We start from the raw sequence: 142,579 nt of genomic DNA, 5'->3' as shown, positions 1-142,579 counted from the left end.
AGAAGCTTTTTCAGCTGAGTTAAGACCAACATAACAGAGAAATTTGTTCTTTTACCAAAGCCTCCAAGAACAAGAACGTTATTTCTGGCCAGAATGTTTGACTATTTATGGTTTTGTCTAAATAATCAAATATATTGATCTAAATTATGTCAGAAATGTGATGTTTTCTTTGAAATGTGCTGAAATTTAAAACCCTAACAATGTTTCTTTAAAGTTCAGTCTAACTGGATTATGGGAACTCTTCCACATTTCTTAAATTTGTATCCAACTACTAGTTTAGAGGCAGATAACTGAAAAAATTCCAAAACAAAAGTAATAATGTAAAGAAAAAAAGAGCACGAAGTTAGCTCTTTTTGATCTAACATCATGTCATATCATCCCAGAAGAAACTGTAAGAAAGCATGACCTGTTAAGCAGACTGATTACTATATGAAAAACAGCAGATTTTTGCTGAAATACAAAATACTGTGATTGAAATACTAATTTTTTTCCTAATATTGTACCTCCTTATGTTTAATTTTTGGATTGATTCTCACCCAAGAAATATTATAGACCCAAACATCTGTCTGGAGCCACTTCAACCGATCCAGGAGCAGTCTGGTGGGGATTTGTGGATTTCCCAGCATGATGGAGAGGCTAAGTAACAACAAACCTGCATTCGGGAAGCTCTACTCAGCAGGCTGACCTCGGAGCTGAACCCAGAACAGGTTTTAAGAGAAAACACGAACCAAACGTAACCAAATCAGACCCAGAAAGCATGAACCACCGCAGGACAAGAGTAAGGGAACAAAATAATTTCATCATGTTTGTTTATTCCCCCGTTATTTTCCTCAACAATTACCACGTTGCTCTATCCTGTTTCTGCCGGGTAGAAATTTTCGTCTCTCCTCCTGGGATCAGGCAGTTCTCTGTCCGTTTGATGGGGAAAAGCAGCAGATCACAGCTGGCTCTGCGCCCACAGATAGAGCTGCTCCCCAGCGGCCTCACACTGCTGCGTCAGATCCCGGTCCAAACCTCCCGCCCGGCCCAAAAGGTCAACCCTCCGCCTCTGGAGCCTGCAACCGTCGCCTCACCTCTGGCACAAACACCACCAGTCTTCCTCTGCCAGCTTGTTACACCCAGACAAACACAATCCATTGCTGTGTTTTATTTGGAGATGAATGTCTGAACTCTCTGTTTGCTAGGTTTGTGTTTCACACTGATGTGTTGGAAAATTTGTTTAATGTGCTTCCTTGAACAAAACATGTTTACTAAATTTTTTTTGCACAAAGTCATTCTTAAACATTAATGAGATTCTATTGTTGTTTAGGGTGTCTTGTCACTTTAAATCCAAATAAGCTGCTACTGGCCACAACCCCCAAGTCAATGCTTACACTTTCACGTGAAAATGGCTGCAAACAGAAGCACAATTACACAACCGTACATCTTTGAAAAGCAGAAGTGGAGTCTCCTGCACAACCAACAAGAATGCAGCAAGTGGTTTCTGGATAGTAAGTCAGCAACAAAACACTTGTCTTTTCCAGCAGCCATTGTACAGCGCATACAGCGGGAAAACCAGCCAGCCAAACATGCGGAAGCTCAGCTGGGGTTGCTAGGCAACGGGTGGACTTCTACTTGGGTTGCTAGGTAACGCTTACATTCTGAAGGTTTTTGAAATGACTCATTTTCCAGATAGCCAAAAAATATTAATTTATTGACAAAAAAACATCTGGGTGTTGTTTTTTTTTACTGATTTTAGAATCAGCAGAAACCCAAATGGAAGTACAAATATGTACAAAATGTAAATTTTGCATAACAAGTCTTCTATAAAGTATTTCTGGGAAAATCGTTCAAGCCCCTCAACTTTGAAATAAGAAGTTTGTTATTGGGATTTAAAGCAACATTAAAATAAAATCTCTGGGTTTTTTGTTGCAGGACACAATAAAAACAAAATTTTTTGTTGCAATATTGTTCTATTTTCAGCTGCTGTTCTCTTTCTCACTGCTCTGAGCTTTGTCTCATTCGACACAGTGAGAAATGTGTCCCCTCCTTGCCTGTGTTCGCCTCCTCATGAAATGGAGATAAAAATGGAGTGACATCAGATTTTACTGGTTGTAGGATTTCTCTTGTTTTGGTAAAAGAGCCTTTTCCCCGCTAACATGTTTTTTTGTTTTTGTTTTGTTTTATTTACCCAAAATGCCCCGTGTTGTAGTCCACTTCCTGCTTACGGAGCGGTCTCGGTCCGCTTTGCGTTCACATATGTATTCGAACCGCACTGGAGTTCACCTCAACCGAACCGAGACCGGGTTTGTAGGTGGCCAGAGTTCGATTAGCATTCACACCTCCCCAAACAAACCGGACTTTCTAGGCAAAAGGACTGGAGTTGAATTTCAGTGGATTAAATAGGGCTGGTGTGATTGAAATCTGCTATTTGTGTTGTTTCCGGGGCTTTAGTGACACTGAGCTCATTTTTCACTTGCATTAGTTCAGATAATGACTGATAAACATTGTTAGAACAATTCTGAGCGTATAATATTCCCTGCATTCATGTGTTTTTCCAACCGGTGTGATACATTCTCATTTCACCCTCCCTCCGCCTTTAAAAAAGACTTCCAGCTGCCCTATCTGCAGGGCTCCCTTTCATCATGCTGAATCCATTGCTCACCATTTTGATACTTTCATCAGCCTCACAATAAGTGAGGCATCCTGGCGACATTACGCAATCAGCTGAAACACTATTACCTCATTGTCCCATTTTTGCGTGGCGGCGCAGGCAGGTACAGTATCTTCCAACCTCCCCCGATCCGACAAATTTAATCATCCCCACACACGACTGAGACTCGCTGTGACATCCTTCCTCTGCCAGACAGCCAAGTCACACTGGCTGGCCACCTCTAATTATTTCATGCCCCTTGGTTCTGTGAGTACAGGACGATATGGTGGTGCAGCGTTGGAGAAGAATGAGGCTGATTGACAGCCAGCCCCCATCCCACAGGAGCTCATTAGGCTTCCTGACTAAAAGCTAGTGGGCACGCTCATGCTGCTCCTGCTGCCTTCTTCCTCTGGTCCTTCTTTTAGTCCTACATTCAGTAAGTTGGAGAAAGAAATGCCTGAACTCAGCTGCAAGCTGAGAGTGAACTTACTGTGCTCTTATCTCATCTGATCTGAGGATCAGCTTGCAGTAAAAGTTTCTTTTTTGGAGATCTCGCTTTCATTTGGGCTTTTTTCAGCCCCTGTGACTCTTTTGCATTTCGGTTTTTGAGAGTTCTCCCTCTTTGCTCGCTGTCTCTGCCGTTCTCTTTCTATTTCTCGTTGCTGCTCTTTTCCTCGCTGTCTCCCGGGGTGATATAAGGCAGCGGTGCGGCTTCTGAGCAGCCCTTGAAGTGTTGGGTCCTCTGAGAATACTTTAAAAGGCCATTTCATCATCTTCATGAAGCAGCACTTGGGACCAAGCTCAAATATGACTTATGTGAAACTAGCAGAAACTCCCTGGAAAGTTTTGTTGCAGCCTTTGCAGTTATGCGCTGTGCAGATCCACTCATGGTGTCCGTTTGTAGTTTTGCAGTCGGTTTCCAGCAGATCTTCTCTCATGTTGCAGATCAAGGAAGAGGGGAAGCAACTTTCTGACGGACATCAAACTGCAGGCCACAAACACAGCGAGCTGTATAAGAAATGCGGAGAGTGTGGGGGTGCAAAGGCTCCCACTTTCCAATTTGATGCGCCAATTAGACACAGATGGACGGATGGATGTGACTCCTGTTTCTGATCCGCTTCCTAAACTGAGAGAACTTTAGATCCGCTTCACTCACCGCCCTTCATCTGTCAGTCCGGTGTAAACTAATCAGTGTTGGGTTGTAACTGGTTACATTTACTCAGTTACATTTACTTAAGTAACTTTTTTTTAAATTACTTAAATAGCTATGGTTTACTTTTTAATTTTGCTTGAGTAAGGTAAGATAGTTTTATTTATATAGCACATTTTCAGCAACGAGGCAATGCAAAGTGCTATGAATTCAATTCAAAATTATGAAGTATTTCTACACTTATTTGAGTAAAATTTCTGAATTCTCTACCTACTGAATGAAAAACAAACATGTTTTAGCCAAAATTTCACAATAATTGCAGACAAACCTGCAGATTTTGTTAAAATTTCATAAGTTTTTTTATTGAAAGAAACTGATTTAGAAAAAATGTATTTTACTTGATTTTATTTTGTGTTACTTAAATGAATTATATATATATGGCGCATCATTTTGGTACTTAAAATTCCAAAATTTCCAATGAAATTTATATTTTGGTCAGTGGGATGATGTAATTTTTAAATATTAAATGATCAGTTACTCAGTACTTGAGTAGTTTTTTTTTTACCAAATACTTTTTCACTCTTACTTGAGAATAATGTTTGGATACATTTTTTAGTCTAGATTTAAAGGAACTCAGTGTTTCGGCTGTTTTGCAGTTTTCTGGAAGTTTGTTCCAGATTTGTGGTGTATAGAACTAAATGCTGCTTCTCCATGTTTGGTTCTGGTTCTGGATGTATAGCAGAACCAAAACAATATGTAGCGTCTTTTTATCAGTGTATTTAAATATCTAGCTTCAACTGAATGACACATTTCCAAAGAAATGTGACCAAAAGGCCACAGAAGATGGACAATAAATAAGTGTTCATAAGACAGAGCCCTGTGGATCACCTTTGACCCTTCTAATCTAAAATATTTTAAAAATAATACAAATGGAAAGGTTTGATTTAAATATGGCATGTAAATGAACAATGATGCAACTGATTCAGATCTCTTCAGGAGAATATCATGAGATTTGATGAAACTATGAAATCAAATATAAACAAAAAAAATACTAGTTTTGATTTTGCAATAAAAATGAAAAATAAAAATTCTGTCCCCCATATTTACCTTCATTTATTCATATTTTCTATTTACATTTGTTTAGATTAGGACCTAGTGTATAGTAACTGATTTCTCTTCTCTCTGGAATCAGATTATTTACTTTAACCTGACTCCCTGTAGCAGAGCTGTTTTCTATCAAACAGATTTAAAGACGTTCCTTATTGAGCTGATCTGAATCAGCATTCAGAGTCATTTCTTCTTCTTCTTCTTCTTCCTGCAGGAAGCCGATGAGGCTCATCAGCTTCTGGTGTAAACGCCGCGCCACCGCTCACCGTACAATGAAATCTCGCAGTTTCATCTGTGATTAATGATATTTATGACATTGTTTGTCTGGGGTTTAGTAGTAAGAAATTAATGATGGATCTTAGAAGGCCATAAACACAGTCTGTATTTGGTGCCAAGCCGTTGGTTAAATATAAATTAAGAAGAAAGCGTAAGATCAATGGACTCAGTCACTCCCAAATCCCTGTTACTTTAGGAGTTGTTTGATGTTTCAAGTGAAGAGCTCATTCACGCTAAAATCAAAGACGTGTCGTTTCAGACGTGCTAGCGGTAGATAATATGGTCCAGGACTCTGGATTTGAGCTGGTTTGTTGTTTGTGTCTAAAGAAATGTTTCAAATTGAATCGATTACTGGCTCGGGGTAAAAAGAAAGTACACCCTTTACAACTTCCAGTGTTCTAATTGAGGAAATAAAAATGTTTTGAAAAGGTTCAAAACTTCAACCGTATAAAATCTCTCAACAGATATTTCCTCTCCTATTATTTGCTCATTCTGGCTGCGTAGATGAAACTTTGGAGTTTACCTTTTCACCTTAAAACTAAATGTGTGACAATTAAAAAAGTGGTTTTATTAGTTGCTGCTGCTGGTGGCACAATGCATTGTGGGACTTTGGCATCAAATATTTTTTGTTTTCCATAGACTCAACTTAAATAGTTTAACTTACTAGGTATTTTCATTTTTAATCCAAAAGTTCACAGCACTGGTTTAAGATGAGTAAAAACAAGAAGATGATGTGAATTTAGTTACATTGACTTGAAATCTTTTATTAAACAGAATGTTTTGTTTTACAGTGCAACCCCAGGCTGCTTCAGTAGAAAATACCAAATTAAAGCTGCATAATGCAAACAAAAAAAACTTATTTGTTGAAATACATTTTTTTTCACCATGTTTTGAAAAATAATCAATGTCCTCTGCCTTCCCCAGTTCTCCCAGTACAAACTAGAAACAACCAACCAGAGCCCAGATTCTTCCCACCACCTTTTACTCTCTGCTGCGCTGCAGCTAGTCATGAGTGCGATGACAGCAGATGAGCTGTTTTTGTTTAACGGTTAGTTGCTTCTCCATCATTAGTACACTGACCAGTACATGAGGATGACTGACAGCGTTAAGATCCTCCTCCTGCCTCTGACTGGTTGGAGCGGTGCATTTCTTTTCACAGTTTATCTGTCTCATTAAATTGTCACGACATAGTGACTGTTTTAATAAACAATATGTAAAAAAACTAACATTTATAAAAGTTACAAATTGCAGCTTTAAGAGGAAGACGATCCAATCGAACAGCAGCGGGAGAGAAAAGTTGTCAGATGTCAGGACATTGTTATAAAATAACGCTTTGGTTTGACGGAAAGAGATAAAGGAACATGTGTATCTGTGTAATTGTGTGTGACCCTGGATATTAAGTGCGCTGAGCAGAAATCCTCCACCAATCAGCGGATTACTCCGGCTGCTTCAGGGTGACCTCCACGGAACAAATAAAACAAAATCTGGGCAAACGAGCCGCAGATTCTGATTCCTCCATGCGCTTCCTGCATCTTTAATTCCTCTTTAACTCTATTTATTTCTGTTTCTGTTATTATCTCTCCTTGTTTCTCTCCGTACCATGACGCCGGCCCTCCCCTTCCCTCTCTCTCCTCCCCGGTGTCGCTCAGCCCCATCTGGGCCGCCGGTGGAGTCGGGAACGTCGGTCCCTGTCAGGGGAGCGCAGTGGGGCCCTGCTGAAGACACAAAGGCCGGATTACTGCGGCTGCCAGTCACACTAAACCCACACAGCGACTCTTCGGAGTCTGTACCGGTGTCCTCAACCCGCGCACCCGGCCCGGTCACAAAGGGACATCATTAGCTGCGGCACAAAGGAGTCCCCGCCTCGCCGCGTCTCCACCACCACCACAATAAGACCCACAAACAGCCAGATTACAGAAGACGATATGCATGTGTAATGTATGCCAAACAGTGTCATCTGCTTGAAACTGGAGGGGCAGCTACTGCTGAGGGCTTTGTTCCTGCAGGGCGTCTTTTCCTGAAATTTCCCTGTTTTCTCTCTTTATGGCTGCCTCTCAGGCTGAAGTGGTCGGGTTTTGTGCAGCAAAGGTCTCTTAAGCTTCGGTTTACATAACAAAACGTGAGCTGCGTTTCCATTGACCATAAAATTGCACAAATTGGAATAAAAAAAATAAATTTGCTTAACAGAAACATGTCCATGAAAAAACCCTTGTTTTTCACTTTAAAAAAGGTTGTAGGATGAGGTGGTTTTTTTCCTCATTGAAATTGGTTTATTTTTGCAAAACTGCAATGGAAAAACTTTTTTCACATCATGAGTCATATGATCAACAACTGGATGCTGCTACTGAGGAAACCACAAAGAAGAAGAGGACAGGAAGTAGTTGGAGGATGAAGGCGCAGTATGTTTTTAATGTCTTATGGCATGAACTTATTCACGTGTGAATTTAAATGAGTTTCTTATTTAATGGAAATACTGCAATTGCAAAATGGTGTTTTTTGACACAAGTGGAATATCAGCAAAGTTTTGCGCACATTTGTCATGGAAACGCAGCTTTTTTACATAGCAAGAAGTAAGCTGCGCTTTCAATGACCATAAAACTGCGCAAATTTTAAACCCAAAAATAAATGTACTTAATGGAAAATATCAAATTAGGAAAAAAACTCCAGCTTTTAGAAAAAAGGTTTTGACACTAAGATGAGGTGAGTTTTTGGCCAATTCATTTTTTGACAGTTTTCAGCCATTGTTTATGTCCAGATTTACCTCGTCTGACTTCTGCAGAATTATGACGCATGTCTCAGTAACGATGTAAAAGTCGGATAAAATGCGACATGACTGCAGACGCTTTGAAAACTGTCTGATAAAAATCCGATTTAGCTGTGGGACAGACTTATTTTTAGAAAAATTAAACCTATTCTAGCTTCTTTTTTTTTCAACTTCAAGACTATGTAGTTTTAGTCTTCATGCAGCTATAATCTAGTCAGGAACAAACGAAGGGAAATGTTGCCACAACTGATTAAATTATAACATTTAGTGCAACGTTTATGATTGACCCGGGGAATTCTCATCACATGAGAAGAGTGTCTGACTTATGGCCCTTTTGGATAAAAGCGAGGGAAAATATAAAACCGGGGCTCAAGGGCGCAACGTAGAGGCTGGGAATGCCTTTTAAGTCTGAACCTGGACCAGCGGAAATCTACAAAGGGAGGAAACATTACGGATTTTTATTTGAAGTGGGAGGTTTTCTGCCTACGGAGATGTGTGAACATTTTGTCGACTCCAGAGGTTCATTTCTGGACTTTCAGATCTTTCATTCTCTCTCTCTTTCGTTTCTTTGCATCTGAGACATGAAGGATAAAGCGAGTAAGGCTCCCATTGTGGGAGAGGTCAAAGGTCTTTCAGAACAGGCGGAACCAGATGAAGATCAGCAGAAAGAGAAAATGGTCTTTTTCGGTGGTTCAGAATCTGGTCCAGAGACGCACCAGTCACTTTTTGATTTATCTCTGTTTAAGGTATGCAGAAGAAAACCAAAAATATTTAATGAGTTTCAGGAACTTTCACTATTAAATATATCAAACTTTGGTGAAGATTTGTGTTTTTTCCTCACTCCCTCTTGCTGCCAGTGTTGTGAAAGCTCTGCACTGGTGGCAACCAGTAAACCCATTCTGGAGCCTGATGGGTTTTTTCAATGCAAACTGATTTCTTCGTCTATTTCTGTGAAGACAAATGTTGCTAATTTCAAACATATCTGCCTATTTTTACAGCTGCGAGTCTGGAAAAAGTGATTTCAGTAACATCAGTAAGGGGTAAAAAACTGAAAATTCTTTTGGGCTAATAAATCTACCAGCATTTCTGTGAAGTTTGCATCATTTGTGTCAAAAAAAAAAACTTTTAGAGAGGAGGGCTGAAACCTGAGGAGAGCTTGGAATAGAAAACCTTTATGTTGATCAAATTTTCAATTTGTCAAAACTGTGCAGTTAAGTTATAAAAGCTGAGTCTCAGATTTTCCTGACTGGAAGGAAAAGAAGATGGTTGCTGCGGTTACAACTGCAAATGTTTTCGGTTATTTTCTCTACCAGCATTGTAAATCTAGAGGCCGAGATATTTTTTCAGAGCTCTCTGTAAAAAAAAAAAAAAAAAAAGCTCAAGCACCACTGGTTTTCTTTCTATGAGTGGGTTTTGGTTTGGACTTTGAATAGGCCATACTGCCACATGAATGCGTTTTGATTCATTGCAGCTCTGGCTGTTTGTCTAGGATTTAAAAAAAGTAGAATATCATAAAAACGTTCAATATTTTTTGTTTAATTTCTGGAATTGAAGCAAAATTTGTGTCATGGAGGAGATCAGCCTGAGCCTCCTTTCAGGGCGGTAGGCTGCTGCACATTTTCTTACAGCACTTTTTCCTTCTACTCAACTTTCTGTGAATAAACTAGAACTTTTTTCCCATTCTAATTGTGTTTTCATTCTCTGTAAGCCATAACAATCAAAGTTAAAATAAATAAAGGTCAGAGATATGTCACTCTGTGAAATATATGCAAATAAAAAAGCATGCCACACTTTTAAGATTTCATTTCAATTGGTTTCAATTTATTCTTTTTTTGAGAAAAACAAAATTCTAATTTTCTGAGACACTGAATTGTGAGTTTTCATTCTCTGTGAGCTAAAATCATATAAATTAAAAGAAAAAAATATGATTTCACTTTGTGGAATATGCAAATACAAAAGCACACCACACTTTTCAGAATTTTATTTTAAAACTTTTGGGGAATTTAATTTTTTTTTACATAATCATCTGGGATGTCAAACTCATTTTCCTTTTGGGAACATCTATCTAGACTAAGAATGGCAGAAACACACATTTACAAACTGTTAAAATATGAATAAATATCAAATGTTTGCATTCAGTAAGAACCTGATGAAATTAAACATTAAATCTCTGTTCACCTTGGTGTAATTTGGTAGAATACAGACGAAACTGCTGTGATTTGACTGATAAAATCATATTTAAGCACATTTCTAGAGTCTAAAGGGTGATACTCACTAGCCGCCGGGCCCTTTATAACCAAATAATAAATTTAACTTTACAACATAAACAGGTTTCACCCCCACAGAGAGCGACTATGTCATTCTGAAATCCATCTGACATGAAGTACAACAAACCAAGAGAACAACAGAACCATCAGGCTGCTGGTCACTATTGATGAAACAACACAAATTCAAATCAGCTCAGAACCGCGGATGGGTTCGGATCATTTTGACACTTTATCAGTTTCAACTCAGAGCCTGGAGCAGCTAGCAACTGCAGCAGCTAGGTTAGCTGTTGACGTGCTTAGCTGAAGCTAGCACGTAGCAGCGCGCGCTGGAGCGGACACGCAGAGGCGCGCGGCGCATGCGCAGCACCTACCTAGCTCACATCTGGGTCTTTGTAACTCGGCGCGGATCGTTAACACAAACTGGACGATCTGGAAGATGCTCTTCAAGGCGGCTCCAATGGAAACCTTAACTATAAACGCCATACTGCTGTCTTGGTTCATAAACGCTCAACCCGAACTGTTGAAAGCGACCAGAACTCAGCCGTCGGTCCCTGACATCACCGCTGTACCGCCGACAGAGAGAAAAGCGGATGTAAGCTCGGCGGCTCGGCTCATACAGTTTACAATCAGTCTACAGTTAACTCACACTTTGTGAATAATGTCAGAGTTGCTACCTGTAACTAGTCCGGCTCCTCCGCTGGGCTGCCAGTTTTGGCGGGTCTGAATCGCTGCCAACAAAAAAGTCCGGTTCATCTCCAAGACAAGGAACAAAATATGCGTCCAGTTTTTGGTTTTTCCTTGCTCTCTGTTTTCCATCCTTTCCACTTTGCCGCTGCATGAGCTCCACTCATGTTAACTTAGTCTGTAGAAAGGCTCTAGCTAGTTTGCCATCTGTTGCCAAGTGACTGATGATGACGTTGGTGGACGGCTGATGACAAGCTTTACCCAGAATACACTTGGAGACAATATGGACGATCCACTTGTAATTTTGTGTGTCATAAAGTTAAATGTAAGAGTGAAAATAAAGCCAGTCATGTAGCACAACATTTTATTTAATATTTTACACCCATTATGTCACTAAACGTAGTCAGTTTTGTAAAGTTTTTAGCAACCATGAGTCAACAATGACTGAGGCAGCCTACTATATAGTTTACTGGGGCACCTTTCTAGCAGTGGTGAGCCGTCAGGGCCTGCAAGGCCTTCTCTGCTGGCTTAAAAATATCTGAATCACAGACTAATGTTAATTATATTTTGTCCATGAATACATATTAAATAATTCCAAATTATCTGTGCGCTTCCTTTCACTGTTAGCCCCCTGGTTGTGCTGCTTCCAGACGTGTATTTTCATATTTAAGCATTTAACCAATCACATTTCAGCCACTATTTGTTGCCAGGGTCAAAGAAATCTGCCTGGAGACCTTCGCAATCAGTTCTGCGGGCCCTATAGCAAAAAATAAATGTCAATCAAACTGTTGCTTCAACCAATCAGATTTTGAGTTGGCGACACCAAGGCGCTCTAGCAGGCGTAACGTCAGCGTATTCACACGCTCTGATTGGATAGTCAAAGCGTGTACTAGCCAGAGCTAGCAAACTGCATCTGTAGCGAGCTGCACAGGCAAAGATATTGTTGTGTTGATTTAATAGCTGGTTTTCAACCCACAATGGGTGAAGGAGGAGAAGAAATGGATTTGGTTGGAGATTTACTGTCAAAGCCATTTTCAAGACGGACTTTTCAAGAAAAGCTGGACATTGTTAAGCAAGGTCGGGCAACTCCGGAGCTAGCAAGCCTGCCACAACCGGGAAAAGGATTTGTCCGCCACTTTCAGTCTACTAACTAAAACTTATGCCAGAAATAGGATCGGGCAGGCTGGACTTTCAGCATTAGCTTCGACGGCGATAGAAAAGGACTTCTTCATGGAACTGAAACGCACAGATAATCTGCACAACAGAGTAATTCAAATCTTCTTGAGGAAAGAAAGGAGGATGGATTTTGTGTACAAATAATCAGGATTTTTGGTGAGTAAAATGTTGCTATATTCCTAAATAATATTGCAATTTTATCAGGTTATTTTTGATGCTTTTTTTATGTGTGTCGCAGCTGTACCTGCAGTAGAAGTTTTATAGCCATAAAATAGTTATTGAGGGTTGGATTGATTCAGACGGAGCACTACTGAAGGCCTCGGTGTGAAATGCACGGCCCGCCACTGCTTCCTATAAAACCCTACATACATCCGGGCCCCTCCAGCCTGTGGTGATACTCATGTGCTCCATATCATTTATAAATACGTTTATTTTGATGCTTGAGGTTGTAGCAAGAGCTCAAGAGGTGTGAATACGTTTCCAGCCATATGTTGCAGCTTTAAAGAGTCGTGACATCTTGCGTTAAGCGTGGACCCAGAAATGAGGAGCAGCTCCTCAGAAACGCGTCTGGCTTCGATCTGGAACAATAAGCTGTTCATTCACAGCCGCATCGAGCCTGAAACGCGAAACAAAAAACCCTCCGTCCACGCAAACACCCTCAGAGCCACAGAAACTTTTACAATCAGCTCTATGGAGATTTTCTAAACGTAGCTTTTGAATAGAATAAACGTTAAAGGAGTAATCGCTGCTTTTATGGGCGGTAATTAAAAGAGTTACACTCTGGTCCACATAAAATCATGGCTCTTCTTGTTTCTGCCTCGCTTCAGGCCTGCCAAGAAGAGCTGACTCATTTCTGCAATAACTCCTTCATGTTGGGAGATGTTGAGGGAAACTCCAGAGTGAAATGAAGAACAAAAAAAGTCTGCACGTTGAGCTGCTTCCTGCTTTGAAACAACAAAAAACAGCGCACAGTTAATGCTTCTTATAAAGCAGGAACCGGAGCCAAGGCGCTAAACTAAACTTGTCAGTTTGGCAGTGAGTGTTTGGAAATGCGGCCCTCTCTGTGGCTCCTGGACGTCAGTCAACATGCAGAAGTTATCCAGCTAATATCCTGATATTATCCGCTCCGGGCCATTAGCGCCGAACTTTAGATTAAACCCACACTTAAAAATAGAAAACAGGTGATCCAATTTAAAAACATTTAGCCAATCTCTTACAAGTAATCAAATTAAGCTTATATGTAAACAGAAATGAATTAAGTTTGACAAACTTAATTTGATTGCATGTAATAAACGAAGTCTTTATTTTTTAAATTGGAGCTCGGTTCTGTTTTAGTGCACTGCTGCTTTAAAAGGATCTGTAAAATTAATTAATCTGCTATTTTTTTAGCAACATAATCCTGTCATCAAATATAAAAGTAGAGAGATTTAATCAAATGACTATAACTTATTTTTTTTCTTGGGGTATAAATATCATGTGACACAAATACTAATTTATCTAATTTCTTAAATTATATAAATTCTACTTACTGCATCCAAGTCTGTTCTAAGAAAAAGGCAAATTTTAAGTGTAAATGTTCTTTGTTTCATCTGCCAAAATAATAAAAGAAATGTTAACTTATTAACCCTTAAAAGGCCTTACATCTTCATTTCAGCTAAACAGCCCAGAAAATCAATCTGAATGGGTTTTTGGTGTATTTTGCATTTCTGAAACTTCAGGCATCCGGTTTGCTCAGAAGATTTAAGATCTCATGAAATTTATCTTGTTTTGAAAAGGTTTCTGTTTTCTATGGAATATTATTTCTGCCATGAAAGAAAAAATAAAAGCCCAGCTGGATGTCATAATTATGGTTTAAGTTATAATTGCGAGAATAAAGTTATAATTGCAACTTTCAAAGTTATAGTTTTGAGATAAAAAAGTCACATTGTTTGTCGAAGAAGGTTTACTTCAATATCACATAATCATGACTCTGAATCGCATACTTATGATTTTATTTCTCAAAATTATGACTTTACATCTCAAAATTTTGAATGAATCTCATAATCATTACTTTATCTCATGATTATGATTTTTGTATCTCATGACATTAAAAATCCAAATTATGAATTCCTATTGGACTTTTATTTTTTCTTCCATGGCAGAAATGTGCTTCCATCGTTTCATCATGACCTCATTGAAAATTGATTTGAGTGACTATCAAAAGCAACATGATGCGCTCATGTGGAGGTAAGCCATACCTCGGACAAACAAACAGCCTGAAGGCAGAGGAAGTGGACCTCAATGCGTTTATTGTACTTAATGAATGTAAAGTAGTGTTGCTTCACAGTCATGTCCAGTAGGTGGCGGTATGCACCTGAAGTTTGCTTGCGATCCGCCATAATAGAAAAGAAGAAGAACTGAATGCGTTACAGAGATATTTCTGCCTAAGAGGACAGGTGAGAAAATCCTCCAAGGCGTCCTACATCAAGTCTGTGATGTTATCTGCGGGAAACAACGGAGAAATCAACGTTAAAGTCCAAATCTATAGGAACCAGAGGAAGAACGAGGAGCACAACGTCTCGTTGGATGTGAGTGGTCTTAGTGTGGCTGTATAATACAAAGTGGGTGAGTAATGATTTAAATAATAATAGCTTGTGAAAATCTGCCTTCAGGAAATGTTTAAAAATAAACATTAGCATAAAAAGGTACTTAAATGTAAATACCGCATTTACTGAAGCGCATGTTTTCATGCTAACAGAGAGCTACCGTTGGAGTTTACACACATAAAATCAAGCATAACTACTTTCACTTATTGATCCTCGATTTGACTATCAATAAGTGTCATTATGACACAAAATAGGATGTTTACTACCAGTTTCCGTCGTTCAGATGAACATGTGGTTTCCGTTAATCACAGTTTCATTCAGCAGGACATGAGGTCGGAAAATGGCCGCCCAGATTAAATATTCCCCATTGACGATGCAGGACGATGACTTTCTATTATTTTCCTCAAAATCTCTCTGACCGCAGCTCGTTATCGATGATGAACCCCTTTGTTTAGCGCCACCTGTCGGATTGGAGTGTGGACGTCGACCACCCGGCTATGTTGACGGAAGTTCAGCTCCTCCAGATAAGGGGCCTGTACTTCGGGACAAATTGCCACCGCTTATTGGTCAGTTGCTGATAAACACCCTGGAATGATGAATTGACGGGTGGCGTCATGTCAGTTCTGATTTATAATATATATATATATATATATATATATATATATATATATATATAGCTTTAAATCTCCTTTTGTTCTGATTACATATGCATTTTTGTAGCCATATTGCATTCATGCTATTCCTTCTCGCATCCTGCACCCAAACACAGAGGCGGGACCAGTACCAAAAAAAATATACTCAAGTTGTAGTGATTTGAGTTTTTCTGTTGTGTTTATTTTAGGTTTCTGTGTCTATTGAGTCTCTGTGGTGTCCTGTCTACCCCTTGATTGTTCCCAGGTGTGTCTCGTTCCCTGATTACCCTCTGTGTATTTAATGTCACCTGTGTTCCATGTTTTTTGTCAGGTCCTCGTCTCCTTTGGCTTGTTGTCGCATCAGTCTTGTCAAGCTGTCTGTCTGTTTTGCTCATGTCTCATGTTTTGACCAGTTGCTACCAGAATCGAGCCTTAGCCTTCGGCTCATCTGTGCTGCCTGGATTTTGGACTTTTGCATTTCTGGATTCACAATTAAATTCACCTTTATTCATTCCAATCTGGGTCCTCAGTGTCTGCTTCACCACCTCACTCTGTATTTCATAACACAAGTAAGAGAAGAAGTGCTTCTAGATATTTTTACTAAAGTAAACAGTGACTCAAGTAAGGGTAAAAAAGTATTTTGTAAAAAAAAAAAAAAGTACTGTAGTCCTGAGTTGCTGGTCAAATTATGAATCATATTTAAAAATTACATCATCAGACAGACCAAAATATAAGGTTAAGTGAATATTTAATGTATTTTAAGGATCAAAATGACAATAATTCCTATAAGTAATAATTAAATAAGTAAATGTAGATAAGTAAAATTTAGTAAATGTAACTAGTTACTACCCCCCTTTAGCCAAACTTTGAGTGAGCGGATCAGGCTGGCTGTGTTTACTGTTCAGTCCAGAGCGCTGATGTGATGAGACAACGAGCCGATACCGGGGCCAGAGGTTCTGCCGGTTTGACCTCCAATAGCTCTGGCCGACCCAGAGATGGAGCCTGGGACCAGACGGGGGAGAGGGGTGAGCGAGATGACCTCTTAGCAGGTCAGCTCTGACCTCTGACCCCTCCACAGCAGGCCGTGACGCTCCACTCGGTGCTTTCTCCAAGAATGCAGCGGGATGAAAGGAGCGGCTGCGTTCAGAAAGAGAACCGGGACGGCTGCTGGACATGTGGAAACCCCAAGACATACAAAAAAGGTTTGTTTCGCCACCTGAGTTTTAGTTTTATCAGCCGAAACCATATCCTTTATTAACTGGATGAAATCCCTGCAAACTTTCACTCTTTATATGCTAAAGCCACATTCTCTGTTTTTTTGTCCGTATCAAGTTTAGTGTTTTCCACAAAACTGAAATGAAAACATTTTCTTCACATCAAATCTGTAGCCTGTATCGGCTTTTTCAGGTTTGAATACAACAGATATTGATGCCGTATTTGTTGTATATGCTGTTAATGATAATAATATATTTTTTTTTTGCATCACAGGGATCATGTGATCAACAACCGGATGTTACTACTGGTGGAAAATACGAAAGACGACAGGAAGTGGTAGGAAGATGTTTTGTAATGACTTATGTGAACAAAGTTATTTTCATGTGACTTTGATTTCATTTCATTTAACTGTACTTGCAAAATAGTTTTTTTCAGCAAGAGTGGAATATGAACATAGTTTTTTGTACATTTGTAATGAAAATGCAGTAATAGATTTTATTTCCAGTCTCATGTTATTATGTGTGAAATCCCATGAAAAAAACCTGCATACATAAAACTTTCCCTCTTTTTTTGTGGGTCAAATATTTTGGGTTTATTTGTAGATTCATATCAGCAACTGATCTGTAAAGAAAAAATAAAACGTGATTTACAATCCAAAATTTGTTTGCCAATTCAACAGATACGGTTTAATAATGCAAAAAGTTGCGTTGTTTTGCTGTTTTCTGGGAAGATATACTTTTTTATCAGGCATATTGTGGTTTACAACAAATAAAGTGTGAAGAACCTCAACATTGTTCCAGCTGGTGGAAGTTTGAACATCCTTGCAGAGATTTCCCCTTCAGGCTTCTGGGTCAGCCAAGTGTTAATCTGCTCATTAGTCCGTTGGATTGATGACTGCAGGATCCCACAAATCACAAACAAGCTGCCTGTTTTCATATCAGAAAGCCCTGCAGCGCTCTGATTTTGGCTGCACCTTGGAGCCTCCCTGGGTTGCGTATGAGCGTTGAGACGGTGGAGCGTCAGAGAGAGTTTGCCTCGGCACGTTGTCTGGCAGGGAGTGCGGCGAAGGGAAAGCAGATCTCTAACCGCGCTCACGTCTTTTCCATCAGCAGCAGGAGTCATTTCAGTCATCCTTTAGACATAACTTCACAACATTCCTGGTGTAGCATACAGGGAACTCCATCCTCCAGAGCAACTTGTTCACTGTCAGAGAACAACTATGGTTCAACAGCTTTTTTGTTAAAGGGAATGTATGATCCAAAATTCACATTTTACACGCCTTTCTTGTTCCATTTGAGTCCGAATTGCTTCTAAAAACAAATCAAGTGCTTAAAAAATCCACCCAGTCAGTTTTTTGGCAATAACTTTATGTTTATTGGTGTCTGGAAAATGGGTTGTTTCAAAAACCTTCAGAATGTAACATCACAAATCAGCTGACTCTGAGCGTTACCTAGCAACCCAAGCTGAGCTCCAGCACGTTTGGTCGGCTGGTTTTACTGCTGTACGCGCTGTACAATGGCTGCTAGAAGAGACAAGGGTTTTGTTGTTGACTTACCATCTAGAAATCACTTGTTACATTCTGGTTGGTTGTACAGGAGGCTCCACTTCTGTTTCTCAAAGATGTACGGTTGTATATTTGCGCATCTGTTTGCAGCCATTTTCATGTGCGAGTGTAAACATTGAGTTGGGGAGAATAGACAAAAATGTATCTCTAAAAAATTATTTTGTGCAAAAAAAAAAACCCGAACTTGTTTTGCAGCTCACGGACCCATTCTAACCTGTTAAAGGAAGCATAGTAGGCCACTTTTACAAATATGTATTTTTTCCTAGAGGACAAAGTGCCTTAAAATAACCCTTTAACATTTCCACATTTGGTCACATTCTAAACAATGAGCAACTATGCCAACTCAAAACCACTTTTACAGCTAAATTACTTAATAAATAGACGCAAGAGGTCAACAGCAAATGTGTTTATTGTTTTTAATCTGTTGTTTAGGTTGTTTAACCATCAGATTGGTGCAAAGTGTTATTGTTGTTTCAGGAAGCCCTGATCATTCATGAAGCTTCTTCACAAATATGGCATTAGCTTCTGTCCTGCTGTCCCTAAAATAGCATTAAAATGCTATTTTAGGTTTGAATAGCTACGTTGATAGGCTAACTCCTCTTAGCACAACTTGAACACAACCACGGTCTTTTCCAGCGTCCAATCAGATTGTTTTTTTGATGTTGAAATTAACTCCCAGTGGACTGAGAGAAATGGTTTTGTTGCACATCGCTGTTGTTAGCCGATATAGCGTGTGCGTCAGATTTACGGGTGTACCAGAAACATGCAAATACAAATGTTCCTTTTTGGACTTTTATTATATAAAAGTCAAAAATAAAAAAGTAATTAAATGCGTAAAGGTTTATGTAAAAAATTCATTGAAATTAACGTGTCCTGGCCCTAATTTATTTGCAACAAAAAAATCCCAACACATATCAATTTTATCTTTATGCTTAATATCAAAAAAGCACCAACAGTAGCACTGTTGCCTTGCAGCAAGAATCTCCTGGGTTCAATCCCAGCCTGGTGTCTTTCTGCATGGAGTTTGCATGTTCTCCGTGTGTATATGTAGGTTTTCTCTGGGTACTCTGGCTTCCTCCCACAGTCCAAAAACATGACTGCCAGGTTTATTTATTTGCCTAAATTGCATTTAGGTGTGTGATGGACTGTGGTGGGCAGGAAATAATGCATTTTATGCAATATTTTATTTTTTTCTTTGTACTATTACTTATTAAGCTCTAATACACAACAGATGTCATCTCAAGGTTCTTAACTGGATTCAATCTAAGACACTTAACAACACAACACTTAAGTGGACAAATTTTCCTTTTTTCCCATCTAGGAGATAATTTCTTTTTAACGACAGTTAGTCTGAGACAGGGCCATAAATCAACAGATCACAGGTCTGCAAATATTTTCCTCCATCTTCCCCCCCCTCCAGACATTTACCTCCCCTTTAAGAAGGTGACTCATCTTCCACCAATCAAAGAGCGGCACCAATAATCGCTCACCTTGGACCTCCCCTAGTTTAGATTTGCACCTGTGATAAACGTGTCTACCGCTGCGTTTAATTGCAGCCTTTTCATCATAATTTAATGTTTGTTTCCTGTCGTTTTGGCAAAAGGCTGTAATTTCTACATCAAGGGTGTGTTTTTAAAAAAAATCTTTTTATGAATGAGTAGCAGGTGGAGCAGACGGTGAAGAAACCATTTTACCAGTGAGATCATCTGGAAAGTGAGTTTTATTGACTGGTATTGATAAACCGTCCCACTAAACTGGCTGCTATCCCATAAGCAAACATTCGTGGAGCTCCGCTGCACAGTGAGCAAACAGGAGATAATTAGGCTAATATCTCTTTGAAGTATAGTGCATTGCAATTAAAATAGAACAGATAAAAGATGAGACAATAATAGATCTAAGGAGGACCTTGACTGAGTGTTGTTTAACAAAGAGCATTTTGTTTGACACAGTTCTTTTTTTTTTTTTTTTTAAATCCAAAGTTAGGAGAGGAGGGAAAACATCAGGAAATTATAATGTTCATCAAGTCTGCAGCTGATTCTGTGTTTATTTCCTGCTTTAGATCAACCAGCAGTCTGAAAGCTTTCTGAATCTGCCGGTGATAAATTATGCTCTGTGTGCAGATACAACTCTTCCTTTAAACAACATGCAAAATGTAAAGTGAGAGACAACTGAATCCAGGTCACGGCTCAGCAGGAAGTCCTGCGTTTCATGTGCGATCCAGAGGGGTCACTCTTATGAACTCATTAGGAGAAAAAAAATGCAAATGTGTTTTGTTTTTTTTTCTAAGCGTTTCACTCCTTTCTGCTGCTTCCATCCAAGGGATTTTTATTTGTGTTCATTCAATAAAACCTTACATGTCGAGTTTGTTATTGAGAAGATAAGAATAAAAACAATGACATAAGTTTGTTCTGGTTCTGTTTACTGCAAAACTGAAAATAATACATAAATCTGCAGTAAATAAGATGCTGATACTGTCTGTGAAAAGGATCAGGAAATGTTTTATCTGAATCAACAATCTGCACTTCAAGTCCACATTTGCTCTAGTGTTGTGAATGGAAGGACCGTGCATAATCTCTCTATGGGCCGCAACTGGCCCCTGCGCCACACTTTGGACTCCCCTGCTCCACATAAATAAACTAAACTCAATTGAAATTGGGATAAATTTGACTTTTTTTTTTTTTCATAAGGTAGAACCAAACTTTGCGACTGGTTGCCTTCAACAGATTACAAATGCGTCTCAATAAATGAGAATATAATCAAAAAGTTAATTTATTGCAATAATTTAAAATAATGATATTCATATAGATCAATATACATCAAGCTTTTATTTTTGTTCATTTAATGATTACAGCTCACAGTTAATAAAATTCAAAATTCAGTTTCTCTGAAAAGTCTGTATCAAAAAACGACTCATTTGGCTGAACAATTTTTCCTTCCACTAAACATTCCATTTGGATGCTTGGATACAGCACTGTGAATATCCAGTTTCTTTTTTTTTTGTTGATAACTAATTCCATCCTGGTGATTTTAGCAGCTGGAGCGGCGATGCACGGAGGAGGCGGGTTTGATGTTGAGGGAAAGTTCTGGCGCTGCTTCATCAGAGAGTCTGTCATTTGCAGCCTAGTCATCAAGTCCCTGAACCTAAATTATTCCACAACACCTTGTCTTTATTGCAAAGATTTATTATCTCAACAGAGTCGTTTAGGAAATGGTAAAAAGTTTCACATCGGTGGAGCTTCTCTGAGCGTCTAGCCGCTTGGACTCGGATGGTACAACGAGATCCCGCTCTGCTTTTTTAAATTGGTCATAAATATAATACCTGACATGAACACAAAGGAGTCTTTATAAACGTTAATGACTCTTAAGTGTCATTCAGTAAATAATGACAGTTTTATTGCAAAGTTATGCATTAAAGGTCCATTAAAAGTATCAACTTTGCACTTCATGACAACACTCATAAATATTCATAAAGACTCCTTCATGATTATTTATGATGTCATGTCAATTTTATGCACACGCCTTCAAATAAAGTCTTACCAACAGTTATTAAAGCATTTTTTCTTTAGACTTTTTCTGCACAATTTTTAGTTCAGTTCAGGAACAAACATAAAACTCTCATTCTGAAGGCTTAGGCTAACCTTAGCTATCTCTGGTTAGCTCAGGTTAGGGCTGGAACGTATTAATTTCAATTAATTATTTACAAACATTTTAAAGCAAGAAATCACTTTTTTTTGCATATTAAATTCAAAGCAGGAACCTTTGTATTCGCTTGTTTCTGGTACACACGTAGATCTGACGCACAAGCGACAGCCGCTTCCGTCAGCCCACTTTGGGTTAATGTCTGCTTCTGAAAACGATCTGAATGGATGCTGGAAAAGACAGTTGTGGAGTTCAAGGTGTGCTAAAAACAGTTAGCCTGTCAGTGAAGCTATTCAAGCCTAAATTAGCATCTCAATGCTAAGCATGTAGCAGCAGCGCTAACGCTACTGTCACGTTTTTACAGAAGGATTTGTTCAAAGACGTTACATAAACCTGACTGGAACGTTGAATCTGTATTGTTTATTCTATTGATATGGTTTTCAATTAAATGCAATTAATCAATTACAGATCAATTAACTCAAAATGTTATTTGACTCCCATCACCTACTGTAACATAAACAGGACAGAATTGAGTTGAAGCTGGGAGCGATATCTCACTATGATCAAATTATTTCAATTAAATCTGGATTATATTTTTTTAAATTCAAAACTCCACTAGTGATGTCCAAACATTTTTATCACAATCAACAAAGTTAACAAGTTGAAAAGGATGTGGGCCACACAAAATATATTTTTCAATAAAAAAATTCAAAAATAAGTATCTTGTTTGTATTTTTTCTTCTTATAGTGTAAACATGCAAGGTTTTATTAAAATAAACGAAACATATTTTAGTTATAAAAGGGATCTGTAGTTTGTTCTCAATGGAAACCATTAAAGGGCCAGACTGAGGTTAGCTAAAGTCTGCTTCAGGTTCTATTGACTAAAAAAATTAAATAAAGCAGAAATCTGCCATAGATAAGAAACTGATTTTGACTCTGAAAAGGTTCAGAAAATGTTTTATCTGAATCAGCAATCTAAATTTGAAGGCCAGACTTGCTTCATTCAGTTGGAGTGGCCGCACATAATCTTCCTAAAGGCCGCAAATGGCCCCCGCACCACACTTTGGAGACCCTTGCTCTACATAAATAAACTGAATTAAAATTAGGGTAAATTTTAAACCTTATGTTTGTTTGGTTTTTGTGTGTGTGTGTTTTTTCATCCCCGGCCTGAGGTGGGACCAAACTTTGCGACTGCCCAAATTCATCTCAGTAAATTAAAATGTCTTGAAAATTTTCATTTATTGTAATAAATAAACTCATAATATTTATATTTATCACACACAGAGCGATACATATCCGTTTATTTCAGTTCATATAACGATTACAGCTCACAGTTATTATTTTTTTTTTAATCTCTGAAAAGTCTGCATGACATTATTTAGCCTGAGGATATTTTTCTTCCACTAAACTTTCCATTTGGATGCTTGGGTACCGAACTGTGAATATTCAGTTTCTTTTTTGTGTCATTTTTGTTGATAACTGCCAGAATAACCATGTAGGTCAAATAAAAATCATGTTTTGCTGATTAAATGTGATAATTATTTGGATTTTTTTGGGGCTGAAAGTTAAAATCACCTAAACAAACAGAAACAAACGTTTAAAATTGGCCTGTATTACTATTTATATAACAGAGACTTAACTTTACGAATTTGATGTCCCCTCTTTAAAAAATTAACCACCTTGTGGTGATTATGCTCCTATATTTCTGATTAAGTTCAAAAGTTTAACGTGATAATCTGCCAGAAACAGGCAGATTGAAATTAGAGGTTTGTCTTGTATTGATTTCCCGGTGAATAGAGAGAAGAGGTGAATAATTGAAGCGGTAATCTGCTTGTTTTGGATCGCAGCGGCGGCGGCGGCGGCGGGCCCAGCAGGCCCGTCCTGGCAGGCCTGAAATCTCTTCCCTGTTGATTTCCCGTCACTTCCTCCCAGCTTTATGATTTAATACCGAATCAAAAGTAAAGGAGGTTGCTGCTGTTTGGTGAAAAAAAAAGGTGCCGGATAATTAAATTAAATAGTGTAATGAGGTAGAACCGAGACTTTTTTCCTACAGCAGGGTGGGAAGGAAAACATCCAAGCGGTTTTTTTGTTTTTAACCTTTTCATCGCAGTTTTTGGCTAGAAATAAGAACTGTTTAACGTTGAGGGTCTTTCCAATGAAAGGTTCGGTTGTTCTGTGTGAAATCTGGCTAATTAGCTCTCTCTCTTTCTCTCTCTCTCTCCCTCTGTTTTTTTTTTTAGGGCTGAATCTGTACGCGCGTGGAGGAGAACGCGCTTTCCGCTATACTCTGGAATGCAGCCAGTCTCGCGCTTTGAATCCAAAACCCAAAAAGCCTTTGATCTTTTTTCCCTTTTTTTCTCCTCTCTCTCTCCTCGCGGTCTCCTTACCCGGAAGAGAACCCCCTTCTCTCTCTCTCTCTCTCTCTCTCTCAGCTGGGATGAACGCACACGTGGAAACGTTGGCTCGGATCCACACTCGGCCCAAATTTAGTCATACAAAGGGAGAGGGGGGGGGGGAGGGAGTAAGGTGGGGGGGAGTTGGGGATGAAAGAGGCAGCCGCCGCCAGATCAAAGGCAGCCGCGGCTCCGCCCCGCTAACTCCACCTCCGCGCTTTATAAAGATCTGCCTCCAGATCCCAACTTGGATTCTCACGCAATCTCTCAGCGCTCAGTCGGAAAACAAGCCCGTTTTTCCCCCCTTGTGCTTTTAGCTGTTTTTATTGAAAAAGTTGTTTAAGATAAACTTATGTATATATTTTTATTTTAAATTTTTTTAGCAATATTAAGCTTTGAGGTAAATTATGTAATCTTAAAAAAAAAATAACAATGCATGTGTTCATGTAAATAAATCTGCCTTGATGTGTGTTTTAATTCACTCTGTTGCTTATTTTGAACAAAAACACAAAGTTTCACACAGTTTAAATAATTATATTATTTAATTGCACAAAAACAGATTATTTTGGTCCATGCTAATTTTTAATATTAATGCATTTTGTAAAAAAAAAATTCTCTAGAGATGTTTTATATTTTTATTATAATAAAAATATTATTTATGTACTTATTTTTTACATCTCTTTACTCTGCAGTATTTAGATTTTTAAAAATATTTATATGAAAAAGTAATATAGTTATTTTTTCCTTTATTTTTTACTCTACAGTATTTAGACAGTGTTGATTATTTTATTGTATTAAACATAATATCGTTTGTATTATTATTTACGCATTTATTTGTTTACATTTTTTATTCTGCAGTATTTAGTTTTTTTGTGATATTTTTTTATTTTATGTTGCTTAAAAATAAATTGCACTTATTTTTCAAAAACAGTCGCATTTAAGTTGACCTAAATATAAACGGATAAATGTAATTTTTGCTCCGTGCTGAAACTGTTTTAAAGGAACAATCTTTTGGTTGTTTTGGGGACTTTTCCGTCAGTTTGAAGGGAAGTGGCTCTGCTTCTCCTCCTTGTCCCTCCATTTGCTGGGAGTTAAATCTCTCTCTCTCTCTGTCAATCAGAGCCTCGGCTTCCCTTTCATCTCTCCTTCCTCCCAGTGACTGGAGGGGGAGAGAAAAGGAGGAGGAGGAGGAGGAAGAAGAGGGAGCGCAGCTACATTATCAACACACACACACACTGCTATCATTACACTGAAGCTCTGCGGGAGCGGCGGGAAGTCGGTCCACGGCGGCTCTTCCTCTCTTGTCTTTCTGCTTTTTTTATTTGATTGTTTCAGGACTTTTTATTTTTTATTTTTTGCTTTTGTCTGTCCTCATCTGAGCAGCTTTGAGGATTTATTTGCGGGCAGCTCATTCCCGTTAAAGCTGCCTCCCATCACCGTGTTTTCATTTATCTCCACCGGATCACGCAGGGACGTATTTTTACTTTTATAAAAACACTTTTTTTTTAATTAGTATTTGTTGACTCGTTTCAGGATGAATTTAGACAAAAACTGATTATTATTTCTCCTCATGACTTCTTTAATCCCAGCTCCGGATTCTGATCTGTCTAATCTGGCTCTGAGATTTCAGCTTTTTTTTAAATAGTTTTGAGGAAAAAAAGGAAAAAACCTGCGGCTCCGCTCCTCCTGTTGCTTCTCTGAAAACCCACCGGCTGCGCTGCGGTTCCTTCCTGCCCGCTCGGTTGCGCTCGGATCTCGGTGGGAGTTAATCTGAAACCCCGCAGCCGCGGAGCAAGCACGCAAACCCCGCACCATGCCTCAGCTGTCGGGCGGCGGCGGAGACCCGGAGCTCTGCGCCACGGATGAGATGATCCCGTTCAAGGACGAGGGCGACCCGCACAAGGAGCAGATCTTCGCCGAGCTCAGCCACTCGGAGGAGGAAGGAGACCTGGCGGACATCAAGTCCTCCCTGGTCAACGAGTCCGAGATCAGCCCCAACAGCAACAGCCACGACGTGAGTCCGCTCTGCTGCCCCCAAACTGCCCCGGTCACCCATAGTCTGGGTTAAAATCCCCCAAACTGCTTAATTTACTCCCAATCTGGGTTTAACCCCTCCCACCCCCTAAACTGCGCAATTTAACTCCAATATGGGTTTAAAACCATCAAACTGCCCAGTTCACCCATAATCTGGGTTAAAAACCCCTAAACCTGCTTCATTTACCCACAATCTGGATTGGGAAAAAATCCTCAAACTACCCCATTCACTCCTAATCTGGGTTTAAAACCCCTCAAACTGCTTCATTTGGACTTAATCTGGGTTCCAGTTTCCACTTCTACAGATTTTGTATCAGCTGAGTCTCTCCTGATTGAACCGTTTAAATTTGACCTGCAGGAACTTTAAAGATGCTCCTAAAATCTGGATTTAAAAATCTGCTGATACTCCTGCAGAAACCTTCAACACCTCTGAGCTTAATCCAGACTGAAGCAAATCTGAACACAAACACAGATTATAATCTGTGTTTATGTAGGATGATATATTTTGGGGCCTTGTGAGTCAAACACTTCTTCATCCTGCATGATATTTATCATATTCCTGATAATTCCTGTTGGATTTTATGATTTCCTGCATTGATCCGGTCAAAATAATCCAAGATGTGATCAGGAGAAGAAATACTTGTATAAATTTGTTACATTTGATTTAAAGTGTCTCTTATGTTACATGTTAACATTTCAAATGAAACATCAGGCATCTTTTCTGAGTCTTTGCAGCTGAATTTGGAGGATTTTCTTTAATTTGTATGTTTTTGGCATGAAGCTGGTCACTAAACGTCCTGCAGAAACGTCAGACGGAGGCTGAATGTTAATGAGGTTGAACCTGAATCACCCTGAAGTCATTCCCTCTCCTCAGAGAAACCATTATTAAGATTATTATTCCTTATTTGAATGTTTTAAAAAATCAGATGATTGGTTTGGAAGAGCATCAGATGCATTAATATTTTTAAATTTTATCGAACGTTTTCAGGGTTTGAACTGTGAGAGAGCGGACCAGTAGTATCGGAAATAAGTTAATTTGTAAGCTGCTTAAGGACACGAAGCTTAATTAAGTGTTTCCTCTGAAGCTTTGATGAGGACTGCTCCATCTCCCCTACGCAGCCAGGGTAACGTGTGTGTGTGTGTGTGTGTGTGAGAGAATTTAACTGATTTCTTTCTGTTTTCTCTTCCAGGCAGCTAGACAGTCCCAAATAGGTCCAGATTCGTACCATGAAAAACACAGAGAGCACCCTGACGACGGTAAGAGACGCGCAGCTGCTTTCTCCTGGAAAAGACAAACGTTCAGTTTTACTAACCAAATCAGAGGCGACTCCAGCAGAAATGCTTGTTTTAGTCCTGCACTGCAAAAACACAAAATCTTACCAAGTAACTTTAGTCTAGTTTCTGACTGAAATGTTTTTGTACGCTTTAAATTAACTTAAAAGTAACTTTTCAGTTTGTTTAAGTCAATAATTCCTTAATGTTGGTGAAAAAGTGCAGATTATTTCATAATTCATCAACATTAAGGAAGTAAAACAACCTGAAAAGTTTCTTCTAAGTTACTTTTCCTTTTATTTCAAGTGTTAGAAGATATTTGCACTTTTCTAATTTTCTAATTTTGTAGATATCTTGGCACAAAGCCTTGGTAAGGTTTAGTGTTTTTTTTCTTCTGCTAGTCCGGACACGTTGCCGTGACTTTGTAACCATGGCGACGAGGGCGCCTGCAGGAAAAGCTCAGAAAAAAACAAAACAGGAAAAGGAGGTGAAGCGTTTTCACCTGGGGAGTGGGGCGTCAGCTGCAGGGATTTGTGATGTCACAGGCAACACGTTGCCCCCCCCAGGAACTCATTACCCCCCCAGGGACTCATTGACCCCCCCTCCCCCCCCCCCCCCCTCCTTTGGGACTCACGGCAGTCTGACCCCATGCCTGCAGGTCATAGTCGGAGCGTGCCTCCTTTTTGTTCCTCCTCCTTCAAAACCAAACACTGGCCTCCTTCTTCACGTCAGCCATGTTGCCGTCGGCTTCTGCCCCCCCACGCCTCCCTGACCCCCCCCTCTCGGGTCAGAGGCGCTGTTGGGGCGTCTCCTGCTTTGACACAGCCTGTATGTTCTCCTAATTGGTGCTAATTGGCTCAGAGGGGCTCCATTGTTGTGCCACATAATGGCGCCCTCCTCTCTTTGACGAGGGGCAGAAAGGAGGAACAAAAGGCCGCGGCGGCGCCGGGCCGAGGGGTTAAAGCCACAGAAAGCGATACGATCACCAGGTGAACTTCAGAGCGGCTTTGTTTGCGGAAACAGAAAGTAACGCTGCCTCTGGTTCTGCTGTGTGTGTTTGGACCAGGAAAACACCAGGACATGTACAGTAAAGGCCACCCGTACCCGGCCTACCCGGGCTACATCATGATGGGCAACATGAACAACGACTCCTACATGAACAACGGCTCGCTGTCGCCACCCATGGCCAGAACGGTGAGTACCGGCCCGGTTCTGGGCCACGAAACTGAACCTGAACCTGCAGAAAAAACCAAGCAGACTGTTTCATGACTCTGAAACTCGTCTGAATGGATGTGTTTTCACTGAAATGTAGCAGGTTTTCCATCTAAATGCTTGAAAACCAGCCCTGCTCCAATAAATCGGCTCAGATTTCCGTAATTTTTGGGAAATTGGTCGATCTTTAACATGACAAACCAATTTTATCTTTTTCCGTAAAGGTCTGAAAAACAGAAAAAGATGCAAACGTAGCAACTTTGTTGCTATATTTAGCAATTTTTCTGACAAAAACAGACTGGTATCAGCTAAAATCGGAATCGGTAGATCACACCGGCAATCGGTGCCATTAATGAGAGCCACGTTTGGTTTGTCTTCCATCAATGATTATTTTTTGCTTTTGATGTAATTCTGCAGCTGTTGTTTTAAATATCGACAAGGTTGAGCAGCTCAGACGTTTTAGTTTCACACATTTTTAAAACTGGAATCTAAACTTTCACCTGAACCAGAGGCGTCCAAACGATTTTGGGACAAAATTGTGGAGTCAAAAGTACCAAGAAAATAAAAATAAAATCAAGTAAATGAAGTAGTCCAATGCTTTTTGTAGAAAAAGCATTCAAACTTAAAAAATATCTTACGTTTGTTATATGAACAAAAAAATCACCCAGTATTTTACTTTTTTGGGCTTGATTGAATAAAACAGGATTTATGTCACTTTCTTTCAAAATGTTTGCTATTTTTAGCCAAATTTAATAAATTAAGTAAACGCTGATTTCGGTTTTTCAGTTGAAGTCTGGATAAATGTGGTTCTACTTTCTATCAAAGACAAATCATTAGAAATTTGTATGTAATAATTTTTTCCTGATTAGTAAATAAAAACTTTTAGAGCTTCTGAGATTCTAATCTTTGATTTTAAATCGGGAAACGATCATTTAATCAGGAAATGAAGGAGTGAAAACAGGAAGTTTGGGGTAAAAATGGAGAAGAAGCTCGACGGCGCTTCATATTTAGTTGTTTATTTTGTTAAAAAAATATCAGAAATGATTGATTACAGAGGATAAAATCATGTATTGATCTGTAAATGAGGAATAAATTTTAAAATTTACCAACAGTTTGAGTTAAATCGTGTCTGATCGATGAGACTTTGTCTTACTATAGATAAAGAAAAATAATCTAAAAAATCTACAGTGTCTATTTTATACCATGGGTTTACTTTAATTAGACGATGCATTTATTTTCTGTATTTTTCCTGTAGTTGACCTCCATGTTGTTGCCAGTTAGCCTGCTAGCGCAGGACGCAGACACAGACCGGCCCTGAGGAACACCAAGCTGGGCTGCAACCTGTCAGATGAACCACATTTAAACCTGTTCTTATCTACAAAGCGCCTTTGATTTTTTTTTTCCTATCTGGTTCGGAGTTTTTTCCACTCAAAATAAGAAGCGTGATTCGTATCTAAAGAGTTCGCTGGTCTCAGGAACCAGGAGCTCTTCCAGATCGCTTATCTTCAGTTTGGGAAACCAAACGTCTGAATGTGCGGGAACTTTTTCTGCTCGACCCGGATAAACCCGAGAGTTTCAGCTCCGTTCAGAAATCTGTTTATCAGTGGTTATTAAACTAAATGTTTATCAGCTGCCTTAAATGTCCCTCAGACTTGATTTAAGAGAAAAAGAGATTGACTTTTTCTCTGCTGTTGCTCTTTTCTTTCATTCTTAAAACTCATTTTGATTCGTTGGCATTCAGTTCAGGTCTGACGCTGTAACTTTTCTGTTGGGATGTTTTAGTTTTATTTTCTTTTCATCATTTTCTTCTGCTCTGATTTGGTATTTTTTATGTGTCCTTGTCCAGAACTTCAGTTCAGTTTCAAACTTTCTTTGTTAAAAGCGCCACATAGATAAACTTTTGACAAATTCAGGCTAGCTGCTCCTTTCTTACTTCAAAAACATAAAATCTTTAGAAGTAATTTTGTTTAGGTTATAGTGCAAATATCTTAGTACACTTGGAAACTAACTTAGAAGTAACTTTTCAGTAATAATCTGTGTAATTAGTGGAACTAGAGCTTTTTAAAATCAACATTAAAGGCCTAAAATGAGCTCATGTTTCTTACTGAAAAGTTACTTTAAAGTTATTTTGTCTTATTTCAAGTGAACTAAGACATTCGCACTAGAAACTAGATCAAAACTACTTGGTAAGATTTTGTGTTTTTGCAGTGTAAAAAGGAAAAAGGGAATAGTGAGTTTGGTCCTGTTAGTCTTGCACTGCAAAAACACAAAATCTTACCAGGTACTGTTCAGTGTTGGTCTAGTTCAGTGTTTCCCAACCCTGGTCCTCAAGAACTGATTCCAGTTCAACAAACGCCCGTTAATCAGTCATTAATTGAAATCAGCTGGACTGAAGCAAGGAAGTACAAGACTAAACAAACTTAAAAGGAACATTTCACCAAGAAATAGGAGCTTGGTTTAAGTCAATAATTTGTTTAGTATTGATTTTAAAAGGTACTAATTCCACTGGCAGATTATTTCAGTTACAACACGTGAAAAATGTTGTAAGTGAATTTATCTGACAGTGGAACTAAAACTTTTTCATCAGTATTAAGGAAATATTGGCTCCGTTATCTCACTGCAAAATCACTTGTAAGTCAGTTTCACTTCATCTCAAGTGTACTGAGATATTAGAAACCAGACATAAATACTTGGTCAGGTTTTGCATTTTTGCAGGAAAGCTTCTGCTCTCCGTCCAGTCGCCATTGGTGCATCCTGCAGGGCGCTGACGCAGGAAGTGCTCCCACCTGGTTAGGAAGAACAACAAGGCCGCTTCTTGTTGTGTATTTCCTGGGAGTTGGTTGGAGCGCCGGAAAGTTGCCTCGGCGTTGTTGTGAGAGTCTGTGTTCTTTGGGAAGCAGATGTGATTGTCGGGGGGTAGAGGCCACATGCTGAGTGTAAAGGATCTTCTTTCACACGCAACTTTATCATGGGATGATGTTAAAATTGCGTCGTTCACCCTTTGAAATAGTTGCGGGAGTAAAAAGAAAGTGTGGCAGTTTGGAGAAAATTGGATTAATTTGAGCGCTTTCCTGTTTGCTTCTGGAAATTCTGTTCTGATGTTGAGATTTCTGCTGGTTTGTGTTAATCTGTGGCACCGAGAAGCTCATAAACCTCAGTATGGAGACCAGCTGAGTGTGTTAGAGGAAATTACCCCTCAGTGCAGATGTGTAAAACCAGGCAGTTCGGAGGCAAACCTCCTGCCCAAACTTCTAAAACCTTTTCTTTTCCTGTGGTTAGCCTCCCTCCCCCTGTCTCCAATAAAACAGAAGTCATTTTCTACGCGTTTCTTTCGCCAATCCAATAACAAGTGGAAGAATCCCGAGTTTCTCACTGATGTCAGCTCGCCTGCTCTGCTGCCGGCCACCGCAGCCTCAGTATCTGCAGGCCTGGGATCAGTTTTCACCCAGATCAAAGCCACATTCTCCCTTTCATTCTCTTCCATCCTCGCCCCCCGTCCCAGCAGTTTAGATTGATTTCCATTGACCATGACATTCCTGCACATGCCGGAGTCCAGTCTGCGAACAGAGGGTAGCGTTTGCTGATTGTCAGCAGATTTTGGGGACTCCCAGCTTAATGAGCAGACGCCGCTACAGAAGCTCAGACTTTACGCCAAAACATGTGGACAGTTACTCAGACAGAAAGAGATTCCCAAAAATAAAAGATTTTGGATAAATGTTGCTGAGACTTGTCATGACACAGTTTGAACAACTGGTGGTGCTTGTAAAGAAAAACACATTTCAGGCTAAGTTCACACACCTTCGAATTCGATTTTCTTTTGTTTGGGTTTTTTAATGGTTGTTTCCACTACGAATTAAATGTGAGTCGCACATGTAGAAGAAGAAGGTTGATGTCACACAGCAACGCTCTGTTTACGCCAGTAATAATGGCCGCCGCTGTAAAGTGGAGGCGACAGGTTTGTCAGAAGGTTACAACATGATGACGTTAACTAATAAAATGAAAGCGCATTGGCTGCAACGTCTGTAGAGACGTTTGTTTGGATATGTGGCAGGAACCACTGACACAAATTGATTTCATAATTTTACTGTTTTACTGTGTCTTGGTTCTTCTGATGCATCAATGATGCAAAATGACCGTCCAGACTGCAAACGCTTTGAAAGCTATCGGATATGTATCCGATTTGATTCCTTAGATGGAAGTGGCAACTGATGTAGGGATGAAAGTAGATCTCGCAACAAGAAATTAACACAGATCTTCCTATTTAAACTAAATCTGTGTCTCAAAGCAGCTCTAAAGCTTCAGCTAGCATGATTTTTATTTAGCTAAATTAGCATAAAGAAAGAACAACATGTAGAAAGAAATAAACTGTGGCATTCATAGTTCTCTGGTCAAATCTAAATTATTTTAGATTCCCTAAAGATTGTTTAAAACATCTTTTGGTTTGTTAAACATTAATTCTGTTTGTGGAAACTCACAAAAGAATGAATTTAATGCTTTATTTAGCACGCTAGAGTTAGCATGTTCTATAGCTTTTAACTGCTTCACTATTTTGATTTTACTGAATCTTAATCTTGCACAGTGGCGCAGTTGGCAGCACTGTTGCCTTATACTGTTTAGGTTTAATGAAACCTAGATAGTGTAGCTGCTCTTCTGCTTGTCTTTGTCTTGCTGGTGTATTGAAAGTTTGTGTTTTTGGTTCTGCAGCATTTTGTGAAGTTCTGAATAGTTTATGTGTCTTAAGATCAAAGCTGTAAAAAAAACTGCTTAACATTCGGACGAGGTTTGTTTCAACTTCATGAACACTGCATGGTGTATCGAGTGAATCTTCATCAGTGCATACTGAGCGTTTGCACTCATGAAGAGATTAAATAATGTCTTATGGGGTAATGCTGCGATATTTCAGTAGCTGTTGTGTAAATGCAGATGTGAAGCTGAGGTTGAATTTTTCAACCTGACTCCAGGGATTCTTTGATGTTTCAGCACAAAAAACACCAGAAAAAACTTTCATCTTAGATAAGCATTTTTAACAGGATGTCCATGCATTCTTAAGAAATCTTTAATTCATGTATCAATAATTAAGGCCTTAAAACATCTTTAAAAAGTAAGTTGGTCTTAAACGTGTTAATCACAGGTCTTAAATGTTGTCTTGGCAGTATTTAATCTTGCATATTCAAAGTTTTTTTTTATTTCTTGCTGGACTTTTCAGTCCGGCAAACGTTTGAGTCGCACAGAGGAATTTTCGATGCGTTTTGTGACTTGAGACAGTTTGGAAAATCGCTATTTAAGTTCAGTCCATTTACGCGTGAGGCTACTGGTGACAAGCTGCTAACATAACCTTGCTACAGCTAGCTGGCTTTTTTTGCGTCTAAGATGGTTGGACGATATTCGTACATTTCTGTGGAGATACAGGTCTTAAATGTAGTCTTAAATTTGAGTTGGTGTAACCTGCAGAAACCCTGTTAAATTTCTTCTGTGACGTGTAGCAACGTTGTGTTTTTCTCAGCGGTTTCAGATAAGGTTGAAACTTTTGTGTTCTGCTGAATTTTTTGATGTCACGTTTGGAGGGTTTTGTTTTTCCAGTTTAATGTGTGGAAGAAGTCGAGTTCACTTACAAGTAACATTTCAGCAAATACAGGAGCTTTTTTTAAGGGAATAATTTCTTAAAACGGATGAAAAGTACCTACTCCATTGGCTGATTATTTCACTTAAAATGTGGGGAAAATATCTTGTTAGAAATTAAATAATCTGCCAATGGGACTAGAACTGTTTCAGCAATATTAAGGAATAATTGACTACAAGCTATCTGTAAGTTTGTTTTGTCTTATTTTAAGTGTACTAAGATATTTTCACTAGAAACTAAGCCAGAAATACTTGATAACATTTTGTATTTTTGCAGTTCACTTTTCATGCTCCAGTGTAAGTTTGAATATATTTCCTAAAGAACTGAGATCTGGAAATCCAGATTTGTTTCTGAAAACTCACATTTGACGAGACAGAAACAGTAAAAACAGCTGCTTAGTTCTGAAATGTTGGTAGAGATGCAGCTCAGGATGTCTGAAGATGATTTTATTTTCTCATGATGAGGACTCAGATCTACGTCTCCATTTCAGTTTTTATATTTTTGGATCCTCATGGTGAGGATGAGGAGGATGAGGAGGATGAGGAGGGGCTGCAGCGCTGGGCTTCCTTTGATGTAGAGGGAACGTGACGGATCTGCTAGCCAGTGTCTCGCAGCGTGGAATCGCTAACCCGGGCTTACCTAACGGGATTTGGTGGGGCCGCGCCGGTGTCCCTCAGTGCCATGTGTGTCCTGAGCTCATGCCCTCGGTGCTGCATGGAGGATCTGTTAGAGAGAACACTGCATCTCCCAGCAGCCTCCCTGTCCATCACTGCCCACCAGACGCCGCTTTCCCACGGCTGGGCTTGCCTTTAATCGGCTGCACTTCCCGGGAGCGTCTCATCCTCAAAACTCTGTAAAATAATACGGGAATTAGAAACGGTCCAAACTCATTTTCATGTTGGGCCACATTAAGACCATGAAGGGCCAGAATGTGTTGATAAAACCTATTAAATTGTTAAAATATTAGCTGTCTCTGCATTCATTAAGTACCCCTTAAATCAAGTAACACTGAACATTTTTTTACTGATTAGTCCCTCCAGGATTTCATGATTGTTTTTGTGATTATTTTTTACATTTATGTTGCAATCAAAATCACTGATTTTGTGAAGCTAATTTAGAAATATTTGCGCTTATGTCTGACATAAATGTGACTTTTGTAACTCACCCCATCCATCACAGACGCTTATCAAATATGGCAGCTGAGGCAGCAGGGTAGTAGAAGTAAAAAATGCTGCCACCTGCAGGTGGGGGTTGGCATCACTTAGAGTGCTAACAAGTTCGCTTTAATTAAACTCCTGCCTGGAAAGTCCGGTTTGCTTGGGAAAGTGTGAATGCACAATTAAAGTCTGACTCAGACTAAAAAAGTGAACTCTGGTGCGGTTTGAAAACAGGAAGTGTGCTATAGGTCAGGGCATTCTGGGTAAATGAAGCCAAAACAAACATGCTAAGCTAGTGCTAGCGGGAGAAATCACTCGTGATCTTCTACCAAAGACAAAAAAGAAATCCAATAACTGCTAAAATCTGATCACGCTTTATTTTCGTTTACATTTCAGGAAGAAGGAAGTGTTAGTGTCTTCTTCAGAGGCTTTTGTGTCAGTGGTTTTTGGTGCAGCGCCCCCACAGGCGGGGAGTGGAACAGTATTTTCAATTATTTTGATTTGTTGCCATTTTGGTCTGAATTGAACAAAGTCAACTGGAGTATGAGGTGTGAAAACACCCAAAACCCAATGTTTTTAATCATTTAACTCACAGTTTTGCATAAAATCTGCTGATTTTGTGTGAATTTTGCTAACTGACTAAAAACCCAGTGAGGCCTTCGGAAAATAAAAGCTGCATTTACAGTGAGATTAAATTACACACAAATTTACATGCAACACTTAATGATTTTGATCCTTTTTGCAGAAAATTAGCATTGAACTGACAATTATGCATTTGTGTGAAAAACTACAAGGACTGATTGATGTAATTTTGCAGTATACAGATAAAAACTCCTTTGATTTGATTGATAAAATAACATGAAAACACACAACTGTTATCTTGAAGGTCTATTTATGTGACCCACTGGAGTCCAAAGGGCCACATAAAAAGCTGTGGTGTGCCAGATTTGGCCCCCGGGCCTTTAGTTTGACAGTCTAAAAGATGCCAGCGTAATTGCTCAGTTTTCTTCTAAATCTGCTCAGACATCAGTGTCATCTGCGGTGCAGATCTCACACGGTGAATTATGTGTTTGCACAGCGATGGCCCGCTGCTGCTGTGGCGTTTTATAAACAGCCCCATTAACGCTGAAGTTTCCTGCGACGTCTGGCGATCGGTCGGCACGTTTGCTCTGTATGCGCGGTGCAAGCGACGCCATGTGGTTGTAATCTGCTTATCTGCCTTTTCATCCTGGTAAATGGAGCTCAGCAGACTGTAAGAGGAGACGACGATCACGGATGAAGGCTTTCTTCACGCGTTTTTAAAAACGTCATCTGGTTTTATTGCTTCAAAAGTTCAACAGTTAATAGTTACAGAAATCTGAGCAGTTAAACTCATCACGTTTAAGTTGCTTCAGTATTAAAAGCTAAAGACAGCAGAAGGAAGACATCTGTTAATAATACTTTAGCTCCGGCGCTGAAAGCCCTGAAACTGTGACTTTCTACATGTTTGAGAAAGGCAACAACCCGTGAGCGCCGCATGCAGGCTCGCATGTGACGCAACCGGACTGATGCTTATTTTGGACACGTGTTGGCACTCAGAAAGCAGACGGCTGGTAAACGATGGCTCTTCCTCTGGGCGTTGAGCTGGCCGGAGCGCCGCCCGGGTTCTGGTGGTTCTGGCCTGAGCAGCTGCTCACTGGGCTTCACTCCTCACCAGCAGCCTGCTGCGGGTCTCCAGGGGTCAGCGGACGGCCTCGCCAAGTTGTCCCTCATGCCCAGTTCTGGTTGATTAGAGGGGGTGGGGACTTCCTGTAAAACGAGGATAAGAGTTGGAGACTGGAAGACTGTTTTTGTGTTTGTTTGGGTTTTTAGTCAAATTTCTCTTGTAACTTCTGTAATCTTATTTTGTGCGTATGGGATTGTAGGAGGCTGATGGTATGAGAACCTTGAATTCATGTTTTTTAATTGAAAAAATATATTCACTAATAAACTGGTAAAACTTATACTTAATAGTAGCACTTCTATCCATCCATCCTTAAATATGAGACCTTTTGCACATCGCATTAAACATCGCTGTCCTGTGCAGCCGACATGGAGTCATCTTTCATGCCATTGGCTGGTTTTGGTTAATTAGCAGGGCTATCTTTAACATTTTTGAGCTTACAGTCATTTATATCAGCTGTACAGCAACTGCTAACTAAACATTTACTTGAACCCTAAAAGCGCTAACTATAAACATTAGTTCTGCTAGCAGGCTAACCATAAACATTCTTTCCACTAATGCTAAAGAACAGCGCCAATATGGTATTTAGCAGAATGCTAAAGCGCTATAATGGCATAGTCATTTTCATAAAGCTAATAGTAAAATAATCATTTCAACCATGTTCACTCCCACCTTGAGTTAATGAAGGTTTTTAAACATTTTTACAGAAGATTTGCAATAACATCACAGTTATGCATTGTTTTGAAAAATGTGGGGATCTTCTGATTTTGCAGTATTGTGACAAATTTGAGGAACTGTGTTATATCACTTCAACACAGAGAGACGGAGGCTGTAACAGCTCTATAACATGCATTTAATGAGTTCAATGTATTATTAGATGCCTAAAGTCTACAACTTTACATTTATTAATGGTGGAGGCCATGTTGAAAACTGAAGCTCCTGCTTCCCAGCAGAATTCAGACTTCAAAGGTTTTGTTGTAATCCCAGTTGGGAATTACAACAAGAATGTCTGATAGGCCAATTTTTCAGTGCTGTTGAAACTTCAGTGAGTTTCTCTCGCTGACTGACGGCTTGCAGTAGGGAAGGGAAGGGAAGTGTCACTCTTCCAATATATTAAGGATGTTTTTCCATTTGATAGTCCGGTAGACTCGGTTCGATTGAGGACCAAAGTTGCAAAGTTAAATTTTCAGCTGCTGCAATTCGTTTGCACACTGCACTGAGTCAAACCAACCAAAGCATTGGAGCAACTTGTGAAACCAAACTCTGATGCGGATCAAAAAAATCTAATTCTGGTTGGCCTACAAACCTCAGTCTGGGTTCGGCTGAACTGAATTCTGATGCAGCGCCCCCACAGGTGAGGAGGGGAACAGGTTGGAGTGTGAAGGACAACCACAGCAACTGAAAATTTAACAAATGTTGTATATTTGGTCCCTAATCAAACCGAGTGCACCGGACTGTTAGGTGTGAAAACAGCCTTAGATTTGTTGTTATTTCATCTGATGATAAAGTTACACGACCTTCTGGTGCTCCAGCAGGGGCTGAAGGCGGCCGCTCTCTGCTGCAGCTGTAAAGTGAGTAAAATCATGAATAGCGTTTTCTGACCTCATCCTGACAGCTCGCAGCTCTATAAAGAGACAGTTCCAAGTAGCGATCTGCAGCGGAGCGGGAACAATGGGCTCACAGGGGTAGGAACATGGCTCCAAATGCTGCCAGCTGTGTCCAGACTTCAGAGGAGCTCAAACAGCCCTCACTTTGTCCCGCTCAGAGACCGAGCCATGATCAATAGCCGCTCTGTTGGATGGATCCGCGCTCGCCCCGGCCTTCCTTTTCTTTCTTTTTTTTTGCTGCTTCATATTTTTTCAGAAGCTCATTATTTCCCTCTGCTGTGGGTGTGAGCGCTAAAGACGCTCACATGCAATGCGTCTCTGACAGCGCTGAAATATTAATGGTCCCCAGTGTAGGAGGTGGTACAGGGCCGGCATAGTTGCAGTACAAAGGGTGCCTTCTTGCCACCAGGCTTTATTAGCGGAGCCATTAAATGAATACATGGCTACGGCTTTTTCTTCATGCCTCCTTCTGTGTTCTTGTGCCGAACATCAAACCGCGTTTTTTTTTCTGTCAGCATGTGTGTGTGTGTGTTGGTGTGTGTGTTCACTCCATCGGGAGGACAAAGGGGAGAGGCTTTAGCTATCAGTTCGTTTTGTGTGGTCTCGGCCGTAAAAAAAACACGCCGTTCTTTGACTGCTAAGGAAAAAAGCGCCTGCCTTTAATTTTTGGGAAGGCCATAAAAGTTTGTCGCTCCTTTCATATCGGCGGTGGAATTGAAAACAAATGCTACATTTCTCCCCTCCTCTCCTTTGAACTGTCCAATTATGGAGTTGTGAAAATATAAAAAAGAGAGAGAGAGAGGAGAATCTGTTTTTGGATCCATTTACCTCCTTCTCTCTTCTTGTTTTTGAAGAAACCGATGGTTAGGGGGAGAGGAGGAGAGAAAAGGGGGTTCACTGATGTCAAAGTCAAAACCAAGAGCATTAAGAAAACTGGCGAAATGCAATACAGCTGCAATCCAACATGACGCTAGAAAATAGGGCTGAGGAGCAGAAAGCCTCTCTGCCGTATTCCCTGGGCGCGCAACTGCTCCCGGCCTTGGCTTTGATCTCTTCAAAGCCTCCTGCCTCCTACTAGATGGAGAGTCTTGGCTGCCGCTCGCCGCGCTGCAGAGAGGCAGGAAGAGGAGGGGGAGGCGGCGTCATCGTCTTCTTTCCAGGGCTGAAATCAATCACGGTGCCGAGGCAATTATCTGTAATTCAACCCCGGCCGGATTAGTGACTCCTGTTACCTGAGCGACCGGGGAGAGTGTGATCCGCAGCGGGCCGGCCGAGGCCGCGGTGGAGAGCGGGCCGCCGCGCCGCTGCCCAGCAGAGCAGAAAATCAGAGCACAATGCAGTGATTACACTTGCAGATGTCGCCATGTTTGAGAGAGGAGAGCGCTGATTGCCATGGAGCCCGCTAGTTAGAGTGCTAACGAGCCGGGCGCCTTTGTGTTGGAGCGTGTGTGTAATGGCACCTCGCAGCAGGGGCGGGTCTAGGGTTTTCTAAGGGGGGCCAGGCACGGGTACTGGCAGTGATAGGGCCACACTCTAGCCTGTTTGGCGCCCTGGGCGATGTTTTCAGGCTTGATGTTTATTTTGTGATTATTAATATGTGATAGTCTGAGCACAGCGAAAGTTGATTAGCTAATCTAAACTCCTGCTCTGCAGATGATCTGTCAGAGAGTTGGTGTGTGGGTCGACTTTTTTTAACTGAACCGAAACAAACCGGATTCTGCAGCACATGTACATGTTACGATTGTCAAAATCAAGCTAGCATAGCTGATATAATTCCCTCTCCTTCGCTATTGTTTTCCTGACCTTGTTATCTAGATGACATAGTGCTAACAATTGGTAGTAAAGCACTGTATCCATTTTTGTTTTATATGCCAGGCATACATTTAAGATGTAGCACATTACATTGACAGATTGACAGTTGAAACCAATGGTAGTCTGTCGCTCACTGGATTCCACTTTAAGTGGAATCTTCCGCTCCCTTGTCTTCTTCTGTGTTGTTTCCTTCAGAGAGTCTTGGTGCAGCGCCCCCACAGGTGAGGAGGGGAACAGGTTTTTCGTTTGACTCAGTTCAGTGAGAAAATTAATCGCAGTAGCTGAAAATGTGACAAATGTTGAAACTTTGTTCCTGAGTTTACTGGACAACCTTAGCTATTCCAATCTTTAAAAAAAGAAACAGTTGCCTCCCTTCCTTTAGAAACATCCACCTGGCCTGCAGACCCGCCTACTCACCCAGCCGCCTCATTGACCACGCCCCTCTCCGCAGTATCTTCCCCCACTGCCACTGCCGCCGTATCTCCGTCCCTCAACGGCCTCCCGGGCCCCGGCTCTGAAACGCGAGCTCGGCTCCGGCCCCAGGCGCCCGATTTACTACGGCTGGGAAAAACTTGACGGCCCCCCGAGTCACAGAGGAGACACGGCGGCGTTGGTCGAGTCTGTGCAGCTGAGATTCATACCAATTATACTCACTCCAAGTTCAGACAAACCTAGAAGATGGTAGCAGTTTGACTAATCCTGCCTGGAGATTTGGGTTTTAGCAACAATTCATATGAGGTTTGTCTGCCAGGCAGCTGGAAAGCAGAACCCTCCCTCTTTTCTTTTTTTGTTTTGTTTTTTTGGAGCAGCAAATTGAGAGACAGTTTTCCAAACTCTTGATTCTTCCCTCGCACTCCGTCTGCACACTCTGATGTCACGGGGATGAAAACAAGGCTTTGTTTTCTTCCCCCCTCGCAGTCACTTGATGCAGGATGATGAAACCCACAAAGAAATCCAGCAAGAATAATTTTTGTTTATCTCCTCATACTCCGCACTGCTTTTGATCAGCGGACAGCAAACTTGTTGATGAAGAGCTCACATTTACCCTCTCGGGACGGACGTGTTAAATAAATTAGATGCATCTTGGATCTCCGTGTCTGCTGCGGCTTCAGCAAACCGGGTCGGGAGTGGAAGTGGGGCTGACTCTGGGAGTGTCAAAGGTCACGCTGAATGGATTATGTGGCCTGAATGGAACCCGATGGGGAGCCCCTTAAAGCCGCTGACGGTCGTGAGGCCAGGTGATGCTTTTCATGTCCTCCAGCGGAGAGACATCAGAGCGGTCGCACACTTTGAGCCGCCCGCCATCAAACGGCCATCAGAACCTCTAATCAGTCCACCGCCACCAAACCGCCGTCCTCCGACATAAAAGGTGGACGAGACGCAAGCGCCCGTCTCTCGCCGCCATTTACAGGAATAATAATCGTTCCCCCAATCCTTTCTACCAGGAACTCTGCAAATAAATAACTTTATAATCATCGTTTGTTAGGTTTTTTTATGAGGTTACAATAAATATTCTTTTAAAGGTCAAAACTTGGGACATATACAACAATTAGAGAAGCACAGATTTTACATTTCCAAAACCGATTTCTGAGGTTTCGTATCAGTCGATACCGTTCTGACACAGGAAATCTTTTTTTAAAGAAAATGTACTGGATTATAATTTTATTTGGTAACTCTGCACACCGTGCAGTTAGAAACTCTAAATATAATTTAATATAAATAATAAAGCATGACATCACTCAGAGCAAAAAGCATAGAATTTGACTTAATAGATCCGCCATTATGGATCAGACACATTGTCACCAATAACTGATCTGGATTCTTTTCAATGTCGGGACCAACAGTTGCAACATTTTTTGCTTTTACAGCTGCTTTCACTCTCCACTGAACCAAGCCGTTCATTTGAGGAGGGGAACCGGTTCCCCTCCTCGCCTGCGGGGGCGCTGCACCAAGAACCACTGAAGGAAACAACACAACGGCTTCCTTCTTTAGGAAATGTAAACAGGAATGGAGTGGCATCAGATTTTGCAGATGTAGGATTTCTCTTCTGTCTTTGGCTAAAGAGCCATTTCTATTGTTAGCATTAGGCTAGTGCGTTTGTTTTTGGTTGTATTTACCCAGAATGCCCTGCTCTGTAGTCCGCTTTCTGCTTTTGGAGTGGTTTTTGGTCTGCTTGGTTTTCACATCCGCATTCAAACCGAACCAGAATTAATTTCAACCGAACAGAGACCGAGGTTTGTAGGTGGACTAAAGTTCGATTAGCATTCACACGTCCAAAAAACGACCCGGACTTTCTAGGCAAACGGACTGGGGTTCAATTAAGACAAATTCAAAAGTGGCTGAACTGTAAAAATGAGAACAGGTAATTAATTCGGTGCCAAATCATATAAAGTTTTAAAAGTGAGTAAAAGTATCTTAAAAGCAACATGAAATGAGGAATAATCCAGTAAATTGGGTTGAATTGATCATGTGAGTCATCCGCTTTACTTCCTCGTCCGTCTTTGTATTTGGTGCATTATTAATCTTAATATTAATGCATCAGCATTAAAGCATGTTTTTGAAACTCTTGGAGGATAGAGTTTCTTTTTTTCTGCAGATATAGTTGGAAACTTTTTGTAAACGAGCCGTTTTGGTCTCTGCACCAGAATTTTGCAGGAAGGAAAACAGTTTGAGTCTCCGTTTACGCCCTCGGGAGTCTTCGTGCTTTGGCATCAGTTAATGCAATCTGCAGTCATTTACTGCTGGGTAACTGTTTGGAAACGAGGTTATGAGACTCAGAAATAATCCACCAGCAGGAGGTCGCTCCCTCTTATGGTCATCTCAAGTCAACGTCCCGGTTTAGAGGAGTACTTTGGAGATGTGACTTTATTTAGGCCGTTTTTACTCGCCAGCTGTAACCCAAACAAACATGCAGAGAGTCGGGCTTCGTTGGTCCATTTCATCCCCAACTTCAATGAAACTTTGATGACTTTTGGTTTGATCATCCATCAAAACACTCACACATCTTCAGAAGGAATGAACTCAACAGGAATCAGACAAATACAAAAATCTTCATTAGAAATAAATAAAATATGTAGTGGTGACAGAATAAGAGATTTTTATTTTTAATTAGACACAATATTGCCTGAAGAAAATTTTAAAACTAGTAGAAAAAAATTGTTTTAATAAGAACAAATCTTTGGTTGTTATAAAGATCTGATGTGATAATCTAAAACCGTCACATTAATTTGATGTTGATGTTGAAATATAAACATATAAATATTATCTGTAAACCTAGTAGTATAACTATTATAAAGTATAACTTCAGAAGACGGTCAGCATTCCTCATTTTAGTCTTTAATTATTTTTAATAAAATTACCACTTCATTCTATTAATGTTACAATTTTAAATATATAATATAATTTTATAATACAATATAATATAATATAAAGTATATTCTTGTATTGCTTTGACTTTGTCGTATGATTTTAACCAATTTGCTTGTTGATATTCTGAGTTTATTTTGCATCATCGTGACTTTTTTTATTATAACATTTTTTTCTCATCATGGCTTTTTGTCATACAACTCCTTTCATAGTGACTCTTTTTTGTATTATTACTTTATTATTGTTATACGAGTTTATTCTTGAATTATTACGATTTTATCCACATATTACTTTTTGTCGCACGTCTTATAGCATTTTTATGACTTTATTCTCATATTATGACTTTGTTGTTTGACTTTATTTTTGTAATAATGACCTTTTTTGCTTGTATTATTACTTTATTTTTGTACGTTTTTTCTCATATTATCACGACTTTTTTCTCTTGTTGACCTTTGGATGTGTGACTTTATTTTCTTATTGTAACTTTTTCTTATATTATTTTGATTATATTCTCTTAATATTCTGACTTATTTCTCGTACAACATTTTTCTCTTAATATTATAACTTTGTCCTCGTAATGGTCCTGAAACTCAGTTGAAAAAATGTAATTAAATAATTTAAATGTAAATATTTCTCGGGATTTAATGTGCATAAATAACCTGTTGGCATCCTTTGGGACAGAAATGAAGCAACTAAGCCCTAAAACCTTTGAAACATCTTCGTGCATGTTTCGTCATTGTTGTTGTCCCGTATGAATGAGGCCTGATTTATTATCTTTTCAGTGTTTTCTGCTCTAACAGGTCTTTACTTTCTGTTGCTGCTCCAGCTGAAGCATCTCAGCAGACCCATGAATATCTCTGTCAAGCGGCTCGTTTTGCTTTAATTCGGTGAAGAGCTGATTGTGATGAAAGCCCTTTCAGGCCTGCTGAATCAGGTGGACGCCTATCGCCGCGGTAACCATACGCCCCGAGTCTCGCGCGCCCCTTTTGTGTTGCAGAAATTTCCATTTGTTAGGCTGTATCGGCCATGTTGAACATGGTCATTGTTTTGTTTGAGTTAAAGCCCCCTAAACCTCGCCGCCACAAAGCTAATTGAAGGGGGCGGGGCCTTTCTTGTGGCCGCTCGGTTCCTTGGAGAGGCCCTTTAAGGGTTCCTGCCTCTGTGAGGTTGGAGAAAAGCCGTTTGTTTGGCGCGGATCGGATCTGAATGGCTCTGCGTTTCCCCATTCAGACCTCCTAGCAGGGGCGTGCAGTTCTGGATGCAGAGAAATCCTCAGACGTGGGGTTTGATTAACGGCTAATTCCCCAATGAAAGGCAGTTGTTGGTAGTCTTTACCAGTTAATCCCCTGAAACGTGGAATCGCACCCAGACAGTGGGCTGCTGATACTGTTGTTTGGTCCTTTATGTGAGTGAGTGCAGTGTTGATCCGTCCCGAACATTGGGACGGAGAATACGGCTCATTACGACCTGAACCAGAATCATTAAACCAGCACCGCTGCGTCAGGCTGGGACAGGAAGTAGAGACGCACCAATCACGTCGACGACGATTTGAGAAAAACCTGCCGAGAAAAACCCAGATTCCTGGAGGGAGGAAGCTTTTAAAATCCAACGGAAAACAAAATAAGTACAAATTTTCTTCCATTTTTTGTGCTTCTTTGTTGAGTAAATGAGTAAAACAAAAAACAGGTTTTAACTTGGACTTTTATGGAAAAAGTTAGTACACCCCAAGCTTTTGATAACCCTTCCTGTTCCAATTATAACTAATAACTGGCAATTAGTTGTTTGTCTCTGGAGAAGAACAGAATTGATTTAATCTGAAGGCATTAGAGAGTTTTTAAGCCAGATAAGCCTGGTTACAGTGACACTGTCAGGTTTCATTCTGGACTTTGACTAGGCCACTGTAAAACCTTTAATTTTCTGCATTAACCCAAATATACTTGAAAGGAGAACTGAAACGTGTTGTTAAGGTAACATCAGGCTCAAGGAAAATCATGAAATGCTTGCAAAATAAAAATTATATTGATAAAAAGTTAAGATTAGATAAGTTAAGTTCAGACTGAAGCAAACTCCCAGGTGTTCCCTCACCTGAGGCAGCGCTGCGTCTTTCTCATCTCATTAAAACAAACTCCACATTTATCATTTTATTTCTGAACTTTTTTTCCAAAACGGCAGATTTTTTCTTTCTCTTTTTCTCCATGACGTCATCAGCTGCAAGTAATCCATCGTTATTTTTGTTCCTGCTATTCTGGCTGTGCATGTGGGTGGGTGTGAATCCGTCTGAGTGAAACGCAGAAGGAAAACTGGGTCACTATTCTCCTCAGCTCAGGCAGAAGCTGCTCTCGTTCAGATCACCTCCCTATCCTCGGTTTTCCCGGTGCCATCGGAAACCTTCCCCGCAGACACGCCAGCGTCCCCAGCAGCCAGAAGCTTCATCCGTCCCCCTTTTTCTTTTTTTCCTTTTCCCCCCTCTGGATGTGAAATCGCAGCGTTTTGAGCGAGCCGGGGCTCAATGAGAAGGGCACTGTCTCCCGCGCTCGTCTCTGCCAATGAAGACGCACAAAGACCCCCACCAGACTCTATTTTCCCCCTCAACACTGAGCTCCCAAATCCAAACTGACAGCCATTCATGCCCAGAATACCTGGGCGAAAGCAGAGGGGGGGGACACTATCTAGGTGTAGCAGGCAAATCCGCTCTTGTTCGACAGATCTGCGACGCTCCTGCAACTCATCAGCACTTTCCTGGCTTTCTCTCGCCGTCTTTCTGTGTTATTGTGCAGGAGGTTTTCCAGGCGCACAGAGTTAGCTTGTGCTGCGGTTTTATTTGTGTGCATCTCTGAGGGCCGCGGCGTGTTGTTGTTGGCACCACGGTGCCGCCTGGCATGAATGCAGCTACTCAGCAGACCAGAGCTGGCTCCCAATGATAAATCATGCAGTGGGTTAATGCAGCAGCGGGACCGCTATAAATAGTTGGTGAAAATCAGGGGGAGGATGCACATTGATTCATGGAAAAGTGTTTTCTAAACCTTTTCTGCTTCTGGTCAGCGCTGAGGGTCTGAAGCTCACAGCTGATCAATGGATTCACTTTTTGCTCTGCTTTGCTTTGGCTCAAGTGCTGAACGAAGGAAAGCAGAGCAGCAACTCGGCTGGATCAATGCAAAGATCTGATTTTATCATCAGGAATTGGGGTTAAGTTTCAGAGAGCAAACCTGTTCATGACTTGGAGACGTTTTAAAAATACTCTTACGCCTGAAAGTCCGGTACAATCGGTTCAACTGGGAACCAAAACTGGATCTAGACCTGTCACGATCGCTAGTTCTGTCCCAGAAATCATTTCAATAAACAATAAGACGTTCATTGTGAGACTATTTTTATTAAGTAATATATTGATAATGGCATTATAATGCAAGTTCACCCCTCAAAGACAAATAAACTTTAATTTTATAAAGAACACGCAACACTGGAACTAGAAGATATTTTAAATATCAAAGATAACCAAAGATAACTTTATTTTCATTCTAAATTTTTTGTTGATTTGGAAGGAAATACATCAAAATACACCAACTCAAATATATTAGACTTCTTAATATGTTTTGCATCTATCCCTTATTGTTTCAATGGATTTATCTTTTGTCTTTGGCAAATTTCTCTCACTAGCGCGTTTGATTTGGTTGAATTTACCCAGAATGCTGTGCGTTGTAGTCCATTTCCTGCTTTTGGAATTGTCTCTGGTCCGCTTGGTGTTCACATATACATTCAAACCACATCAGAGTTAGCTTAGCATTCACACATCCTAAAAATGACCCAGACTTTTTAGCTAAATGGACTGGAGTTCAATTAAGACAAATTCAACAGTGGCTGGACTGTAAAAGTGAAAACAGCTAAATAATTTGGCGCCAAATCATTTAAAGTTTTAAAAGTGAGGAAAAGAATCTTAAAATCAACTTAAAAATGAGGAATAAAGCAGATGTGAGTCATCTGTTTTACTTCCTCGTCCTTCTTTGTATTTTGATGCATTATTAATCTTGATATTACTGCATGAACATTAAAGCATGTTTTTGGAAACTCTTGGATTATAGAGTTTCTTTCTCCCAAGATACAAAACCTTCTTCTTAAACGACAATTAATATTGATTAAAAAAGACCCAGTTTCACCAACATAGTTTTTAACTTATAACAAGACATTTTTCCCATGTTATGTGTGAAATAATCTGCCGGTGGAACAAGAACTTTTTTATCAGTATTAGGAAATTATTGACTTAAAACAAGCTGCTATATCGTTTTGAAAAGTTACTTGTAAGTGAGTTTTGTCGTATTTCAAATGTACTAAGATATATCCACTAGAAACAAGATGAAAGACTTTTTGTTTTTGCAGTGTAGGGATTTGTTTATCTCATGGAGAGTTCATTAATCTGTGCTGATTGTCTTCATGCTCTCAGATTCTCTACAGAAAGTAGGAATGAAATCAGATCCGTTTTCTTAGTTTGTCTTTGCTACTGAGAGCAGTCCTGTTCTTTACTGGGATAAGGATGTTTACTGGATGCTCAAGTGTGTGTGTGAGCAGTCTGTTTTTGAGCGTGGGGTGTGTGTGTGTGTGTGTGTGTGTGTGTGTGTGTGCGCGCGCTTCCAGGCCTGCTGACAGTGGCACTTCAGCAGAATGTTTGCCCTTTCCTTCCTCCTTTGATGTGACCAGGTCCTGCTGGGATAATGAGCCCTGCGCCCCGCCGCAAGGTGAACATCCTGCAGTTCGCCCAGGGCTCTGCCAGCGCAGCCTCCCAACCCCCAACACACACACACACACGTTCCCACGCACACACACAGTGCCCAAACAAGACGGTGGAGCAGCCGACCTCCATTCAGAGTTGGTCCACTTCCACAGAGAGGACATACTGTGAAGACGCTGGTGATCTTTTGTGTGTTTCCAGTCCATAGTTAATACATGCTAATGCTATAAGCTGTAAATATCTCACAAGATGCAGACTGTCAGAATTACTCAGATGTCACAACGTAATAATAGACATTTTGAAGAGATGTGTTATCTTTGCCACAATCTCACGTTATGCAGCTTTTTTTGTGGCAAGCCGTTAGTATAAAAAATGTCACATATATTAAGGCATTATTCTAACCAGTAAGAATATGCTGTTTTACCACATGGTGAATCTCAATGTGACGTAAATAACATTTGATTGGATTAAAATGGTTCCCGCCGGACCCTTTGTATTTGTGCGTTTCCGGTACACCCTTAAATCTGACGCACAAGCAGCATCCGCTAACTGCAGTGATGGACAACAAAGCTGCTTCTGTTGACCCACAGAGGATCAATTTCTGCTTCAGAAAGCAGGCACAACCCGTTACCTAGCAACTTCAGCGCACCCTGGCCCATAACCTAGCAACCCAAGCCGAGCTCCGGCATGCGCTCTACAATGGCTGCTGGAAAAACAATAATTTTGTTGTTGACTTACCATCCAAAAACCACTTGCTGCATTCTTATTAGTTGTGCAGGAGGCTCTACTAATGCTTTTCAAAGCTGCGCTGTTGTAAAGCTGTGCATCTGTTTGCAGTCATTTTCTTGTGCGTGCAAATTTGGGGGTTGTGGACAAAAGCAGCTTATCTGCATTTAAAGTGAGAGAGGCCTTGAAGAGCTCAAAAATAGACACAACTGATGAAATATCAGAATCATCTATGAATGATTTTGTGCCAAAAATGTGTATAGATTTATCCTAACCTGTTCTAGGAAGCGTAGCAGGTCACCTGTAAGTATTGTATCAAATGTCTACTTACCACAGTTTCAAATCCAGACCGAGCTCAGCCACTTTCTGCAGTCGTTGCTCTCGGAAAGCGTCCCCTCCTCCCTCCTTCCCTCTGGTTTCTCAACTCCTTCGCCCCCGTCTTGCATAACATGTTGGGAAATTTGCAGCTGGATAATTTGTGTTGCGTTTCCCCTCGGTTTGTTAATAGCAGCGGCGACGCACAGATATTAAGAGTTGAACACTTTGAAAGGCGGATAAAGTCTTTTCATCTGAGGCATGCACATTTCACACGCATTATCTCCTGCGCACATGCAGAATGTCAGAAACACGGAGCTGAAAAAGCACGGCGGCTCGCTCCGAGCGCAGGTTCTGCGTGACGGCTAATCCATCTCGGTCCTTTTCAGTCGCGCTTACTGATTTTTGGGGAGAGGAGATGCTTTGCTGTTAATAGCTTTTGGTGTTTTGTTCATTTGCAGCGTGGAACTGTTAAATTCATTAGCTACCTGGTTTCTGATTCATGCAACATGAACACATTTGGGTTTTTAGCTACCTGGTTTCTGATTCATGCAACATGAACACATTCTGGGTTTTTAGCTACCTGGTTTCTGATTCATGCAACATGAACACATTCTGGGTTTTAGCTACCTGGTTTCTGATTCATGCAACATGAACACATTCTGGGTTTTTAGCTACCTGGTTTCTGATTCATGCAACATGAACACATTCTGGGTTTTTAGCTACCTGGTTTCTGATTCATGCAACATGAACACATTTGGGTTTTTAGCTACCTGGTTTCTGATTCATGCAACATGAACACATTCTGGGTTTTTAGCTACCTGGTTTCTGATTCATGCAACATGAACACATTCTGGGTTTTTAGCTACCTGGTTTCTGATTCATGCAACATGAACACATTCTGGGTTTTTAGCTACCTGGTTTCTGATTCATGCAACATGAACACATTCTGGGTTTTTAGCTACCTGGTTTCTGATTCATGCAACATGAACACATTCTGGGTTTTTAGCTACCTGGTTTCTGATTCATGCAACATGAACACATTTGGGTTTTTAGCTACCTGGTTTCTGATTCATGCAACATGAACACATTCTGGGTTTTTAGCTACCTGGTTTCTGATTCATGCAACATGAACACATTCTGGGTTTTTAGCTACCTGGTTTCTGATTCATGCAACATGAACACATTCTGGGTTTTTAGCTACCTGGTTTCTGATTCATGCAACATGAACACATTCTGGGTTTTTAGCTACCTGGTTTCTGATTCATGCAACATGAACACATTCGGGGGTTTTATTCTTCACTTTTTTATGAGGTTTAAATTGAAACTTGTCATTGAAGATGTTAGTTTTTGCTTCTCTAAACTGAACTCAAACAGAGCTCTGGTCATTTCTATCAACCGACTGTCGCCTTAAACGCTTCCTTTCTACTGTTGAGCTCTGATTAGCATGAAGGGGATTTTGATTGGAGTGAAAGAGGGGCAGAGGGAAAGATTGGGACTCATAACAGATGGATATTCGTCTCCAGGGCAGGCTTTTCCTGCTGCTGCTGTCCCCATGGTTGGCTTCATTACCCTGGGCACCTGGTGCTGCCTCGCTTGCTGGCAGCCTGGCTTTCTTCCTCATTAATTGGGTTTGGTTACATTAAGCCCCCTGGCCAAAGGGCAATCCTGCAGGAGAAATATTCCGTTTTTAGAGCCTCACTCGAAGCCAGCGGAGTTCAAGCGGCTCTGCGGATGGTAATTGGTTATTTATTTAGGCTTCTGCAGGTTGGTCTCCAAAAGAGACGCTACTGCAGGACGATGTTTGCTCTCTTTTGTTGGACACAAACACACCTGGTCCTGGGATGACTGTAGGAATTCAGCAGCCGGCACACCCTTTGCTTCATACGCAAACATTTAGCATTTACGGATGCTTTGAGTCTATTGTCTGTGGTAATAAATGGTCTGGAGAAGGGAGTGGGCGCTCTGATGTCATCCTGAAAAGATTCTCCTCAAGTGGAAACCGTGTTGCCAGGTTGGGTGGGTTTCCGCCCAATTGGGATGCTTTTGAATATGTTGAACTTTTACAAACCTATGTGTCTTATTAGGGCCGTTGTAAAGGAAGAAAGGAGGAGTAAATTTCTGTCACAACACTCTGAAATTTTGAAATTGATCTCAGACAAAACGTGGACATTTCTGAGTTTAAAAAGTTGAAAATTTGCTACAAAAATCTCAAAAGTTTTGAGATTAAAGTCAAACATTTCTAGAAAAAACTTGGAACGTTCAAAACATTTTAAAGTTTTAAAAAATTTCTAAGAATAATCTCAAAATTTCTGAGCTCTTGGTGGAAATCTACTCTTTTTTCTACCTATATTGGCCCTAATATGTCGTCTTAAACCCCAACTTTATTGAGTTGTTTTTTCCATTAGAATAACAACACAAGAGTCAATACAAGTATTCAAGTAACAGAATGTCTATCTGTGTGACTGTGAGGAGTTATTTCCATTAAATAAAGTTTAAATTAGGGTAGAAATTATGTTTTAGATGCTGGGAGTTGTTTTTATCTAGGCAGTGATTCCTTCCCTGTTTTCAGCCTTTTTGTGCAGAATTATTTTTAATTTTTAATTCTATGCTAGCTTGACTTTAACATTAACATGTAGACGTGTTGTGGATTTTGGTACGTTTTGGTTCAGTGGAAAAAAAAAAAGAAAAGTCAAACCACATATGAACTTTTTAAAATATCAGATGTTTTAAATGATCTAATCAATCTCAGACTGTCACTTCTTAATAATGACAAAATAAACATCAAGCCTGAAAACATGAAACTGTGACGGACTGAATCTTCTGGTCTTTGTGTGGGAAATGTTTGCCTGTTTTTTGGTTTTGAATCCTGATACTCTAGTGGAGCTGTTGTCAGTTAGTTGCTATGGCAACGGGTCTGATGAATACGGTTTTTCTGTTATTTTCATTTTGTTGTGGCACTAAATTAATAATACCTACATTTCCAGGTTTCATTTTGTTGCCTTTTGATGGCAAGTGAATGAATCGCCTTTTTGTCCTCCAGCGTTGTGTGCATGTGAGAAATTTCCGGATATTTAAATGACGATACCTGGCGCTCCTAACACGGATTTCATTAGAGGTTGAGATTTGTTCTGTTTTTTTTTTTTTTGGAGTTGGGCTGGTTTAACTGGAAACTGTCAGTCAGATCTGGCAACCCTGAGTGTGAATTATATCTCACAGCAAACCATTTCAGCTGCTTGCCTCATCTATTCACATCCCATGCTGGTTTTGCAGTGCATCTTTGTCCTGTAGGATTTCGAGGAGTGTGTTTCGGGTGAGAAGGGTTTCTTTTAGTGGTCAGATTTAGCAGCATGGGAACCCACCGCTGCCACTCGAGCTGCCGACTCCCCAGCTGTTTGTGAAACACCTCACACCGTTTCTACTCTCTTGATTGTAGCCGCCGGCTCCAAGAGTCCTCATTGCATATAAATTACAGAAGTGGGAAGTGATTATTATAAAATTCCCGCTTTCGCCTTTTTTCCCCCCACTCCACTCTGCAGAAGTGCTATAATTGAGTGGAGTACAAAAGCTGCGCTGTGAGGCGGAAGAAGGAGAGGGATGGTTCAAAAGGCAACATTTAGGAGGGGTGGATGGTTCTGGTGTGACGTATTTCTCATGATCATCAGCCTTTAAAGGGACCAAAAAAACGCCCACAGTGTCTGTCCACGCAGGGCTTCCTGCCAGCGCCGGTTCCAGACAATAAATTTCACCTTAAACCACATCTGAAGGCCCAGCCAAGCCTGGATATGATCGGTCTTCTCCGTCTCCCTTCTCCTGCTCTTCCTAAGCAAAGAAGAAGTCCTGCACTGCAAAAATGCTAAATCTTACCAAGTATTTTTGGTCTAGTTTCTAGTGCAAATATCTAAGTACACTTAAAAAATGACAAAACTAACTTCGAAGTAACTTTTCATTAAGATAAAGGAGCTTGTTTCAAGTCAATAATTCCTTCATATTGAAACAGTTCTAGTTCCACTGGCAGATTATTTCACTAACAACACATTTTCCGAAAGTTAAATCTGCCAGTATTACTAGTATGTTTTTATCATTATTAAGGAATGGGACAAAACAAGCTGACATATTGTGAAAAGCTGCTTTTCAGTTAGTCTTGTCTTATTTAAAGTATACTAAGATATTTGCAGTAGACACTAGACAAAAATAGTTTGGTAGATTTTGTGTTTTTGCAGTGTAAGCCTATTATTTGTCCAGTGAAACGGACAGAGACTTCCTGTATGGCTGCCCTCCACTGGAGCTTTTGGAGTTACGGTGGGAACGAGACGGGATGACAGTTCAAACAAACTCAGTGTCTTTAATTAGTTTGCATTTGAAACGAGTTTTTTCCCCCTTTCTGTTCCTAATTTTAGTTCATTTAAAAAAAATCTGAGGCACATTCAGGAAGCTGATGTGTGTTGCTACATAAACATTTCCAGGTTGATATCTTTCTGTATCTTTTCACTGATAGTAACCATGGTTGCATAATAAAAATAACACAATAAGACGACAGTAGTCCTTAGGAGGGAACTCTATCTACCTACACCCAAGGCCAAGTTGGTGAGACAGCAAGTCCATAGAGAAAACTTTTGGCGTCCCGCTGTCTAGAAAAACTCTCCTGTTCCTCTTTGGAAATTCATGGGATTCCCAGATAAAAGGGAAATTCTGCAACTGTCCTGAAGTCCCCTTCCAGTGGGGAATATCTGAAAACTTTCCAGAAGAAGGCAACCGTTGTAGAGTTTTCATCCAACTGTCAGATCAAACTTTCAAAATGTAGCAAAACAGAAAATGCAAATTAAAGGTTTGGGTTTAATCAACCAGGCTAGTCTAATGTTGTCAGTGTTGGCGGCACGCACAGCTGTAACAGGCAGGAAGTAAGAAGTTGCAAGCTAGCATGGAACAGAAATATGGAGAGAGGTTTTTAGAAAGCTGTAATTGTCTTGTCTTTCACCTAGTGTTGGCGATGTTATAAAGTGTCTGGAGACGTAGAGAAAGAAATGAGTCTAACAGCAGAAACGACTGATTAGTAATGGGAGGTAAAAGTTTCTACGTCAGAACTTATTCGACAAATGTTTCCACCTCACCTCTAGTTATTAACTAAACTCTAAACTCTAACTCTAAACTCTAACTCTAAACACCACCTCAGGCGAATATAAAAACATTTCTGAGAAGTAAAGGAAGTTCATTTTAAATTTTGATGTTTCCATCAACCTTTTGCAATGTGATAGTTTCAGGTGCGCATAAAAACAATGTTGATGGAAACTAGGGCTACAAATAAATAAATAACACTATATCGCATTGGACACATGATCAATGTCAATAAATAATACATCTGATAAAATATTCAAGCTTATTATCTTCCCAAAATAATATCAAAAGTCATTTTTCCAAAAGTTTTTTTTTTTTTTTTCATTATTTTAGGAATAAAATATTCACCTCACTCCAATCCAGAACCGCACAGCATTCTGGGAGATGTAGGCAGAGGAAAGACTTGCACGGCTAGCTAAGATAGGTCGGTAGCTTCAACTAACCCACTCACTCCTTGGTTGCCTAGCAACAACCTTCTGAGTAACTTGCCATAACTGCTTAAAAGTAACAATTAATGACATGGAGTAAAAACTGTGGATAAAAGGGGAAAGGTCACCAGTTTAGCTATTTCAGATATTTAAACATTAAAACTAATCAATAAAAATTGATATTGACTGATATGAAACCTTTGTATCGTGATACGTTTTCCAGCCATATTGTGCTCCTTGATCAATGTCAGAATGTTGTTCCTCAGCTCTAAAGAACCGACTCTCCCCGTCTTTGGATTATTTATTCTGAAGCTGTCCCGTTATCGATGGCTCTTCTTTCCTCTATAAGGAAATGTTGGTGTCGTTCAGCCAAAAAGCCATTTATTCTGTTTTGGTCACAGGTCTGCAGCTCTTCCATGGTGGATTTGCCTTCCTTTCTCCCTGAATGGAAGCTGTTTATTGGGAACTTGATGAAAAATGGGATTTGACAGCTGGAACTGGGAGAAGCTGAGGAGCTGCTCCTCCAGAGTTGGTCACTTCCAGGAGCTTTTTCTCCTCTACAAGTTGAGAGACTTTTAGGTTCTTATCTCATTCCCACAGGAGAACAAATGGGAGTGGAGAGGATTAAAATAATACGGGCGAGAAAGCTGTAATTTAGCCTCCAGTGTGGGCATGTCCTGCTCCCATTGGCCTGGTTAGTCCCTCCCTTTAGGTTTAACAGCCTCATTAAGAAGCCTGCCCCTCTTTGGAGACACTCCCACCTTTCTGGATTATCCCATCACCTTTGACCCTTTGTGACTAGAGGTCAAAGAAGCTGTTTCACCTGAGCAGAAGCTCAGTGCTGGTAGTTTTTGTTTTCCCTGAAACAGGCCACACATCAGAGAGTCCGCTGTGTCCCGTGTTTGATGGAGCGCCGCGAGGCTTAAAGCCGAGCTGGAAAGACGAGGAGCTAAATTGGCAGAAGGGATTGGAGCCTCGGCCTGATTAGGGAGCCGGGGTAAATGATGCCTCGTGTGGTCGGGGGACGCTTTCGTTTCATGGTTAGGACATTCCCAAAGGGTGATGGGAAGGGGAGGGAGGCCTTAACCCGAAGCTGGTGCCAGCCTGAGAGAGGATCGCAGAAACTCAGACATTCCAGGCATCCCGTGTTGGAGAGGTTTTATGAAGTGTGTGTGGGGACGTGGGCGTGTGTGTGTGTGTGTGAGTATGCTGAGGGAACCGGTCACTGCTTGGCACTGCAGGAATGTCACTTTAGCACACAAGTCATTAGACAACAATAAAAGCAGTTTGTTATGTCTCTTTAAGAGAATTACTTTATTTAAAGGGTCAGTAAATTGTAAAAACACCAAAATACACAGAAACAGTGGTGGGCACACTTCTGCTAGAGCGAGAATTTTTTGTTTAGCAATTTTGCTTATTTTAAAAACATTTAGTGCAGGTAACACAATGTTTAGCTGGTTAACTGGCTTCCTGAATAAACAGAAGCACATACTATATTTTTGCTTGCAGTTCAGAAGATGTTCCAGAGAGAAAAATTCTTTGTTAAATAAAGAACTGGACACACTTCAGCTAACATGCTAACAATGAAGCAAATTTTCGTTTAGCGCTTGATTACTGACTAAAGAATTATTCAAATAATTAGATGTTTATAGTCATGCTCTTAGTTTGAAGTTGGCGCAGACTGCAGCAGCTCCACTTCCTCTTCTTTTGTTATCTTTCTTTTTTTCAACAATAATTTTAACTTCAATATAAGAGGACTATAGAAAATGTAAATTATGTCAAAATTAAATTGTTACTCGAGGGTTGTAGTTTTATAAGGGCAGGCATAACATGAATCAGTCAATGCTTTAGCATTAGCTTCCGTTAAATACCATGTTGATATAGTTTTTTAGCGTTAGCAGAACTAATGTTCATGATTAGTGCTTTATGGTTAGCACAACTAACTGCCCACCGCTGCACTGAGATGATAAACAGCAGGGCCTGTTGGACTGATTCATGCTGAGCTCTCCATCTCTTCATGTATCGATCCGACCTGCGACCCGTTATTCCCAATCACATAGCACATTTTTAGCATAGCAACGTTTCCATTTAAAGCACAGTCTGCCTCTAACCTTAGTATGATTTCTTTTATTAAAATCAGAAAGTGCATCAAAGTTCATCCGTGTTGTTCTTAAAGACCGGAAATGGTGGCGGTTCTTCATCTTGATCGATAGAACCGTCTGGAAGCGCGGTGCTGATAAAACCGAAGCGGTGCGGTGGCCGGTCCAGACGCGCCCCAACGTGTCCCGCATTTAGCCGTACTGCCGGTGGATGTTTGGACTGCAGCTCGGCTCAGATGGCGAACAGTAGATTTAGCATGGCTAGAGTGTTTCCATGTGTGCGCTGCAGCTGAAGCGGATGAAGCGGTTGGCCGGTGTGGGTCGGACCGGTTTTGGACCGGTTTCCCTCTGAGTCAGCTGGGGATGAAGGTTTACGGTCAGGCCGCCGTTTGCGTGATCACCCGTCTCCTAAAAGCTGCTGCAGATATTTTCTGCTTCCTCTCGTCAGACCCCCGCCCTCCTCCTCCTCCTCCGGCTCCGGTTCTGTAATGAACTCCCCTTATTCACCAGCTAATGACTGCCTTTGATCTGCAGCCTCAGACCTCTGCTCCAGCTCTACCTTGCAACTCTCTCATTTCTCTCCCTCTCCTCTGCGCTCCGCCGAACACGCTGTTTCTTTTCGCTCCTCCCGTTTGCATCCTTTGACTTGTTTTCCCGGCCTCCCTGCAGGGAGTCGGGGTTTCAGTCCCGCTGACCTAGGCTAAACAAAGTTTGGAGCTACCAGGCTTCAAGACGAGACATTTACGAAATTATTTCATCTTGCCGAACAAAACTTTAGAGACCGGAACCTGCAGCTGCGTTGCGTTATCCGTGCGTCACGTAGCGGCAAACTGGGTCATGTTGCAAACAACGTAAAGCAGATGAGTCTAATGGTTTTCACTCCTGACTTTATTCTCCTCAGTCCAACAAAGTCCCGGTGGTGCAGCCGTCCCACGCCGTCCACCCGCTCACGCCGCTCATCACGTACAGCGACGAGCACTTCGCCCCGGGCTCCCACTCCGGCCATCACCCCCAGGATGGAGGCAACAAACAAGGTAGAGACACGCTGACAGAAACAGGACGGTGATGAACATCATCAGGATTTTTTTATTTGTTTAACATTTAAAAGTGACGGGAGGAACGTTAAACGGGCTGCAGTTCAGTTTAAGATTTAACTGTAGCCATGGGACGTTTACTGAGGTCTCTAAAAGTTGCTCTCATCGTTTAAAGTGTTTCTAATGAGGGAGCAGAGTCGGCAGAGGAAGTCTTATAGAGCATCGCAGTGCTGCCCCTCCCCCACCTGATGCTGCACACTTTTTCCTTGCTTCTGTGTAGCGAACCTGTAGTATTCAAGGGGTTCTGGACCACAAGAACCGGGAAATACTTGAAACACCCTTTAAAAACAATTCAAAAAGCTCAAACACCAAATAATATGCATCCCATTCAGTTTATTTACATAGCAGCAGTTCACAACAGATATCGTCTCAAGGCGTTTACGAAAAAAGTCATTTCAATTCAATCACACATGGTTCCAATTGATGCGGACTGAACAGGGACTAAACCAAAGCAAACATGTTAGCCTAGCGCTAGCGGGAGAAATGGTTCGTGGTGTTTAGTCAAAGACAAAGGAGAAATCCTTCAATGCTAAAATCTGACACCTCTCAATTTCTGTTTACATTTTAAGAAGAAGGAAATTGTGCTCAGTGTTTTCTTCTCAGAAGAAAGTGAGCTAGCAGCCCACCGCTGAGAGGATGAACAGCAGGACCTGTTGGACTGATATTGTCCATCTCTTCATGTATATATCCAACTAATGAGTTAGCAGTGCCCACCAAAACTATGTTGTTTCCTTCAGAGGTTCTTGGTGCAGCGCCCCCAGAGGCGAGGAGGGGAACAGGTTGCTCTACGGGTTTGGTTGGTTTGACTCCCTGCAGTGAGAAAGAGAACCAGAGCAGATGAAAATGTAACAAACTCTGAACTTTTGGAACCCAATGGAAATGAATCTACCAAACTATCAGGTGTGAAAGCACCATTAATCGAACTCCAGTTCATTTGTCCAGAATGTCCGGTTTGTTTGGGGAGGAGTGAATGCGTACTCAAATTAAAGTAGCGAGCTCTGGTCCACCTACAAACCTCGATATGGGTTTGGTTGAACTAAATTCTGATGCGGTTCAAATGCAAATGTGAATGCAAGCAGACCGGAGACCGCCAAGCGGAGTACTGCGCAGGGCATTCTGGGTAAATACAACCAAAACAAATGCGCTAGTCTGATTCTAGCTACAAATGGATCGTGGTCTTGTACCAAAGACAAATGACAAATCCTCCAATTGCTAAACTACGATATAGCTCCTTTTCTGTTTACATTTTGTGAAGAAGGAAGTTGAGCTCAGTGTCTTCTTTACAGGCGTTTGCGTCATTTCCTTGCATAATTTCCCTGTGCTGAGGCAAACAGGTTTTTCAATTAGTTTGGTTTATTTAACACAGTTTAATGAGAAAGAGAACCAAACCAGCTGAAAATGTAACAAGGATGCATTTTTTGTCATCAATTGGAGAGGTCAGGTGTGAAAACAACCTAAAGGTCGAGGCATGTAGGATTAAAATATAAGAGCGGATAAACAGGATGATAGAAGAGATGTAGCTTGGGCCCAACTGATTCACTCATCACTGTGTTAAACATATTTACAATATGGTTCTTATAGATTAAAACAAGACGATAGACGACTTGTCATGCAATTATACATTTGTAAAACAGCTAAAAGAGTTCTCGGTTTGTTCAGGCCTTAAAATAAACCCAAGTTGCCGTCTGATGACAAACGAGCAGCCTTTGATGAAAGACTTCAAGCTCTGAAAGAAAATAAAGCGCTAGCTAAAAATACTGCAGCGACACATTGTTGAACCCAATTTTTATTTAACTTATGCAACGCTTTAGTGTTTTTCTTCTTCTTCTGACTGTCGACGCTGTCAGGAACGAGTAGAGACGCTCCGACCCGAAGGTGTCACTTCACTGTGAAGTGGGATCTGGTTTGAAGTCGACCGGCCGCTCCCTCGGCTCGGTTCGGCTCGGCTCGGTTCGCAGGAATAAGATCAAGCTGCAGCTCTGACAGTTTGGACGAGGCACCGCGGCCTCGCACAGCTGGAGGCCTTGGCAGCTTCTCCATGATGCTGAGGGAAGAAAAAAACGGCGTTTCGTCCTCCACCTTTTTGCTTTCTTCTCCTGCGATGATGAAGATGATGAAGACGGGACCGGCTATAAATAACGCTGCGGAGCGGAGATGTGAGGAAGCTGTGCTCCACATACGCCTTGCGTCTGCCAACATGCGCTGTGATGTCGAAGCATGAAAGAACAAACAGGAAACAAATAAAGAAAAAACTAGATTTCAGAGAAAAGATTTTTACTTTTCACATCAATTCCTGACAATAAAGAGAGAAAAAATCCCCAGAGGGCCGTTTTTTTTTTTTCTCCTGCATTTGATCTGCAACCCAACAGAAATCCACGTCCAGGCAATCTGGCTGCAGAATTAGCCGTAAATGATTTCCCCAGGCGTATTCATGTGTATCGGTGGTGCTAAGCTGAGGATGCTTAAAACCAAATCTCTCTCTTTTTAATTTTTTTTTTAGCTGTCCCTCTTGCTCTTTCTCTCCCTCTTGAATCGACCAATAGCTGCTCTGCCTCCTTCGGAGGGCTCAGACTTTGATCTGCTCGTTAATTATGAAAAACAATCATGGATTTTCTCATTATGAGCTCTAATATGCGCGGGCTGCTGCGTGGGATGGAAGGTCGAGCGGAGGGAGGGGGCAGAGGAGAAGCATGTTGAATTAAAGAAATGAAGACGGGGACCAGATTTAGACGGATCCGCGGCTTCCAGTGGGAATGTCTGCTGGATTTCAGTGGGAACGAGAGGAAAACAAAGGTTTTCTACAGGTGAGAGGGACGAGGCTAGCGCTCATAAGAGTGTGAAGTAGCGGATTAGCCACGGCTCTGCAGACGGGAGCCTCCCACTCGGCCTTCTTCTCTGAGGAAGAGGATGGAAGCCTCTGCAGACCTTGGCTGGGAATGATAGAGGAGGAAAGGCATTTGACCTTTTTTCCCCCCCTTTCATGTCGCTGGATTACACTCTGCAAAAGGCTTCCCATATTTTTAATTAATAATTTAATAATAATTTATTTTCCTTCCAAGTCGCCAGGCTTCCATGTTGTCTTCTCAGTCAAAAGCTTTCAGTTTCTCTTTGCGTTGATCTATCGATGTCTAAAGTAGTGCATGACTGCAAAATGCATGTAAAAGTAAAATGTCTGTAATCCACTTCTATTCCCCACCTTTTACTCTGATACCCCTGAATAAAATCCAGTTACTAGCTGAATTCAGTAATAACCTGACTAGCAAACATAAATTAGTATATGCAGCTTTTTTTTCTTGAGGGCTGCAGAGGTTTTGCATGAATTTCCAATCTCTCAAATTTACACAAAATCAACAGGTTTCATGAATAATTTAGTTTATTCAAAAATGTTGGGTATATGAATGTTTTCACACAAGTCAGGCCAAAATTGACCCTTCATTAGAGCAGAAAATAAAAGAAATACAAATCTGGAACTGATTTGGGTCCTTATGACTTTATCTCCAGTTTAACTAAACATGATTGTGTAAAAACTCCTGCACAGCTGAGCCCACATTCACAAATATTCTTAGGCTGTTTTCCCACCAGATTGTCTAGTAGTCTTTGTTCAATTAGGGACCAACAATTGCATCATTTATTGCATTTTCAGCTGCTGTGATTCGCTTATGCACTGCACAAACGATCCAAGTCCTTTGAGCAATCTGTTCCCCTCTTCGCTTGTGGTGGCTCTGCAGCAAGAACCTCTGAAGGAAACAACACAGAAACCTCCGAAGAAGAGCCCGAACGCTCCTTCTTCAAAAAAACAAAAATGGAGTAGCGTCAGATTTTAGCGGTTGCAGGATTTCTCTTTTCTCTCTAGCAAAATACCACAAGCCATTTCTCTTGCTAGCGCTAAACTCGCACGTTTGTTTTGGTTCTATTTACCCAAAATGCCCTGTGCTCTCGCCTGTCTGTTGATGCCCTTGTTGCCAAGGAGATGAGTATAAAGGACTTTGCAGGCAGAACCTCTTGATTTTGCTGCTTCATGCAATGAAACCGCCTCTCATCCGGAGACATGATTTACACTGCATGCGTCTCCGTTCCGCTGCGCACTTCACCGGCGGAGTGGAGTCGTTCCTGATCAACCTGATTTAGAGCTCGGATATCGATGCGTCAGAAACTGCTAAACTTCCAAGCTAAAGTCGACAGTTCCTCAAGTTCATTGAAAAGCAATTGAACAAAACGTGTCACCGTATCATATCATACCGCATTTAGCAATTTCTAGGTAAAAGTCTTATATAAGTGTTTTTCTCTACATGATGCATTTTGTGACTAATGCAAATTTTACTCCAGTTACGTATAGTCTGGGAAAATACTGCACATCAAATAATTTGAAGTTTGATCTTGTTAAATGAGAAAATATGAAAACTTTCGAGGGGTTAAGGTTGGAATACTTTTGGTATTAAAGCATGTTGTGGAATCTTTCTAAATAAAACAAAAAAATTAAAATGTCTGACCTAAAACAGGATTTCAAGCAGATATCCAAAATATAAATGTCAACAATAATAATTAAAAATATAAAAACCCATCAAATGACAAGCAGCCAAAGTCCAGATTTCTCAGAAAACCTGGAGAAATTATTAAAGATTTAAGGTAAGTCTGGCTGCTTGGGGGTTAAAACGTAATGAAGTGAGGGATGGGTTGAAAGTAGCAGGAAGTAAAGCAGATGTTTGTCCTCCTGCCGTTTTGTTTTTACTATGTAGTGTCACTAAAATAAACCTCTTGACCTTGAAGCTCGGTAGGAGCTGCAGATTGAGGAGCTTAGCAGGGAAAAAGCTTCAGCTATCCAGCTTAAGGAATCAGAAACACTGAAAGGGATCCGGCTCTGCACACATCCTTTCTGTCTGGATTAGTAATGTGAGGTCAGAAGTCATTTTCAGACCCCAACTGTAAGAACTTTTCACTGTTTAAACTACATTCAGTGTGAATCTCGGTGAAACCTGAGTAAAGTTTCTTAACGTCCAGGACTTTGAAGAACATTGTTGTTGGATTGGAAGGGTTTCTAAAATAAAATGAGCTCCAAGGCTGTCCAAGACCAAACTGAAAACATTTGGCTCGTTATTTTACTTTGAGAACTGGATCAGACTCTCCAGTCCCAGTACTGGACTGGTTTGAGTCTGACTAAAGAAGAGGGACTTCTTTGTTTCAATAGGTAACTTCTCATTGGAACAGTCAGAAATCACCTGTGGGGTTCCTCAAGGTTTAATCCTAGGACCTCTCTAATTTAATATCTATATGCTCCCACTGGCTCAGTTTAAATAAGATTATCTATGCAGATGATCCACAGCTCTAGATTTTGAAGTCACCATGTCACTATGAGCCCATCCATGTTCTGAAATGATGCTTGGAATAATTGAATGTGTGGGGATGTCATAACTTTCTCCAGATGATCAGAAGCAAAACTGAAGTTATTTTCTTTGGACCCAAAGAGGAATAATCTAGAGTCAAAGCTTCAGTTATGACAACTGGATACTAGAGATGAGGCTTAAATCTGACCTGAACCTTCAGAGCCACATAATGACAGTTACAAAGTCGGCCTTCTATCATCTGAAGAACATTTCCAGGATTAAAGGACAAGAGCTAGAGAAACTCATCCATGTGTTTATCTTCAGTCACATTGATTACTCCCACAGTGTCTTTGCAGGTCTGCCTAAAAGATCAATCAGATCCAGAATGCTGCTGCTGGCGTTCTGACTAAAACCAGGAAGATGGAGCACATCACCCCTGTTCTAAAGTCCCTACACCGAGAGAATAGACTTTAAAATATTGGAAGTTTATAAATCACTAAACGGCTTAGCACCACAATACATTACAGATCTGCAGCTGTAGTATCAACCTTCCAGACCTCTCAAGTCTTCTGGTTCTGCTCTGCATCCCCAGAACCAGAACCAAACATGTAGAATCAGCTTTCAGCTTCTATGCACCACAAATCTGGAACAAACTTCCAGAAAACTGCAAAACAACCGAAACACTGAGTTCCTCTAAAGCAAGGCTAAAAGTTTAGAGCTGCCTTTGATTGGTAGTAACTGGAACATTGATCAACATATTTGATAATTTTGATGACGGCATTAGACAAAATGTAAGGTTTTCTATTTGTTTTCCTGACTATATTATATTTTTAAGGTGTGAAGCACCTTGAATAGACTTGACCTGGTCTTGTTTATGGCTGTATGCTCTGTATCTGAACATGGTTTCTGTTTGCAGGGATGCCCAGGCATCATCCTGGACCAGACATGCCCAACTTCTACTCCCTGTCTCCTGGAGGAGTGGGACAGATCACGCCCCCTCTGGGATGGTGAGTCACACACGGCGGTTCTGGGTGATTAATGCTGACGCAGAGCAGCCGCTGGCTCTGGTGAGCAGAGCCGGTCTGCAGCTGCAGCTGCAGCAGGGAGGTCTGCGTCTGGCTGGTTCTGCAGCGCTGCTGTGGCTCCCACCGCACCGCACATCCAGCTTCCCCCCATGCTGCTGCATCTCCTTAACCTCCATCAAAGCTTCTGAAGCGCTCGTCTCTTCAACACTTGCTCTGTGATTGAGAAATCAGTTTCCAGCCTCCTTTTTGTTTTGCTCTGTTTCTTCATCTTTTTTTCAGTTCGTGAAAGGATAGACTGCCAGGGGTACAAGTACTTTCACTTCAAAATAAGAGCATAAATATAAACGTCTAACAACTTGAGTTCTTAATAGTCGATAACCAAAACTTCAACAAAGATGTTGAACATTATTCAACTGAATGTTTACAACATAGAGAAGTAAATTAGAATTTATCCCTAAGAAATAGAGGAAACTAAGGGCATTAAACGTTTTCAAAGGAAAAATTAGCTCTGCTATTAGCCATTAGCAAATATTCTAATGGCTAATATTTCTGTCCATTTTTCTGACGTCTTGACTTGTAAGTAAAATATGTTTGCTTGTGTTGATTAAGAAAGCCAGCTGAGCAACTGAACATTGTGTTTCTATCCAACTGTCTGTAGTTTTATACATAATGCTGAAATATATGCTCAATTAAACTAAATATGCTTCAAACTCAACAATAAAGAGAATCAAAAACAAAATGGTTTACAAGTTACTTTTTGTTCTGCTCATTTAGCTTTAGTAAATAGTAAGGTGCTATAAGAGCACCAAACAATCCTTAAAATTCAGAATGTTTTAAATTTGTAGCCAGGATTTCAGATGGTCTAATAAACTAAAAGTAAAATTTGTCTGTTTGGCTTAATTTCTTCCTGCAGGTTCTCTCACCACATGGTGCCCGGCCCCCCAGGCCCTCACGCAACAGGCATCCCTCATCCAGCCATCGTCAACCCGCAGGTCAAACAGGAGCCGCCACATGAAAGTGACATCATGCACATGTAAGTCCACCTCAGACTGCTGGGCTTCTTTGTCTACAGCAGCCATGTCAAACTCATTTTTATTTTGTTTGGGCCATTATAAATGTTCTCAAAGGGCCTTTTGTGCTGAAATGTATTGATAAACTCCATTAATAAACGTTATAATTTACATTAAATAATACTGAACGTCTTTTCACATTGATCGGTTCCACCAGGATTTTGTGATTGTTTTTGATTTTTTTTCTCTTTTTGCAATCAAAATCACAGATTTTGTGGTGCTAATTTATAGATATTTGCAAAGAATTTAGCTATTTTTACCATTTTGTTACTTGCGGCATCGATCACGGACTGCAACTTGATATCAAGTAAGAAATACTGCCACCTGCAGGGGGAGTTAGCATCACTTAAACCCAGCGTGTTTGGGCATTTTTGCATAAAATTTGCAATAAACTCACACTTATGCATTAGTGTGGAAAAATACGTGAATTTCCGCTATGGCGGACCAGATTTGGCCCCTGGGCCTTGAGTTTGACACATGTGTTTTACGGTATTCCCATTGGTACCATGGGAATTGTCAGAGTGGGAGCAAAGCGCTGCATGCTCACTGGGGGGATTTCAGCATTTGGTTTTAAGTACTTTCCAATGTTCTGTGGACAAAGTTTGGTTGCCATTAATGATGAAGTAATCTCTTCGCATGAAGGGCTGCGAGTGTGCAACTGCACATGATTAAAGAGGCAGGGGCCCATGGCGTGGCAGCGCTTCTCACGCTGCCCCGCCATTGGCCGGGAGAAACCAGTCGCCATCGTGGCACCGCAATTTCCTCCTTGTGCCGCTCCGCTCCTTTTCATTCTCTCATTCTCCAACCATTTTCTTTGATTTTCTTCACCTCGGTCCGCGGCGTCTGCAGGAAGTCCCAGCATGAACAGAGAAAGGAGCAGGAGCCGAAAAGGCCGCACATCAAGAAGCCGCTAAACGCCTTCATGCTCTACATGAAAGAGATGCGTGCGAACGTGGTCGCCGAATGCACGCTGAAGGAGAGCGCCGCCATCAATCAGATCCTGGGACGAAGGGTACGTCACGCGTCCCACTCATTTTCTCTGCAGCTGATGTTTTTTTGTTCTTTACAGCTCAAATCGCCTGAAGATCACAGTTTAGGACCCTAGCATTACAAAGACTTCCATCTGCATCACCGCAGCGTGCTACGAGGTTTTGTAGTTTGCGATGATTGCCTGAGCCAATTACTGCAGATTCAGTCCTGTGTCAGATTGTGCACCATAAAATCTGCCTTGATGATGACTCGGTTGGAAATGTGAAAAATCTGGATCTGTGTTGAAAGCCCTAATGATCCGGCAGCTCGAATCACATGATAATTGCTCGCCGACGCAGTTTGAATAAAAAGTGATTGTAAATTAGTCTGCGTTCACACTGCAGCCTGAAGTGACCCAATTCCGATTTTTTGTCAAATCCGATTTTTTTTGCTGTAGCTGTTCACACTTCCAAATATATGGAACCTGTTCTGCAGTCTGAACAGGCAAACGGCCTGAAAGTGTCCCGCATGCATAGTAGAGGGCGCAATAACGTCAGCGTTGTCATTGTTCTGCCAACAGCCATAAAAAGACGAAGTGCTCAGTGTTTGCAGAAGTAAACATGGATGCTAACGGTGGAGCATAGCTTACATATCTGAAGTTGTTGTCCGACCGGAGCAGCTTATTAACAACTTAATCCTCATTACTGTCCATCATAGTTGTTGTTCTTCTTCCCGCTTCCGCATATCAGGATGCAGAATAGTGACATTGTCGAGTGTCCGTGACTTTCAGGTCAGATGAATGCGACCTGGACGTTAGGTCACATTTGAATCGGATACCCAAGCGGCCTGGAATTTTCAATTCTTATCTGAATAGATGTTTGTTATTCATCTTAAATCAACCAGTTTTGAAAATGTTCAGATTAGTAACTCAAGACTTTGCTACATGTGAAAACCATCATGCGGTTGGTTCACTGATGATGATGCTCTGAATGAAGCCAATGACTTTCTTTTTCCAAACATATTCTCTTCTGGAAATTTAAAGTGATCGGTCCAAGGCAGGTAGTTCTGATTTTCACAAATCAGGAAATTTCTAGAAAAAATTGACTTTTTGACCAGACTTGTCTATATCTGCAGTGAAAATAGCAGTGAAAATGTTTAAAACAAGCAGAACTGTTATAAACAAACTAATTAATTTTAAGACTTATGTCAGGTCTAAATACCTATTAGAGACAATTTAAACAAACACAGGAAAGACAAGAGAGTTAGATTCTTTGTTTCTCGCGAGGAGAACGGACAGAGATGTGCTTTCAGTTACAAATCTCCTACCGCTCTGAAACACATCTGGCCGCTCCTCTCTTTTTATTACCCTCAGAAACCCTCGTACATTGGGCGCTTTGCAACTTCTAAAAGGGAGGGGCAAAACAATTTATCACATAGTTGCAGCGCTAATGACTTTTACTATTTAGACACATGTTATCTACACTCTAAATCCCTCTGCTCCATTCGAGTACCAGACACGGCCGGCATTGAGTAAAACAAGTTGTATATCACACAGGAGAGCAGAGTTTATTGCTCTAGAAGAGTTGTCTCCGCTTCACTGCTGGCTTTCTCAAGGAAGTCACAGGAAGGAATCAAAGTTATTTAACACACAGAAACATTATCTAAATGTAACTACAAGACTACATGATACAACGAATATTTGATAATACTAATAATACAATTTACCCAACAACTTACCATACATCATTGTTTCTTTTTTTCAATTCTGCAGCAAAATTTAGACGATGAATGGATTCTTTTGACCAAACTCTGAAGACTCAACTGTATGATAACAATTAACTGTTCTGTATTTGTCCCCACCTCTAATCTTTGTACTGAAACAGTGGCATGCTTTATCTCGGGAAGAGCAAGCTAAGTATTATGAGTTAGCCCGCAAGGAACGGCAGCTCCACATGCAGCTCTACCCCGGCTGGTCCGCTCGAGACAACTATGTAAGTATCAACAGAACAGACCGGCAGCGGTGCGCGTGCTTGCATTCATGTTGTTTCTATGTCTGTTGTGTGATTTAGTCTTTTAAAGGCGCACATTAATTCACAGGAGCCTTCTCCGTGCTAAAGGGGCCCATCTGCAGAGCCTTTGTTTCTGCATAATGTGTAATTCATAACACTGTTATGGTGCCATCCACGCAGAGATGGATGTTAGGATCACGGCGATTATTATTGTCACTGAGAGTGAAAATTGCCTTGTAATGGTGATGCTGCTCTTTGATGTGCTGCATCGGCGTAGAGCTTCAGATGTAGAAGCAGCTGTCGGAGCAAGCCGAGGAGGCTGGATTGTTCCTCCCAGAGTTCACCTCTGCTCCCCCCAGCTGTGCATTTTGTTTCTGAATGCGCCGCAATCAGAAAGGTTTAGGACGTACAGAGGTTTTTAGAATATTCTCCTATTCAAAAGTACAGCAGCCGAGAGGAACAAATGTGTAGCAAAACGCGGCAAACTCATGAATGATGCAACCTCCAAAACGCACAAATACAAAAAAGTAAATCCAATGGAAAAATGTTGCAAACAAAAAGACAATGCTGCAAATAGCTACACAAAAACACAGGTCCTCCAGACCACTAGGTGTTATTCTGTTGCATGTGTATTTCTGTTTTTTGGAGTTTGCATCATTCAAGTGTTTTGCAGAGTGTTTACACCTGTATTCTATGCGTCTGCACCTGTCGGCAACAGTTCAGAAGTATTGAGGAGTTTGTTGTCTTCAGGCAGCCAAACCTTCTTGATCAATGGTTCTCCAAGGTTTGAGAAGGTCTGCTAACAGTTTTCTTTGGACTTATGCTGCTTTTTAAACATTTCAAGACAAGTGGAGCACAGAAAAATGAGCAGGGATGGGCGCCAACAAATTAGCTTATGCTATAATCTGGTATGGTGCATCAAATGACTTTTATACTTGAGCGGCATATTGTCCCTTTTAAATAAAGTGTATTATATTAACTAAACAGTTAGTTGCACTAACCCTGAAGTTCTAACAACAATCATTAGTTCTGGTCACGCTAAAGCGCTAAATCGACACGGTATTTAGTGGAAGCTACTGCTAAAGCGCTAACAACTTAAATTCAAATTGTGTATGAAAGACTCCAACCCTCAAGCAACAATTTAACTTTGGTTTATAATTTATATTTTCTATAAAGTGCTTAAATATTGTATATATGTGTTTATATCTTGTTCTCTACTTTCCTGTTTTATTATTTTTCCTGAAATAAAGTTATTGGTGAAAAAAAAGACACCAAGACAGGAAATGAAACTGCTGAGTCAGTAGTCTTCACCCCCTTCAAAATAAGAGCAAGACTATAAAGGCCTAACTACTTGAAGAAAAAAACACAAAAAATTAGCTCCACTTTTAGCATATGATCTATGTAAGTCAAGCCAGATGACCTGAACATTATGCGCTGTTCATTCCAGACGTGTGTATTCCATACAAAATGTTGAAATATATGCTGGATTGAGGAAAGCAGAGGAAGCTGAGCGTTTTCAAAGTTAGCAACAAATGCTAAAGCAAAAGTTATCTATTAGTTTAGTGGTTTAGCGAAAAGGAGTGTTCCTTCAAAAATGGAGTGCTGAACACTGGAGTAAGAAGCAGCCCAAGTCCAAAGAAAACCTTTGAAAAAGACTTTCAGAAATCCTGGAGAACAAGAAAACCTGGCAGCTTGGAGTCAAACAGTATTGAGTTTAAATGTGTTTTCAAACTTTAGCACTTTAGGAGTGTGTATCCAAAGCTGTCTTCGTGGGTGTGTTTGTGTGTGTGAATGTGATGTGTGATATTTTTTCTGAGAGAGAGCACCAGCTTTTATTAAAAGTGTGGCTCCGGCACTCACCTTCACTCCACCACCGAAGTGCTTTGTGGTGTTTACCTGCCTCCCCTCGGACATCGACAGCACCCCCTGCTTTGTGCCGCCGCCGCTCCGCTGCCGACCCGCTGCTCTGAGAGCGACCCAACCGCAGCATCAGCTGCTGCTCTAGCTTTCCTAGGAGAAGTCGATCGTCTTGCTGTTAGTCACATCAGAGAGATAAGAGCATGACTCATTCTTTGCCTGAATCACCAGCTGTTGACTAGAAGCATGTCTTGCCTGGAAACCCCACACAGTTCGGGCGCGCTGCACCTCTCTCATCCCTCCTTTCACCCACACTCGCTCGGTCTGTCCTCCTCGACGCCTGCCGCAGCGGCAGAAGGCAGATTAGCTCATGAATAAGTGGATTAGCAGACTTTGCAGCTGGAAACCAAAGTGCTTCTCATATTTGAGTAGAACGACTCCTCTCTGCTATCTATACCTTTAGTTCCCCCCCTTTGGGGATTTAGCTGAAGCTATAAATCCTTGCATGTCCTTACTGGAAGGAGAGTGCTGCTTTCTGCAGAGGACACTGCTCCAGTTTTAGAGAATATTTTAATTGCTTCACGACTTCAGATGTAGACAGAACAGTTTAATATGCACTGCAAAAACACACACCAGCTGCGTTGACATTAACCATAAAATGGAGCAACTTGAAATAAATTTGCTCAATGGAAACGTAAAAACAAAAAAAGTTTTTCGATAATTTTTTTTCAGGCATATCAAAACACGTTTTTAGCATCACACGAAGACGACAGGAAGTAGTAGGAGGATGATGGTTTGTTTTGGGGTTTTCAGTCAAGGTGCAGCTCATATCATCACACAGTTCATAAAAAGTTATGTATCATTCCAGCGTGATAAATCCATAGCTCATCTGTAAAATCACCGACTACATCATCCCCAAAAATGCTGCATACGTAGCCACTCCCAGTAGGCAGGGCTTGCCACTGAATAAGACGCCGGCGTCTCCTCTGATTGGCTGACGAGTGCTAGCGCCACGGCTCAATTATAAATACGTCTCATTTACCTGTTTACAACAAGCTTATTCAGGCATGATTTTAATTTAATTTCTTATTTAATGGAAACAGTAATTGCAAAAATGTGTTCTTTTGACATTAGGAGAATATAGACAAAGACTTGCAAACAGCTACTCTTACCAAGTATTTTTAGTTTCTGGTTCAAATATCTTAGTACACGGCCGTCCAAACAGCAGTAACTTTTGACCTTGGAGCTACTTGCTAGCCAAGAGACAATGCTCTCACAACGCTACAAAATATGTGAAGAAACGTCGACTTTTAGAATTTTTTTTCTCTTTTATTCACAATTTATTAATTATTGCATTTGTGTAGCACAAATGCTGCCTCTGGTTTTAGCTGGTGATGAATTCTTGGGGTTTTCTGGCTGCTGGACGGTTCCTTCTGCCTCTTTCCTGTCACAAACGTTTCCATGGCTGCTTGCTACACTAGCTTGAAGAGCAAAGCAGCTAAAATTTGACTGGCAGCCATTCAGAAAGGACGGGTGTACCAGATAAATCAGCCCGATTTTCTTAATTTTGGGCGACCAAAACATTTATATTGGCCAAAATCTGAATCAGCAGATCACCTAATCACCTAACCCTTCTTAAAGATCGTCTATCATGCAGGAAACTGCGATCGAAGCGCTGCTATCAGAAAGACGAGCACGACAAATAACCTTTCAATAAGTTAGTTTAACTAAAATGTTATAATAAGTAACAGATCAGATTTTAGGATAAAAACTATATGCAATTGAAAACTTGGTTTAAAAAATTTCTGTTTTATAACTAACTTTCTGAGGCGCCCACATTGGAAAACATTCTTAGTAGAGTCGAAATGAGGCCAAACTAACTTACAAGTAGCTTGTCAGCAAGTCAGATTTTTAATATTGATGAAAAAGTTTGAGTTCCACTGGCAGATTATTTCACTTAAAACAAGGGAAAATGTAACATGTTATACGAGACATAATCAGCCACTGGAACTAGCACTTTTTAGTATCAATATTAAAGAATTATTTACGTAAAACCAGCTCCTATATCTTGCTGAAGTTACCTGTAAGTTAGTTTGGTCTTATTTAAACTGTACTGAGATTTCTACACTAAACTGGACCGATAACAGCGGGTAAGGTTTAGTTTTTGCAGTGTGTGGAGCAGACGACACTCGGTTGCTCGGTTCCTCTCAGGGTTGCGGGTTGCGGTGGAGTGCGGAGGCCGGGTTTCGCTGCTCGGCTGCCCAGCAGGGGATGAGTGAACATGGCAGTCAGCAGCAGGATATCCGAGTGGTCTAGTGAGCGTGAGTGCTGGAGCCACACTTTATGCGTTCCTCTGTATATTTTTAGGGGAAGAAGAAGAAGCGGAAGAGGGAGAAGATGCAGGAAACGGCCACAGGTGAGTGCTGCTGCAGCTTCTGTGTGGTTTTTGCATTTAGGAGTTTGGGATTAATAATCTGCTACGGTGTATTGCTGCATAATTATTTCCCATTAAAAACGGGACTAAATGCAAATGAAAGTAGAGCCAAAAGTGATCCAAATTCATCACCCATCAGCGTTCTGACCCGACTTGTTTTTGTTTTTTTCTACCCTGAGCATCCCCTAATCCATTCATTCTTTATCCCGCCACTGCCTCCACATATTACACCTACTTTGGGATTAGTCTGTCCTTTTCTTCGGAGTACTTACAGATTCTAGGCTTTGCACTATTTTTCTGCACCACAGTATGTCTCTCTGCTGACCTTGTTTATCTTCGCTTTTCAAGCCCTCCTCTTAGCTCTGCAGCTGTAATCCACTGAGAATTACACCTTAGGTTAAATGTCAGTATTTTCATGGTCTGTGTAAGTCCACTTGGACGGTTAGCGTCCAGTTACACTAAGAAAAACAACAAACTGTTAAAAAAGATGCAATTTTCTGCAGGTACAGGCCAGAGAATGAAAACGGCGTACATCTGAGAATATGGTAAGACCACCTCTATGCCCTCCCTGTCTGGTTAATCTTTGTCAAGTTTCCTTTTTAGACTGTTAAACACTGACTTGAGAGCTTGTGCTCGCAGACTAATCCTAAACAGGTCCACCATAACCTCACCATGGCCATTGTGTAGCGCTCTATGCTAACCCAAATGGTGTCGAATGCCTGCATGTGTGTGTTTTCTGTTCTGTTGTGTAAAAAATGTCTGAACCATACAGGTTTGGACCAGATTTGACTCTCAAGCATTTTTTTTAGTTGTCTGTGAATGCAACATTGCAAAGCTCATAATTGATGCTGGATAACTGAATTATCTCTGTAGAAATTCAGGTTGAAGTGATCAGTGAAGGTTTGTAGCCTGAACTTTTGGGAGTTTGGTTATCCTGGTGAAACTTACATTTTCTCAAATGCCATAATGAGAATCATCAAAAATAACCCTAATCAAATATATTGATCAGTGCTCCAGTCATTATGAATCAAAGGCATCAGTAAGCAGGTGGGTCTTTAGCCTTGATTTATTGGAGCTCAGTGTTTCAGCTGTTCTGTGGAGAATCAAAACTGAACCATTCAGTGATTTATAAACAGTATTTTAAAGTTATTCTTTGGGCCACAGAGAAGGACTGCAGAGCTGGGTGATGTTTTCTATCTTCCTGGTTTTAGTCAGAACGCCAGCAGCAGCGTTCTGGATCAGCTGGAGCTGCAGGATTGATTTTTTTTAGGTGGGACTGTGAAGACACTGTTGCAGTAATCAATGTGACTGAAGATAAATGCATGAATGAGTTTCTCTAGATCTTAGTCCTTCAATCCTGGAAATGTTCTTTAGATGACAGAAGTCCGACTTTGTAACTGTCTTTATGTGGCTCTGAAGGTTCAGGTCAGATCGTCTCCTGGCGACATCGTGACGGATCATCTGCGTAGCTGTCGTAGCTAATTTGATTTCCTGTTATAACCTGAGCAAGTGGGAGCATGTAGATGTTATATAGGAGGGATCCCAGGATTGAACCTTGGGGGACTCCACATTTTACTTCTGTCTGTTTAGATGAGAAGTTTCCTATTGACACAAAGAAATCCCGGTTCTTTACGTCAGACTGGAACCAGTCCAGTACTGGACAAGGGAGTCTGACCAGCTTTACCTGTCTTAAGTTTCAAAACTTGGGTAGAAAATGTGAATGTTTTTGTACAGTTTTTGTTTAATTCTTTCTCTGTAGGTGTTGTTTTCAGCAAATTGCCATTTTTGAGTCTGTAACAATTAATTTATTACTGAATTATTTCAATAATCGATTCATCACGATTAATACGATTAATTGTTCCCTACATGGTATTTTTTAGATATGGTGAGTTCACTGATCAGAAAAAGATTGAATTTCTGAGTTTCAGTGATCAGTTTCAGGGCTGATCAAGGGGAAAATTAGCAACCAGGTATTGATTCTGATCACAGTCTAGTTTTTAATTGAACCAGATCTTGGTCAAACCCAGACTGGCAGGTCAGAAAGCTGCACTCGGTGCGTCTCTTCCTGACAGGAGCTGGATTATGTTGTTTTGCTGCTGGCGGAGGCTTGCTGTCCATATGGGCTGCATATGTCGCCTTTGTAAAGCAGAACAGGTTGGATGAAGCAGAACCTTAATGAGATGCTTCAGCTTAATAAGATTTCATGGCTTCTGGGGTCTCTGGGTGTTTGAAAAGCTCTCATAACACAGGCAGCCATTTTTTTTAACACGCTAGATTTGCTTGGAGCTTTAGATTCAGATGTTTCAGTTTGTATCAAAGGCAGCAGTATTTTTCCTCACTGGGAGGATCCCGTTATTCCGCTTCCAGAAAAATCCGGGCCGAAGTGACAAGTCCGCCCAACGACTCAAAGGTTTTCCACTTGATCGATTCTTGACCCAACAGCGCTCTCTAAACCCAAAATTAGGCCGCTCTTCTTTTTTCTTTTGTCTCCCTTTTTTGATATAAACAGCCGGTTTTCAAAGAGCCGTCAGCGCAAGCGCAAAAAAGCCACTTCATCTCTGATCCAATAATTAGCAGCGCCTAGCCGCGGCGGGATGGACACCCCGGCTGATTCTCAGTGACAGCCTTAAACTAATATGCATAATACCGAGGATACTGCCACAACTCCCCAAGCCCTCAATTTATGCAGATCCCAGAGAGCTGGATTGAGGTTCGCCTGCTGTAGATGCCAAAAACAACTTTAAATGAACTCGTTTGTCTGTTTCTTTTCATCCGTCCCATCTGTCTCTCTCGGGGAGAAATGTTGTTGTTACTTTAATTGATTCTTCAATTAAGCTCCCGACATTTTCTTTCTTTCTCTTTTGCAATCAGAAGATTGAGACAAAAATGTACAAGTTGAGTTTAGAGAAATGTGTTTAAAACCACTTCCTGCGTTCTTTGTTTTGCTCCCATGCAGCCTGATCAATAGGCCTGTCTCAATAAGCAATAAATCATTTGATCGCATGATAAGTTGAAACAAACTCAATTTATCGTTTTTCTCTCTTTCTACCAAGAACTGGATGACAAAAGTCTTCAGTCTGGAGTTGTGGTCTCAACTAGCCCCTTTTTTTGAAGAACTTTATAATGACTTTCATTTGTTGTTTTTTTAATTATTTTGGACTTTAAGATGTTATTGAGTTTCAGTATTAAATATTCAGTAGAATTGAAAGATTATTGATATTTGAGAATACGTTCTTGGATTATTAAGCCATTATCATTATATTACTTGAAAACAATATTATTGTTTATCGAAACAACGTCTGGGACAATTTATCCTGCAGACAAATTTGTTATCTTGACTACTCATCAGTAGTTTGTAGAGTTTTTTTAAAAAGGTTTTTCTTTGAACTTTAAATGTTTTTGTTCTTGAAAGTGGAGATTGTGCGCAATGCGAGCTTTAAAATATTAAAATGTGAGAAAATGGAGGAAAGTGGTTTGTCTGTATATAACATAAATGAAAACTTAAAACTGTTTTCAATGAATAAACGCATCAACATGCAGCTTGATGCACTTTTGATTTGAATATAACTCAGATAACCGCTACTGATTTGTGCTCTGATTCATAATTTGGGATAATGTTCAAATTTCTCATTTTTTCCTACATTAATAACCATAAATAATCCACAGCATATTCTTATTCTTTCCAATCAAAGTGTCTCCATTTAAAAGCGTAGAAATTGCTGCTGTACTCTCCAGCTCCTAAACCCTTTGTGTCTTAACATCCTTATAAACCTGACGTGGAACGTATTGGAAATTGCCCAGGGCGGCATTAAAACGAGGGCAGCCCAAGTAAATAACCTTTGTTTTTGTGCCCTGAGTAAGTTTTCTATTGCTTATATGCAGGCAGCAGTCAGTGGGGAGTTGGCACCCCCATATGTAGAGTAGATGTTCCCCGCTCAGAGAATAGATCGAGTGTGTTACCTACTTTATTTATATATTTATAATTCTCACTTGAATCTTAAAATCCTGACTTTTTTTTTTTAACCAAAATGTGATTTTAATCTCAGAATTTCCACTTTAATGCTGCTTGGTACCTGAAGGAGAACTAACTTTCTTGAGGAAGAAAGGATGTTAGATATAAGTGATTTTTAAAAAATTTATTTCTTTTTATGCCGCTGATTAAAGTCAGAATCTGTATTTTTTTCTAATCCTCTTCCATATAAATCCCGTTTTAGGACTAGAAAAAGTGTGACTGCTGGAAAAAACTCCTTGATATTTGAGAGCATCGCCATGTTTTCTGGTCTCTGCTGTGTTTTTTCTCTTCCAGACTGTTTTTCATGCCTCGACGTTTCATTTTCTCATGATAACCCGGTTTCTCTGTCACCTTGTTTTTCTCTCGCTGGAATCCGTTCCTCCGCGCTGTTAGCCCTTTGTCTGAGTCAGCCGCTGATTCACAGCCTCTGCGATAGCTATCTGCACGCCCTCCAGGCTTTCCCCCTCATTTCAGCTGCTGCTCACTTTATCACACTCACACACCTAACAAAGCCGGCTTGTTAGAGCACCAAGCACTGCAAAAACACAAAACCTTACCAAGTATTGTTGTCTAGTTTCTAGTGTAGATATCTGAATACACTTGAAATAAGACAAAACTAACTTACAAATAACATTCAGAAACATACAGGAGCTTGTTTTAAGTAAATAATTCCTTAATACTGGTTTTAAAAAACTTTTGATCCATCAGCAGATTATTTCACTTATAACAAGACATTTTCCCATGTTATAAGTGAAATAATCTTGCAATAACTTTTTAAATCAATATTAATGAATTTTTAACATAAGCTCTGATATCTTGCTGAAAAGTTACTTGTAAGTTTGTTTTATTTTATTCCAAGTGTATTCCTGCATGTGTAATAGAAACTAGACCAAAAATAGTTGGTCAGATTTTGTGTTTTTGCAGTGTGACTTTTCCAGCAGCCATTGCACAGCTCATACACCAGTAAACCTGCTGCGGTTGCTAGGTAACGGTGCAGTGCCTGCTGATTCATGACGTTTCATTCTGGTGGTTTGATTCTTTTTTTTCTAAGTGCTTCGGTTGTTTTTAGTACCTTTTTATTAATATTAAGGAATTATTTGCTTAAATCAAGCTCCTATATCTTATCTTATCCTAATTCTTTTGACATATTTCAAGTGAGTGAGAAACTAGACAAAAAATACTTGGTAAAGTTTATTGCTTTTGCGGTGCGGAGCTGTGATTCTTCACTTGTTTTCAGTCACATCCAGGATGTCTTTTTAAAAAAAGAAGGAAAAACCTCTGCAATTAACGGACAATTTTCCTGCTCCAGAAAATATAATGAAAGTGTTGTTCTGGCGGGCTGCACAGTGGCGCAGTTGGTAGCACTGTTGCCTTGCAGCAAGAAGGTCCTGGGTTCGATTCCCGGCCGGGGTCTTTCTGCATGGAGTTTGCATGTTCTCCCTGTGCATGCGTGGGTTCTCTCCGGGTACTCCGGCTTCCTCCCACAGTCCAAAAACATGACTGTTAGGTTAATTGGTCTATCTAAATTCTCCGTAGGTGCGAGTGTGTGTGTGCATGGTTGTTTGTCCTGTATGTCTTTGTGTTGCCCTGCGACAGACTGGCGACCTGTCCAGGGTGTACCCCGCCTCCCGCCTGGAACGTAGCTGGAGATGGGCACCAGCAACCCTCCCGACCCCATTAGGGACAAAGGGTGAACAGAAAATGGATGGATGGATGGATGGATGTTGTTCTGGCTTCAGCGGCCCCTCCCGTCCGTCGTCGTCTGATGTGAGCAGCCAGAAGTCAGCTGTCAAACGTCTTTGATGAGAAAAGAGGAAGACTGAGGCGAGTGTGTGTTCAGAGAAACGGGCCAAAAGGATAACAGAAAATCACAGAGTTCAGCCACTCATCCTCTGGTCCCCGTTGCCAAATTTTGTCCTGTTATTTGTTTCCTCTCATCGTTTTTCTCTCAGAACCTCATCCCAACACACACACACACACTCTCCAGCTGCAATTAGGCGATTTTTGGTGTCTGCCGTTTGAATCTGACGCTGAGCCTCTGGGCTGCGGCGGCACAGCCCAGTGCCTCCACACCCTTCCTTATTAGTGACCCCACCTAATTGGGAAAGGATAAAAACCCACTTTTGCAGCAAATGCAAAACGAGAGGATGTTTTCTTTCCAAACTGGCTGGAATGTGGGATAGCTGGATGTAGGAGGTGGAAATTTGGACTCTAAATGGAGCAACACCTCGGCTAATGTTTCTGGAGGTAGGAAATGGAATCGGAAATGTTCCTCCCCCCCACCTCTTACAAAGCACGCTCTGTTGAGCAAAACGTCCCTCTTAGCACTCCGTTGGTGTAATTAAAGTTAGAGGATCTCTCACGCCAGTGCGTCCCGGCCCCTTTTTGACGCTCCGAGGGGGGGAACCCGGCTGGTGGGGTTGTTTAGACTGGAGCGCAGGAGTTGTTTTGATTGAGTCACGGGCCCATTGTGCTGAGGCTGGGCCAGCTGCAGGAACTCTATGAGGGTCCGGCTGCGTTGCTTTTTGTCATGTCTTCTCCGCTTCCTCTCTTCCTCCCCAGTTTCCTCACTAACACTCTCCAGGACTCCTCCAGTCTTCTAAACTCAAGCTTATAGACAGATAGACAGACTTTATTAATCCTTTTGGGATTTTCCCACACAGCACTCTTAGAACTACATCAAATAGTTAAAAACATTACTTTTATTTTGTATGTTTTTGTACTTTTATTTGGGCTTTTATGGGTTCTAAAATGAGTCCAAGCTCTTAAAAAACCTCCCAGCTGATTTTTAGCATTAAGTTGATGTTTTTTGGTGTCTGGAAAATGAGCTGTTTCAAAAACTTTCTGAATGTAAAGTCACAAATCAACAAGCACTGCCAGTCACCTAGCAACCACAGGAGTTCCACCTGTCACCTAGCAACCGCCAGAGTTCCGCCTGTCACCTAGCAACCCGAGCTGAGCGCCAGCAGGCCTGAAAAAACCACAACGCAAAGACACAAAATCTTACCAAGTAGTTTTGGTCTAGTTTTTAGTGCAAATATCTTTGTACTCTTGAAGTACGATAAAAGTAACTGACAAGTAACTTTTCAGCAACATATAGGAGCTTGTTTAAGTTAGCAACTCCTCAGTATTGTTGAAAAGTTCTAGTTCCACTGGCAGATTATTTCACCTAAAAGGTGCTAAACGAGTTTGTTGTCTGAGTTAGCATGTTAACATTAAGCAAATTTACTTTCTGAATGTCAAATTATGCAATTATATGATTAATGGAAATGCAGCTACTGTCTTCTCCTCTTGTCAGCCTCATAACAGAAAAGTTGTTTCTGAATTGAATCATAAATCTAAAAGTCAAATACACTGAAAGATTCGCATCGCTGACCTCTGTCACAATAACAAATGTTGCTGGACGATAAATTGTCCCAGAAGTTATTGCGATAAACAATAATATTGTTATTTTGAGATCATGTTAAAGTAATATAATAGTATTGGCATAAATTATGCAAGAAGATATTCTCAAAGATCAATAAACTTTAAATTCTAATAAATATTTAATATTACAACTGGACAAGACATTTTAAATTAGCAAATGACAAAATAAATTATGAAGTCTCTGTAAACAACTTTTTGTAATAATGCATAAGCCTGACATAACACCTGTCATAAACATGGAGGAATCTTCATATGTTGTCATGATTATTCAGTAAATAATGATAATTTTAATGTAACATTTAGTGCAACTTTCCAATAAAAGTGTCAAAAAAAGACTCCTTTAATGACACATTCCTTCAGATAAAGTGTTGCCCAAAGTCGTCCTTATAGTTGAGACCAAAGCACCAGACTGAAGACTTTATATTTAACGAGATGGAAGAGAAAACCGATAAATCATGGAAATTATTGAGCTTGTTTTAATTTATCATTTAATCTTCTCTGTTTAAGCACTTTGAGTAGCCTTCTGCTGAAAGGTGTTGTATAAACAAAGTCGTGTTTTAAAGGCGTTTTGACCTCCATGAGATGGTTATCAGAGGATGAAGCCTGTCTGTGTTTCTGTGATGTTTCGGGTTTGTTTGTTTTTGGGGAGGCAGAACCTGAGCCCGGCTCTTCTTTCACTCATTTTCTGCCTCATTTTCCCCGCTGAGGTTTTCCTGCCCTCTCCTCTGTCCCGGTGCTGGATGTGAGCGGCAGCCGCGTCCCTTTGAAGCGCCACCGCAGCAGAGGAGGCGGCCATTGTGCTAGCTCTTTGATCGCGCCGCCGCCCCCCTCCGTCTCCTCTCAGACGGAGCTGCCGGGGCACGGGGCCAGACTTCAGCTGCTCGGGCCCCCAGCGACGTTCCCTCAGATGTGGGCGATGGCTCCCACTGACCCCCCTCGCCCCTCCTCGCTGCGCTGCGAGTCTCGCCCACGCATGCCTGAGGTTTGGGGTTTTTGGTGACTGTACCAGCCCCGTTCCCCCGCTGCTAACCACAATCAGACCTCACCCTCCTCTGCCCTGCAGTGATCAGCTCTCCTTCCTCACGTTTCTCCCTCTTCTGCACTTCATTTGGGAAAGCAGAGCCGTTTTGTTTTTTAATACTATCAGTGGATTAGAAATGAAGCAGGAAGTCCAGCCGAAGTTTAGGAAAATGTTGGTCGTTCATTTTCCTAGACTCAAACTCTACAGTGTGAAAACATTTGAATTTATTGAAAAATCTCCTGGTTACCTAATAATTCTGTAAAAAGATTAAGCTTTGGATCAGTTCCACCAGTTTACCCATTTACTACTCTGCAGACCTTAATTTGTCAAACTGGTGCTTGAGGGTTCTAGTCTTTCAAGCAGACATATAATTTCAATTGAATTTAGCGCTTTAGCATTAGCTTCTGCTAAATACCATGTTGGTATAGCGCTTTCCTGTTAGCAGAACTAATGCTTATTGAGTAAGTGTGAAGTATACAACAAACAAATAATGTATAGAGAAAATACAACATTTACATGGACAAACTACTAGGCTTGCTAATTAAGCAGCTAATGTTTTAGCATTAGCATCTGCTAAATACCTTGTTGGTTTAGCATTACTGGAAGTAATATTATTGATTAGGGCTTTAGGGTTAGTGCAGCTAACTCTTAAGTTAGCGGTTACTGTTCTTCTACTGATGCAGCTCGGGGCGCTGCTGCCCCCTACAGGTCAGTTTTAAAACAAAAGGTTTCTCCTCTTCAAAGGGCTAAGCTTCAAAATGCAGCCAAATTTTGAGCTTGATGTCAAATTGCTAAAACTAGAAATGGTAAAAATGGAAGGATGACCGGACAGATGCATATGGATGGAGGGAATAAACCGATGGATGCACAGAGTTTGGATAAACAGACAGAAAGGTTGGCGGACGGACAGACAGATGGATGCACTTCCACACTTGGACGAAACTTGAATCAATTTTCATACTTTTCCAGACTTTAGGAACCTTGGAGCGAAAACAGCAGCAAAGTCCACAGAAAACCTTTGAAAGATCTTCAGAAAGCCTGAAGAACTAATGATCAAGTGGTTTTTAGAGGATTACTTGAAAGTGAAATGTAAAGCAACGAGAGCCGGGCTGAAACTTGTGGAAAGCCCTCTCAGGCATGAAGTCTCCCCCGTTTCCCCCTTCCTCTCTCCGCTGCACCTTCTGCTCTTCGCACCTCTCCGCACTTGGCTTATTTTTAGAGTAATTTGTCGGCTGTGTTTTTCTTTTTAATGGCTCCAAACAGAAAAACCCCATCGCTCTGGGTGGAGGAGGGGGGGTGGGGGCAGCTGTGGGTGCTTTGATTTGGCCGGCGAGGTGAAAGCAGCGATTGAGGCACGAGGCTGTGCCAGTTATCTTAACCTCCCACACTTCAAACGCCGGGGGAGACTCCTTCCTCCCCCCGTCCCCCCGTCCCTCCATCCCTCCATCCGCCCGTCGCGTAAAGGCAACGGGGGAAGAGGGGGCGAGGCTTCGCTCGCCCTCCAAACAGAGGAGCGTTTCATTTCCTGCAAAAAAAAAGGAAGAAAAAAAAAGCCGGATTCCAGCGAGCATTTTTCAGCTCTAATGCAGACGGAGGAAGAGGAGGGAGGTGAGGAAGGGTCAAGTTGCTCCTGAATCCCAGCCTGCACTGTAAATTATTGCGTTGTTTTTAACTGAAAAAGAGGAGGGAATATGAGTTTTGATTTCCAGTTTATAGTGAGTTACTATGTTGACTGTAATTGAATAAATTAAGTGGATTTAATTTATAATCTTTTGATTTAAAGAAGTTGAGGGTCTTCAGACGTAAAAATGTTTTAAAGGTTGTGAGACAGTTGGGATTGGCCAGGGAGGTATCCCATAATGCATTGCAGCAACTAATTAAACCATTATTTTATTTGGCAGAAAAATGAGTTTTAATAACAATAACAAAAACAGACACTAGAAATATATTAATGCCAACAGTTCGACATGCAGGCCAGCAGTTATGACAGTAATAATTAAAAAACGGCGGCTGTTTAAGACTGCATACATGAAACTGAGATTCATGTTCATTTTCATATGGAAACGGTGAGCAAACTGTCACTGCTGTTCGTTTCCTGTTGAGCAGAATGAAATAAAAAGCAGGAACAGTTTCAATCAAATGGTTTCCTTTTTATATAAAGTTTCGAGTTTAAAAAATGAAGTAAATGTAAGTAATTCCAACATAGTCAGATTGAATAAGTTAAGCTCACTGAAATTACACAAGTTAATGTCGATCAGATATTTTAATGAAATTTAAGTTTTCATGTAAGGAGAATTAATTGGATTGTACAGTAGTTATGTTTACTATTATATAATTACAACTTAAATTGATCAAGTTAGTCGAGTTGTGTAAACTTAAGATGTGCAGCTTGAACATACTAACATTTTTAAGTTTTAACATTTTGTTTAGGCTACGGGTTTGCATAAATTTTATAAAGTAAAATCAATTTTTTAGGTCTTTTGTAACAAATGAATTTGTTGCATGATAAGTTAAAACAAGCTGAATAATTTCCTTTGGAATGATTTATTGTTTTTCTCTTTAAGTCTGGTGCTTTGGTTTGAACTCGCTCTTTCTTTGAAAGACAACTTTGTTTACAGAAACTTCATAATTCATTTTATTTGTTTTGTTTATTTATTTGGGATGTTTAGAATGTCTTCCAGTTCCAGTGTTTAAAGTTTAGTGATCTTTGAGAATATTATCGTTTATCGTGATAATTTCTGGGATAATTTATCATCCAGGAACGTTTGTTCTGGGCAACACTTACTGCGTTTTACAGTGTACAGCCAACCAGCCCCGCTGTAACCACTGCCACTTGTTTTTTTTAATTCCTCTTTTCAAACGAAGTGGCCTGGAGCCTCAGGACTCTTCCCCAGGCAGGAAGGTCGGGGCTTTTCATGTCTGCCGTGGGGGAAGGAAAAACGCTCCCCAGGAAACTGGGTGCAGGGCCGGGCGCGGGCCTGCCTTCAGATCCTGGGATGAAAAGACGGAGGGCGGCGGAGGTAAATAAAAGCGACAGGAGATCTCTCTCCCCGTCTTTCCGCGCGCAGCTCCGGGGTCAGCGCTCCTCTGTCCCGCTCCCTTTTATCCGCTTGTGGGGAAGCAGTCTGTTTGCGTGTGTGTTTTAGGGCTTCACGTTGCAGGACTCTGCTGACTGCTCTCCTTTGCCACAAGGGAGAAACAAACTAATATGGCAGCTTTTTCTCTGCTCCTCCTCAGCGTTCAGACATCGTTTGAGTCGCAGGAGGCGTCTGCTCACCTCTGTCTCTGCCTCTCCACTTTGATCACAGATTCTATTTGATGCTGCTGTGGTCTAAAATAACTCCCTTATAGCTTGTCAATAGCTGAAGCAAACTCTGATACGTTAGCCCAGATCACAGAGGGAGAAAAGAACCGGCTGACAAACAACTTCCCAGTGAGGAAGGGGGGCCAGTTTGAATAAAGCTTCAGATCTTTGTGTTGGATCAGATTTGGGTCATGAAACTAAGGCTGTTTTTACACCTGATAGTCTGGTAAACTCGTGATTTGTTACATTTTCAGCTGCTGCGGTTTGCTTTCAAGCTGCACTGTGTCAAATGAAACAAAACCTTTTAAAAACCTGTTCTCCTCCTCGCCTGTGGGGGCGCTGCAGCAAGAACCACTGAAGAAAACGACTTGTTGAGAAGCAGACAGCTTAATTTAATTAAAATTTCACTAAAATATGTGATCGACATTAACTAGTGTAATTTCAGTGAGATGGAGTGGCGTTAGATTTGAGCTGTTGTAGGATTTTGTTTGTGGTTGATAAAACACCACAAACCATTTCTCCTGCTAGCAATAGACTTTGTTTAGGCTGTATTTACCCAGAATGCCCTGCACTGTAGTCTACTTCCTGCTATTGGAGCAGTCTTTGGTCCGCTTGTTCTTTACATGTGCGTTCGAAGCACACCAGAGTTGATTTTAACCGAACCGAGACCGAGGTTCAGTTAGAACTTTCTATACAAACGGACTGGAGTTTGATTAAAGCGGATTAAACGGAGCTGGTGTGGATGCATGTTAAGTAGCTGGTTTATCTTGATGCAGAGTGAAGCAAACGCTTCGTTTCAAAAGCTGCTCAGCACAAAAAGACCAACATGCTCACTGGCCGTGGATTTGCTTTTCTTAGATGAAATTGTAAAAAAATTCAGCAGGGATGTAAACATTTACTGAGTTTATTGGTTCTAGTGTCTAACAGCTGGGAGGAAGGATCTACTTTAACTCTACTTTGTGCACATCGGATGCAGCAGTCTGCCAATGGAGTTATTTATTGAATTGGTCCAATTTTAAAACTTTTTAAAAACATTTTCCAGATATGTTTTCTAGAATTGCGCCGCTCAGGGTGGCAGCATGTTGGAGTAGCTCTGGACTTTCATTGAGATTTTTTCATTTTCAAAACTTCATTCCTGCCTTTCTGAGAGAGAAATAATTTTTCTAAATAATTGTTCCTTCTTGTTTTATCCTTCTTGTTTTGGATTATGTGTAGTTGGACAGATTTTTCTCAATAGTTTTCAGACTTTTTTATTTTTTTCTGAAATTATTTAATTTCCCTTTGGAATCAATAGAGTATTTCTGAATTTGAACATAACTGTATTTCCCTTTATTCCACTTTTCAGAAGCTTTGTCTTGTCAGACGTTCGTTTCTATGTTGATGATATGCGGCTGCAGCTAGCTTCCAGCGCTCACTTCACTTCTTTGGTTATATTGGGGCTAACTCTTTGCCTGGCCAGTAGAGGGAGCTCACAGAGAAGTGTAGTTGCCTTGCAATCGGAAAGTTGAATATTTGATTCCAGCTTCTTCCCCTGGATATCTACGGCCAGGGGAAGAACTTTGTTTTTTCCATACGCGACCCATGTTTGACTTTTACACAGCACTTTGAACGGCCCCATTATGATCTTTTCACTCAAAATAAAATCCGATTTGCTTCCACTTTCATATGTGGAACTAAATCGGATACGTATCCCATAGTTTTCAAAGCGTCTGCAGTCTGAACCGTCATGTTTTATCCGACTTTTTCATCCTTGACGTGAGACACGCCTCATAATTCTGCACCAGAACAAGATAGACAAAGTAAATAACGGTTGAAAGTTATAATTCTGAATTTATGAAAGAAGCTTTGTGCCAGTGAAGCATCACATCCCAACCCAACCTCTCTCTGTTCTGCATATGGTGTCTGCAGGCCTTAGCTATTAGCCGTTCTTTCTTTTTATCTTTCTTTTATTGATCCGTAGACGATGGCGTCCATTACTACTTCTGTAAACGAAGCGCTGCTGAGTGACATCAACGTTCTTCTTCTGCTCATTTGTTGCTTTAGGGATCGTAAACCGTTCTCTGAGATCTGATTGCGGTCGTGTTCAAAACACACAAAAACAAATCTGATTTTAGCCAAAAATCTGAACTGAACATCAATTCCTGCTGCGTGAATTTAGCCATAAAAGTTCAGGAAGGATCAAGGAAGAAGAGGTGCTAAAAAATATGAGAACCTTTCTCACATGAAGGGAGAACTGCTCTCCTAATAGCTGAGTATTAGCTGTAAAACCAGTCCAGGCTGCCAAGAACGGACTGGGAACTGTCAGAGGACCAGTTACGTTTGAGGTTGCACCTTTTATTTCCGCTGTTATAAATGCATAATGCGGGCATTGAGGGAAGAAAGCCCGATTTCTTTTTTCTGTTTCCCCGCCGCTCGCCCACCTGCAGCCGGAGCTGAAATGTCAGCCAGAAGCTGCTCGGCTGAAACAGAGAAGTGTTGCCAGCTGGGTCATCAAAGCCGGGCCGGCCCACTTCCTGTCGCCGACCTCTGACCTCCTCTGGAGTTCAGAGCGTGGCTCGCCGCTCCGTTCAGTCAGCTGAATGTCTGAGAACCAAAAAAAAAAAACCAAACTGCTGATGGATGGAGTGGATGGGAATGAGGATGAGGACGGCGGTGGGAATGGCGGTGAGGCGGCTCAGCCTGACGCGTCTGTCTGGAATGTGAGCAACGTTTTACTGCCGATAAAGTCTTTCACAATAAGCAATAAGTCAACTAATCGCATAATAGTTACAATAAGCATGACCATTAGTCATTACAGATGCTCACTTTAAAAGGGAAGTATCATGTAAAATCAAGTTTTTGAGCTTTCCGTCATGTTTTCTTAGTCCCTCATCACAAACATACCTGGACTGTTGCTTTGATTCTGTCATGCATGTTTAAAAAAATCCTTTAATCTCCATGGCAACCATTCAGCTGTGGTAAACGCCTGGTTGGACCTTGCCCCGCCTTCAAGGACGAAGCTCCTCCTCAGAGCAGCAGTTTCCACATTTAAGAGCTTCTGCCTCATAGATCAGCCCTTCTTCATTCAGCTCCTTCAGACTAGCCAACAGCAATTAGCAAACACCTGGTGGAACATCAGCTGAGCTCCTTCTAGGAGCCTCTTCTCAGAGCAACGCTGGTAGAAACGTGGTTTAGTTTAAAGGGTTAATAGAGGAGCCATGTTGTGACGACTTCCTGAAGGCGGAGTCTCAAAAAGAGCAGGAGCTTCTTAAAGAGACAGAGGCCCAATTTCAAGGCATTAAATTACAAAGTGAAATTTATGTTATGTCAAATTTCATATATGAAGCATTTTTATAACAACTGCGGGTAACATGGTTACTTTATTGTGCTATAAAATGGCCCTATGTGCCTGGAAAGCACATAATATCACTTCTTTAATGTCATTGAAGAAGCTGCAAACATTTACGAATATGAAGAAGTTGATCTGCACTTCCTGCCACTGTTGCCTGTTTTCCTTGTCTGAGCTGAATGACTTGATTTTTATTTTATTTTTAAGTTTTAAATCCAGTGTCTGTTGGTTACAGACACTTTATAATCCATTTTAATTATTGTTTTCTGTGTTCATTTTGGATATTGAAATATTTTCCACTTGTGGTGTTAAATGTTCTTTAGAAATTAAAGTTGTTGTTTTTTTATCTTTGAGAATCTGTTCTTGCATTAATATGTTGAAAATGGTTTAAAAATGGCCGTATTATCTGAATATTTCCTGGGACAGTTTGTGGCGCCGATGTTCAGCGTTTCTGTTTTCTTCCCTCAGGAGGAAAGAGGAACAGCTTTTCCACGTGCAAAGCGAAGGCAGCATCATCGGGTCCTCTGCTTGAGATGGAGGCCTGTTAGATTCCATGAAGACCCAAAACTCTCCGGTTCTCGGCGGGACCCCCTCCTCCTCTGCCTCCTCCGCCCCTCCGCCTTCACCTCCGCCACACCGGGACAGATTTAGCTCCTCCCTCGCCTCCTGAAGGCGCCTCCGCTCCGGAGACTGAACTGAACGAGACAATCAGGATTTTTAGCGGGAGCGCCGTCACACCAAACCCTCCGTCTGTCTTCTGCACTGAAAACCCGCAGCACAGACTCCTCCTCTTCCTCCTGCTCCTCTTCCTCCTCCTCCACCGGCACTAACTTATTCTAACTTATTTGTCACCTGTCCGTTTTTGTATAGTCCATCAGGCCCTCGCTTGCTCCGACCTCTCACTGGAAACGTTTTGGGGACCGTTCCACCCAACCAAACGCCTCTTTGTTTCTGTTTTTGTTGTTTCGACAGACTGCACTAAGGAAGATGGAGGGATCTCATCTCGTCTCGCCAAACGACCAAGTTGATGTGGAGAAAAAAACCGGATCATTTTGACTCTCTCTCTTTCTCTCTCCCTTTGCTTTATTTAGACTGAATTTTATTTTGAATGCTTTTGTTTTTGTATCTCGTTTCATCTTCTCGGTGTATATTTTAGTGATTTTTGTTTTGTTTTTGTTTTTTTATAGTGGTATATATGAAAATAAGCTTTTGGACACAAGAAAGCCATTTTTCTTGTTGGAGCGTCTTGCAGAAAATCGAAACTTGCGGCTTCTTTTGATAACTATTTGTAACAAATAGTTACCTCGGGGTCGGCTCGGATGTAACATAAACGCTCGGTATGTGTACTTTTTAAAAACTGTCAGGATATGTTGGATTTTTCTGGATATTTTTGCAGGCTACATCAGGATTTTATTGCTCGGAAACACGACAAATGAAGCAGATATATATATTTACTCCAGCACTTGACAGTCTTTCTTTTATTGCAATGGACCTTTTTGTCTTTTCTCTCTCTGGTAGCTAATAGTGTGGTCTTTTTAGCCATGTTGTTTATTCCATATCTGTAACATTTTTTTTAATTTTATTTTGATGCTCTATTTTTAGTATTACTTGACAAATTAATTTTTTTTATTATTATTTTAATATTTCGGGTCACTGTTTTTCTTGGAGGAGCATTTTGCTTCCCAGGAAATCATATTTGAATTGTTTCAACATGTTTTTTGTTCTTTTTTCTTTTTTTTTTAATAAAAAGGCACCATTGTCTCATCTGATGAGTCGTGTGGTGAACAGACCTGAAACCTTAACGTGCTTTAAAGCTCGAAGACCGAAAGCAACAAAAACAACATTAATGTACAGATTGTGTATAAATTTGAAGGTTGATTAAAGGATAGACATTAAAAATCTGAATGTTGTGTTTGGATCTGATCTGGTGTAATTTTGATGAAACGGCTCCACCTTCTGGTCAACATCTAAATAACCATATATTTGGTGATGCACTAAAAATATTAGCTTATTAACAATTTCAATTTTTTATCCAGTTTTGTTTAAAAATATATGTATTTAAAAAAGTGGAATAATGTGCTTGCACGCTGTAATCTAGTCCCGTTTGTTTGAATTGCTCATTTTAGCAAAGCGCTTTGAGATTAAAACATTTTCAGAACAGCAAATAAACATATTTAGTCAAATACCATCAAAGCCAAGAATAATTCTCATATTGAGTTAATACAGAAATTAATCAGCGTTCCAGTTTCAAATCAATAAAAGTCGGCTCTACACATCTGGATTTTTAACCTTGGCTTAAAGAAACTCAGCGTTTCGGCTGTTTTTCAGTTTTCTGGACGTTTGTTCCAGATTTGTGGTCCTGGATTGGCTGCAGCTTTCTGATTTTTTTATGCAGAACTGTTGGGAGTAATCAATGCAGCTAAAGATAAACGCATGGATGAGTTTCTCTACATCTTGATGGAAATCCTAGAAATGCTCTGCAGGTCACAGAAGGCCGACTTTGTAACTGTCTTTATGTGACTCTGAAGGTTCAAACCCAGATTCTGATTTCCAGCTGCAGTGACTGAAGCTGTGTGCTGACTCTAGATCTATAACTCTACATTGTTCCTCTTCTGGTCCAAAGATAATCACTTCATTTTGTTTCTGTTCAGCTGGAGAAAGTTTTGGCACAAAGTTCCAGTCCGGTTCCACCGGATCATGAAAATTCTCCAACCACATTGTGGAAGATTTTTGCCACAACTGGATCTGGTTTTGGAGGAAAAGTTTTCTGTCTTCCAGCTTCTGTCTTTGGTCCAAACCAGTAGAGAATCACCGTCACACAGAACCAACCAGAACCTTTCCTCTCACTAGTTTCCTTCTTTTACTCAGTTCTGGGGAAATATGCAGGTTTTTTTTCTTCACCCCCCCCCCCCCCCCCCCCCCCCCACCTTTATCAGCCTACAGCTGCTGGTTTGCACCCAAAGGTCAAAGGTTAAAACCTGATGGTTTCTGCATGTTTTTTATATGGTTGCAATTAATGATTATTTTATTAATTGATTATTGCAACGATTAATCTGATTAAAAAATGGTCACATTCTGCAGATGTTTCATTTAACCACTAAAGGCCTTTCTTGAATATAATATTAGAAATACACTATAAGATGCAAATAAGCAAATAATTCAAGTCTTTTTTTAAAATTATAGACTACAGGAGGAAGCGAGTATGTGTCCTCTTTCAGAATAAAAGCATGAGGATTTGGTTATGTTTTGCACCTGTGATCATTTTGATCCTTTGCAGCTTTTCTGCAAACTAGAAGCTCAACATAAACGAGTAAATATGAGGAAAAACGTCTCAGTGGCTCAAATTTATTCCATTTTCGTCAGATTTCCTGTAATTGATCAGATTACTGCGCTCATTTTTTTACATCCTGGCATTTGGTCTCTACTTTGCTGTTTGACATTTGAAGCTGTTCGGTTCGGTTTTCCTTCAGGTTCTGTTTGTAGACATCAACATGTTGGGTTTTATTTTCGGTTTTCTCACTGAGGATGAAGCTGAAATGTAAGATTTTGTTCTTCCAAAACTCAGTTGAAACAAATCTGGGTGTGAAAAAACTCCAGTGTCAGGATTCCTGAAGATCCACGTCAAAATTCCCGACTCAATTCTCTACATTTGCTTTCTTCCGACTGTTTGTGCAGCTATGGAGACTCCCAGCAGATGTTTCAGTGGTCGGGTTCTGTTGGTTCTCTGCGACCACTACAGAGGAACCGCAGCGTACACAGAACCGGGACGGCAGGCAGAACTACTGGGAAAACGTTCGAACTACTTCATAGACGTAATCTCAGCCTGCTGATGGTTTTGTTGCGGTTTGTTCCCGTTAACAGGCAAACAGAAAAATCTGGACTTTGATTTTAACCACACGCTGCATCTGGAAAGAGTATGCAGTGTTTAGTGCAAAAACACAAAAACTCACCAAGGAGTTTTGGTCAAGTTTCTAATACAAATATCTTAATACACTTGAAATAAGACTAAACTAAATTATAAGCAACATTTAAGAGCTTGTTTTAAGTCAGTAACTCCTTAATATTGTGAAAGTTCTGGTCCCACTGGCAGATCATTTCACTTATAACAGGAAAAATGTTTTGTTAAAGTGAAATAATACGTACATTTTAAAAGGTAAAATTTGTGAACCCACAGGTAATGCTATAAAGAAGCAGCAATTTTATTATTTATTCAATAACTGTTGCATTTGTGTGGCAAAATATTCCAGTAAATTATTTTGCCCAACATTTTAATAATAATGACTGAAAAACAAGTTAGATTGTGAAAAACAAAATTCTGCATTTTCCCCTCCAGTTCTCTGAGGCTCCTCTAGCGCCCCCTGGCGGCCTCACTGAAAAACACTGGGTTGAAGTATTACAGCTCAGAGAATCTTTTTCTGGATCATAAATTAGTTCTGCTTCGGTAATCAATCATTTTCCTGGTTTATTTTTCTTTAAATTAATCACAGGCAGTTGTTTTTGAAACATGTTTAATCAGGTTTGATGGTCTGGATGTTAACGACCCGAGAGGCACTTTTCTGTTCCGATCCGTTCTCCCTGGAGGCTCCGCTGGTCCAGTTCTGATCCGATCACTTGTTGTACTTGTAGAATCCCTCTAATGTCTTCTTGCCCAGTTTCCCCTCAGCGACCAGCTTGTTGAGGAGTTGACTGGGAGCGAAGATCGGGTTGTCAGGTTCCTTCTTGCTCCAGCCTAAAGATTCAGGAGGAAGAGGCTTATTTAGGTCCAAATGATCGATTAATCAGTTTATCTAACGTTGACTGATCTTATCGACTGACTAACGATTAACCGATAAGCGGCCATTTTCCTAAAAACTTTAGTTTTCTCATGTATGAAGAGGGTTCAGTCTTTCCATAATAAAGAGATAAATTCTCATAGGCTGAATTAAAATAAATATCTACTGAATTTCAACATTATTTTTTGAAAGCTGTATTAAATACTGACTGAATAAACAGAAAATTGTGGTTTTCTCGTTTCATTAAGCAGACATATTTATAAAATACAACAAAACAGGAATCTCTTTTATTGCCGGATAGAAAAATAAAAGATGAAAATCATGAAATATGTGAACACCTTAATATCCATGAACAGAAATGTTCATACCTAAATACTGTCGACCGTGGCTTTTAAAATAATCGCCATCTTTAATTCTATCAACTGGCTAAGTAAAGGATGACCAGCAGCGCCCTCTGCTGGGTGGTGGCCAAACTACAACAATAAAAGGTATAGGCCTTATTAGTAAATATCCACCGTCCATGATGAACTTTATTGTGTCCAGTCCCACGTAGTCGCTGAGCTCAAACGGTCCCATCGGATACCCGGCGCCCAGTTTCATGCCGGTATCGATGTCTTCTTTGGACGCGTGGCCTGCAGAAAGAAACTGAAGTGAAACCATGGTAACCGTTTTACCGGCGAAGCAGACGGAGACGCACCTCTCTCGTGCAGCCGCAGGGCCTCCATCATGTAGGGAACCAGCAGCCGGTTTACGATGAACCCAGGGGTGTCCTGGACAAACAAGGCAGGGATTCAGAAACTGGAACCGTCCTCGTCAGACGGTCCGTCCTCAACTATTCCACCTCACCTTGCAGCACACCGGCGTTTTTCCAAGTGCTTTGGTGAAGTTCAGGAGGGACTCGGACGTCTCTGGGCTGGTCGACGTCGTCGCGACGACCTGCAGGAGATTGAGACTTTACTGAGTATCAAACCTGGAGGGAAGCAAGCGTCTAAAATGTCGTCCAGGAAACAAAAACCAGGAAAAGATCCAAGGCAACAGGCTGGGAAACTGGTCCAATGTTCAGGTAGGATGCAGAGCCAGGATGCAGGATTTATTGGGATCAATATCGGTATCGGCCAATGTTGGCCAATTTTCAAAAGGGCTGTACCTCATCAAAAACAAACCTGCAGTATTGCTTTGATTCTTTCATGAATGTTTAAGAAATCCATGACAACCATTCAGCTGTGTAAAACGCCATGGTGAACTTAGCCCCGCCTTCAAGTCACAGCTCCTCCCCCATTCAGCTCCTCCAGACTAGCCCGCAGCAATTAGCAAACACCTGGTGGAGCTGCTGAGCTCATTAGAGGAGCTACTTCTCCGAGCAATGCTGGTAAATAGGCTGTTAAAGGGTTAATAGAGGAGCCATGTTGAAGGCAGAGCTGGAGTTTTTAAAGAGACAGAGGCCCAATTTCAAGGTCTTAATTAAGAAAGTGGCATTTCTTTAAACTCATATTGATACATACAGATTTTGTATAACAACTGAAGGTAACAACATGATTATGCTATCAAATGGCACTATGTGCCTCTAAAACACATATTTCTTTGTGTTTTTTCCCCTTTAACAATTCTTCTTGTTCCCAGATGTAAACTGAGCCGATTACTTTGTGTTTACAGGAAACAGCAGCTCCAGTTCCAGCCTGCTCATTGGTTGGGTTCTGATCTAAAACCAGTCTGGGCGGCTCGTCTCTGGGTGTGACCCACCTCTACCAGTTTCATCAGGGGAACGGGGTTGAAGAAGTGGAGGCCTGCGCACCGGTCCGGCCTGCTGGTGGCGCTGGCGATGTCACTGATGGGCAGCGAGGACGTGTTGCTGGCAAAGATGGTGTGTCTGCAACAGAAAATACAACAACCAAAAACTCATCGGGTCACAGTTTTACATTTAGATGGAAGTCAGTTTGAAGGCCTTCCATTAATGTGTTAATCCTTAAGCGCTAATCTGCTAACAATAAAGCATTCAGTGGAAGCTAATGCTAATGTGCTGATACTCCAAATGCAATGCAAACCCACCATGTGTGAAGAACACATGAGCATTTTTTATCACTTAAAAAAACATGTAACATCGACATGTAAACATTCCTGTTTGACTTATCAATAGAGCTGATCTAGTGATTATTTCTTGGATTAACCGACAAATAGCAAAATGTGCTTAAAAGTTTTAAAAAACTTGAACCAGGTGAAGCTAAAACTTGAGTTATATTTGTGTACAGTTTTTGGCTTAATTACTGCTGTGTTCTTTCAGCTAATTGCCATTTTCTGGGTCTGTGTAACGGGTCCAGTTAACAATCAATCAATTACTGAATTAGTGATAATTATTTCAATAATTGAATAATAGCAATTAATCGAATTCATTGTTTCAGCCCTATTTTAGTCTCATTGTGAGCAGGAAGGTTTCTGTGAAAAAGATTTTTGTTTCCATGGAGATACTTTGAAAAAGTCTGACTCTATAATCTAAAACACTGATAGGTAAACATTGAGAGCAAATAAAACCCTGAAAGCCAGAGAAACATTTCCAACATGTTAACCGAGCGGTGACTCTTACTCGGGCGCCATCTTGTCCAGGAAACCGAACAGATCCTGTTTGATCTTCATATTCTCCACAATGGCTTCCAGAATCAGGTCTGAGGTGGCGATGGCAGCTGAAGGCTCTGTGGAGGTGGACACGTTCTGCATCACCTTCTGGATGAAGTCGTCGCCAGACTGAGGAGAAACCAGGATGTTTTCTGAGAAATGCTCTTCGCCTCCGTCTGTCCCTCCGAGGATCTGCAGTGCCTCACCTCCGGGTCGCCAGAAAACGTCTTCTTCACCACTCTCCTCAGGCTGCTCTGGATTCCCTTCATCGCTTTCTTCAGGATGTCGTCCGTCATGTCCACCAGTGTCACCGAGTGGCCGGTGGATGCAGCGACCTCCAGGGAGAAAACAGAAAGCACACCAGCTTCATCAGGCTGTGAAAGGGTTAATTTGCTCCGGTTGGGTTTTCATGTGAGCAGGTTTTAAAATCCTGGTCTGGAACGTAGCAATCTGGTCAAAACACCAAATTCACTTTCAGACTCTCGTCCTCCTTGGTCTGTTTGTTAAAGAACAGACTGAACTGTTCACCACAAGTTTAGAGCAGATAGAGGTCAGAGTTCAAATACGGAACCTGGAAGAAACGCAGCATCGATGCGTTGATGGAGAGACAAACCGATGGGAAGGCCTGTCCAAATAACAAAATGTGTTGGACGATAAAATGTCCCAGGAGTTATCGCAATAAACAATAATATTGTTGTTTTGAGACCATTATCAAGTAATATAACGAACTAGAACATATCCTGAAATATCAATAAACTTTAAATTCTACTGAACATTTAACACTCAAACTGGTTAGATATTTTAAATATTAAGCAAAGTTATTTTTGGTCAAATTGCTCAATTATATGGTTAATGTAAAAATAGCTACTGTCTTTTAGCATAAGACATTTTCAAAAATCAATAAAATGTAAATTCTAATGAACATTTTACACTGGACATTTTAAATATCCTAAATAAACAAACAAAACAATAAATAAAATTAAATATGAAGTCTCTAAACAAAACTGTCTTCACAAAAAGGGCTAGCTCAGACTTTTATCATCCAGTTTTTGGTAGAAAGAGAAAAATAATAAATCGTGCAAATGGAAATGATTGCGTTCCCTCAGGTTCACTGTATTTATTTTATTCAACTTGGTGGTAAACATCAGTTGGCCACTGTGATTCCATAGTGATGTAAATCTACGTCATTTATCGACATAGCTAAGCTAATCTTTAACATAACAAGTATATATTTTTACTGCAGGAAACAAAATTACACGTGGATCATACAATTGGTAACTGAAACATTACCTTGAATCAAAACTTAAAACATACCGAAAGAGAGAAAAGTCAAGTTGGTGGCTAAAGTCGGTCCAGCAGCCTGTGGTCCTACACATTAAATAAGTAAAATAAATAACCCAAAAACTACACAGCAGTGGCTCCCAATGAGCAGTTGACAGCAGTTAGCAGTTGTAAAATTAAACATTAAACTAAAATTCAAACATTAATAATGATAACACTTTCAAAACATGGCGAAATTTACACATGAAACACTGCATATGATTAAATTCGTCTAAAGTCGGATAATCGAGCAGAAAACACGGAGCTGATCCCAATACATACCGCAGGTAACAGATGGTAACAGAAAACCCTCAGTGGTTACCATGGTAACCCGCATTTATTTGACCGTTTTAACAAGGACCTTACCACAGAGCCGCTTTTTATTGGCTGATGCCCATTCTGCGTGGTCACGTGCGTGGCCGTCTCACAAACACACTTAGCTTCCCGTTAGCTACGTACAGCATAAAGGCAGAACTGAAAATGTAGGATTTTCTTGCAAATGACAAATAAAATACAATAATTTATTTCTAGTTTGATTACTATTAGGTCTTCTGTTGTGGTTGAGCATCAATTGATAAAAAATATCACACAATATGTAATAGAATCTAGAGAAACATGTTTTCCCTCCTTCACGTCGTCCAGGTTATTCAGATAGAGAAGAACTGCTGAAGAATCACCCAGAGCAGTGTTTCTCAACACTGGTCCTCAAGGGCCGCAGTCCTGCAGTCTTTAGATGAGCCACCGGTCCAAAACACTGGAATGAAATGGCATAATGACCTCCTCCTTGTGTAGATCAGTTCTCCAGAACCTTAATGACCTAATTATTCTGTTCAGGTGCTGCAGCAGAGACACATCTAGACGTTGCAGGACTGCGGCCCCCAGGTTTGACACCTGCGCGTCAGGCGTTTCCTTGCTTCAGTCCAGGTGATTTCAATTGACAGGTGTTTGCTAAACTGCAATCAGCTGAATCAGGTATTAAAACGGGGAAACATTTAAGACATGCAGGGCCAGTGTGCCTTGAGCACCAGGGTTGGGAAACACTGATCTACAGACTTTATGATGAAAAAAAACTAAGTTAACATTTAGATCAGTTTGGTTGTTGATTGTTAAATCCAAGTTTAACAGCGACTACAGTTTCCACCATTCCAGGAAGATCCCAAGATTCAGTGCATTAGGCTGTAAAATGTTTCTAATAACATTTTGAACAGGCAAATGCCAGAACGTCCTTAAACCACAACATGATCAGAAACTCAGATTCCCAGCAGGTTGGAGAAACAGAAACAAGAAACTCCCTGAAACGCTTCCATGCATGCATCTCTTACTTGTGCAATTCCTGCTCCCATCTGACCTCCTCCGATGATTGTCACGTTTTTGATCACAACATTCCTGACAGCCGAAGAAGAGAAGCTCCTCTTGATGTGGTGCGTGAAAAAAGCCATGTTGGAGGAAACTAACCTAAACATACAGGCTCTAAAATCTGCAGAACTGGGGACAGAATCCAAACTGGGTGAAAGGTCGACTGCAGGCTGCTTCTTCTTCTTAAAAGTTTTCAGATTCAGCGGACAAACCGACTGGAAAAAGAACTACCGCCATCTAGTGGACGGTCTCTGCAAGACTATCAAAACAGGGTTTTTTCTCTCCGATGCCAAAGTTTCTCTCTCAATCCAATGGAGAAACCATAGTTTAGACCTTTAATCCATAGAAAAGAGATTATTGCAAACATCTTATTTGATTTGTAATGAATATTAAAGTTTAGCTGCATGACAGAAACCAAACATCAGCTGTTTTACCTGCTCATCCTTCCAGGAAAGTGTTTTCTTTTATTACTTTTTAGCTATTAATATTTTACTCCATAATATTTAGAATAATTTCAGACCCTAATCTGAGAGGCTGCAGGCCCAAAAAGCAGCAAAAAATATTTTCTAGTGGCTTTTCTCCTGAAATCCAAACAATTAACAAGTTAATATGGATAATGCTGCATTCTAGTTGCAATGTGACAAATTAAAGACATAATATATCAGCATAAATTGATGTAAAAAGCCCCCAACATTTTCAGCATAATTGACTGAATCATAAAACCACGGAAACAGAAAGATTTAAACATCATGAGTTTTTTTTCCCTCCCCTCATCTTTACTAAAACAGAATAGGAAAAAAGTTCAGAAATGTAACAAGCGTAACAGTGACATCTGCAGGTCAAATCAAAAACTGCACCGTTTCCCAACAAGATTCACATTTTAATTCCTGTTATTGTATATCAGTCATGTCATTTCACATCAAGAAATAACTTTAATAAATGTTCACATACATTTCAGCAGCAGATACAAATTGCACTTGTGCCAATAAAGCTTCTTTGATTAAAATATTAATAATCTGTTTTTCTACAATTCCTGTCAAAGGAAGTCTGCATCCAAAAGTTTAAAAAAAATGACAAGACAACATTATCTTTCCTCAAAATAATATGACAATAATCTATTATTAAGATTCAATCAGTCAGGTTCACAACTCGCTTTCATTTTATGAGGCAGAAAATACATTTTTTTCTCCACATTAAAATAATAACTGACCATAAAACAATAAAATCTTCATCTGGTGTCTTATAGAATCAGCCAAAAATAAAAACTGACCTTTTAAAGGGAAATAAATAGAAGTGCTAAACAAATTAATACTGTTCTTATAAATGAACACATTAAATTACATAAAAATGAAATCCAAGTTTTATAGAATCAAATATATACTGCTCAAAAAAATAAAGGGAACACTTTAAGTGTTAAACACCTGTTTAAGTGTTCCCTTTATTTTTTTGAGCTGTGTATTTTGACTAATCAGAGAAATATTCTTGAAATTAAAGACAAGATGTTGCGAAAGAGACAATCTTTGGTTTAAAATCTCTCCCAGAGTCTCTCCAGGAGGCCTGAGAAGCATCTTTAGGTCGCTGAAGGTCGCAGCAGCCGCTCTAGCTGAATGCGTTGGGGCTGAATGAGTCTTCGCAGCGGGCGCTCACGCACAGGGCGAAGGGGCAGGGAGCCAGAGTCAGGCCGAAGCGACCGTGCAGGGACGGAGCGGGCGCCCCGTCTGGGAGCCGGAAGGTGCAGGCCTGCAGCAGACCGCTGACGGTCAGGAACAGCTCCATCTTGGCCAGCTGCTCGCCCATGCACACCCGGCGACCTGACGGCCACATGCAAAATGGATTTACTTGTGTTTATTCATGGTAATTTGGTGATTATGGCTTATAAAAACATTAAGATTCGAACCAGAATGTTACACAAGACAAAGAATAAAAGGTGATTCCATATTTGCTTGGTTCTAGAACTGCGCCGCTCAGGGGAGCAGCATGTTGGAGCAGCTCTGTTATGGTAATTTACTAGATTTTTGTTCATATTGTTTTGGTTGAATTGTTGCATGTTTGGACATTTATTCCATCTGGTCATTATGATGTGTAACCATGGCAACAGGGTATTGTTTTTACAACTGGTAGGAGCGGATTAGCATCTCAAAAGGTCAAATTATTCCTGAACGTTGACCCCAAATCCCAGAGAAGTTTAAAGAAGGCTTTGTGGATCCAGAGACAGAAGGAAGAAGTTGAAACTGTCTCTGGATCATATCCTCGACTCCAACATCTCTCGACGGAGATGTAAAGAGGAGTGGCCAAAGCAAATGAGGTGGATTAGCAGAGCTAGCAAACAACTGATGGTGTCATTTAGGACATGTTACTGTGGAATATCATCTCTGCTGACTGGAAATTTAGCTGTTAGCTTGTTATGACACTCATACAGCAACAGTCTTCAGTCAGAGGCCTTTAAGATTTGTTGCAAGACTGACAGCTACTGGAGATCCTTCCTGCTCACAGCATCACCATCTACAACTCTTTGAAGATTCTTGGATAATAGACTCTGAACAGCTTCTTAAGCAATAACCTTCCTCATAACTCAACATGGTCAAAATATAACATATTAAGATTTTCAGAGGTTCATTATTGTTAAGCCATAATCATCAATAATAAGAGGAATAAATAAACTTTGTGAAGCTAAACTGGTTTATTCTCCTGAGTGACAGAGCGACGTACCGATTCCAAACGGTATGAAGGACTCTCTCCTCAGCAGTTTCCCCTCTCCATCCAGGAAGCGGGTCGGGTTGAAGGCGTCCGGATCGTCCCACACACTGGGGTCTCTGTGGACCGAGTACAGGTTGGGCATAATGACCGTTCCTTTGGGAATGGTGAAGCCCCGGAACACTGGGAAACAGATAAAACCCATCAGAAAACACGCTCCATCGCAGACCATCCTCTGGTTGCCCCCGGTTACCCGTGGTTGCCCCCGGTCACCTGTTGTCTCTGACGCCATGTGAGGAATGCTGAGAGGAACCACCGCAGTCAGTCTCTGCACCTCCATGATGGTGGCTTCAGTAAAAGGCAAACTTCCTCTGTCAGTCAAAGATGGAGGGCGGCGTCGGTCCACCACTCTGTCGATCTCTGCTTGGACCTGGTCTGGGATCCACACAGAGGGATGCAAGCGTCAGTTGTCATGGAAACCAGCTAAGGCTCAACACACAAGCGCGGCCTGGTTAAAGTGACACCAAAGAAAACGCTGACATGTCAGTCTGCATCAGTGAGAAGTGGTTAAATATTTACTGAGCCAGTCTGACTAAAATCAGGAAGTAAAGGAGACATGGCAACCCGCCGCCAGTTATTAATTCCTTCTTTCATTATTAATAAGTAGAGATTTTACATCTAGAAACCTAAAATATGTGATCAATTCACAAACTTAATCACCACAAACTGAAATGTTTTCTGTTGAGGGTTAAAAGGAAAACGACACTTGGTGTTCAGATTGTTTAGTAAATAAAAATCTGAAATGTGCGGCATGCATTTCTGTTAGACTCCCTTTACTCTGACAGCCTTAAATGAAATCCAGTCATACCAACCTAAATAGTTTACTGGTTTGTGATCTAATGCAGCTTTCCTCTGAAGCCTCAGAGGTTTATTCGCAGAAAATTCACCTATGCACGGCTTTTTATCTGAAATATTTCTGAGAAAATGCTAAAGGACAATGCTACTTGACATGCTATTGACTGACATTTGCAAATCAGCCAATCCAGGAGCGCCATTCATTTTCCTTGGCACTGATGGCTGAACCCCAAAGAGTGGCGATAAGGAAGCTGCTGAGGTAGAATGCTTAATTGCTTGATTAATGCTTATTAAATATATTTGGTGTTTGAACCACTGAAATAGGCAGCTATAACTGATTTAAATGGTATCCTGTGCTCATGGATTTCAGGTATTTTTGAGCGTTTGTTGTTTATGTAATATGTTGTGATATTCTGTTGTCTGTTATTTTCATATTTTCTAAACAGGTCGTTTGTAGAAAATAAATTTTTTGTTATCAACCAACTTACCTGGTTACATAAAGGTTAAATTACAGTAAATTAAATAATAACCCATGGTAGAAAAGGGGTGAATCTAACAGCTGGTGGAGTTTATGGGTGAATTTAGTTCGTTTTAATGAAACTCTGGTTGGTTTGAAGAAATGGCTGGTGGTCTTTAGAAAAATAAAACAGAAATCATCCAACCACTAAAATCTGACTCCATTTTTATTTCCATGTTATGAAGAAGGAAGATAAGCTCCGTGTCTTGTTCAGAGGTTTTTGTGTCGTTTTCTTCAGTGGTTCTTGGTGCAGCGCCCCCACAGCCGAGGAGGGGAACTGTTGCTCAAAGGTTTTGGTTGGTTTAACTCAGAGAGTGAGAAAGAGAACCACAACGCCTGAAAATGTAACAAATGTGGCAACTTTGGTCCCCAATCGAACCGAACCTACCGGACCATCAGGTCTCAGGCGGCGCTGTTACCTTGGATATCAGGGTACAGGGCCAGGTAGAGCAGAACCCAAAGAACTGAATTGGTGGTGGTGTCGGTTCCGGCGATGAAGAGGTCTCCGATGATGTAGAAGAGATAGTCCTCTGTGAAGCTGCTGTCCTGCTCTCCTGCGGCTTGCTGAGCCAGCATCTCCATCAGGTACATGTCAGTCAGGTCTCTGGGGTTGTTGGGATCCAAAGTGTTGCTGTGGCTCCCGATGATCTTCTTCAGGAACACCGTGATGTCTCTCTCCACCCGCCGCAGCTCCCTGAACGCCCCAAAGGGCAGGTAGTAGAGCAGCGGGAAGATGTTGATGAGCACCGCGGGGCTGTTTATGCAGATCTCCAACCCGCGCGACATCAGGTCCAGGATGCCGCGGAACTCAGGGTCGTCGTGATGGAAGCGCTGACCCAGGATCAGGGAGCAGATGACGTTCGACACGGCGTTGCTGATCAGCCTGGAGGGGTCGACGCCGCAGGCGCCGTGCTCGCCGCTCAGCAGCTCCGTTTTGACGGCGGCCACGCCCTGCTGAATGCACGGCTCCAAACTCAGCCGACCAAATCCGAAGTTCCTGAGGGTGGCGTGGCAGAACTTACGCTGCTTTCTCCAGACCGGCCCATAGGGAGCGAACACGATTCCTGAAACACAAGCAGGAGATGGCTCCAGTCATTTACAGACAGGCCTGTCACAAAGACAAATTTTGCTGGACAGTAAATTGTCCCAGAAGTTATTACAAAAGACGATGCAAAAGATTTGAGATGGTTCCTCTCTTGCTCTCGGTGGAAACCTTTTCCTCTGCTCCCTCCCTACTCACTTTTGCCCTGCTTTCATCTGTCTTGGTGCAGATTTTTGGAGCCTCTCTTTCTGAATCTACAAATTATGGATCTTGTCAACTTATCTCTCAATGTAATTGATTCCAGTGGGATACATTTGTTTATAAAAATGTTGTCAGTGAGTAAGAAACAGAACCACAGCAGCTGAAAATAAAACACGTCTTCCTTTGTCCCTGGAAGACGTGGAGGATCTGTATTTATTTGGACTCATGATAACGGGATTTCTGCTGTTTGGAGTTAGCAGATACCTGGCAGATCGACAAATTCGGAAGACGCTGGCAGCTGTGGACCCTGGAGCTCACCAGCAGGATGGAATCAATCTTGGAAAAGTTGCTAGCTACGTGACTTTTGATCTTTTTCAATTGTTATTCCCAAATATATCATTTTGAATTTAACAGGAATGGGGCACATTTTTGGGAGTTTACAATTTTTGAGAGGAAATTGGACAGACTTGTTAAGATTCATTTTCACTCCTGATACTGATGAAAATTCCTGGACACAAGCTACTGCTTTATCTATTTCATATTCATTGAAAAGGTAGATTGCTGCGTCATCAGTCAGTTGTGATAAGTTAAATTCTCTTTGCTTTGATTCCCTGGAATTGAGTCTTTTTCACAGGCACTGCAGTGACCTGAGAGACAAGAAGGAATAAAAGCAGACTTGGAGGACGGCAGTAATCTCTCTGTCGTACCAGAGGCCAGTTTAACTGAGCTGCTGCTGCCTTTCTAGCAATTGCTCTGGTAAAATACTGTATGGTTTTATAATAGTGTCTAATAGTGACAAATGTTTTATAGAAATTGACAAAAGGTATAAAATTATTGTGATTATAATCAATGTAGTCGATCGTATCTTAAAATACCAAAATTCCCACTTAACTTTATATTTCGGTCCGTCTGATGATGTAATTTTTAAATGACAGACCATTTGATCAGCTTCTCAGTACTTGAGTAAATTTTTTACCAAATACTTTTTTACTCTTACTTGAGGCATTTTTTTGATGACTGCTTTTTACTTCTACGTCAGTAAAACCTTTAGATACTCTTCCCACCTGGTAACGGTAATGAGATCAAGAGACAAGAGTTTTCATTTATACTTCCTCATCAAGTCTGACCAATCAAATAAAAGAAACGCACCCCACAGCATGATGCTGCCACCACCAGGTTTCACCGTATGGAAAAGGGAGAAGAAAGTCTTGGTGACAGGAAGTTGGATATAATCTTTTGCATCATTTCCTCACCTTTCCGTTTGGTGAGTATGGAGATAGTCGGAACATCTGGCCGGTCTGAGAACACATCTGGATGGTTTGACAGCGCGTCCTTCACCACATCAAAGCTGTTCAGGACAACGATCAGCTGACTGCCCACAAACAGGCTGTAGATGTTCCCGTAGATGCTGGCTTGGGACGTTAAAGCCTCCATGACGCCGATGTTCCGGTTGGAGGTCTGTCCGAACCTCCGCCTGATGAAGGGAGGCAGGAGAAGGCCGCCGAAGTTACCGAGCACCGGCCACGGCCGCGGACCTGGCGGGATGTTCCTGTAGATGCCGCGCTGCCTCTGATAGAAACGGACCAGATAAAAAACCACCAAGAAGAGCAGCAATGGCAGCAGGTTTGGAGGAGACAGAGCGGAGCTGCTGAGGTCTGCCAGCCATGACAGTGAGCCCATGCTGTCAGGGAGCTGACATCTCCGGGATTACACCAACAACAACAGCAGCGGGCCAGAACTTTATCTTCCTGTTTCATACGGAGGCTGGAACTGTTGCTGCGTTCCTATTGGCTGACTCCGCTCTAAGCGTGCTCTGATTGGTGGAATTCGGAAATGCGGTCGATTTTGTGTTTTTCATTGCAGTCTTTCAAGACCAAGTCACTTATTGCTCTTCCACAAGGACCTCATTTTTAACCAGTGGCTGATTATCTGGTTGATTATCAGCCTTTTTAAGCTAACCCTCTTCAGAGCTTTTGTTTGTGCTTTTACCTGAAGTTTATCAGTTCACATCCCCAACCTGAAGGACCAGTGGACACTCACTCACCACCAAATCGTCTGTCTTTAGTGACAGTAACTTGGCCAACATGTTTTCTAGTTCATGGTGTCTTCTTGGAGGAAATACCATTTAAAACCCACTTCAAAAAAACACGGTGAAGCCCAAAATTAATGATATTTATGCCCCCAATGATTTCAACAGGCTACATTAAACCACTTTAGGACTTATTTTTGTTGCTTCTTTCTCTGCATTCTTTATAATATATGTTTCTTTTTATGTGACTCTATTTTTTTAAGTAAACTTTATTTAGAAAGAGACAATACAGCTCAAACATAAGATAATTTGTATCTGCAGTCCCTTGACGGGTTCCAAAAAAATATACACAATTCAATAATAAAATATAACACTACACTTTGATTTCTATTGACAGTACGCAGACAAACACACAGATTCAGACGTAATCACCGGCACACACACCCCCACGCACGCACACACACAAATCCATTGACGACATAAATCCAGCACGATTTGGTTTGCTTTAATTTTTAATACAATGTTGAGGCTATAGTTATGACACTAAAACTGCTAAAATTAATACAAAACAAATGATATCAAAGCACATAAAAGTCGACTGAGAGGCAGATCATGGCAGCTTTGGTACATCTACACTAAGGCACCCTGTGGCTTCGACACACTGATAATTCAAAAATACTTAGCGTGGAGGACACACACATCAATTACAGCAACCGACCAGACAGTGTTGTTTACAAAGACGCACCATTTTCAGCTCTTAATGTTATAAATAAATCAATAAATGTTCCTTTCTTCCTCCAGTGGAGATCTTTTTACGTCGTCTTTTGGTTTGTGCCGGGAGGAGCAACACGGCCGTGGCTCCGGGCGGGCCGGTCACTCTTCCCGTGAGCTCTGCACCATGGAGTACGCCTTGCAGGGGTTTTTCAGGCAGCTGGAGGCCCAGCTGATGGGCCAGGTGTAGGAGCACGGCACCGACGTCTGGACGTTCCTCTCAAAGAAGTTGAACACGGGGTTCCACCAGGTGTTGGTGAGGTAGTTATTGGGCGAGCACTTCAGAGTCTGCAAGACAAAATAACAAAAATAACATTTACATCATATAATAAACCTGTCTTTATTAATAAAATCTCCAGATGCTACAGTAGATACTCTAAAATAACTCCTTCATACACCATAGGCGTAAATCCCGGAGGGCAGATTGGGGGGGTATGGACCTAGTCTAGAAAAAAATTATTAAAGAAACGTTTGCATTTAAATAATATCAATATGAAAAGGCATAGTGATATTATATTTTCTCTCAGGAAAAAAATAATAATGAATTTTTGATAAGCTGCGTTATTAGCAAAACTGCTACACTGTTTTCATAGACTTAAGCTTTTTTTGTGAAAGGTAGCAAACATCTCAGTCATATTTAGCTTTTTAACTTTAGTTAATTAGAAGAGTTTGAAACGGGAGGGAGGAGCTGAGCAAGTGGACCAGCTCAGAGTGGGAGCCGAGAACAGAGAGAAAAAACTAAAAGTTATGACTTTATTTCTCACTGCCTTAAACGTAGAGACTTTAAAACCACAAAATAAAATCTGAATATTTTTCTATATAAACCCCGGTACTTTAAATGTTACGCTTAAGTTATGATACTCCCCAGATATTCATTTCTATCTACCTGTTGGTTTTCCGTCATCCAGGACATGACAAAACTAAAAAATAAAGTAACTTAAGTTATAATTAAAATAACCCATAACTTGTATTGGGAGCCATTTCAATAATTCAATGTTTATGATGAATTTTATTAAGAGCAGTTACTCATTAAAGCTTTTTTATTTAGAAACTTACATTTTTGTAAAGGTGTAGCAGAGATTAGATCAGTCAGACTGAACAAAACTCGTATAGAAGCAACATTTGAATTTTTGTTTTATTTCTCAATAGGTTGCTTACTGAGAAAAACACGCTTGATGTGCATTACTAGTCATTTTTGGTCCTGCAGCTTGAATGTGGTTTAAAAACTTTCTAAACCATATTTTACGTTACATTTCACTGTAAAAATTGGTCTTAAGAAATGTTCCTGTTTATGGTCCCCCCCAATAATGAGATGGGATTTACGGCCTTGTCGTACAAAATGGATTTTCACCTGAAAACATTTAAATAGTTTAGTTTTAGAGCCACTCTGTATTATAGCCACCAGAGGGCGCTGTCCAGCTTTTTAGCATTTTAGTGGTGGTGGCAGAGCAGCGTTAGTCTTAATAACTGAATGAATACAACAATTTATTATCTGCACTATTTTTTCCGGTCTCTAATGATTAAAAAAGTTTTTGTTTGACACTTTCTGACCTGTAAGTTGGCCATGGTGTGGTACCACCAGAACAGACGAGACGTGATGAAATAGGCCACGATCACATCCACGGTGTAGTGCTCATGAGCCACCAGGATGCAGAGCACGCCCACAGCGCTCAGCAGCCAGCACAGGAGGTGGTACCACCAGAAGGACTTTGGAGAGTCTTCAGAAGAACCACAGTAATTATAAAGTTACACAGTCAGAAATATACAGCAGTGATTTGGGTTATTTACTCTGTCATAAGATGGGATTCATTTTAATGTGTTATTCATTCCTTTATAAATGTTTCAAACTAAGTATTTAATTAGCAAGCTAAGTATTTAGTTTACAAGCTGAACATTTAGCTCCAAGCTAACTATTTAGTATTTAGTGAGCAAGCTAATAGCTCCACACTAAATATTTAGCTTTGAGACAGCTAAATATTTAGTTTAAATTTAAATACTTAGTGAGTAAGCTAAATATTCCAAATAACTGCTGTTAATTTTTCATCGTGGTGAAGCGGTACTCAACAAATAACAACATATACAACTTTTCCATCTGCCAAACGTACTTTAAGCAACCCAATGGGGAAATGACTTTGACTTTAAGTCTGTCAGCCTTTGAATAATTGATAATCAAAATAAATAGACAATAATCTAAAAGGTTGCATAACAACATTAAGAGCAATGGGTGATCAGAATGGAAGTACACAATATGAATCATCAATTATTAACCAGAAGATCTCATGAATTATTCTAGGAGAGCAACCGTTTGAGTACTCACATTCTTTGATGAATAGGTAAGTGAGGGTGAGCATCACTGTGTGTCCGCTGTACAGGAAGTCTCCACACAGCAGGTGGGAGTTGGTTATGGAGAGGCCGGCTCCTGAAATGAGCTGCAGAACGCGTTGGATCTTGGCCTGCGTGTCTCCCTGAAGCTGATGGACATGAACATTAAAAAGCAAAATAATAACTACTGGATCAGCAGCAACGTTAATCATCAAATTACTTCTACAAAACCTAAAAATTAGAACATTATAAATGTTGTTTTTGTTGACTAATGCAAACATCTGAGGATGTTGCAGATCATCTTTCATATTTAGGAACATGAACTGAAAATATATTGTTGCAGGTTATTTAAAGGGGCAGTGTTATGTGTTTTCCTGGCACATAGTGCCATTTCATAGCACGATCAAGAAACTATGTTACCTTGAGTTGTTATAAATATACTATATATATCAAAAATGACTTAAAATAACTTTTGCTTCCTTGTTTCTTTTTATGGCCTTGAAATTGTGCCGCTGTCTCTTTAAATACTCCTGATCTTTCTTTATCTCCACCTTCAGGAAGTCATCACCACATGGCTTCTATTAACCCTTTAGTTTTTAACCACTGAGAAGTGGCTCCTATAATGAACTCAGCTGTTCCACCAGGTGTTTGCTAATTGCTGCAGGCTAGTCTGAAGGAGCTGAATGGGGGAGTCCTGGGAGAGAGCTGCTCTGTGAGGCAAAATGTCGCAAACTGCAGCACAGATATATATATATATATATATATATATATAAAAAAAAAAAAAATTATATATATATATATATATATAAAACATATATATATATATATATATATGTATATTACATAAAACGGCCCCTTTAAAAATGACAAAATGACAATAGATCCCAGCAGAGCAGCTACACTTCACTCGTTCTGTTTCAGATTTTACTGTTTTCTTTGAAGATTCAGTCATCCTGGTGTTTGATTGATGTAAATGAACAAACTACATCAAACAGTGGCGTTCCATTATTAGTTCCTCCAAAATCTCCCAGAGATGACAGGAAATATGATTAGAGCTAAAACTTCTTAAACATCTTCAGCGGCTCAAACAGATCAGCCACTGATCGCTCCGTCTGTGCTCAGCTCACAAACTGCCAGAGGATTACATTTTCCTCAGAGACACTGATGAATCTCATCACTGCTGATTACAGGAGGCTGATGGTTTCTGCTCACCTTGGGGGCACAGTTCATGTGCATGCCAGGAACAGGCAGCGTGGTGACGTACATGGTCACACAGCGGTACAGGTACAGCGTGCCGATGAGGAAGAAGAACCGTCTGCACGCTATGGACCTGTCGACAGGAAAACCCTGCTCACTATCGAGTGGCAAACATGGAGCTGATGTCTCTTTATTAGAATCCTGTGAACAATAACTTCATGCAAATGATTGCTTAGATCTGGAAGTTGCAGAGAGCTGGAGCCATTCATAAATTAAATATTGCAGAACTAAAGTAAGACCAGTTATTTATACAAGCTTTAATTACCTTTATACTGTGTGAAGAGCTTCCTCTGCAGCTCTAAAGACCAAACTGTTTTTTCAGGCATAATATTATGTAAGATAGTGATGTATAGTAGACTTCAACACAATTTTTAAAAGTGGAATTGGGTCGGGATTTTGGGTGTAGCAACAGATAAGGGGGAATCAAAACATATCATTTGTCTTGTCAGTGTTGAATCTATCAAAAGATTTATTTAACAAAAAGAGTTTGTTTCTGTTAGGAAATTAAACTGAAGCAGTTTTAGGAAACAAAATCTGTCTTTATTTACCATTTTAAGAAAATGTAATTGAAATTTTTTTGTGCCATTTGCAATGAATAGAGGGAAAATAATTAGCATTACAGCAATAAACTCTTTTTATATATACTGAGCAGTTTTTTGTATTTTTTCACTGATATTTTGATATTTTTTCATTGGTAATGAGGCTGGAAGAGCTCCTCTCCATGACCCTAATGTTTACTCTCCTCCACAGATTCAAGGCTCAATGTCCTAAACATTAATTTTACTTTCAGTCAGAAGAAACATAAAAATGAAAGTAATGATGTGACACAGAACCTGTTTGATTTTATCTCACATCATAGTAGTTTTAAATTACACATTGTAAAATTTACTAACATGTAAATTTTACATTGTAGTTAATCCCTCCACAATCATGTTTCTGTTTGTGGAAGGAGCCAAACATGAGGGTGATGGTGAGGAGGCCTTCCAGTGTCAGAGAGCTGAAGCTCATCACCGAAGAAAAATCAGCAAAATATCAGGGGAATAAAAACTTTTAGAAAGGTCTGACCTCTGTAAAGCCAATACTGTTTCTTTTTATTACTGAGAAATAAATAAATAGGTTTTAACATGAAATTTTTAAATAAAATTGAATAAAAATAAGTATTTTCAATTTGCTGTATTATCTTTGGAGAGATGTTTACCTTATTTTATCTTTGAAACAAACTTCCTTGTTGAATAAAAATAATTTTAAATCTAAATTTTTCAGGAATGTGAATAATTTTTTTATTATTTATTTTTACATTAGGCATTTTCAGGGCAGGCTCTTTAATGTGTTAATTTTGATAAATTAATTACAAAGCAATTGATTGTCGTTTTTTAAAATTATTTTAATTTTTTAATTATTTTTTTACATACAAATAATCCAGCCGGAACCTTTGTATTTGCATGTTTCTGGTGCGCCACAGATCCGATGCACATGTGACATCTGCTAAAAGCGATGGATGACAAAGCTGCTTGTTTTGGCCTGCAAAGGGTTAATTTCTGCTTCAACAAACGATCCGACACGACTCTGGGAAAGACTATTGTCATGTTCGAGTTATGCAAAAATAAGTTAGCAAAGCTATTCAGACCTAAATTAGCATCTCAAAGCTTAACAAGAAGCAGCAGCACAGATGCTAAAGCTAATGTCACATTTCTAAAGAAGGATTTGTTTAAAGATGTTACATAAAAAATTGAGTTTTTATGTTTAAAGATGTTACATAAAAAAATTGTTTTTATGTTTAAAGATGTTACATAAAATTGAGTTTTTATGTTTAAAGATGTTACATAAAAAATAGTTTTTATGTTTAAAGATGTTACATACAAGCTGAATGGGCAGAATGGCACTTTGAACCAATCTGATGGTTAAATCACAGATTAAAAACAATAAATATGTTTGTTGTTGAGCTCATATCCTATTTATTTAATAATTTAGCAGCAAGAAGAGGTTTTGAATTGAGGATGTTGCTTATTGTGTTGATGGTTTTCAATTAAAAAGTGATCAATTGCAATTGATTAATTGCAGACATGCAATTAACTTGATTAAAATGTTCAGTTCCACCACTAATATTGTTATTATTAGTGACAATAGCACTGCAGCCAGCCCAACTCTTGCTAAAACTTTGTATCTATTTTTATCGGTGGCTTATCAGGTTCTCACTTGTATTTGAAGAAGAAGAGCTGGATCAACCAAATAGCCACCAGAACCATCCCATTGATTTCCGTCACAGTGAAAGCCCACTTGACTCTGTCGATGTAGTCGAAGAACTTATCAGGAAGAGGAGGGCTGCTCTCTTTAGGGGGGACGCGCTCGTGCACCACTGTGATGACCACCGTGGTCAGAACCAAGTTAAAAGCTGCGTAAAAGAAAGCGATCACCGTCTTCCACCACTCAGTGGGCAGATGGTTGACTTTGGACTCCGGCAGGGAGATCTTCACATAGTCTTTATGACGGACGATGCCTTTCCTAAAACTCCTCTTCGCCTCGTCTCCGGCGGAGGCGTGGACTGGGCAGGACTTGATTGTGCCGGGAGTAGAACCATCCTCCGTTCCCAGGGTTAGATTTGGAGTGGACGAGTCTCCAGGATTCCTGAGCTCTGCTGAAGCCATGGATGAGCGCTCTGTTCACCCCGGGAGTGGAGCCTTCAGTTGCAGAGACACGGGGAAAGAAAAGAGGTTAACACAGGGCAGTGTGGGGTAGACTAGGCATTCATTACTATTATAGTTCTTTACTATCAGGGAATCCACAAAAGGCAGTCAAAATGCCCAAAATGCTGTAATTTAAGATTCTCCTTCTTAAACCTAAACTCCATCATTCATCAGATGATTGTTCCAGATGTTCCCAGCAGATCCCTGGAGGTTTACTGCTGGTTTTGAGGATCTGGAAGTGGAATGGGAGGAATATCCTCAAGGCTGTTTTCACACCTGATAGTCTGGTGAACTCAGTTTGATTTTGGACCAAAACATTTGTTACATTTCCAACTGTTGTGGTTCAAGTTTATGCTGCACCGTGTCAAACCAACCAAACCCTGATTGTGGATCGGTCTCCGGTCTGGTTGGCGTTCACATTTACATTCAAAAGGCACCAGAGTTCCCTTCAGCCAAACCGAACTGAGCTGCATTTTCCTTCAAATATTTAAAACATTTTCTATGAAAAAAAATCAGTGAACAGGCAAATTTCTGTGAATTATCAGGAGTTACATTACAGAGAAAAATGAGCGAGGACTGAACCGCAAACAGGTAAGGGTCCGTTGCAACTGGTCCATGCTGCTTTTGTACAGACCACTACATCAGTACAACTCTTATCATTAATACAATCACAAATGTTTCCAAAAACAGTTCAAGTTACTCAGATAGACTTCAATCCTAGTTACTAACCTTTTATCCTTATGCAGTGAAGATGAAATTTAGTTGCTTTTTGTCGTTTTTCTGTTAACCTTTTCTGGATATTTCTGTTAACCTTTTCAGGTAGAATTGAATTCCGTTACCATGGCTACCTTGACAAGAATGTTACCAAAATAAAAGCATATAACAGCTGAAGGTAACTTTACTCAGTTGGCCTTAATCTGTCCAGTTTCTATTAAAAGCTGTGGATGAAGAGACTTTGTGGAGGAAAATGTGAAGCTGCCGTCCAAACATGCAGCTGTGTGTTGATTCACACGTATTGTTGTCTGCAAACGCATCTATCAAGAAGCTGCACATGTGCAAGCAAAACATTTCAAGCTAATGACACGAGAGTGCACTCTGGAGCTGAAGATTTCTATTGTTTCACATCTGCTTTAATGCCTTTAAAAGCCTCTGTGATGGTTTTCAGCGCTGAAATGCATCATAATAAACCTCCTTGGGGAGACTACCAGAATACCCTGGTTACATGCAAGGAAAAACTAATATTTACAGGAGACCAATGGATGGAGTCACTGAACGTATCGGTTACTGCGTAATCAGTTTTGTGGAGAATATATCAGTGGAAAAAGGACATAGGCTAATTCAGACTCTGTTGCATAAGTAACAGATGGATTCACAATACATCTGACAATCATTGAGGTGTTTAAATATAAGTATAAAACATTTTAAGCTTTAATTGTTCTGCTCAAATAAAGATGCTGAAAGTCAGACTTGGTAAACCCAAAATAATCCAACCGCTTTAAACCGCATGTAATAAATCAATAGATGTTTATATTAAGGGATTTCTCAGCCACATTTCAAGTCAAGTTTATTTGTAATTAAAGTTTCAGCTACAGGATATTTCAGAATGTCTTACATTATGAAAACATGAAACAAGAAACAGAAAGAAGCATTACGGAGCAGAGGAAGAATAAATAAAAGTGATGGAAGGTTGGACTACAGACTGCAACTAAAGATGTTCCAGTTATTAATAACCAGGTGGGTTTTTAGTCCCAACTTAAAGGAACTGAGGGTTTCTGCTGTTTTGCAGTTTTCTGGAAGCTTCTTCCAGATTTGAGGAGCATAAAAAATGAATGCTGCTTCTCCATGTTTGGTTCTGGTTCTGTGCAGAGCAGAACCAGAACCAGAAGACCCGGGAGGTCTAGAAGGTCGATACAACAACCTTCCTAGTGCTAAACCATTCAGTGATTTATAAACTAACAGCAGTATTTTGAAGTCAATTCTCTGAGCAACAGGGAGGTAGTTGAGGCTGCAGAACAGGTGTGCTCTATCCTCCTGGTTTTAGTCAGAACGCCAGCAGCAGCGTTCTGGACTAGCTTGGAACGCATGGAAAGTTTCTCTAGATCTGGCTGAGACATTTATTCCTTTAATCCTGTAAATGTCCTTCAGATGATAGACGTCCAACTTTGTAACTGTCTTTATGTGACTCTGAAGGTTCCGGTCTGACTTCATCACTGCACCCAGACTTTGAGTTGTTTACCATCTCCAAGGCCAAGTTGTCTAAAAGTCCTTCCAAAAGAAAATGATGGCTGGAAGGTTAAGCAAGACAACTAATTACTCCTTTAATCTGTTGTCCTTCAGAAATAAAGTCTTGGTTTGCTTTTAAACTTAACAATGTTTGAAACTATTCGTTCATGCAGTTCATCAAATAAGGGTCTGGATAGCACTTAGCCTGTGAAAAGAGTACATGTAAAACATTTTTGTGTGACAATGACAAATAATTTTAAATTTGAAAATGTTTTTTCAGTGGTTAAAAAATGCAAAGCTTCAGATTTTTATAAAATTCCAACTAGAAGATTGTAATCTTTTGTACGTTGTTATCTGCCAGGCCTCCCTTTCACTGTTTTATTGTATTTGTTTAACTTTACAGCCTTCATTGTTCTTTTTAGGGTTAACTTTAGGGCTTACTGTTGACCTATAAAGGAAATAGTAGAATAGCTACTTTTGTCCGTCTAACCTCCTTCAACCGCAGAACTTCTTGCAGATATAAAATCTAAAGCATCGCACCAGTTGCCCATCTATGTTTGAGCATAGCTGTTTTCCTTTTATTAGTTGTATTGATTGCTTCATTTATTAGTTTAATAAATACATTTTTTGGTTATGCTGATTATTTTATGTACAGGACTTTGGTAAATGGCAGCTGTTTGGAAATGGTTTATGCATATGGACATTGCAACAGGATGTCCACCCTGTGAGAAGTCCTCCGTGGTTTACAGGGCACCAAACTCTTCCACCAAAACCTCTGGAGGGACGGGGGGAGTTGGAAAACTGGATGCAGTGATGTATGACTTAGCGGCCTGTGCTTTTCCGGGCTATTTCAGGAGAAGTCCACCAGTTGCTTTCAGGGCTGTGTTTTACTCTGGTGAAACCAGGGCTTTCTATTTTTTTAACTCTACTTTGGGTCTTCATAATAACACGTTGCTTTTGCTGGCCACTAATTTCCACGTTTGCACTGTTTCATCTTTCGTCATTAAAGAGAGCACTAAAAATAAGTTAAGCTTGAGGCGACCCCGCCTTGTATAAACCAGAGAAACCCAAGAACTAGATGGCAAAGTGCTAACAGCTGAAAAAAAACACAACCAAAATCTCCATCTTCAGCCTTCAAGCATGTTTTAGTTTTAGATTGAAACTATTTTATTTAGACTAAAATCATTACACCTTAAAGGTTCTGACTCCGTACATCTGACTCGATGTTTCCACATTCATGTATTTGGATGTTTATAACTTGTGAACTAAAAGGTTAACTGTGATGTCCCTAAAGCAATAATCATGAATCTTAGCTCACTAATCATGAATCTTAGCTCACTAATCATGAATGTTAGCTCCACTAATCATGAATGTTAGCTCCACTAATCATGAATGTTAGCTCCACTAATCATGAATGTTAGCTCACTAACCATGAATGTTAGCTCACTAATGCTAAAGTGCTAAATTCAACCATGTTTATATCCACCATGTAACATGAGGAGAACATGAAGAGGCTCACAAGGCAATTTATATGAGTAACAAAAAGTTAATAAACACAATAAAAATAATATTAAAAAACAATTCATATATGTCAATTTAATTAGCCTCCCATTTAATTGTTGTTGTCTTCTATATAGTGTATCTCATTTGTTGATGTGCTGTAAAGTGGCCATTTGATCAATAAAGTTTCCTAAAAAAAGAGAGAGAGAGAATATGAGAGGAAATGAAAATGCTGAGTGAAGTCTTCACATACTTCAAAATAAGAGCATGGATATAAATGTCTAACAACTTGAAGAATTCTTACATTTTTTTTATTTAAGTAAAAGTTCACAAAGTAACCAAGAAAATTAGAAGTTATGTGGAAAAATACATTTCGGTGAGACTAAGTGAGGCCAACATTTTCATCATTAGCAAAATTGCTGAAGCCCTAAATGAAAAATTTGCTCTGCTGTTAGCACATTAGCAGATTAGCAGAAGTTCCCACCACTGTCTTTAGCAGAAAAATGAGCCAAGGAGATGCTGGAAACATGAATGTTTTATTCAATAAAAAACACACAGGAAGAGGAGAAACAAGGCAGAACTAGAAACAAATGAAAAATCACTAGCAAAAATGCTAAAGCCCTAAACAAAGAGTTAGCTAGTAGTCTGTCAGAGGAATAGCGGAAGTTTGCCCACCACTGTCTGCAGCAGAAAAATATAAATTATTCATGGTGCAAACATGAATTTTTTATGCAGCAAAAACAAAAAGAGGAGAAAAGAAGCAAAACATTTTAGAAACAAATTAAATATATAAATGCTAACAAAAATGCTAAAGCTTTAAACAAAAAATTAGCTTCAGTATTAGCACATTAGAGGAAGTGTGTCAACCACTGCATAACAGAAAAATGGGCCCTATGGTAGCAATATAACTGTTTCCACCATGAACAAGGCAGAAATCAAATGCAACTAACATCACAACAGAAAGTGAGACTCGACTGAACTGAAAGACAGCACAGAGGGACCAATAATGGCAGCACAGATAAACAGACGCCAAGCACCAGAGCAGAAGAGTCTGGCTTCTGTTTATCAGACAGAACCAAAGGTTTGCAGAGCTAAATGCAGAGGTGGTGGAGAAAACCAGGAAAAGGCAACAATGACTCAAGATTTCCAACTCTGAAGCACATTTTACTTTTTCTCCTCTTTCCTTTCTTTCAGCACCGTCCTGCTCACCACACCCTCCATGTGCTCCAACATTTCATCTGACCGGTCAAACATGGCAACGCAGGGCGAAGATCTGAGGCACCTGGATCTATATTAGGTCCCCATTTCATGTCTAATTCCTATTTTATTGCCCATTCAGATTATGAGATGAGGCAAGATTATATGAAAGTATTTCAAGGAAAAACATGAAAACTATTACATGAAATGCAATAGTTTTCCACTATTGCATGACTAGTTTAAACTAAATTTTTGTTTTCAGAAATTTAGTAACATTTCACATATCAAATGAATTTCTTTTTAAAATAATGTCTAAATGCGTCACAGTATTAACCTACAAAATCTGTTTGATAAATGTCTGTTCAACGTAATTTTTTACAGATGAATTGGTTTTGGTTTGCATATTTTTGAAAGAAGTCAAAAGTCCTTAGAAATGGAAATGCCCTTTAATGAGTCTGTAAACCACATAACTACTTTAGGCTATAACAAGCATTAAAATCCCACCTTTTTGTGTTCCTACCAACAGAATAAAAAGTTACGTTTACATTTATTCATCCTTCTGACAGAGGTAGATCTGAAAATTATTTTTATTCAACCAAGAAATTTGTTTACATTAGAAACACAATAAAACAATGTGAGGTTTATTATTTTCTGTTTTAGTAAAGAATGGTTTATCAAATTCTCAATAATTAATAGAAAAGATTCACCCAATTGTTAGATTTGGATGATTTATGTTTCTTTATACTTATATATATAATATATGTGTATTATTTTGGGCTTAATTAAAGGCTTTCCAAATGCGAAACAAAATTCTGAAGAATCCGTAAGCTGTTTTAATTAATTTGCTTCTGGTTTCACCAATGTGAGAATCTGAACTGTGAATGGGAAGATGAAAGTTTAGCTTCTCAACCGAGTCACGTCCCATATTTTAGTTTTTTAAAAGGTATTTTGAAAAGATAACAATAAAAGGAGGCTCTGAGGCAGAATGCCAAGATTTGTCAAATGGGTCCAGTCATTAAATGTGAGTCCAGTTTCACCTGGAGAGCACCATGCTGGTTGAATTTCACACAAAAAGGACTAAATATAAAATGGTAAAGTATCTCTGATGCTATAAAGCGCATAAATTGTGACATAAACTGAAACGTCAACCTTCAGGGTTCTGTTATTACCAGATGCTGTTGCATTGCGTTGGTGTGGAGTACTATAGAGACCATTTTTTAGTCTACACGTTTTATGGCATCATATTGGCTTTGAAAGGGAAAGAGAAATATTATTTTATATTTAGCTGTTTAATTTGACAATAATAGTTACAACAACAGTCATAAGCTGGGCATAATAAACATAAAATGCTAAAGCTTTCACTTTTCTGCAAATTAGCAAGAAAAGTTGAGAAAAATGTGCAGTAAATTAGATCTTACTAGTTTATACATCCTGGATAGTTTCCATATGAAATCTATAAAAATCCTGTTTTTATCATTTTACCAAAGTGTTATTAATTAATAGTTCCTGGAATACAATTACCCCAAAATGTTTTTACTTTATCATTTAGTTGCTGATGCAAATGATTGAGTTTTACACATTTGTGGTTGCAAAGGACATGCAAATGTGTCGAATGAGACCGAGTTCATCTTGAAAGGTGAAATGAGAGTCAGCTGCTCCACAGACATGGCCATGAAATTCAGCTGCAAAGGAGCGACTTCATTTACTGGAAGGACAAAGACTGACAAAGTTTCATCTGGGACAACATCAGAAAAAACAGAAGTGTGCAAATAGTGGAAATGTCATCCAGTTAAAACCTGGTTGGTGAACGATGGAGAGCATGCCTGACTCTTAATAACCGAGTTTTGCTCTTTTTCATTTGATAGTAAACAGAACTACAGACTGCACATCCAGTGGTATTTTCTCCAGAGCAGATCTGCATGCACCCAAATTATTAGTAAAACTTTGAAAATACTTGCTGTATTTAGCAAAAAAAAAAAAAATAAAGAGACCAAAATCTAATTTCTGTTGGTGAAAATAGATAAAAATATTTCCAGGCTAAGAAAACTAAAATTCTATCAAGTTTGTAAAATACTCTGACCACTTTAATATTTTAATTGTTATATTGCATTAGTATCGGTGAACATATTGCATGACTAGTGGATTTTTTTGTTTTTGTTTTAAGAAAATATATTTTTTTAACTCCTGAGTACATGATGATTTTAACCCACATGTTAAAAGGTTTGATGTGGAGCCGTAGCAATCCAGGCGGCACTAATATTAAAACGTTTTGCCACATATGGCCCAAAATAATTATTTAAAAAACACTCAAAAGCCAAAAAATATAAAGATTTTGCAGGCGTGTGTTAGTGACACATACAGTTTACTTTTTTTCTGAGAGGGTTGACTGATTTTTATTTTCTGATAAAATGATACAACATTCTCAAAGAAAGAGACACAATTTGAATCATTCTTTCCTCAAATATTTTAGCCAAGTTAGAGAAATTAATGCAGATTTGGAGACTCACAGGTCTGCTTGAGTAAATATTACTGCATATTTGTGGTTATTTACTATAAATAATAATAATAAAAAAGTTGATAATCAAAGGATAAATACTTTGTTGTTTCTAAGACTTCACTAGAAAATGTCTTAACATCTTAAATTGCATTTGGGGCCTAAAAAATCAGGTCAAGTGCCACAAATGGCTCTCAGGCCACACTTTGAGCACCCCTGTCTTAAACTATTATAAACAGTTTAAAAAAAAAGTAATAATTGCAGTAAATTTGACTAAATAAATATGGAAGAAAATTCTGAGTTATTTAAACACACAAACATCATTCAGTGTTCAGTTTATGAGGAAAGAAGAACCACAGAGTTGATGTTGTTCTGTGCAGAAGAGGTTCAGTCTTATCACATCATAACTTTGGTCTCATAAAACATTCACCACAAACATTTCATGTTTTAGAAGTTTTGAAAGAAAAATAATCACCAATAGAAAAACTAAATGATCGTAAGATTTGTGTCAAATCTGTTCCTCAGAGTTTTTATAACCATTTAACTTTTCCACATTCTGCGAACTGAATTTTGTCCAAACAGAAAGCAGCTCAGAATTGAGAAGTGGAAGAAAAATGATACTTGCTTTTCAACTGATTGTAGAAATTCATAGATCTGGACTTTAACTATGCCATTCTAACACCTGAGTTTGCTTTGATCTAGTTTTGAAAAACTGTGAAGTATCTCAAAACTTCATAGCCAAATTATTTATCTGCTTTACACAGACACCTTCAATGTGGGGTCATGACCCCGCAGGTTAGAGTTCTGATTAATTTGATATTTTTATTTTGTTTTACTTTCAAAATTATGCTGTAGTGCACTTTAACATAAATACATAAATCCAACATGAAACAAATTTATAAAATAACGTATTTCAGTCAGAAATGCAGACATTCAGTTCACATTATGTTAAAGATTATATATATTTGTGTTTGTTATGTTTAAAATAAAGAGCTGTGCATTATTGTGGTTTTATTTATGTATCTTATTCACAGTGAGGCTGCAGAGAGAAAAGGTTTTCACCTCCCATCCAATTTTCCATCACAGTCGTTGCTGAAGGAACAATAAAACATCATCAATTTCACAGAATAAAAGCTAAAAATAAACCTAATAGTCCCACTCGCCATGCTGCGGGTTTCTAACTGGGTGTCTCCTGATCCCCCAGTTCATCACACGGGATGCTCAGACACTTCTGAAGTTTACTTTTGGGGTGTATCTCTGCGGCCCCCACACAGAGTTAAACACCAGGTTCCAGTTGTGGCTGGGTGGGGCCACCGGGCCTCGACTTGGGGCCTCTAATTTAGGCTGAAGGGGAACAGTCCTATTAAAGGCCTGACAGATTTTAATTACAGCCAGATTCAACATGCAGTTTGTACTTTAAATAAATTATTCAACAATGGACACATGTTTGGCGTGTTTTTTTATTTGGTGTTCCCTTTGCAGCCGTAAAAGTAGAGAATAAAACTTTTTCTACTGGAAAACTAAACATTTAAAACCTGTAGAGACTGATTCATATGTAGCCTGCAGTATGTTACAGTAGCCTGTCTGTCAGCAGCACTGGTGCATCTAAATTCAGTTTCAGTTTCATAAAAACGTCCCGCTTCATGTTTTAAAACCTAAAACAGAAAAAACTTCGTCCTGTTTGCTGTTTTCTCTCAGATTGAACAGATTGTAGCATCCTACCTGCTCAGACGGGCCTCCTCGCAGCTCTTCCTGGAGTTTCCTGAATCAGCTGCTCTCTGCTCCTCACTCACAGCCTCCTCTGATGCATCAAGCGACGCTGCTGCTCGCTTCCAGCGCGGCGCTCCTCCCTGCAGCCCCGCAAGCCGCCCGCATGTCCCCCTGCCTGCCTGCCTTCCTCCGTCCCCTTTAATTCAGAAGCTTCCTCCTGTAATCAGCGCATCCATCGCTCTGTATTTGTCTCGTTTAACGGGGCAGTTGTGCTGTAAAGCCTGCTGGGAACAGTTGGGCATTTTATTCACAATAAAACACACAAAAAATGACAATATGTTTTTTTTTAATATATATTCATTATTTATCATTTTATTTTCCTTTTCTTTTTTATTTATTTAATATATTATATTTACTTTTTCCAAATGGTCCTTTTTCTTATATTTCTGTGTTATATCTAGGTTTAATTAATTTATTATTATTATTTTAAATTTGACTGGAATTTTCCTTTCCCCAACAAACATCAGTTTTTAGATCAGTTGAGCCAATAGAATATGGCAGGTGAACACATCATATAATACTGTTTCAATTGACGCATTTAATTCGTTCCTATAAAAAATATATGACAAAATGTCTTTATACTTATTGCAAAATTAGTACTGCAGTTCATTCGCCATTTTGTCTAAAAAAATAATGTCACTGTTCATAAAAATGCTAAAATGTTTCTGACTTAAATGAAATAATGTCCATAAAGCTTTGCTTGTTATTTAGATTCACAGACACAAGTTGTAATAAATGAATGACTGTAAATAAACTTTAATTAGTTTCTTTGTTTGTTTCAATACCTTTTTGGCACGTATCGCCTTCATTTAGTTTTAGATATAGATAACTTCCGGTTCGATGTTTAATGCTTTTATTTTGAAAGGACAACTTCTGGTTTAGATCTTGACAAAAGACGGAAGATAAGTACAGTATGTTTAAGTGTTATGTAACTAAAACTATGCATTTCTCTGATCAAATACTAAAACTAAAGTTATTTTTATGTTGTAGCCTTTTTTTAAGTTGTAAGCGTTATTTCTAAGTTGTAAATGTAAACAGTTGTGATATTATCGGTTTTTTGCTTACACTTTTTTCCTTTATACATTGCCCAACTCTTAATGTGAAAGTAGAGTTGCAAAACAAAATAATAGAGTGACATTACACAAATGACCAGCTGAACATTTCTTTAATACTGTTAATTGAGTCCATGTGACGTTGTCATAAAATCTAAAAATTTGAGGGTATAGAAATAGCTTTATAGCTAATAGCTATTTTTTTTTCCATTTTGAAGACCGATTGTCATTGATATAAGCTCTTCCACAGGAAAGAAATTCAGTCTGAGTTAAGGTAGTGTGTTTTTTCTGGTAGCTGTTGGAATTTAACATAACATTGTTCTGGATAAAATCCTCACCAGCATTCAGTAATGAAAAAAAAGAGTTAATGTTACTCCCATCAGTGGTTATAAATGCCTTTTCTCTGTATAACTAGTAACAATTTAACATAACCTCACGAAAAATCCGAACTATCCCTTTAAAAGGTAGTCAGAGATGTGCTTTTATTATATGCTATGACAGCCTGCCTTACATTTAATCCAAACTGACCCGAGATCGGTTTTCCGAGCTGGCTGGCTACAGACAGCGGAAATACGTCACTTTTCACAGGTGACGTGGCCGCCAGAGATCCTTCCCCGTGGTCAGAAAGCTCCTGTGTCCTGAGTTCCCCCAGTCAATAGACATACCTGTCTCCTGCCTTAACATTTACCTGCGCCAGGAAACAAAGAGCCAGCCGGGCTGCAGCAGCTGGTTTGAGATTTTAGCGCCTTGCGGGTTAAATCAGCTGCTTCACCTGATCGGCCATGGAGACTCATGGGAACTCCAATAAGAAGCAGAAGCTTAGCAACACCATCGAGAACTGGGTGTGTCTTTATTCCCCTCAAGTTTATTTAACGCAATATTTTATTACTACCTTCGGGTTTAAATGAGCCAAGCGGTTAGCGCTGTTATCGATAGCTAGATGCTAATAGCCCCGAGGCTAACCGTTAGCTGAGTTCACTGCAATGATGGATGAACTTCAGCGTTTCGATGATGGTGTCTGTCTTCATATATATTGTTATTTTAACCCTCATTGTTTACACATCAGATACGATTCTGTCCAATTTTATTACTTTTATGAAAACGAAAAAGTTTAGCACAGTATAAGGAACTGGCATGTGAATATCATAACTTGGTTTTAATTACAAATTTATGATAATTATTCAGTCGGTAAGTAATATTTCATTAAATTGAGATAAGGGGTAGGATTAAACAAGTGTTAACTTCTTTGTACTCCTTTTCACACAGAAAAGTATTTGTAAGCTAATTATTTTTCTTGGTTATGTATGCACACGCTTTCTCTTGTCCTACTGATTACTACTTTTTAAAAACCCGTTTGAAACAAATAAATGAAAAAACACGAAAGTTTCACATTTTAAGCTCATTTTCTGTCAAGTGCATCATTGTTCAAAACTTTTAGACCTCTTGTTTCTTATTTTGTTTCATTTTAGTTGTATTTTAAAGAGAATATTTTGAGCTGCACAATAGAAGAAAAATATTGGGAATATTTGCATGCATAGCACTCTAATTATAATATTGATAGGTATTTCTCAAACCTACATAAAAAGTGAATGTTTGATGTTTCAACCAAGCTTCTGCAGAAGGAGAAAACATAGCAAACCACTTCTCCAAGGTGTTTACCATGCGTTCTGACTCTGCATCAGAACTGATCTTTTTTACAAAGCAGGAGTGAATGGAATGTGGAGGGTAATAAATCAAAGAAGGGCTATTCTGCACAAAGAACTACATTCTACACACAAGCAGTTTAAGGAGTAACCCAAGATAAAAAGCAGCTGCAGCTTCAAGGTTTAGGGAAAAAGCCAGTTTTGTCTCTCACACAGTTTAACAAATTCCTCCTCTCTGGGGTGAGAATACTAAACCTTTAAATGAAAAACAAATTAGTAACTACTTATGTAAGAATGATAACAAAACATAATCTAACAAATTTGCATCTGATATTGTCATATTGCAAAAAAACTTAAATTTAGATTTTTATTGTGATTCTGTGTGTTTTGCTACTCAACTTCATTGGGATTTCAGTGTTTGTATGGCTAGGTTTTTATTTAATTTTAGTTTTTTAAATAACGTTTATGAGCAAATTATCTTGATAATTTAAGGGAATGCAACGTGCAACTAATGTCACCTACCAAGCCCACCATGTAAGCCGGAACAAGCGTGGGCAGGTTGTGGGCACACGAGGAGGGTTCAGAGGATGCACCGTCTGGCTGACTGGTAGGATGTTCAAAAAAGACAGAAATAATCCTCACATTAAGGCAGATTATAGATGTAACTTCTCTATAATCCTGCTGTCTTGCTCCCTGCAGGCCTGTCTGGTGCAGGGAAGACGACGGTGAGCATGGCTCTGGAGGAGTACCTGGTGTGTCACGGCATCCCCTGCTACACGCTGGACGGAGACAACATCCGCCAGGGGCTGAACAAGAACCTGGGCTTCAGCCCCGAGGACCGCGAGGAGAACATCCGCCGCATCGCCGAGGTGGCGCGGCTCTTTGCAGATGCGGGTCTGGTCTGCCTCGCCAGCTTCATCTCCCCGTACAGCAGGGTGAGTGAACAGAGCGCCGCCGTTTGGAGACTCGCAACCCAAATCTCACCGTTAAAGTCTGGGAATAAATGACGTAACAAAACGTTTTGTGTTTTCCTGCAGGATCGGCTGAATGCCAGGAAGATCCATGAGGCGGCAGGGTTACCGTTCTTTGAGGTTTTTGTGGATGCGCCGCTGGACGTGTGTGAGCAGCGGGACGTGAAGGGACTTTACAAGAAGGCCAGAGCGGGGGAGATAAGAGGTAGAGCCAAAGTCTTTACTTTAACTAGGCAGAGCAGCAGCATTAAACTCATTTTCATCTTGGGACACATCATGAAAGGCCAGTTGAGCCAGAATGTGGTGCTAAATTAGAAATATTTGCGTTTATATTTTCCTGCCAGGATTGGCTGGAAAACATGTGACTTTTTGTTACTTGCTGTATTGATCACAGACCAGGCAAAACTGAGGCGGCAATGTAGTCAAAGTAAGAAATACTGCCACCTGCAGGTGGGAGTTAGCATCATTTAACCACAGTGAGTTTGAGCATTTTTGCAGAAAGAAACTCACAATCATTGTTTAGCGATAAAATGTGAGGATCTGTTGATTTTGTGTGAAAAACTAGGAGGATTGGATGATGTAATTTGGCAGTTTAGAGATAAAAATGGGTGCTGCATTAGAGGGGGCGCCAAATCTCCATCCATCCATCCATCATCTTCCGCTTATCCGAGGTCGGGTCGCGGGGGTAGCAGCTTCAGAAGGGAGGCCCAGACTTCCCTCTCCCCGGCCACTCTTCCGGGGGAATCCCGAGGCGTTCCCAGGCCAGCCGAGAGACATAGTCTCTCCAGCGTGTCCTGGGTCTTCCCCGGGGCCTCCTCCCAGTGGGACGTGCCCGGAACACCTCACCAAGGAGGCGTCCAGGAGGCATCCTGACCAGATGCCCGAGCCACCTCAACTGGCTCCTCTCGATGTGAAGGAGCAGCGGCTCTACTCTGAGTCCCTCCCGGATGACTGAGCTTCTCACCCTATCTCTAAGGGAGAGCCCAGCCACCCTACGGAGAAAACCCATTTCTATGCGCCAAATCTATGGTTAAAAAATTAATTTAAATCTTTTCTGTGCTTAACAGCTGTTTGTGCCTGTGCTTCTCTACAGAGATTCAGAATATAGCCGCTCAAATCAAACAACTTGTGTATAGATCGGTCAAACCAAGCTGCTTCTCCCAAACTTGTGACTTTTTAAAATGAGAAGTGGCTCTCTGGAGCTGCTATGGTGGAAAAACCTGAAATGCTACCAGCAGCCTGTCATAAGCTTAGAATTAATTCATATTTCTATTTGAATCGATGAAAAATCCCTCATAAAACAACCAGTTTTCTGTTCACTGCTTAAATAATTAGAACAGATATATCTGCTTTAGATAGCATCATATGAAGGAAAACATCCACATTGATTTATTTGAATGAGTTTCTGCTCCGGTGACTGGTGAGCTGAAGCTGAACTGGACTTTATGTTTCTGCTCTCAGGTTTCACTGGAATTGACTCTGAGTACGAGAAGCCGGAGGCTCCGGAGCTGGTGCTGAAGACCGACTCGTGCAGCGTCAACGAGTGCATCCAGCAGCTGGTCGACCTGCTGCAGGAGCGGGTGAGGCAAATGCACACCAGCTTACTACTAGGCCAGGAGTTTAACATGTTCATTTTCATTAATCACATTGATTTTTAGTACAATCGTTTTTCTTTTCTTTGTTTTTGGCATTTAAAAGTCATGAGCTGGAACTGTTTATCTTTGTTTGTGTTTACGTTTCTCTCAGCCCATCAGGGGTTAATTTCTGCTCCAAAACCGATCAGATGGGACGCTGGAAAAGACTATTGTTGTGCTACAAGGAATTAGCATATCAGCTAAGCTATTCAAGTCTGAAATAGCATCTCAGTGTTAAACATGTAGCAGCAGCTCAGATTCTAATGTCTGCGTCTACATTTTTAAAGAAACTCCATGAATAATCAGGAGTTTCTGGAAATCTGAATGGCTGGAATAAAACTAACAACCTGAATAACTGATTAAAAACAACAAACATCTTTTATAATTTAGCAGAAAATGGGTTTTTGAAGTGAAAATGTTGCTCATTTTGTTAATATATGGTTTTTAAATAAATTTTGATTAATTACAGGCCCTGCAATTAACTCAGTTAAAATTTTCATCAAGTCCAACCACTACCTTTTACTTTTTCATTTATAAAAAAAATTATATTAATCTCAGAAATATAAAAAAACCCCAAAAAACAAAACATGAAAGTATGTGTTTTGTCCAACATATTTCTGAGATTTTATGGCAGAAATTTGCTGCTCCTCTATGTTTTTTTTCTGCACCTTTTCCCCCAGTGAATCAGAGACGGTGGAAAGCAGCTGAAGGTTCACCATATCTCATTGAAACACGGATAATTTGTTATTTTACAAGTTGAAGGAAAAAAAGTTTACCAATAACATCATTTCTAAAGAGTTCACATATTTAATTAGTTACAATATCAAATGCATTATCATACTCAAAGAGTTGCAGAAAAACTTTCCTGGTTTGAAACATTAAAAATCTGTTACTTTCCTAGTGGCCACTAGGTGGCAGAAATGAGTCATAGTTGCAGGAATATTGAGGCTGAAGCTGTAGGTTTCTGCTACGTCTGTCCTCCCCTCAGCCTGCTGGAGCAGATTGCTTCATGACGACGTGTTTTTCATGAATGCTCGTTTGTTTTTCAGGACATCGTTCCTGTTGACGCCTCCTATGAGGTGAAGGAGCTCTATGTTCAGGAGAACAAGCTGGACCTGGCCAAGGCCGACGCAGAGACTCTCCCTGCTGTCCAGATTGGAAAGGTGAGCCGGCCTGACTCTGCAGCCGCGTTCTGTTCATCTCAGCCTGGTTGTGTTGACCTCTGACCTCTGTCCTGCAGCTGGACATGCAGTGGGTGCAGGTGTTGGCCGAAGGCTGGGCTACGCCTCTGAACGGCTTCATGAGGGAGAGGGAGTACCTGCAGTGTCTTCACTTCGACTGTCTGCTGGACGGTAAGACGGCTGAGAGAAAAAAAACGTTTTAGCAGCGATGTGTCGTCCGGAGAATCAGGAGGATTTTCCTGACACGCGTTTCGAGGCGTGTGTTGAACTTTTGAAGCCTCGTCAGCGGGCCGCACCATGTGACCGTTTTGAGAATTGACTCGCCAGTTTCAAGGTTTTTACAGTTAACTAAAACTAACAAAATAACCAAACGTGCTGAAAAAGTTGCTACTGCCACCAGGAAGAGAACTAAAACATGCAGGATGCCTGCAGGACCCACTTTGGGAATCTCTGAATTAAAGCTTGTCATTTTCTCATCGCCTGTTTTACTTATATTGGCCACTAGACGGAGCTGATTGCTCAAAGAACTGATCAGGCAAGAATTGGCTTATTCCTCCATATTTATACTTTATTTCCTCAGAAATTGATGTCTGGATTTTCCAGGAGTTGATCACTTTGACCAAAGAAAATGTCCTAATGGATAAATTCTCTAAGTTCTCATGCAACATGGCTTTTATGGTGCACTCACACCAGTCCTGTTTCGTTCACGTTAATCAAACTCCGGTCCGTTTGCATAGACAGTCCGGTTCGCTTGTGAGGTGTGAATGAGTAATCAAACCAAAAAATTAAAATCTGGTCCGCATACAAACCTCGGTCTGTGTTCTGTTGAAGTGCCGTTTCAAATACGTATGTGAACAGCAAGCGGACCAGAGACCGCACCAAAACCAGGAAGTGGACTGCAAGGCAGAGCATTCTGGGTAAATGCAACCAAAATTTATGTGATAGCTGGAGAAATAGCTTGTGTTTTTTTTTTTTTTTTTTACCAGAGACAATTGAGAAATATTCTAACCACTAAACTCTGACACCTCTCCATTTTTATTTACATTTCGTAAAGAAGGGAGTTGCACTCAGCTTCTTCTTTTGAGATTTTTGTGTTGTTTCCTTCAGTGGTTCTTGGTGTAGCGCCCCCACAGGCGAGGAGGGGAACAGGTTTGGGCTTGGTTTATTTGCCTCAGTGCAGAATGGAACAGAACCACAGCAGATGGAAATATAACAAATGTTGCAACTTTTGGTCCCGAATCAACGGGACTATCAGGTGGGAAAACTCTCTTAATGATTGGCCTCATGTCACCATTTGGTTTATTTCCATCAAACCTAGAGTTTAACTGTTTAGCCAATCAGGATGGAGGTTGCTCAGTCAATGTGACACACCTACAGAGGGTTATCAGTAAGGAGGTGCATTTAAACCACCTATATTGTTTCCTTTATTTATGGTGAAACTCTTGTTGAAAATCTAAAACATGGCCTTTAATTTACCAAACATCTGAGTTAGAGTCAGCCCTGCCCTGAAGCCAGCGCTTCACTTTCCATTTTACTCTAACAGGAACAAAGTTTCACTAAACAAAGCTCATGTTGCAGCACAGAAGATGAGATTCCAGTGATTAAGACCATGAGGTCGTTAGGAAAACCTTCTATTCCCTGCAGGAGTGATTTCTGCTTTCATCCATCTGATCCGTCTGCCCAGACCTTACGGAGGAAACGCTGATCTATTTGTCTATTTCTGGCTCCGTTTGTAATTTACTGATCCTGATTAAGTACAGGGCTGCACAGTGGCGCAGTTGGTAGCACTGTTGCCTTGCAGCAAGAAGGTCCTGGGTTCGATTCCCGGCCGGGGTCTTTCTGCATGGAGTTTGCATGTTCTCCCTGTGCATGCGTGGGTTCTCTCCGGGTACTCCGGCTTCCTCCCACAGTCCAAAAACATGACTGTTAGGTTAATTGGTCTATCTAAATTCTCCCTAGGTGTGTGTTTGTGTGTGAATGGTTGTTTGTCCTGTATGTCTCTGTGTTGCCCTGCGACAGACTGGCGACCTGTCCAGGGTGTATCCTGCCTCTCGCCCGGAATGTAGCTGGAGATAGGCACCAGCAACCCTCCCGACCCCATTAGGGACAAGGGTGCACAGAAAATGGATGGATGGATGGATGATTAAGTACAATATATTAATGTCTGGCTCTACAAAGAATATGGGTAGCTGTTCATAATATAGTGGTTAAAAATGAGAAAATGTTAGTGAATATTTTTCTTTCTGTGCAATCTTTGCACAGAAATTGATAAAATTTCCACTTTTCTCCATTGAATTAGTGGTTCAAACAGGATTAGATGCTGAATTTATCAGTTGACTTTATATTTATATTATTTTATGTTTTTTGCACAATTGTATTTTTTAAATTTCCTGAATTTTGGAAATTTTATCAAAGAATAATCATGTACACATCCATTTAGTAAGTTAGAATATTATTGAAAAGTCCATTTATTTTAGGAACTTTATGACAAAGTGAAACAGACGGATGTTTGAAAACCTTAATTTCTGTTATTTATGATGATTTTCCACTTACAGGTAATGAAAACATGGCATTTAAAAATAGAATATTACATCAAGAAAAATAATTAATACAGAAATGTGGACTTGATGAATAATGAATAAATAATTAATACCTGTTGTTTGACTGAATGTAATATATACATATTTTTAAATTTAACTATCAACGTTGTTTTTTTGATGAATTATTTCCCCAAGCGAAATCAAATTTAAAAGTTTTTTACTCTGTATGAACTGTACGTCTGGCTGACATTTATTCATGTGTAAATAAGAAAAACGGTTCTGATGTGGACTTTATTCAGACATCCTACTAAAATATGTTGGAAAAACTTAATGCTTTCATTTTTTTTTTATTCTGAAAATTTCATATTTAGTAGAAAATAAATGTATTTTATCAGTACAACATTCTGTATTCCATAGAAAAAACTAATTTTCCGTGTTAAACACTAGCGCTGCTTCAGGCAAAAGACCAGGTGGATCTCTGACAACAAACCGTAAAGAAATAAACCAAAAACTTTACAAAACTGATTTAACAATAAGATTCTTTAGCTTTTGGTTGAAATTACTACATTTTAAATGAGGCTGAAAATGAAAGAAAACGTCTAGTGAAGGTTGAGTTCCAGAAGATTCAATAATTCATGATGGTTTTTTCCTTCGAAGTAAAAGGTTTTCGATAAAAGAGTGACTCCCAGAGGCAGTTTGGGGCATGTTGCTGCTTTCAATTTGAACTCGGAAGTTGAGATTTCCGAGTTCGAGGGCGGAGAAATCGACTGGAACATTGGTTCTTAAAATGCAGAAAGTTTAGGATCTGCTCATATTTGCCTGGCAAATGGTGAACAGGTGTTTGCCAACCAAGGATTGAATGCAGAACTTCTGACTCTGGTAGTGGAAGAAAAACTTCAACAAAATGAAAAGCACTCTGTCCTTTCAGTCCGTTAGAGCTGTTTGGTTCAAGGATCCAACTTAGAATATGATTTCATCCATTTGTTTCTGAGATCAGCACCACAAACAAACATTATGCAGAATCTCTTGCGCGCACAAATTCAATGCATTCAATAATAGATTGATCAGAGTTTCAGCTGGAAGCAAACACCCACACAAACCTTCTCTGTTGATCACTAAAATGTTGTGAATTATGGGTGTGCCAAAAAATCGATTCATATTTATTCATTTATTATGATTCAGAATCGATTTAAAATGTCCCAAATTTATTAAAATAATAAATCTGCTTTTGTAATTATGTGGGAGTTCTGACGTCGCCACACAGCTGGAATGTATGCAGAAAGCACCGAATCAGAGGAAACAACAAAAATGAGAGAGAAATTTAACTGGCGCCGTCTTCGTTTAAGGCACCGAATACCCGGGAGGACCCAGTTCGCTTCGCAAAATGGAGATGGAAAACTTCAGGAACAATGCAAATGGGCGGAGCTACGGTACGCCGTGATCGGTCAGAAGTTTGTTGCCGTGTTTTTTGCAGAAATGTTCTCGGATAGCAACGATATTTACATATTTCCCTTCAACTAGTTTCTGTTCTTTTGTTTCTGCGGGCGACGTGAATGCTGAACGTTTTTATACGACGTGGTGAGAGGTTATGTGCATTTTTACGATTCTTCATTAAATGACTCCAAAGGCTGTTCTTCTGGATTGCAATGTCGTCGTGAATCAAATCATGAGATAGTAACAGATTCCCACCTCTGCTATGCAAACTAAAACTTATTCGTTAGTTAGACTCTGTCCTGTATCTAATTTTAATGTCCTTCTCCTCCACTAGGTGGCGTGATTAACCTGTCGGTGCCCATTGTGCTGCCGGTGTCCACGGCGGATAAGGAGCATCTGGACGGCGTGACGGCCATGGCGCTGGTCTATAACGGCCGACGCGTCGCCATCCTCCGTAACCCGGAGTTTTACCAGCACCGGAAGGAGGAGCGCTGCGCCCGGCAGTGGGGCACCACCTGCAAAGACCACCCGTACATCAAGGTGAGCGTCAGAGCCGCTTCTGTACGTCAGCAGAACGAGATCCGGCTTGTTTACGGACTACCAGGAAAATTACCGGAGCTGGTAGTAACTAGTTACATTTAATTAAATTTACTTGAGTATTTTCATTATGAAGTGTCGCTATAAACTTCTGGATTTTCTACCCAGTGAATGAAAAACAAACATGTTTTAACCAAAAACTCCCCAGACGCGGAGACACACCTGCAGTTTTCCTTAAAGTTTAAGTTTTTTAATTGAAAGAAACTGATTGGGGAAAAATGTTTATTTTGCCTGATTCTGTTATTTTATGTTACTTATATGAATTATTGTCATTTTGTCCTTAAAGTACACAAATTTTCACTTTACATTTTGTTCCATCAGATGCCGTTTTTAAATATTAAATGATTGATAAAATACTCTTTTACTCTTATTTGAGGAATTTCTTAGATGGCTACTTTCTAGTTGAGTAAAATTGTTGAAGCAAAGCTCATCTTACTTCATCTTTTGGGTACTCTGGCCACCTCTGAAAATCACTAATAAGGAAACATTCAAGGCAGAATCAAATCAGAGGCATACTCTGAAATGTTTGTTTCAAGGCTCTACTTGATTAAGGAGAAGATGACAAGTCAGTGAACTCCTAACCAACCCACTGATGCTCTCGCTATTTATCCTTCTTCACATGTTGACACGTAAGTTGGCCGGTGATTGTTTCAGCTCTGGAAAAACCCTAAAACAAAACATCTTTATCTTCTGCAACCAAATCTCACCTCATGATGGGAAAACAGCCCATAAACCTTTTCTCATACCATGAAATGTTGTGTGTCAGCTTCCACTTCAACCACCGACATGTTCATTACTCATAATCTAAACCAGTCTGTCTAGAAATATAAAGCAAATGATGATCAAATCAATGTAATTAATAAATGCAAAATGGTTCTTAGAGCAAGAAAGCAAATGAGTAAATCAATATTTTTTTAAAGAGGTATAAACGAAACACTAGATAAGTAAAACCAACATTATGATGCAGTGAGTAAATATAACAATAAAATAACACGTTTGATGCCGTTTGTACTGACGGTTGCGGACAGCCTGGATTCATTAGCGTGTCAGAAACAAATCATGAGTGAGATCCCAAACTCTCAGTGGAGGAGCCAAATGCTTATTGATCCCGTCACACGACGCCTCTGCTGCTGATGGCCTGCAGACGTTTACATGCCAGCAGGAACTGGAATCGCTCCGGCCTGTGCACACGCTGTCCGAGATGTCCGAGAAATAAGAGCCGTAAATTGATAAAATTATAAAGAACTCATCGGTTTCTTTAGTTTTTTTATTTGTACACTATAAAAAGGCTCGTCATGGTAGATCAGCCCACCGTCGGCCTCCAGCGACTTCGTTCATTAATGAAATCAGTGGTTGCATTCTACTTTGTGGTATTTCTTTAAAAATACACAGATTATTAATTTCTGAATGTTAATGTTTAGAATCACTTGATTCACACAAATAGAGACTTTATTTTTTTAGCTTTGGGTGGATCAGTGTCGCACTGCGTACTTAACCTGCCCTTTAACTCCTGAAGAGTCGGAACGCTTTGCTCTCTTCGCTGATGGAAAAACTGAACATCTGGAGAAATGGAGGTTTTCTCATTACTTAAGAACTTCTTTTTGATCCACCCGTCTTCTGCAGGTGTTAAATCTGGAATCTGATGTGTTCTCCACCCTAAAAACCAAAAAAATAAAAAATTGTTTGGGAATGTAGTTTCCATTTCTCTCCAAATTCATCTGTTTTTAAAAAAAAAATTATCCAGCTGTTTTCTTGCACTGGTTTTTCTGACACCTGCTTCGTGAACAGAAACCCAGAACTTATTCCACCGCTTTGGACTGCTGAATTTATTGCGGTTTGACTGAATCCAAAGGATTTATGCCACATGTGACGCTAAAACAGCAGCCGTCGACTTTCAGTGAAGATTCAGGTTGTTGTTTAGAGATGAACAGGATGCAGGTGGAAACAGTCCAAGCTCTTATCTTCAGGTATCGCCCTAAAAGTGAAGGAAAATTAGAAAAGTTTTTGTTTTCTTTTAAATTTCATCCATCCAGCCGTCCGCCTGCCCATTCCTTCCTTTCTGTCTGAGTTTAGCAGATTCTGTAGTTGAAGACAGATCGCTGTAAAAATGCAGTTAAGTATTCACACCCCTGGCAGATTTAGTTTATTTCACTGATTTGAAAATTATACAGCTACTTCTGACGGATAAAAAAACAATATAAAAGCTTTTCTTTTCTTTCTAACATCATTAAAAGTGACATTTTATGCAAAAGATTTTGAGAAAGAAAGATCTTGTGCAAAAAATGTAATAAACATGTTTTGTGTAGCCCATGGACCTATTTTAACGGGTTCCTATAAAATGTTAAAAATAACTATTCCCCTTGAAATTGTTTTGTTTATTAATTTCAGTTGTGAGCAATTGTTTACTGGTTTGCAGTGACTTCCAGTAACTGACTGGTTGGCTTTTGATGTTTGAGTCAGAGCCCCAGAAAAAATGCCCAAATATTTCAACACCTTAACTTTTAACTTTCATCTTATTCCCACCATCGCCATGGTGAAATGTGGCTCATGTGTTGACTGATGGGGCGGCGGCGGCGGGGCGGCGGCGGCTACACGTGTCCTAAATTGGGACCACGACTCTCCACTGTTGACACCTGAAGCCTCAATGCCGTCGCCACACGTCTAACCTGACGTGTGTGTGTGTGTGTGTGTGTGTGTGTGTGTGTGTGTGTGTGTTCAGCCTGCTCTGATTAAGGCCTCCCTCGTTAAACTGTGTGTGTGTGTGTGTGTTTACATGACCATACGTCTCTCTGGCTGCACCGGAGCCCGTCTGTCAGCGGCGCCCTTTACTGCGACGGCTGCGCCGCATTGTTTCCGTCTGCTGTCAGCTGCAAACGAGCCGCTCCGTTCAGACGCAGTTAATCCACCTTTTCCTGTTTACCTGTCCGTCAGGCAGACCCCCCCCCCCCACACACACACACACACAGGGAGCCGCGGTGTGTTGGTCGGGCCAGGTCGGTCTGTGCGCTGTGTGACGTTCGTTCATGGTTCATGTGAGCCTCTTCTCCACATATGGGTCGAGTTTTTCAAGCCACCTCTGGACAAATTGGATCAGTTAGCGTGAGGAGCAGAAAAATGTAAATTTCTCACATGATCTTTCCTTTTGATCAAATCGTGGCGACGCCTCTGCTGCTGACAGCTTTCTGATTTAAACCCACTGCAAAGCAGAAACTGCAGCCAGGCCGTTCTTTTGCTTTTTAAATATAAATATCAAAGCCTGTTTAAATGATGAATTACATGTTAATGGAATAAGTGGCACAAATGGTTTTTTTTAATGTTCAGATTCATCGGTTTCATGCAGTAACTCTAGCTGGGGTCTCCTAAGGACCGCAGGAGGGACTCCAGAGATGTCGCCTGAAACAAAATCAGCCTGAGCGATTTGGATCTTTGTTTGATTATCCTGGGGAGAAAGTTTCTCTCTCTGGCAAACATGAGAACGTTTGTCACTTAATTGTGGTAAACAGCAGATTTTATCTTCGACCTGAACCAGTGTATGGGAAATGTGGTGAAAATGTTGTTTTGAACATTTTATTAAAGAGAAACTAAACGCATCACTAATTTTTGTTGCTTAATTTTGGGAAGAGAAGGTTTCTTTAAACTTATCCACCAACTTTGACCAAATTTATGCTGCAAAAACGCAGTTATTAAAAAACGGACACATTTTGCAGATTTTTTATTTAACCTCTTAAACCTTTTTATACAATATTAGAATTACAGTAAAAATGCACATAGTCAAATTAAATGTTTTAAATAAGAAAATAAATGTTTTATCCTTAAAAATGATCATTTAATAAACGCTTGATCATTTGTAGCAGAGGATGCATCTAACATAACATAAACATGTGAAAAGCTCAGGACTTTCTGCTTTGTGGTATTATGTTTGGATTAAACAATTAATAATTGGATAGCAAAAGGCGCTTAGAAAAAAACCTTTGTAAAGACGTTCCACGCAGTTTCAGCTTCAACTGGTTCAAAATCCGTAAAAAGACAAACAAACTATCTGAAATGGAAAATGTTTATATTTTTTGTACGGTTTTGGTTTAGTTACTGCTCTGTGTGTTCTTTCTACAAATTGCATGTTTTAACTACAGGTAACGATTAATTGTAATAAGTAAATTAGTTGATTTCAATAATTGATCACAATAAATCCAATTGATCGTTTCAGCCCTGATTGAGACCTAATTGTGATGATTGATCTGTCGTGTTTCCAGATGGTGATGGAAAGTGGCGACTGGCTGGTTGGCGGAGACCTGCAGGTTCTGGACCGGATCTACTGGAACGACGGTCTGGACCAGTACCGGCTGACGCCCAACGAGCTCAAACAGAAGTTTAAAGAAATGAACGCAGGTAGCCGTCACGTCTTCCGCTGCCAGCTCCACTTCCTGGTTCTGGTTTCCTTCCACCAAACCAGTCCTCTCCTCTTCCATGCGCAGACGCGGTGTTCGCCTTCCAGCTCCGGAACCCGGTCCATAACGGCCACGCCCTGCTCATGCAGGACACCCAGAAACGGCTGGTGGAGCGCGGATACCGCCGGCCCGTCCTGCTGCTCCACCCGCTGGGAGGCTGGACCAAAGACGACGACGTGCCGCTGCCGTGGCGGATGAAGCAGCATGCCGCCGTGCTGGAGGAGCGCGTGCTGGATCCGGACTCCACCATCGTTGCCATTTTCCCGTCTCCCATGATGTACGCGGGACCGACTGAGGTAACGCAGATCAAGGCGGCGCTGAGGTTTCTTTAAACGCAAACGTGGCAGATAAAAAAACTCGCTGCCGCGCTGAATGATGAGCGTTGAGTCGGCGGAGGAGGCCGTCTCATGCTGGCTGACTGACGACCGGACAGGAAAGGGAACCAGCCGCTGGGCCGAGTCGCTCTGCTCAGCGGCTGGAAACTTTTCATTCATTCACTTCTTATAATGTGGAAGCAGCCGATCATTGGGAACAGACTGAGGGCTGCTGGACATCAGGGACTCAGTTAAATTAGTTTGGAGCCATAAAAAGTTTTATTTTTTTCTTTTAGGGCCAAGTGCAAGCCTAACGTTAACGTTTAGCCGTTAAAAGTGAGACTATTTCTTCTGTGGTTTTCATATTTACGGGATGGCCCTGAAGCAGACAGGAGCCGCTTTCATAAAACACTTCAAGGTGGCTTGAAAGTGGCTGTTTTATCTTCATCTGCCTCTGTTTACTGCAGATTTTTTGTTTGACCACTTAAATCTTTTTATGCAAACTAAACAAATAATTCAATTTGTTTAAAAAAAACATATTTTATTGCCTAAAATGAAATAACAGCATTCCTTTAGTGAAAGTTTGATCATTTGTAGCAAACGAAGCATCTGCATCTAAAAATCCTTCAACATGAGAAAAGCTCAGACCTTTTCAGCGCAGCGCTAATCTGGGATTATATTTTCATTTGACTAGTTAATACTTGGATAGCAATAGATGGTGATGCGTTTTGGCTTAATTTCTAGCAAATGACCTTTTTGAGTCTCCAGTTAACGATTAATCAATCACTAAATTAGGTGACAATTATTTGAGGTATTGATTACTCTGATTAATTGTTTCAGTTGTTTCAGTTCACTCTAAAATGTATAAATTTAGAGTTTAAATGTGGTGCTACATGATTCATAAGTCATAAGTGTTGAGGTTTCAATCTTTTTGCTGTCATAGAAGAGAAAAGTGTCACATTTCCTGCACTCCATGAAGCCAACACACGTCTTGTTGTTCTAAACTACCGGTTTAAAATCCTTCCAGACTTTTAATCTGCTCTCTGTTAGGATTATTCGTGTCTCTTCTCCCGTTTTTAACATCTTTCAGCTCCATTTTGTTGTGACTAGCCGGCGCTCAGCGTCTTTGTGGGACTGAAATGTTAGAACGAAACATTCTACTTTCATTCAAAATCTGAAACATAAAGCATTCATTAAAGTAGCAGCTTCATATTGAAGTTTTTAATTACTTTATTGTTTTATCCAGACACCTGCTGCAGGTCCGTTTTAACACCAGAAACTCCAAAATGAGAGCAAACACTCAGCTCTCCTGGAGGCTTTTATGGAAAAAAGAAGCTTCAAATTGTCTGCCAGAATCTCCCGCTATGCTCAGAGTAGCAAAAACGTCTTTGTATTCGACTGCTTTGTTTTTTTATTAAATAAACTCATTAAAAATACAGAACTTATAACTTTGAGCCAGTTACCTTTCATTATGCCATGCAGCTTTCCCTGCCTGGTGTTTGCAAACTTCTTTACATTTGTTTACATTTTTGTTGCTCACATAATAAAGTTCTTTAATTCAAAGAAACTTAACAAAATCATGAAGATTTTGTTCTTCACCACATCGTTTGTGGTGATATTTATTACCAGTAGCTGGAAACCGAATCCGTTCAGGGAACAGTTTAAACCGACGTTCCTCGTTCCCTCAGGTTCAGTGGCATTGTCGAGCCCGTATGGTCGCCGGCGCCAACTTCTACATCGTGGGTCGCGACCCCGCAGGCATGCCCCACCCGGCCACGGGGAAGGACCTGTACGAGCCGAGCCACGGAGCCAAGGTCCTCACCATGGCGCCGGGCCTCGTCTCCCTGGAGATCGTTCCCTTCAAGGTCGCTGCGTACAACAAGGTCAAAGGAGCCATGGACTTCTACGAGCCCAAGAAGTAAGCTTACGCCCAGCTAGCCCCGACTCTTCGGTCTGGTTGTCACGGTAATGGGAAACACGAAGTGCTCACTCAGGTTAATTTAGAAGCTTATTTGGACGTTTAATCCCGTTTAGGCCAATTAGGCCAAGCAGTCTAAACAGAAATTATATTCTGTAGATTCGTTGTGTTTATAGAACGGCTCCTGTTCTCCCGGTGCTTTTGTCTCTGGGAATCGCTGAGCCAAAAATAACACCGTTGTTTTCTTTTCCTCAGAGCTAAAATGTTTTAGGCTTTGATGTTGCTCAGAATCACACAGACCTGCCGCTGATTAAAGTCTGTATCTGCGCAACGCAAACGATTTTTAGCTCCAGTCACGCCGTTTATTTTCTTTTCCTCTCGGTGTGATGAAGGCTGCGTGAGCGTAGCTGCAAGATTCAGGTGGATTAGATGATTTTCCATGATGCAAAGTTGGGACATTAATCCTAATCCAACAGCTGATCGGAATTATAGTAGTCCTGCTTCGCATATTTTCATATTTTCATCTAGTTTCTTCCTTCACATGAGAGAAAAGCTAAATTAATGTCAAATTTTCGTTTCTCTTGTTCTTCCAAAAGCTGGATGGTAAAAATCTTTATCTGGTGTTTTGGTCTCGGCTGGTTTATTTTGAAGGACAGTTTTGTTTACAGAGAATTCATAATTAATTTAATTTGCTGTTGTTTATTTTTAGATTTCAAATGTCCCAGCTCCAGTGTTAAATGATCTTCAAAATTTCTCGTTTTGATCTTAGAGTGTGTTCTTGCATTATTATTATTATTGTTATTATGATTATTATATATTGGAAATGATCTCAAAACATTATCATTTGTCTCAATGACTTCAGAGACAATCCATCAAGTTGTTATTGTGACAGGCTAATTTTTCATGCACAGCATTGTTTTAATGTGCATATAAAACAACAAACTTCATTCTGAAGGAGTGGCGGATCTTATTTTTCCGTTGGGAAGCGCCGCAGTCAGGAAACCCTGATGTTTGTAATAAAACAAAACGATTTCTATTAAAACAGACAAACTCTTTCTGAGTCACGTCTCCTAACTTGTTCCCTCTGCCTCCGTGTCTTTCTGTCCTGCAGCCATCAGGATTATGATTTCATCTCAGGCACGCGCATGCGGAGGATGGCGCGCGAAGGAGAGAACCCCCCCGACGGCTTCATGGCCCTGAAAGCCTGGGCCGTTCTTAAGGAGTACTACCAGTCCCTGGAGAAGGCCTAACCGGAAGACCAGGAAACGCCGGATCTTATTCTGTCTGACACGAGAAACGCCGGGACCGCTCAGTTTTATAAAGAAACTTCACGCTGGCTTTTATCCGTCTCACTTCCTGTCAGTTGCTTTTAGTGCTGTTACATTTGTGTTTTTAGCCATGTGCTTTATTTACTCTTTAGATTTCTCCTTTTCCAGCTGAACATTCAGATTAACGTGTAATAAAGTAGATTATCTGCAGATCTAAAGATGGCGACAGCTCGGTGCTGTTGATCAGTACCTGAACACGTTTGGAGCGGTTCTGTTCCGGAAGCCGCAGTAAAAGTCGAGTGCCTTGGTCTTTCACATAATGTCATGTTGGGATCACTGATTCTTCGTATCGTTACACAGAAAAGCTCCTGTTGACTCAGTATTTTCTTTTAAATGTATTTATTCTCGTTTTAACCGGGTGGTGCATGGTAGTCGTCGTACTTTAAGTTTTTTTTACATCCTTTCATTTTCTTTTCTACCTCCAGCAGCTCGTCTTTTTCTTGTGGTAAATAATTTTTTAAATATCACTTAGGATCACGTTTGTTATCTTCCCTGACTAATAAATCATTTTTAGAGAAAAAAAAACTTTCTAATCTCCTTTTTGTTTGTTTTTGTTTTGAGGAAATGCCACAAGTTTATGGCCTTTTCTTAACGAACACCAGAGGGCGTAAGTGGCAGCGTGAAATGATGCGGTTACTGAATCACCCGACAGTGGATGGAGATCAGGAGACATGATCTGGTTTGATGGTTGCTGGATTATCATATCAGCTCTATTCTCCATTTATTGTCCAGTTTTATTATCACAGCTCTGCTAAAAAGCAGCTTTATGCAAACTGAATTATTTCCATTCATCCTGCTAATCTGCAAACAATGTTTGACCGTTCCTTTACTTTTTGCAGCAATAATTACATTTCAAATAACATTGTGATTTAAAAAAATATTTTATATAATTTATTAACTTAATATATTTGACAGTTTCTCAAATATATTAAGTCACAAGCTTCACTGTTTTCAATAGGATTTTATATGAAGAACCAGCAAAGTGTTTTTTTTTTATCTAAAGTGATCTCCACGTATGAACCTTATATACTTTTATTATTTCTTTAACCCCAAATCAAGCTTATATTTGCAGATTAACTGTATAAATTGTTGAGTTGAGTTTGACTTTATTGAAATGGTGTATTAAAAGAGTTTAGTTTTAAAAGAGTTTAGTTTTAAAAGAGTTTAGTTTTAAAGCCACTCCTCTTAGATCTACAGTGTCATCCAATAAATTACTGTTAACTTGGTTTTAACTCTCAATATTTACTGTCTGTAACCAGTACAGTGCAGTCATATCATTTCTTGTGATTCTGAATGTTAGATTTTTAAATTCACATTTTCCCTTAAATTATAAAGTCCTTATTGTAAGAAGAGCTTTTGAATGTTTCCTGGTAATTCATTATTTTTTTACTTTAAATTGTAATTCCACTATGTTAAAAAATTTTTTTAACGGTGTTTCTGTACAAATTGTGACATTTTCATATAAATTAGTTGAATTCTGTGATTTTTATTTTGTTGTTCTTTTTTGTTAACTATTTGTTGGCATTTTAACAGACTTCAACAGCGTAGATCAACTTCCTGGAATTCTGCGATATTTTGCCTAAAACCGTCTCAGTGCTGCCCTCTTTGGGTTGAACAGTGGCTACTGCAGTTCAGTTTTCCTATTGGTTAACGGCACGGCTGTGGGTTAGGGTTAGCTCATCCCCTCACTGGGCCACGCCCCCGTGTCTTTTGGCTCCGCCCACTGATGAGGGCTTTGCTTTCTCTGGAGGGTTAGCTACACGTTAAATAAT

At 40.3% G+C, this 142,579-nt stretch overlaps 5 protein-coding genes and 3 long non-coding RNA genes across 14 annotated transcripts; 3 read left to right on the top strand and 5 right to left on the bottom strand.

Moving 5' to 3' along the window:
• Window positions 1–25,309: 25,309 nt before the first annotated feature.
• On the top strand, window positions 25,310–90,044 carry lef1 (lymphoid enhancer-binding factor 1). 4 transcript variants are annotated; one of them, XM_028017207.1, is made up of 11 exons: window positions 25,311–26,098; window positions 27,309–27,375; window positions 28,457–28,584; window positions 58,171–58,303; window positions 64,601–64,691; window positions 65,623–65,742; window positions 66,629–66,791; window positions 68,632–68,739; window positions 72,988–73,030; window positions 73,552–73,593; window positions 88,608–90,044. In XM_028017207.1, exons 1-10 carry the CDS (start codon window positions 25,898–25,900, stop codon window positions 73,584–73,586), a joined length of 1,089 nt encoding a protein of 362 aa, XP_027873008.1. In that variant the 5' UTR covers window positions 25,311–25,897; the 3' UTR covers window positions 73,587–73,593; window positions 88,608–90,044. The 4 variants fall into 4 exon arrangements, with proteins under 4 accessions (XP_027873005.1, XP_027873004.1, XP_027873008.1 ...); XM_028017206.1 differs by having other exon boundaries at window positions 72,982–73,030; XM_028017204.1 differs by lacking the exon at window positions 73,552–73,593 and having other exon boundaries at window positions 25,310–26,098.
• LOC114144421 (uncharacterized) lies at window positions 35,738–49,992 on the bottom strand. The gene is made up of 2 exons (XR_003595487.1): window positions 49,644–49,992; window positions 35,738–37,167 (listed from the first exon to the last, which is right to left on the bottom strand). It is a non-coding gene; the product is annotated as an uncharacterized LOC114144421 (long non-coding RNA).
• LOC114144422 (uncharacterized) lies at window positions 58,677–73,029 on the bottom strand. Its single transcript, XR_003595488.1, has 2 exons — window positions 70,618–73,029; window positions 58,677–60,565 (listed from the first exon to the last, which is right to left on the bottom strand). It is a non-coding gene; the product is annotated as an uncharacterized LOC114144422 (long non-coding RNA).
• A 1,385-nt stretch (window positions 90,045–91,429) lies between the features above and the next one.
• LOC114145465 (uncharacterized) lies at window positions 91,430–94,675 on the top strand. Its single transcript, XR_003595696.1, has 3 exons — window positions 91,430–91,677; window positions 91,815–91,982; window positions 94,565–94,675. It is a non-coding gene; the product is annotated as an uncharacterized LOC114145465 (long non-coding RNA).
• Window positions 92,631–98,384, bottom strand: hadh (hydroxyacyl-CoA dehydrogenase). 3 transcript variants are annotated; one of them, XM_028019055.1, is made up of 9 exons: window positions 97,121–97,210; window positions 96,833–96,886; window positions 95,725–95,853; window positions 95,490–95,647; window positions 94,652–94,778; window positions 93,758–93,847; window positions 93,609–93,681; window positions 93,427–93,543; window positions 92,631–92,868 (listed from the first exon to the last, which is right to left on the bottom strand). In XM_028019055.1, exons 3-9 carry the CDS (start codon window positions 95,812–95,814, stop codon window positions 92,747–92,749), a joined length of 777 nt encoding a protein of 258 aa, XP_027874856.1. In that variant the 5' UTR covers window positions 95,815–95,853; window positions 96,833–96,886; window positions 97,121–97,210; the 3' UTR covers window positions 92,631–92,746. The 3 variants fall into 3 exon arrangements, with proteins under 3 accessions (XP_027874856.1, XP_027874855.1, XP_027874858.1); XM_028019054.1 differs by lacking the exons at window positions 96,833–96,886; window positions 97,121–97,210 and adding an exon at window positions 98,161–98,384; XM_028019057.1 differs by lacking the exon at window positions 96,833–96,886 and having other exon boundaries at window positions 97,121–97,161.
• A 1,220-nt stretch (window positions 98,385–99,604) lies between these two features.
• On the bottom strand, window positions 99,605–105,655 carry cyp2u1 (cytochrome P450, family 2, subfamily U, polypeptide 1). The gene is made up of 5 exons (XM_028018978.1): window positions 104,757–105,655; window positions 102,680–103,324; window positions 101,162–101,323; window positions 100,904–101,071; window positions 99,605–100,005 (listed from the first exon to the last, which is right to left on the bottom strand). Exons 1-5 carry the CDS (start codon window positions 105,181–105,183, stop codon window positions 99,794–99,796), a joined length of 1,614 nt encoding a protein of 537 aa, XP_027874779.1. The 5' UTR covers window positions 105,184–105,655; the 3' UTR covers window positions 99,605–99,793.
• A 361-nt stretch (window positions 105,656–106,016) lies between these two features.
• On the bottom strand, window positions 106,017–121,854 carry sgms2a (sphingomyelin synthase 2a). Of its 2 annotated transcripts, none has more exons than XM_028018979.1 (6): window positions 121,703–121,854; window positions 112,079–112,560; window positions 109,838–109,955; window positions 108,621–108,774; window positions 107,855–108,021; window positions 106,017–106,591 (listed from the first exon to the last, which is right to left on the bottom strand). In XM_028018979.1, the coding sequence occupies exons 2-6, from the start codon at window positions 112,525–112,527 to the stop codon at window positions 106,406–106,408; spliced, it is 1,074 nt and encodes a 357-aa protein (XP_027874780.1). In that variant the 5' UTR covers window positions 112,528–112,560; window positions 121,703–121,854; the 3' UTR covers window positions 106,017–106,405. The 2 variants fall into 2 exon arrangements, with proteins under 2 accessions (XP_027874780.1, XP_027874781.1); XM_028018980.1 differs by lacking the exon at window positions 121,703–121,854 and adding an exon at window positions 113,296–113,428.
• A 1,514-nt stretch (window positions 121,855–123,368) lies between these two features.
• On the top strand, window positions 123,369–141,332 carry papss1 (3'-phosphoadenosine 5'-phosphosulfate synthase 1). Its single transcript, XM_028018252.1, has 12 exons — window positions 123,369–123,644; window positions 124,938–125,052; window positions 125,145–125,380; window positions 125,483–125,621; window positions 126,878–126,996; window positions 128,100–128,213; window positions 128,291–128,402; window positions 132,540–132,745; window positions 137,053–137,188; window positions 137,275–137,543; window positions 139,250–139,479; window positions 140,591–141,332. The coding sequence occupies exons 1-12, from the start codon at window positions 123,585–123,587 to the stop codon at window positions 140,727–140,729; spliced, it is 1,875 nt and encodes a 624-aa protein (XP_027874053.1). The 5' UTR covers window positions 123,369–123,584; the 3' UTR covers window positions 140,730–141,332.
• Window positions 141,333–142,579: the final 1,247 nt, after the last annotated feature.

The sequence above is a fragment of the Xiphophorus couchianus genome, chromosome 5 (assembly GCF_001444195.1).
Source record: "Xiphophorus couchianus chromosome 5, X_couchianus-1.0, whole genome shotgun sequence".
NCBI classification, from domain to species: Eukaryota; Metazoa; Chordata; class Actinopteri; order Cyprinodontiformes; family Poeciliidae; genus Xiphophorus; species Xiphophorus couchianus.
This window is presented reverse-complemented; position numbering and strand designations above follow the sequence as displayed.

Bases quoted from the DNA above. Each gene is read 5' to 3' on its own strand.
- lef1 (XM_028017203.1), top strand. From the start codon at position 25,898: ATGCCTCAGCTGTCGGGCGGCGGCGGAGACCCGGAGCTCTGCGCCACG. The intron at 26,099-27,308 runs GTGAGTCCGCTC...TTTCTCTTCCAG, and splicing joins CCAACAGCAACAGCCACGAC to GCAGCTAGACAGTCCCAAAT. The intron at 73,031-88,607 runs GTGAGTGCTGCT...TTCTTCCCTCAG, and splicing joins GATGCAGGAAACGGCCACAG to GAGGAAAGAGGAACAGCTTT.
- hadh (XM_028019054.1), bottom strand. From the start codon at position 98,301: ATGTTTAGGTTAGTTTCCTCCAACATGGCTTTTTTCACGCACCACATC. The intron at 95,648-95,724 runs GTGAGGCACTGC...GTTTCTCCTCAG, and splicing joins CGTTTTCTGGCGACCCGGAG to TCTGGCGACGACTTCATCCA. The intron at 92,869-93,426 runs GTGGATATTTAC...CTGAATCTTTAG, and splicing joins AATAAAGTTCATCATGGACG to GCTGGAGCAAGAAGGAACCT.
- cyp2u1 (XM_028018978.1), bottom strand. From the start codon at position 105,183: ATGGGCTCACTGTCATGGCTGGCAGACCTCAGCAGCTCCGCTCTGTCT. The intron at 101,324-102,679 runs GTAACAGCGCCG...TGTGGATCCCAG, and splicing joins CCTGTACCCTGATATCCAAG to ACCAGGTCCAAGCAGAGATC. The intron at 101,072-101,161 runs GTGACCGGGGGC...TCTGTTTCCCAG, and splicing joins CATGGCGTCAGAGACAACAG to TGTTCCGGGGCTTCACCATT.
- sgms2a (XM_028018979.1), bottom strand. From the start codon at position 112,527: ATGGCTTCAGCAGAGCTCAGGAATCCTGGAGACTCGTCCACTCCAAAT. The intron at 109,956-112,078 runs GTGAGAACCTGA...TCCTGTCGACAG, and splicing joins CTCTTCTTCTTCAAATACAA to GTCCATAGCGTGCAGACGGT. The intron at 108,022-108,620 runs GTGAGTACTCAA...GTTCTTCTGAAG, and splicing joins TTACCTATTCATCAAAGAAT to ACTCTCCAAAGTCCTTCTGG.
- papss1 (XM_028018252.1), top strand. From the start codon at position 123,585: ATGGAGACTCATGGGAACTCCAATAAGAAGCAGAAGCTTAGCAACACC. The intron at 123,645-124,937 runs GTGTGTCTTTAT...TGATAATTTAAG, and splicing joins GCAACACCATCGAGAACTGG to GGAATGCAACGTGCAACTAA. The intron at 139,480-140,590 runs GTAAGCTTACGC...TCTGTCCTGCAG, and splicing joins GACTTCTACGAGCCCAAGAA to CCATCAGGATTATGATTTCA.